This window comes from Rattus norvegicus, chromosome 1, assembly GCF_021556685.1.
Source record: "Rattus norvegicus strain SHRSP/BbbUtx chromosome 1, alternate assembly SHRSP_T2T, whole genome shotgun sequence".
Lineage (NCBI taxonomy): Eukaryota > Metazoa > Chordata > Mammalia > Rodentia > Muridae > Rattus > Rattus norvegicus.
Window position 1 is genome coordinate 132881737 of NC_141534.1, and position 144179 is coordinate 133025915.

The window sequence follows — 144179 nt, forward strand, 5'->3', positions numbered from 1 at the left end:
ACTTACAATCCTAAGTAAACCTAATCAGATTCCTTGGTCACATACATGCACACATGCTTGGTCACATCTATGCACACACATGTAAAAGAAGGCATAAGAGTAGAAGCAGGATTAAATGGAAGAGGAGGGCACGTGGGGGAACAAGGCTGAGAAAACGAGATTAAAATTTAATTTAAAAATTACTTTAAGTTACCAGTGCATTTGGAGAAGTCGGCTTAGTCAGACCCAAGTACACAGGGAAAGAGAGGACAGACTACACAGGGACAATGTTTTTCAACCTATTTGAGTTTTCTGTGCCATGTGAATACTGGAATTTTGAGTGGCAACCTTGACATAACAGGCTCCGAGCATGCCATCCATCAGAAACAGTTGAACTCCATCGTTGAAAAGGGCATTCCAGGTCATTGACATCACCCTGAATTTACCTGCCACCCATCTTCTCTCCTCTTCCTCTGGTATGCAGGGCCCATGTCCACACTGTGTGACACAACCTAGTAGGACTCCAATTGGCAGACTTGTGAGGCATAGGTGTTTGGAAATGTGACCTACATATTGAGCTACAAGTGGACTCACTCATTCACAACATGCAAAGGCACTTTGCTGGGCTGAAATAGCCATGTGCAAATCGTAGCTATGAAAATGTCTTTTAAAAACTCTATTGTCATAGATCAATAGCAAACTAATTCTTAATGTTCTGGTTATTCTTAGGCTGATGGAGGTGAACTCAGACCAAGCCCTTTATGGATAAAGCCATGCATCCTCCCACGGTGCATATACTGTTGAAGTACAATAAAGACAATAGTGGCCCCTGCTGAAATTTGCAGTTGATGTTGAGCTTTATGAAGTCATTGGACTTAACTGTTGCCCAGTTTCCGTATGGGGTGAAGTGGATGTTTGTAAAGACCCTGATTGCATATGTTTCTCCTTTTCTGGAATTTAGTTTTACTTTCAAGCACTGGGTCTCTGGTATTTAGACAGAAGTATAAACAGTATAAGGTGTGCTCTGTCCTTGACTTCCTTCCCATCATGAAAAGCTCAGGTGGTAGGTCTTCTTTTAAGGTGTGTGTGTGTGTGTGTGTGTGTGTGTGTGTGTGTGTGTGTGTGTGTGAGAATATCATGTAAGTGCTATGTCCCAGAGACCAGAAGAGGGCATCAGATCCCTTGGAGCTGGATCTAATGGATCTTGTGAGCCACCAAGGATTACGAGCCACCCGCATGGCTACCGGCAACTGAACTCCGGTCTTCTGTAAGAGTAGCGCATGTTCTTTGTCGCTGAGTCATTCCTAAGCTCAGTATTTAAGCTAAGATCTGCTTGATCGCTGAAGGTGGTAGGGTTCTAAGGATGAGTTACATGAAAGACATTAGGTAAGAATGCCTATAGGCTTGCCTGTGTCTTATTTTTTTTTTTTTAGGTTTTTTTTTTTCTTGAAACGGTCTTGCCTCACTGTTTAGCTAGGCTGACCTCAAGCTCATTGTTTTCCCATCAGTGACTCATAAGTGCTAGGATTCCAGGCATCTATCACCAAGTCAAACTAAAGTTTGTCATATATATGCATGCATATATATGCATGCATGCATCTGTCTGTCTATCTCATCTATCTATCTCATCTATCTATCTATCTATCTATCTATCTATCTATCTATCTATCTATCTATCTATCTATCTATCTGCAATGAAGCCCAGCACATTTGTGATTGCTAGCGACATTTAAAAAAAATCCAATAAATTACAAGAAAGGGCAGGATTCTCTGTCTCTGAGTCTGGATATTTTTGTGTGTTGTTGCGTGTAATGATTGAAAATCAATCCATGCTATCTCCAGCTACGTTCTGGCCCTGGTGGTCTCCCGGCCCCCATGGCTAACCCCATGTGGTGTCTGCCCAAATCGTGTCCGCCCAACTTCTAGAGGTTTGCTTGCCTGTGGAACCCACTCACATCTCCAGTCATCTAACCCAGCAGCTGGCAACTGCCAATCCTATCAGCAAGCCCAAATTCCCTCGGCTAGCTGGGGGCGCACCCTCACAAACCCTCCTCCGCTGTGGTTACCTTTCCCTGGGGCTCAGTTTGAATCGCAGAGAAATGGAAAACACCAGACAATCTTAGTTCAAGATCAACAGATAACACAATTGCTGGGCACAGAATCTATCGTCCTAAACTCACCAATTATTCTATGTTAGAAATCTTCCGGTGGCAGAAATCCACCAGAATGATCAGTCCCCAGCCTACATCTCCACTCTGCCCCTGCTGTCAAAAAGGAAGTCCCTCCTCCCACCTTCCCTCTTCCTGTCTCTGACCTGGAAGGCCGCCGCCTCCTTGCACAGTGATTGGTTTCTTGTCTTTATTATTTAATCAATTAGGAGAAAATCAGCTGCAGTTTGTTTAATTGCTTGTATAATCAGAATAAATGCTTATATAATTTTATTCATTTTGCTATTTTCTAAATAATAAAAATAAAATTTTCTTAGTAGATTGCTGGCAGGTTTTGTTTCTGTTGTCAAGCAGTGATCTTTGCTTGGATGTGACATGCATTATTTTTTCTTGGGGTGGTCATAGTAGGTATCGAACCCCAGGATTTGCACCTTGCAGACAAGTGTCTCACCTTTATATGTGCTGTGTATATGGAGAGGAAATGAGCAGTAGGCTGGAACAGAACCAATCCACAACAGCTTCTTCCCCTCATCAGTGACTTTTCTTAAAGATTAGTAGTTAAGTCAGGGGGTGTGTGGAAGTGGTCACAAACAGCTCGAGTCTCTGAAGAGTCTGTGTGAGCCAAAGAGGCTACCTTCAGTTTTGGGTTAGGAAACAGATCTGAAAAGAGTACTGAGTTCCTGGCTAGGTTGCCAGGATGCCTTGTCCAAAGCAAATACATGATACTGCTTGTTTCAGTCTTTAATTGTATGCTATGACGGCTAAGGACTGCTTCCAAAGACAATGGGTCATGCAGATTTCCAGATGTGTGGGATGCCATGCCTGCTGTGGGCGGCTGGCTTCGTAAGCTCACCAGCCCGCATGCCATTGGGACAGTGACATGCAAGGCAGGTGGCTCTGAAAACCCAGCCTGACGTAATGGATGGATACAGGCTGTACCATTTGGGTTGTGAATCATTGTTGGGGGTGGTGGTGGTGTGGAATACCGTGATATCTACAGAAGGTTTTAAGATAATCCAGGGCACGGTGACTTTGAGGCTTTAATTCTGCAGTGTATTGTATCAGTTATCTAGTTAATGAATTCGTCTACTATGAATTGAATTTACAACCCTATGCATGCTAGGCAGACACACAACCACCGAACTACATCCCTAGTTTCACTCTCAGTCTAAATGTCTTGGTATGTTTTCTTTGCTCTGATCAGTTAAAGAGAAGCAGATGATAAGCCCATCTTATATAATAATCCAATTTTGTATTGGAAACACAATCAGAAATATTTCACTGAATTATTATCTACCTACATATATTTTGACTGCTTTTTTCCTTGGTATAGATTCCATGCTTGCTGCTGAAGAGGGGAACTACTGAAATGAGGCACTTTGCAAACACACGCTGACACAGGGTACACTGAGTGACTCTTTTTTTTTTTTGTCCACTTCTTTTTTTTATTAAATCTTTGTGTTCCTTTATTGGAGCAAGATTCCTGAAATATACAGTGATGTATTTACTAAACAGAGTCCTATGCAGAAATTACACACTATCCATCTAGACAGATTTTAGTTACACTTTGCCTATTGATGGAGTAGTTCCATTTATAAAGTTTTATATATCAGAAAGTTTTGAATTTGACCATGCTGTCCATTAATCATCTCTCTTTTTTTTTATTATTAACTTGAGTATTTCTTATATACATTTCGAGTGTTATTCCCTTTCCCAGTTTCCGGGCAAACATCCCCCTCCCCCCTCCCCTTTCTTATCGGTGTTCCCCTCCCCACCCTCCCCCTTTTGTCCCCCTCCCCCCAACAGTCTAGTTCACTGGGGGTTCAGTCTTAGCAGGACCCAGGGCTTCCCCTTCCACTGGTGCTCTTACTAGGATATTCATTGCTACCTATGAGGTCAGAGTCCAGGGTCAGTCCATGTATAGTCTTTAGGTACTGGCTTAGTCCCTGGAAGCTCTGGTTGCTTGGCATTGTTGTACATATGGGGTCTCGAGCCCCTTCAAGCTCTTCCAGTTCTTTCTCTGATTCCTTCAACGGGGGTCCTATTCTCAGTTCAGTGGTTTGCTGCTGGTATTCGCCTCTGTATTTGCTGTATTCTGGCTGTGTATCTCAGGAGCGATCTACATCCGGCTCCTGTCGGTCTGCACTTCTTTGCTTCATCCATCTTGTCTAATTGGATGGCTGTATATGCATGGGCCACATGTGGGGCAGACTCTGAATGGGTGTTCCTTCAGTCTCTTTTAATCTTTTAATCTTTGCCTCTCTCTTCCCTGCCAAGGGTATTCTTGTTCCCCTTTTAAAGAAGGAGTGAACCATTCACATTTTGATCATCTGTCTTGAGTTTCATTTGTTCTAGGCATTTAGGGTAATTCAAGCATTTGGGCTAATAGCCACTTATCAGTGAGTGCATACCATGTATGTCTTTCTGTGTTTGGGTTAGCTCACTCAGGATGATATTTTCCAGTTCCAGCCATTTGCCTACGAATTTCATAAAGTCGTTGTTTTTGATAGCTGAGTAATATTCCATTGTGTAGATGTACCACATTTTCTGTATCCATTCCTCTGTTGAAGGGCATCTGGGTTCTTTCCAGCTTCTGGCTATTATAAATAAGGCTGCAATGAACATAGTGGAGCACGTGTCTTTTTTATATGTTGGGGCATCTTTTGGGTATATGCCCAAGAGAGGTATAGCTGGATCCTCAGGCAGTTCAATGTCCAATTTTCTGAGGAACCTCCAGACTGATTTCCACAATGGTTGTACCAGTTTGTAATCCCACCAACAATGGAGGAGTGTTCCTCTTTCTCCACATCCTCGCCAGCATCTGTTGTCCCCTGAGTTTTTGATCTTAGCCATTCTCACTGGTGTGAGGTGAAATCTCAGGGTTGTTTTGATTTGCATTTCCCTTATGACTAAAGATGTTGAACATTTCTTTAGGTGTTTCTCAGCCATTCGGCATTCCTCAGCTGTGAATTCTTTGTTTAGCTCTGAGCCCCATTTTTTAATAGGGTTATTTGTTTCCCTGTGGTCTAACTTCTTGAGTTCTTTGTATATTTTGGATATAAGGCCTCTATCTGTTGTAGGATTGGTAAAGATCTTTCCCCAATCTGTTGGTTGCCGTTTTGTCCTAACCACAGTGTCCTTTGCCTTACAGAAGCTTTGCAGTTTTATGAGATCCCATTTGTCGATTCTTGATCTTAGAGCATAAGCCATTGGTGTTTTGTTCAGGAAATTTTTTCCAGTGCCCATGTGCTCCAGATGCTTCCCTAGTTTTTCTTCTATTAGTTTGAGTGTGTCTGCTTTGATGTGGAGGTCCTTGATCCACTTGGACTTAAGCTTTGTACAGGGTGATAAGCATAGATCGATCTGCATTCTTCTACATGTTGACCTCCAGTTGAACCAGCACCATTTGCTGAAAATGCTATCTTTTTTCCATTGGATGGTTTTGGCTCCTTTGTCAAAAATCAAGTGACCATATGTGTGTGGGTTCATTTCTGGGTCTTCAATTCTATTCCATTGGTCTATCTGTCTGTCTCTGTACCAATACCATGCAGTTTTTATCACTATTGCTCTGTAATACTGCTTGAGTTCAGGGATAGTGATTCCCCCTGAAGTCCTTTTATTGTTGAGGATAGCTTTAGCTATCCTGGGTTTTTTGTTATTCCAGATGAATTTGCAAATTGTTCTGTCTAACTCTTTGAAGAATTGGATTGGTATTTTGATGGGGATTGCATTGAATCTGTAGATTGCTTTTGGTAAAATGGCCATTTTTACTATATCAATCCTGCCAATCCCTGAGCATGGGAGATCTTTCCATCTTCTGAGGTCTTCTTCAATTTCCTTCTTCAGTGTCTTGAAGTTCTTATTGTACAGATCTTTTACTTGCTTTGTTAAAGTCACTCCGAGGTACTTTATATTATTTGGGTCTATTATGAAGGGTGTCGTTTCCCTAATTTCTTTCTCGGCTTGTTTCTCTTTTGTATAGAGGAAGGCAACTGATTTATTTGAGTTAATTTTATACCCAGCCACTTTGCTGAAGTTGTTTATCAGCTTTAGTAGTTCTCTGGTGGAACTTTTGGGATCACTTAAATATACTATCATATCATCTGCAAATAGTGATATTTTGACTTCTTCTTTTCCGATCTGTATCCCCTTGACATCCTTTTGTTGTCTGATTGCTCTGGCTAGAACTTCAAGAACTATATTGAATAAGTAGGGAGAGAGTGGGCAGCCTTGTCTAGTCCCTGATTTTAGTGGGATTGCTTCAAGTTTCTCTCCATTTAGTTTAATGTTAGCAACTGGTTTGCTGTATATGGCTTTTCCCATGTTCAGGTATGGGCCTTGAATTCCTATTCTTTCCAGGACTTTTATCATGAAGGGGTGTTGAATTTTGTCAAATGCTTTCTCAGCATCTAATGAAATGATCATGTGGTTTTGTTCTTTCAGTTTGTTTATATAATGGATCACGTTGATGGTTTTCCGTATATTAAACCATCCCTGCATGCCTGGGATGAAGCCTACTTGATCATGGTGGATGATTGTTTTGATGTGCTCTTGGATTCGGTTTGCCAGAATTTTGTTGAGTATTTTTGCGTCGATATTCATAAGGGAAATTGGTCTGAAGTTCTCTTTCTTTGTTGTGTCTTTGTGTGGTTTAGGTATAAGAGTAATTGTGGCTTCGTAGAAGGTATTCGGTAGTGATCCATCTGTTTCAATTTTGTGGAATAGTTTGGATAATATTGGTATGAGGTCTTCTATGAAGGTTTGATAGAATTCTGCACTAAACCCGTCTGGACCTGGGCTCTTTTTGGTTGGGAGATCTTTAATGACTGCTTCTATTTCCTTAGGAGTTATGGGGTTGTTTAACTGGTTTATCTGTTCCTGATTTAACTTCGGTACCTGGTATCTGTCTAGGAAATTGTCCATTTCCTGAAGATTTTCAAGTTTTGTTGAATATAGGTTTTTGTAGTAAGATCTGATGATTTTTTGAATTTCCTCTGAATCTGTTGTTATGTCTCCCTTTTCATTTCTGATTTTGTTAATTTGGACGCACTCTCTGTGTCCTCTCGTTAGTCTGGCTAAGGGTTTATCTATCTTGTTGATTTTCTCAAAGAACCAACTTTTGGTTCTGTTGATTCTTTCTATGGTCCTTTTTGTTTCTACTTGGTTGATTTCAGCTCTGAGTTTGATTATTTCCTGCCTTCTACTCCTCCTGGGTGTATTTGCTTCTTTTTGTTCTAGATCTTTTAGGTGTGCTGTCAAGCTGCTGACATATGCTCTTTCCTGTTTCTTTCTGCAGGCACTCAGCGCTATGAGTTTTCCTCTTAGCACAGCTTTCATTGTGTCCCATAAGTTTGGGTATGTTGTACCTTCATTTTCATTAAATTCTAAAAAGTTTTTAATTTCTTTCTTTATTTCTTCCTTGACCAGGTTATCATTGAGTAGAGCATTGTTCAATTTCCAAGTATATGTGGACATTCTTCCATGATTGTTATTGAAGACCAGTTTTAGGCCGTGGTGGTCCGATAGCACGCATGGGATTATTTCTATCTTTCTGTACCTGTTGAGGCCCGTTTTTTGACCAATTATATGGTCAATTTTGGAGAAAGTACCATGAGGAGCTGAGAAGAAGGTATATCCTTTTGCTTTAGGATAGAATGTTCTATAAATATGTGTTAGGTCCATTTGGCTCATGACTTCTCTTAGTCTGTCTACATCTCTGTTTAATTTCTGTTTCCATGATCTGTCCATTGATGAGAGTGGGGTGTTGAAATCTCCCACTATTTTTGTGTGAGGTCCAATGTGTGTTTTGAGCTTTAGTAAGGTTTCTTTTACATATGTAGGTGCCCTTGTATTTGGGACATAGATATTTAGGATTGAGAGTTCATCTTGGTGGATTTTTCCTTTGATGAATATGTAGTGTCCTTCCTTATATTTTTTGATGACTTTTAGTTGAAAATTGATTTTATTTGATATTAGAATGGCTACTCCAGCTTGCTTCTTCTGACCATTTGCTTGGAAAGTTGTTTTCCAGCCTTTCACTCTGAGGTAGTGTCTGTCTTTGTCTCTGAGGTGTGTTTCCTGTAGGCAGCAGAATGCAGGGTCCTCGTTGCGTATCCAGTTTGTTAATCTATTTCTTTTTATTGGGGAGTTGAGGCCATTGATGTTGAGAGATATTAAGGAATAGTGGTTATTGCTTCCCGTTATATTCATATTTGGATGTGAGGTTATGTTTGTGTGCTTTCATTCTCTTTGTTTTGTTGCCAAGACGATTAGTTTCTTGCTTCTTCTAGGGTATAGCTTGCCTCCTTATGTTGGGCTTTACCATTTATTATCCTTTGTAGTGCTGGATTTGTAGAAAGATATTGTGTAAATTTGGTTTTGTCATGGAATATCTTGGTTTCTCCATCAATGTTAATTGAGAGTTTTGCAGGATACAGTAACCTGGGCTGGCATTTGTGTTCTCTTAGGGTCTGTATGACATCAGTCCAGGATCTTCTGGCCTTCATAGTTTCTGGCGAGAAGTCTGGTGTGATTCTGATAGGTCTGCCTTTATATGTTACTTGACCTTTTTCCCTTACTGCTTTTAATATTCTTTCTTTATTTTGTGCATTTGGTGTTTTGACAATTATGTGACGGGAGGTGTTTCTTTTCTGGTCCAATCTATTTGGAGTTCTGTAGGCATCTTGTATGCCTATTGGTATCTCTTTTTTTAGGTTAGGGAAGTTTTCTTCTATGATTTTGTTGAAGATATTTACTGGTCCTTTGAGCTGGGAGTCTTCACTCTCTTCTATACCTATTATCCTTAGGTTTGATCTTCTCATTGAGTCCTGGATTTCCTGTATGTTTTGGACCAGTAGCTTTTTCCGCTTTACATTATCTTTGACAGTTGAGTCAATGATTTCTATGGAATCTTCTGCTCCTGAAATTCTCTCTTCCATCTCTTGAATTCTGTTGGTGAGGCTTGTATCTACAGCTCCTTGTCTCTTCTTTTGGTTTTCTATATCCAGGGTTGTTTCCATGTGTTCTTTCTTGATTGCTTCTATTTCCATTTTTAATTCCTTCAACTGTTTGATTGTGTTTTCCTGGAATTCTTTCAGAGATTTTTCCGATTCCTCTCTGTAGGCTTCTACTTGTTTATTAATGTTTTCCTGTGTTTCCCTAAGTGTGTTCATGTCTTTCTTGAAGTCCTCCAGCATCATGATCAGATATGATTTTGAAACTAGATCTTGCTTTTCTGGTGTGTTTGGATATTCCATGTTTGTTTTGGTGGGAGAATTGGGCTCCGATGATGGCATGTAGTCTTGGTTTCTGTTGCTTGGGTTCCTGCGCTTGCCTCTCGCCATCAGATTATCTCTAGTGTTACTTTGTTCTGCTATTTCTGACAGTGGCTAGACTGTCCTATAAGCCTGTGTGTCAGGAGTGCTGTAGACCTGTTTTCCTCTCTTTCAGTCAGTTATGGGGACAGAGTGTTCTGCTTTCGGGCGTGTAGTTTTTCCTCTCTACAGGTCTTCAGCTGTTCCTGTGGGCCTGTGTCTTGAGTTCACCAGGCAGCTTTCTTGCAGCAGACAAGTTGGTCTTACCTGTGGTCCTGAGGCTCAAGTTTGCTCGTGGGGTGCTGTCCAAGGGCTCTCTGCGGCGGCAGCAACCAGGAAGACCTGTGCCGCCCCTTCCGGGAGCTTCAGTGCACCAGGGTTCCAGATGGCCTTTGGTGTTTTCCTCTGGCGTCCGAGATGTATGTACAGAGAGCAGTCTCTTCTGGTTTCCCAGGCTTGTCTGCCTCTCTGAAGGTTCAGCTCTCCCTCCCACGGGATTTGGGTGCAGAGAACTGTTTATCCGGTCTGTTTCCTTCAGGGTCCGGCGGTGTCTCAGGCGCAGGGGTCCTGCCGCTCCTGGGCCCTCCCCCACGGGAGCCCAGAGGCCTTATACAGTTTCCTCTTGGGCCAGGGATGTGGGCAGGGGTGGGCAGTGTTGGTGGTCTCTTCCGCTCTGCAGCCTCAGGAGTGCCCACCTGATCAGGCGGTGAGGTGTCTTTCCCACAGGGTCTGGGAGCAGAGAGCTGCTGAGGGCCCGGGATCCGTGGGCGTGGGACCTCCGGCAAACACAGGACGTGCCTGGTCCTAGATGAACTCTGCCTCTGTGTGTCCCGATCTCACCAGGCAGCTCTCTTGCAGCAGACAAGTTGGTCTTACCTGTGGTCCCGAGGCTCAAGTTTGCTCGCGGGGTGCTGCCCAAGGGCTCTCTGCGGCGGCAGCAACCAGGAAGCCACTGAGTGACTCTTAATCCAAGGCTGATCTGTTAGTTGAAATGAGCTGAGGGTGAGTCTTCCACACTCCCCACCACTTACCCCCACTGCCTTTACACCTGTGGGGCTACAGAAGCTGGCCTAGGACAGTTATTTGGAAAAATATATTTAACCATTTTGAACTGTATACATTATGACTTTTCTTGAGGCAGGTGGATTATCTCAGTGGTGGAATACTTATCAAGCATCTACAAAGCCTAGCTTCAATCCCCAGCAGTCAAACAATAGAAACAAAGGAAGCCTAAAAGCCTTTCTCGAACTCCAAGTGTTCTTAAACTTCTTAAGCTTTTTCTATTCACAAGCCCTCTTTCCACCCAAGAAATGTTTTTGCAATTCTGAATATATAGGTATATAAAATAGCTATACGAATCAAATATTTACTAATAATAAATAAATCATAAATTTAAAGAATTCTTTTGTGTGAATATTTTTTTACCACTTACTAAAGACAGAAGTAAATGAGATGAGTGTGTGTATTTATTTTAATATAAATTATGAATTACTAGGTGCTAGGGAGATGGCTCAACTAGTAAAGTGTTGGACATGCAGCATGAGAAGCCCTCTGGACTCCCCTAAGCACCCATGGAAAAGCCAGGCATGATAACACATGCCTAGAATCCCAGAGCTGAGGAGGTGAAGACAGGGGGATCCCAGGAGCTTGCCGACCGCAGAGTCTTGACAAACTTGGGACCTTCATGTTCAAAGAGAAGCCCTGGGCCCTAGCTTAAGAAATAAGACAGCAAGTGATTGAGGAAGGTACCCAACATCCAACATCTACCTGTCCTCTTGTGTGCATACATGCATGTGTCCTTAGACACACACACACACGCACACGCACACACACACACACACATTGGCTGAATAATGCTTCCGGATGCATACCAGCGTCAACATTTTCATGTTGGTCAGTATTTTGCTTTTATCGTCTCCAGTGCTAAGGATGCCACCTCACGGAAGCACACAGAACAAAATACTGGACCCATTTCAGAAATCAAACTAAAGCCAAAACTCATTTAGCAATTTTTAAGTGAAAGTTGTGTATGCAATCCAAACTGCGATTTTGGAAAGCAAACATTCTAACATGATACAATTCAGAGTTATACACACTTGCTACATATTAGAAAATGACAGGGCTGCAAGCATGGTGGTGCACGCCTTTAATCCCAGCACTTAGGAGGCAGAGGTAGGCAGCTCTCGGAGTTCAAGGCCAGCCTGGTCTACAGAGCGAGTTCCAGAACAGCCAAGGCCATTATACAGAAAAATCATGTGTTGAAAACCAACCAAACAACCAACAAACAACACAAAACAACAATAACAAAAGAAATGATAGTAGGAAATTATTTAAAAGTACGTGTTTTCTGTAGTTTATACCATACAAGATTTTGAACCTGAGCCAAGGGTGTTTCCGGTAGCGAATGTTAGCATTGCAAGGTGAGTGTATGTGCATTCCCGGTGTATGGTGTGTGTTGTGTAATCAGAGCAAGGCTGCAGTGGGGTCTCACAATGCAACACAGGCACACACTGTCAGCAACACCTTGGATTCCTTTCTTTTGAAGTAGCTTCTCATTCAGAAACCTAATCCCTCATTCAGTGACACAACCTTGCATGACACCCAGCCCTGGGGTCAGTTCTTCCTAATTTCTTGTCCTTGAAATTCAAAATGGTTTCTTTTTGAGCAGGCTTGCCTCGCATCAGTGCGTGTCCACCTTCCTGGTGCTGTGACCCTTTAACACTTTTCATGTGGTGGTGACCCCCTACCATACAATTGTTCTGTTGCTATTTAATTATGATAATTTTTCTACTGTTATGAAGCACAATGTAAATGTTAAGTGACCCTTAAAAGAGGGTCTGTTGGGCCTGGGGTCGCGACCCACAGGTTGAGAACCACTGCCGTATATGCTGCCATTTTCATGATTTATGTCAGAATTGGTTTATCTGTTCTTTACCCTCTAGGGTTGTTTTATTTGGAATGTGTGTGTGTGTGTGTGTGTGTGTGTGTGTGTGTGTGTGTGTGTGTGTGTGTCTGTGTGTGTGTGTCTGTGTGTGTGTGTGTCTGTGTGTGTGTGTCTGTGTGTGTGTGTGTCTGTGTCTGTGTCTGTGTGTCTGTGTCTGTGTGTGTGTCTGTGTCTGTGTGTCTGTGTCTGTGTGTCTGTGTGTGTGTCTGTGTGTGGTTTGTGTTTTGTTTTTATATCCCGTTGCTTTCACTTAGTCTGACTTGAGTGAGATAAAAATCAAATTATTATTTGTAGACTGTGTTTTTGCTTTTTAGCCCCCCCACCCCCCGCCGACTTCCACCTTTTAAAATAAGTCTCTTTGATCTTTCTCCCATGTGCTTTGGAGGCTATCTGAATTCCACCGTCATTCCTCGTTTGCTCTTCAGTGTCAACCTGTGGTTGCTTGGCCATCTCCCATGTCTACCTGTGGTCCTCTCCAAAGCACCAATCTAACAACTTTGGAGACAGGGTTTCATGTTGCCCAGGCTGACCTCAAACTCACTATGTACTTAATGATGACCTTAAACTTTCTGATCTTCCAGTTTCCGCCTACCACACACTGGGTTCCACCCAGCACTGGCACCCCATTTGATTTAGAGTTGAGGATGGAACCCAGGACTTCATGCCTACCAGACAAGCATTCTACAACTGTGCTCTATCCCCAGCTCAGTTAGTTTTAAAACATGATTTTCCTAATCATGTCTGTCCTGTTACAAAGGCTCTCATCTCCCCCTAAGCTCCGTCTAATGCCCTAATTTTTTACATGGGGGACTAAAGATGATACTTAGTAAAACTTCATAATTTGGCTGCCTATTAGCAGTAATAGAAAGCAGATTTTTCATTTTTCTTGGTGTCCTCTTAGTATCAAAACTAACGATCTTCCAAGTGCTCGACTTTGCCACATATTTTTTTAAGGCTTTCTAACCAGTATTTCATTGAACTCTTCAGGCGTATGAGGATTAGTTGCTCTTACTTTACTGAGAAAATCAACATTTTAAATGGATGTTAAAAAGCTGGAGGCTGATACATTCCAAAGTTAGTTCATGAAGAGTCAGAACTTAGATGTTCTAACCCCTGATTTCCCAACACTTTCCAACTCTTGTATAAATAGCTTCATACTTTTTGTTTTAAGCCAAATATCCACAGAAATAGCACTCTCCCCTTCAATATTATGGCTCCTTTTAGTCCAGTTTTATCTATCCCCATCTCTGTTAACGCAACCTTAGAATGGGAGATTACCGGGTTTGTCACGTAAGAGAGTACATGGACACTTATTATCCTCCAATGTTTCCCCTTCCTCTCTTCACCAACTTGTCGGAAGTTATAATATTTGTCCTCTGAAAAACGTTTCTCCACGGCATTGGGTTAAACCCAGCCTCATTCTCTTTGGTGTAGGTAGCTTGAGCGAGTGCTTCCACTCCACTGGAACACTCACGCTGCCTCCTGTCACCCTTTCAGGTGCCGTTGGGATGAGCACAGTTCAAGGAAAGTAACCGACATCAGGGAACACCCACATGCCAATCTGTTACCTTTAAGCTCAGCGCAGACACTCCACTCCGTGGGCCTTCCCAGAATGCATCACTGCACAGCCTGCCCCGCAGCTTTTGAAGCTGCTTCTTCTCAAGGGACTGGAAAGAGGTGAGGAGAGCAAAAGGACAAGCGCAGGTGAGGTGTCCCGGCAGGGGCCACCCACAGGTCATCTCATTCCTTTGTGGGCAGCTCAGACCCAACAGGACTGGTACTTCCCTGGTCCCATACCTGGGCAGGCCAAGGCTAGGTCCTTGTTCCCTAGAATCCCGCAAGCCATTGGGGCCCTTACTGGCCATGAAGTTTTCTGGCCCGAATAGGCCAAGATGGGGTTCCTGTCTCATAAAGGCCCACTTGACCTCGGGCCCATGATGGCTATGTAGATTCCTGACCCCACATGGGCCAAAATTGTGTCCTTACTCCTTAGAGGCCAGGGATTTGGCACACACACCACACAGGGTCTCTGTTTCCTACAAGCGTAGGCCCTGTATCCATGCTGGTCCTCAAGGACCCGTGTTCCCCACTCAAGTAGAAGCTATACCCTTGGCCCCTCATGAGCTAAATCACACCCTGCAACAACACTTCCCCCCAAGACTAAAAGCCCTTGCAGCTGCATGGGTGGAACTAGGTTCCAGTCCCAGGCCCCAAGTAAGAGCAGGGAGAGTCTAGCCTCCCCTCCCTGTAGCCAACGCACACTCAGCCTTGCAAGAGTTCATTAGAGGCATCTCAGGCTACAGTGTCTGAGGGTTTGCATCTGTGCCTGCACCTGCCTTGACTTTTGTGATGTGAAATGTCACGGAGTTCTCTGCCTGCACCGCAGTCAGTAGCTCTAACCCAGATTCCTTCTGAGTACTAAGAGAATTTAGCAGGAAGCCTTGATGACTGACTGGTGGTGGAGTAGGTTTAGACTTGCCTTTACATGCGGTCAGTGTCTTTGCACTTCTAGAGAGCTCAGGTTTCCTCAGTTCATATCCTCCCTGTGCCACAACTCCACCCTCCCGCCCCCAGATACCTCTTTCATTTAAAATGTCTTAAGACCTAGGATGTTCCAGAAACATACCACAGTTCTGGGCGCTGATACGCTTGAGGTAAGCGGGACACCCACACTGTTGCTGTCGTCCCAGTGCAGAGGGCCTACATCATTCTGATACTTGCTGCTCACTCAATGTTTTCTTCTGTCTCATCAGAAAATGGCTTGAGGATGGGAGATGTGGCTCAGTGGTAGGCCATGGATACAATCCTCTCCCCCCGCCCCCGGGCCTCATCCCCTCTGCTCCCTAAAGTGAAAAAGAGCAAAATTTTTTAAACTCATCTGGGATCAGTGCTGAAAAGTTTAGGTGGCTTATAGAATTGTAGAAATGGTAAATTAAGCCACCGTAATCACCTCTCGTCAACAGTAAGAAAATCTACCTAGTATGTTTAAACCTTCTTTTTTTAAAAAAAAAATTAAGGTATCTAGAATTACCATTTGTTTAGACTGGGATAGATACATTACATGTGCAGAAAGTGCCTTTACGGTAGTAATATCTACCTTGTTGACATGCTCAGTACTGAAGTAGAGTTAAGTGGGCTGTCCCAACTAAGTCTGTGCTTTACACTGGATTTCTGTAGTGTCGCCGTGCATAGGCTTGGTTATCTGACCCATCACCGTCAGCACGGAACATTTCTGACACATAAGGAATGGCAGAGCTGTTTGAACGTGTGAGTCACTGCTGGTTGGCAACTCCAGAAGCTGTGAGCCATCTTTGTCACCGAGGAGGCTTGAGTAACCTATGTACTGCCTCTGTTGTCCTGTGGGGGCCGCACAGCTCTCTTTGCTCTGCTTCCTCCCCTGTGAGACCTAGCAAAGACATTCAGTGTACAGGAATTTTCTGGCTTTCTAGCTATGACTTTCTTAGGAAGCTTTGAGGCTAAAGGGATTTTATTAGTGACAGTCTAGGGTTTTTTGTTTGGTTTGGTTCAGATTGAACTCCAGGGCCCTGCACTTGCTAGGCCAGGCTCACTAAGTAACCCATGCTGCTCCTGAATACAAGATTTTCCTGCCTCCGCCTTCTGAGTGTCTGGCTCATTTCAGTATTGATGAAAAATGGCTCTAATTTTAACTAAAATTTACAGTACCTTAAAGGTTATTGCTATAATTATTTTCACATACTATCTTCTTATTGATGAATAGACTGGTTGATAAATTTTGATTTTAAGGATTTTATTTTATTTTTTTAAGATTTATTTGTTCATTTATTATATATAAGTACACTGTAGCTGTCTTCAGACACACCAGAAGAGGGCATCAGATCTCTTTACAGATGGTTGTGAGCCACTATGTGGTTGCTGGGAATTGAACTCAGGACCTCTGGAAGAACAGTCGGTGCTCTTAACCGCTGAGCCATCTCTCCAGCCCTTAAGGATTTTAAATAGCTAAAACATTGTGTCATATTTCTAGGAGATAATTCCCTGGTATATTTATTTTTTCCTGCTCAATGGCTAGTATCCTGTGTTGTGTACGGGTCTTACAAACAATTTAACACGGTCAGGCAAACTTATACAGTTTCCATACTTACTAGTGACATAACTTCTGTAGCAGGAGTAATGTATAAATCAGTGAATGGCATAAGGTATTGCTCTGAACACTTGATAACATTCATTTTTCATAAACTTTGGTTTTGCATCGGGTTTCCTTTAGGAAGGGCTATTATGTGGTAAAACTGCTTCCTGAGAGCTGGGAGTCGTCCATTTAAAAAGAGGGAAGTGAATATACATCATGCTAGCCTGAGAACACTTTTCCTCACTGCTCTAAGGGAACAGCTGAGATGGCCAGCAAGACCACTCTCACGAAACAGGTTTTCCATAGCTAGGGTCTCCATGAAGGGCCATAAGGAGCTCTTCATAACCAGCCTGGTATGTAGAGTTCTGTTCAGGTACCTTAGCCCCTTCAAAGTAATCTGGCCTCAGCCTTACTGTGTTTGGCTTGTGGATAGGTTCAAACTAGGCTAATTCCCTTCAAGAAACTCAACAGGCATGCCAAAGCTGCAGCTCAGAGTAGGCAGAAAGCAAGACCTTTGTCTGTTTGTGAGCTGGTATTTACATACTTTCATACACATAGGAAACAATCAATTAAAACGATCTCTAAGGATGAAAACATACTGGAAATAGATAAGTAAAACAAGAGGAGGAGGAAGAGGAGGAAGACTAGGAGGAGGAGGGGAGGAGGAGGAGGAAGAGGAGGAGGAAAAGGAGGAGGAGGAAGAGGAAAAGGAGGAGGAGGAAGAAGAGGAGGAGGAGGAGGAGGATAGGAGGATAAAGCTTCAAACAGAGGCGGAAAGTATGGGTTACCAAGAGCTAAAATAATAGATGGCATTGTCATAGGTAAAAGTTTGTTTTTGTACTCTTGATAAATGCTGAGTGTGTCTGATAAAACCTGTAATATTTCTTGGGAGAGATTTGAGATCAGTATTGACAGTAGAGACAGGGCACCTGCCTACATATATATGTATTTATGCATATATGCATATGTATGTATGTTGCACACATACACATGCCCTCTGATCAGGTTGTGTTAAAGCAATAGTTCATGCTGTAGTACTCAAGAATGATGTCACATCTAAAAATGTGGCTACTGCTGACCCATAAACAAGGAACTTTGGAAGGTGAAGCAAGAGAGAAAGTTTTTAGAAGAAATGGTAGGGGCTTGGAGGAGTCATCCACCAGTGGGTGACTCCAGGTCAGAGTGAGCACTGACCCTGAGTCGACCAAAGGAGTAGTAATGTGTCTCACAGGGAGTAAGGTGGGAATCACACTGAATGGCAAGAAATCAGCAGTCAGAGAAGCTTAGAGGCAATGCAACTGGCACGGAGAATCAGTAATTTTGGGGCTGGGATGTAGTTTAGTTGATAGAACACTTGTCAAAATAGGCCCTGAGTTCTAGCTACAGTGATCAATCGATAGACAGACAGACAGACAGTGACAGACAGTGACAGACAGACAGAGGCTCACCTTCTACAGCAAGGAAGCAATTGATGAGGAGATGTTTTTTGCTTGGTTTTTGTGTTTGCAAGTGGGCAGCTTTATAAGGGAAAAGCCTTTGTATGTTTAAATCCACATCAACATCAGTTCCATTCACCTTGGGATGTCGGTCACCATGAATTTTTGAAAGCTCCAGTGCATCTCATGAGGGCAAAAGTTTGAGTTAGATCTGTCCCTGAGAGTCTGGAGATTATCACAGAGTGACAGATCTCACTAACGGCCATAATTCTCAAGCTCTCTAGGGGCCTCTGGTATAACCTCAACCTTGGCCAATAAGAAGTCAAAAGATACAGGTACTATGTTCTTGGGAACAGTCCTGGAATTTTTTAAATCTCATCAGAGAATCCATAGACTGGAGAGAGGCATCTGTTCTTTGGGATCTGTGTTTCTCAAGCATTTTTGTGTGCTTCTGTATGTGTGTGTAGTGTGTATATATTAGTGTGTAGTGTGTGATAGTGTGTGTGTACAGTGTGTGTTTGTGTGGTGCGTGTGTATAGATTGTGTGTGTGTAGTGTTGTACATAGTGTGTAGTGTGTGTATGTGTGGTGTGTGTAGTGTGTGCATGTGTAGTATGTGTGAGTGTAATGTTTATGTATGTAGTGTATAGTGTGTGTATGTGTTACCATATGTGTGTGTATAGCGTGTGTTTGTGTAGTGTGTGTATAGAATGTATGTGTGTAATGTGTGTGTGGTATGTGTGTGTAGTGTGTATGTGTCTGTAGTATTGTACATGATGTATAGTGTATGTATGTGTGGCATGTGTAGTGTGTGTGTGGTGTGTGGTATTTGTATTGTGGTGTGTGTGTGTAGGTGGCATAATAGGACATGGGATAGGAAGTAGAGTGAGAAGAGGGAGGAGATAGATCATATCTCCTCAAGCTCAGGAACATTGTGTCAATCTCTGTTCCCTAAGCTGCTTGTCCACTGTGTTGGATGAAAATGCATCAGTAAAAACGATGTGTTTTGTTTCCTCATATTGTTCACATGACATGGCATTAAGTATCTGAAAATATTTATTCAAGTCCAACCCCCTTTATTGCCTTTTTCTCATGATGGCTAATGCTTGCACAATTCCCATGCATCTGTCCAAAGCAGGAGGCTGCCCCAGCACAAGCCAGGGAGATGGACGGAAGATACTAACTTTTACCAGTTCCATCTATGAACCAAGACAGGCGTGGGATTGGTTATTTGAAGAGGTGAGACTTTATCTGCCCTCTTCCATCTGTTTCTTGATTCCACATTAGATAGTCTTAGTTCTTTATTTAAAATCCGTGGCTTATACATTTATGCTTTTCTGGGGGGTTTGAAGTGGTAAATGTTGGAGAGTCCATCTTCTGAGCTGTGTTGGGGCATGAGAGTATACGCACCTCACAAATACATGTGGATGTTTTCCTTTTATTCTTGAGGTCTGCAGCTCCTTCAAAACAGATAATGTGGTGGGTACATAGTGTGGACCTAATAACTATTAGCCAAGGCAATTACCTAATGAATATGGCACTCAGAGGCCAGAGGTGGTTGCAACATGGAGACTTTCTGCAGTTGTTACACTCAAGATTGAATTGAACAAACTAAGTCTAGATGCACAAACTGAAACCTGTTGCAAAAGAATGTAGAAACAAAAGCCTATAAATTAAATGTACCAATCACCTTGCTAGCTATAATTGCAGCATCTGTTCATACAGTACCATGTAGGAGCGTATTTTATATAGGCTGACTAATGGCTTACAGCACTAATGTATTGCTATTGATACTGTTTTCTAGTTAATAGACATGAAGGTCTGATGGATGCATGATTTACATTTAGTCACACAATTAATAAAAATAAGATCCATTTGTACAAGTACCAAGTAGAACTTAGAAGCCACAATGTTCTAGGGGAATCAGTCACACAATGTCTTCTTCAGTCATAATGGCCACATATGGCCAAGGGCTAGATGCACAAGTGACTATGAACATCTGGCCAACACCCGACTTTAAGAGACAGTTGTTTTAACAGGATGTATATGTGAAGATGTGGTCTGCCTTACATATAACATCACAAACAGAATGTAGTTAAGAATCATTTCTGTCAAGTCCTTAGTACATGACAGAATTTGAGGGTATCCAACAGACTTGGCAAACCCACAGAAGAACTGGCCATCTTTGTGATATACAATGATCTCTACATATTTTGAAAGAGTAAAGTGGTAGCTACTTTGAAAGAGCAAACACCTATTGTGGTAGAGAATATGGGATACAATTGAAAGAACACAGACAAATAAACTATTCTGTTGACATTGCACCCCAACAATCCAACAAACTCCCAAGGGATTCAGCAGAGGCCAGGCCAGTCAGAAATCCCAGCCCTTCCAGAGCTTACGTGGGAAGGGTATGAATACACTGGGAAGAGAGTAAGTTAGAAGGGGACAGGTAACTGAGGGAGGAAATGCTGCAGGATAGTGGGTGGGCTTTGTGCCGAGGGAGAGAAGGCTACCCCAGGGAGGATGAGTATGTAGGAATCTTCTCTCCTGGGGCTCATTGACTGTAGCTGATCTCTTCCTCCAAGAGTGGCCTCTTGGGTATATGCTAGGGAACTTTCTACCACCAGACCAGGGGAAGTGTGGAAACTGGGCAGAGTGGGTGGAGAAAGATGAAATTCAGATCTCCTAATCCTGTAATCCACTTGGGGATTTGTGTGAGTCATAATGGAAGAGCTGATTGCTTGATGTCGATATGTGTAGCTTTTATATTCTTTTAGAGGAGATATTGATCCAGTTGTGTAAGTAAGTATGCCCTTTAGGAAATCCTATGGCCAGGTGAGGCGATTTAATGAGTAAAGGTACTTGCCAGCAAATTCGATGACCTGAATTTTATCCCTGGACCCTATGTAGTAGAAAGAAAAAGAGAGAGAGAGAGAGAGAGAGAGAGAGAGAGAGAGAGAGAGAGAGAGAAGGAAGGAAGGAAGGAAGGAAAAAAGAAAGAGCTGACTTGTGCAAGTTGTCTTTTGACTTCCACACATATACTGTGGTACAAACACATGCACACGCTCATGCTTATGTTTTTATACATATATGTATGTGTGTATGTATATATGTGTGCACACACACATGTTCTGTGATCAAGGGTTGCAGCAGTTTTCATGCTGGAACTCTCACAAGTACATTTAAATACATGTAAAATATGTTTTAAATCAGAATGTAGCTGGAAGCAGGGTAAGAATGTTCATTTCATTGCATCTTGCAGGAGCCACACATACATGTGCACTGCACCACATACATGTGCACTGCAGGGTGCAGAGGCTCCTGCCTTTTGATTTAAAATCTTGTCTGTGCATAAACTTTAATATTTAAAAAGTGTGAGAAGAGGACAAGACTAAACATTAGATAGAAACCAAGGTTGCTAATAGTGACGGCCCAGGGCACATACCCAGTTAGATTATGAACATAACAAAAGCTGCCTCCATCGAGCTTCTGGCAGGGAAACATTGGTCTCTTCTGCCTTGCGTATTGCTTTCTGGGTTTAAAGCATTGCTGGCTGCATAGCAGTCCTCCTAGTCTGCCTTCTCCTCCCTACACTCCTGGAAGCTGCTTCCCTCTGCCTCCTGGCAGAGCCTTTGCTGCAGTGTCTTCTCTTCCTGCTGGATCCCAGAGTCCACCTTCCTGTCTCCTGCTCTCCAGAGTTCACGAGTGGCCCTGCAGAATCTGAATTGGATTTGCCTCTGGTTAGCCTAGTTCATTCCCTGCTTCACTGTGTAGATGAACTGTGTAGGTACTCACCCCGCTAATAGCTGGACTGACATTTGGCCATTGACTTATTCTCTGTATAAGAGCTGGACAGTTTTGTAATGCGTTTCTCTTTTGCTCCTGTAAAACTGCTCCACTAGAACCCTGCTGCTTCACTGTCTACATCTCATTTGTCAGAGTATGACAGCCCCTCTCTAACACACTCTCTAAAATGGTTAATATTCTGCTTGACTTCGTGGCTTGCTATCTATTACTGAAGAATGAAAACAAAACCTGGGTTTAATGGTTCCACTCCCCCTACAGTCTACTCATAAAATGAAAGAATTGAGTATCACTCAACCACTGTACCCCACATGCACCATATTCTGTCTGCCGTTCCTTGGGGGTTCTCCCTCTTACTACCAGTGAACTAACTATAAATACATCGCAGTAGAAACACAAGTGAGACATTAACAGAGAAAGGAATTCCCCTGATATATTTTCAGAGCCCCCTGTTCATTTGTTGCCCACCCCATGACCCCTGGGGTCATCTCCCCAGAGACACTGTACAGCAAAGGGCACTAATACAGGGCTCATCAGCTCCAGAGAAGTCACAACTCACAAGCACTCCCAGGCTTCCCCACCTGGCACCCCAGTGTAGATTGTGCAATGTGTCCCTGAAGAAGACTGGGACTGCTCCTTGACAGTACCCCCCAAAGGAGGTGGTGGTGGGGCTCACTGGTAGACTACATACTTAGCATATACTAGTCCCTGGGTTCAATCCCTTGCACTGCCCCAAAAGGCACCAGCTACTAATCAGCTTCCTTTCATTATATAGGATATATTGAGGTATGTGTACTAATTCCTGTTCGATGTGAACATTATATTTCATAAGGAGATAATATGAATTTTAGTATACATAAGGCAAAAAAAATTGTGACTCTGTAATAGTCTTCTGGATTCTTTAACTGGGGAAAGAGGATCCAGAATCGTACTTAAGAGAACTGTCGTGCCCCAGATACCTCTGGAGCGAGATGAGTATGAGATGGTTGGCTGCTCCTGTGGTGTTTGATCAGCTGCTGTTTGACCTAGGAGTAGACAGGGTAAAAGGCTCAGCCCTTGAGGGCTCCTTGTCTAATGGAACCTCTGCCAAAACAGAGGCAGTTAAGCTGGGCAGCTGGTGTGGCCTCACAGGCCTACGCACACACACAACAGGGCTGCTGGTGAGTGGAGTGTGAGAGCTGCCAGAGCAAGCACAAAGAGCAGCACCCAGCCTCCATGCCACTTCGGTTCCCTGAGAGCAAATGGCAGAGGGCATCCTGGAGCAGGCTGCTCTTGATCCTATAGGGGGAAGGTCAAGACTTATGAGCAAGAGTCAGGACTGAGAAAGAAAAAGAGACTTTAGAAAAGCGAACAAAGGAGCTATGGGAAATCAGACTAGATCCGGAAGGCCAGATCTCACCAGAGAGCCAGGCACATCCATAGAGCAAACAAGGAAGAGCTGAGTGGCCATCTCCCCTTCTAGTGACCTTCTGGCATTCAGCCTTCCTAAAGATGTTTGCTTGCTTTGTTATTGTGAGTCTCACTCTATAGCCCAGGCTGGCCTGGAAGGAAGCTCAGGTTAGCCTGAAACTTTGTTGATTCCCTTGCTCTTTATATGCTAGGATTCCCAGCATAAACCACACCCATTCCTAATAACGTGCTAACTATTAACTTGTTAATAAAAAATCATCTGCAAAAAGAGAATCTAGGAAGAACTTAGTGAGCAAGTATTGAATGAAGGGGCGTGATCGGTGAACTTCCTGTGAGCTACATCCAGCAGGAAAAGCCAAGAAGCTCAACAGTTGGTATTCGTTTGAAACTGGCATCTCCCTTTCTCTACTTCTGGTCCTTTTATGTTCTTCTGTCATTTATCAGATGACAGAAAAAATGAAAGGCTTTCATCAGTTGGAGACAGTTGTGGCTCCTGGGATCCAGCTCCAGGGCGGAGGAGGATGTGCTGCAGAAGCGCCACGGATGCCCCGTTTGGTTTACCAGCGTACAGGAAGCAACTTGTTGGAGCTTCCTTACTATCAAAGCGCCTTTAAATAATTCAAGCCCAGAGCCAGTTATATTCCATAAGAGAAAGTAGGGCTGCCCTACACACACGCACACACACACACACACACACACACACACACACACATGCGCGCGCACACACACACACACACGTGCGCGCACACACGCGCACACACAGGTACAAACACGCACATGCACATGCACACATGCATGCACAGTACACCACCCCAAATAAACCCAATCATGGGCACACTCCCTTTGGAAATGAAACACTTCAAGCAGAGAGTGGCCCTGTCTTCATGCCTTTAAATAGGCTCGTCTCTCTTCGTGGTGATTGTTCTTTGAGACTGAAACAAAAACAAGGTGAATTACATCTGACTGTTTTTTTTTTTTTTAAAAATCCAGACTATTTTATTCATTATTTAGGTTGCTGTATTTTTTCTTTAAATAGATTTTGCCCCCATCATGGTAAACAAGCAGAGAAACCACATCAGAGGTTCCTTCATGAATGAATCTTGTGCTGTAGTGCCCTGCCAGGATTTGCAGTTACTAGAGTGTACCGTAGTTGTCAAACCAGCTCACAGCAGATTACACCCTGTCCACACTGTCTCATGTTGCTCCACGGCCAGCCATCTAGGTCCCTTTCCTTTAGTGTAAACAGCCATCTCATTCTGAGGCAGACTAATGCGTGTGCACCCTAGGCGGTGCTGGGGAGTTAAGTCTGTCTAACCAGACTCCAGTTTTTACTTCTCAGTGGGGAAACAGGAAGCGACATCCCATCTGGAAGAACCTGAAGGTGCCATCCAGTAGCTTTGCCTCACGTGACTAACTGCCTCAGTCAGAAATCTTGACTTGCAACTTTCGAGGGTGGGTCTCTGCAAGAATTTCAAGGCTCACGTACAGATGAGGTGTGTTGCTCTCTGATGAGAACAAAGCTGTCTGGAACAGGAAGCCTCTCCAGTCGCTCCTCACAGGTGAGGAGCATCTTGTGTAGACTGGCGCTTTGGGAAGAAGGTAGGTGTCAGCTCTGTGATAGTATTAGGGAACTTCCATACAAAGTTCTCTCTCTCTCTCTCTCTCTCTCTCTCTCTCTCTCTCTCTCTCTCTCTCTCTCTGTGTGTGTGTGTGTGTGTGTGTGTGTGTGTGTGTGTGTGTGTGTGTGTTTGTGGGGTAGGAAGATGAGAAACAGAAAGAATGTAATTGCTTGGTTTTGCTATGAGGTTGTGGGGGAAGACCCAGAAAGGGAGTTTGGAACCTCCTGCCTGAAGGTTTGACCTAGTAATAGAGAGGAAATGACGAGTCCAGACTTCTGCTCCTGGCTTGTTCACCTTGCTGTTGGCTGAGTTGCGGCTGATCCATTGAAGGGATGCCGAGAGTGGGTTCGGCACTGAACTCACACACAGCTGGGTTTTGGTTATCAGGTAAACCTGACTCACGATGACATGAGCAGTGTGGTCTCTGTGCCGGGAGGCTGTGTGGCCTGTCAAATCCATTTCAGACCACATTCCAGCCCCTTCAGCTCAGAGCAGGCAGGACTCGCTCACTTCAGTGACAGACTTTTCTAAGTTAGTACTATCATTAGGGATGTAATACTCCTGTCATGCTCCACAGAAAGGAGCTGATTGATCAAAGAAACTGGCCTCATGCAACAAAACAAAACCTCATTTTTCCAAAATTGAACAAAGTCTTAGAAAAGAAGTTACCATTAAAAAAATATTAGTTCCTGGAAAAATCACACAGCTCTAGGGAAGGAAACCTTTAGGACTCTCTAGATGATGAATACTAATTTGTTCATTAACCATTGATGTTCAGTGTCCTCCTTCTCTGTCTTTGTCTCTGTCTCAGTCTCTTCCTCTTTGTCTCTGTGTGTATGTCTCTCTCTGTCTTGCTGTCTTGCTGGGAAGGAAGCCTGGCCCTATGTAAGCCAAGTAAAGGATCAACCACTGAGCTACATTCTCTGCTCCTTACATGCTCTAGCTCTGAGGTCTGAGAGTCTAAACTTCTACCTCTTAATCCTCTCATAAGCCTGCTTTGTTTTCTACCTCAAGGGGAAATTTCCATTCTAATTTCACCCACAGGATTGCTGGCCAAAAGAAAAATACTTTAAGGAGATAATGAACACATACATGGATAATAACTGCATATAAAAGATTTGTGAGCTACCAATCAAATTTATGAACATAGTTTTGAAGAGAATTCTCAGTAATGTCTGAATTTATTATTGATAGTTAATAGTTTTAAACATTGGTTAGTTGTCTTGGCTATAATTTCTTTTCATTGTTCAGTCCTTGCTATATGTAAATGTATTTTTCTCATTGAATACAGTGAGATGGGACTAATAATAGGCATCTTCTCCATGAGAAAGTTTAGTTTGAGAGCTGAAGAGATAGCTCAATGGTTAAGAACACTGACTGCTTTCCCAAGGACCTGTGTTCAATTCCCAGCACCTGCATGGCAACTTAGAACCATCTGTAACTCCAGGTCTAGGGGATCCAACACCCTCACACAGACACACATGCAGGCAAAACACCAATGCACATAAGATATACAAATAAACAAACAAACAAACAAACAAACAAACCAATCTTTCTAAAAGCATAACTCCAGTGAAATCTAGACTGGTATAACAACTCAGTGAGAGAGAGAGAGAGAGTGCTTTCTTGCCCCTTCCTATAACAAAATTCATGGTCTAACCTTCTTAATTCCCCATTGTGTTAATCTTTCAATGTCCTTCACATAGAAAGGAATTTCCAAAGCCCACAGTGACATTTAAACATTCTAACTTGGAATCATTAAAAAAAATTTTTTTAAACAGCATGAAAAGTAAAAGTTTACTTTATGGTATTTTTATGTTTATTTAATTTTGGTTGGATCCTCTCTGCCATTTTTCTGTCCTCCCTCCCCATTGTCCCTTCCTATCCCACCTACCCACTGTCCCTTCCTCCCCCTTCCCCCCCACTGTCCCTTCCTGTCCCACCCTCCCTGTCCCATTCTTTCCAATGTCCCTTCTTCCCCTCCCTCCCCTCCTTCCCCACTGTCCCTTCCTACCCCCACCCTCCCCACTGTCCCTCCCCACCCTCCTCACTGTCCCTTCCTGTCCCCACCCTCCCCACTGTCCCTTCCTGTCCCCACCCTCCTCATTTTACCTTCCTCCCCTCCCTCCCCACTGTCACTTCCTGTCCCCACCCTCCCCACTGTACCTTCCTCCCCTCCCTCCCCACTGTCACTTCCTGTCCCCACCCTCCCTGCTGTCCCTTCCAGCCCCCTCCCTCCTTTCTGTCCCTCCCTCCCCACTGTCCTTTCCTACTTTCAGGAATTTTGCCATCCCTTTTCATGTCACCTATGTTCTAATGTTCTTCCTCTACCTTTTGTCTTTTTCTCTCCATAGCCCCTCTGTCCACACCCCTGTAAATACTCCTGTGTAAATGAGGACTGGCTGAACATCTGAGGGAACATGCAGTATTTGTCTTTTTGAGTTTGGGTCGCTTCAGCTAGTGTAACATTATCTGTTTTTATCCAGTGCCTGTATACTTACTTTATAAATTATCTGTTTATTTTCTAATTGTGGTGTGTGTGTGTGTGTGCGTGTGTGTGTGTGTGTGTGTGTGTGTGTGTGTGTGTGCACGCGCGTGCCTGTCTGTGTGGAGGTATCTGCATGTAGCTGTAGGTACCCATGGAGTCCAGCAGGGGGTGTCAAATTGCCTAGAGGCAAGGTTATATATAGGTGGCTGTGAACCACCTGACATAGGTGCTGAAAATGAACTTGTCACTGTGCAAGAGCAGGTGTGCTCTTCATCGTGGAGCTATCTTTCTAGCCCTCTGAGAATTTCTTACTTTCATTTTTTATTTATGGCTAAGTCTGTTGTCTGTATGTATCATGTTTTCGTTATTCATTTGCATATTGTGGAATATCCCCTGGCTGTTGTGAAAAGAGCAGCACTGCACAAGGATGCACCAGTGTCTCAGGTAGAGAGAGTCCTTCCAGTGGATGCCCAGAAGAGTATGGTAGATCTAATTTTAGCTCTTGAGAAAGCTCCTCTCTGGTTCCCCTAGTGCCACACCAGGTCACAGCTGTGCCAACCCTAAGTGTTTCTCTTTCCCCACGCTCTCCAGTATTTGTCGTCATTTGTCTCCCCAGAGGTAACCATGCTGGCCTCAGAAAGATGGGATCTCCAAGTGGTTTTAATTTTCATTACCCTGATCAATTAGGATTGGGATTACACCCAAGAAATATTTATTGGCCATTTGTATTTCTTCTCTTAAGAATTGTATGCTTGATTTCATAATGCATGTGTTGATTGGCCCATTTTTGTGCTATTTGATTTTTGTAGTTCTTTATATATTCTAGACATTAGCACTGTCATAAATATAGCTTGTGAAGATTTGCTCCAGTCCATTAGAATTTCTGTTCATTAGACCAATAGTTTTCTTTGTTGTGAAGAAGCCCTCCCGATTTCGTGTAATTTTATTTGTCAATTATTGGGGAAGATGGAGTTTTATAGTCAAACATTCCAACTTGGTACCTTATAAAAACCGAACAGAAACATCAAGCTTAGTTTGTTATAGATGGGGTGAAGATGTGACGTGCTGGACAGAACATAGACAAGAAAGATTTGAATGTGAGTCACTGTTTCCTGCTCACCGTGGCCTACCCAGGCCAGTGGAATTCTTTAGGCTGGATTTCCCCATCTGTAAGCATGCTGGTTTAATGCCTGTCATGTCAGGCTGGGTGTTACGATGACTGGAGAGGCAAGGCAGTAAGTGCCTGACACATGACTCAGCACTAGTGGGCCTTGATCAATAGTACTTATTTCTCCCTGCGGTGGTTATTGGAAATGCTTTCAATGTGCTCAGGCCCAGGAGGATGAGCAGGGCAGGGTGGACAAGCCCTGTTCCTGTGGAGCTGAGTGTCTGGGCAGGCTGCTTTTTGATTGTATAGGGACTTTTTGAATGTTGCTTTGTAGTTACTGAAATCCTTCTTGGTGGAACTGATCCATCCTTGAAGAAATGTAGTGCATAAGGGAATGCTGGATCCTAAAACATCTCCAACACACAGTAAGACTCAAGAGAAGCAGAAATAGTTCTGTCTTTTCTAAGTGACAGTTCGCTATGTTCATCATTGTAAAGTGACAGCACGATGTTTTTATACACATACCTAACACACATACAGACTTTTGATGCAAATTTCCCCAAAGCCATTGCAGCTCCTTACACACCAGCCTTAAGCTCTCCCAAAATTTCCCAGGGAGGCAATGTGAAAAGATCAACCCATATAATACATACATGCATGCATGCATGCATACATACGTACATACATACATACAAACAAACAGACACACATACACACGTACACACATACATACATACATGCATACACACATACATACATGCAATACATATGAGAAAAGATGGACTGTAGACAAGAGTGATTGAGACATTCGCAAGTAAGAAGGCTGGACTCAAATTTATCTAGGTGGATCATTACACATAAAGAACAGGAATTTGGGTCCAGCAAGGTGGCCAGTTAAGGCACCTGCTGCAATACTATGACCATCTGAGTTTGCCCTAGCGACCCATGTGGTAGAAGGAAAGAGGAGACTCCTGCAGTTTTCCGTGTGATCCCACACACACGCACATGAGTGATTATGGTAATGTGCTTTAAAGATGGACTTTTGGCCGTCTGTTCCTAACTCTGAATCCTGAGGAGCTGCATCAGGTATCCTGTCAAAAAGACAAAGGGAGGAGGAGAGGGAAGTGTCCTTGCAGCCAGACACTTTGCTATTCTCCCTTCTCCTTGAAAAGCCTCCACACCGTGTGAACCTTCCACATCTCCCTCATACAGCCCAAGTGTGTGGTTTATTCCCTTCTGGCATCTAGATGAGCCTACAAATCGTTGTGCAGCTCTCACAGGCCAACCAACAGACCCTGTGAACCAAGGCTTACATAAGTGTGGGGCTTCTTTCCTTAAACCCAGCACAAACATCAGTTATCATTTTCCTGCCCTTCTGCACTCATCACCATAAGCCTTTCCCATAGTTGAAATTGTAAACTGTGTCATCTCAAGCCAAGGAAACACCTAGTTAAAGTAAGCAAAGGATGCTTCTATAGAAACCTCTCCACTAGCAAGGGAGTGGAGAAACGAAGACTCTTTGACCTCATACAGAACTGGAACAGCCCAAGTTCCCCGTGGAGCTTTCTGCTGACAGCAGACTCACTGGCCGGGGTGTGTTCTCCAGAGTTTTCTATCACACCTGAAAGAAAGCCCGAGAAAGTACAGTGCCGAGTATAATGCCACTGTGGGAAGACGCCGATGTGGCTTGGGTGGCCATCAAACAAACTTTACCTTCCCTAAGCATGAGAATTAAAATGGTTTTGTCTGGGCCTGTACACTTCTCAGATGTAAAGCTGAGGGTTGGGTTTGCTCTGACAGCCCTTCGTTTTCATCTTGTCACTTGCATTACTGCTGGGGCGTCTGTGGAGAGGACCCTGTACTGGTGGGTGAGTAATAGTTCCGACTTTGTGGGAGACTTTCCTGTTACTGTGCTGGTGGGTGAGTAACAGTTCTGACCTCATGGGAGACTTTCCTATTACTGTTCCCTAAATTCACTTGCTCTTTCCTCCCTTTCCCCATTATTTTCAACGTCAGAGCTCAGACTCAAGGCCTGGTTCATGTGCTTTGCTGTTGCAGTTTCCTCTCCAACCCGAATCGGCCAGTACAAAGAAAACGCAACTCAATTAATATGAAAACAATCTAGCGTCTAGATTGGGCAGATCCACCCTACACTGCCCTATTCCTAGCTCCCAAATCCCTCATCCCTTGCACCTTTTATTTGCCAGGTCTCCAGCTTCTCCTTCTCCCAGGACAACTCTCTCCTTGCTTCTTTCCTTTCTCCTCCCCTGACTCCTCCCCCTCCTGACTCCTCCCCCTCCTGACTCCTCCCCTCGCCTGACTCCTCCCCTCTCGCTCCCGACTCCTCCCTCTGCCCAAATCTCGAGCTCTTGCCTTTATTTTACAAATTCAGAGAGAACTCCAAGGCAAACCACAACACTTTGCCTCTGAGCTATGTACCTATCTATACTTCTGAATTACACACACACACACACACACACACACACACACACACACACACACACACACTTCCTGAGATGGACTCACCCTGTATCTAAGGTTGACTTTGACCTCGCTATGTAGCCCAGGCCTGGTATTTATTGTAAATCTTCCTGCCTCAGCCTACCGAAATCTAGGAATTGGAATAAACAAACAAATCACTACCACCAGCCAAGATGTTTAAACCCAAATCCTCACATTTCTGTGCACGATACTGGTGTATACACACAACTTGTGTGGATGTGTACAGTGAGAACGTGAATGCCGAAGACGTGCTCATTTTCTCACCGATGGGAACAATATAAAATTCACAAGCAGGGCCACTTAGGTTATTTGAAAAGATCAACTGTTGTGCTCAGGGATGTGAGATAATTACTTACTATATCCACATTTCTAAAGTGGAGTACTTTATGAGGCGCACTCCTGCGATAAACCATTTATTTCTCTGCAGGGCGCTTGTCTGCTGGAGCAAAGCTGGTTTGTCTTGTTCGATTCCTTTGTCAGGCTTATTTTATTGGACAGTCAATAAAACTCGTTGATTAGATTGAGCCTGACACAGGCTAGCAGTAAACTAATCATTTCAAGATTCAAGCAAAAATCCTAGAGCAGTTTTTTTTTTATTTCAATAATGAAGATTACTGGAGCTTGATATCTAAATTGGCTTCAATTTCTTCAAAGTTTGTTTTCTTGTTTGACCTGGGAATAAAGCTATAAAAACATAAAATATGCTGATGCAAAGAAAACTTAAATTATGCTCATCTGTAATGTTGTGCACGTTACAGGATCCTTGGCATGTTCTACTTTGGGTCAAAGTTATAGGGTCTCCTAATGAGCTCCTCCTGTTCCATTAACTACAACTGGCTTTACCTGGATGCTTTCCAGGAACAATCTGCTTCCAGTAGAATTCTGGTCTCTGAACTCTGAGAACAAAACAGTGTAGCTCCCCGAAATGGTGACTGAAAACTAACAGGCAGATGTTAGTTTCATAGGATACTTGATCGCAGTCACTTACAAATGGTCTTAACCATTACTGAGAGTTAGTAATACTTTTCTAGATGAGTGGTACTTCAGTTAACTACTGCCCCTATACTCACACGTGTACACACACACACACGCGCAATTTTCTGAAATAATATCATAAGGAAACACTTAGTATATTCATTTTAACTGTCATCTTCCTTTCCACTTTATAAAGTTGCTCATCATGGAAAATGGTTCTTAACATTGGATGTGAACAAGAAATCAACTGGGGACCCTTAAAGAAGGGGTGTAGCATGCCAGTTGAGTAGCCTGGAGATTACAGGGAAATCTGTGGCTATTGGTACTTACGATCTATGAGCTCAGAAACACAGCAAACTGGGAGCTGTGGGAAAAAAGATCATTGCCTTAAGATGTGTTCAGACCCATCTATTGGCCAAGGAGTGGCAGAATAACTTCTAGACCTACATCAGTCTCACAAAGAGGATGGCCCAATAAAGATAGTGTTTAAATGTTTTTTTTTATTTTAAAAAGCACAGAGCAAGTTTTATAAATTTACTGTAGAGAAAACATGGAGCTGGCGAGAGGCTGAGAGATAGACACACTTTCTGAACAGGCCTACTGACCTGAGATGTAGCCACCTCTCACAGTGCAAGAAGAGAACCAGGTCCTGACATCCACGAACATGCCACAGAATGGTCACGCACACAGTACATACTCTTACCACTAGCAAGACAAATAACAATGACTGGATAAGATCTAAAGCATTTATTGAGACTTTTATATTGGTTGCACATTGAAATGATACGATTTTGGTGTATTTAGGTTATACAAATGTTCAAATAAATTTCAGCTTGTTTTACTTTTTAAAGATAGGTAAAACCACATGTGACTTCCATTTTTATTTCTTACTGAACAGCATTGTTCTCTGACAAAAGTAGAATGTGTTTTGACCTTGGCATGGGCAGTGGTTTCTTAGATGAAATATGAAATTACATGATAAAAAATACAGAGAGTGGGGTATATTGGAGTGAAGAAGCTGAGGCTGGTGAGGCAGACCACAGAGAGGTGCAGAGGGAAAGAAGGCGTGTGCCTTCTGTACACCTAGCAGACCCATGTCCTAGACATGTATGCAAGTAAAAACACTTAGGTCATTTTCAGTCAGCATAAAAACTACTAGACTGCATTATGACAGCTTCACTCATACTGACCTCCCCCCTTAAACAAATCAGTTCTGAAAGACCAACACAACAGAGAAATGACCAAGAGATCTAAACAGATGCTTAGAAGAACAGAAGGACAAAGGATAGAATGACAGCCTCATGGCCGAGAGCTTGGGGCACTCTCAGCATTGTCAGCTATCCCATACTGAAAATGAAAACCACACCACCAGAGTTCTGTACACCCAGCAGAAAGTCTGCTGCCAGAGCTCTGAGACGCTCCCATGGCTGCATAAGTTGACACCCTTACATACAGTTTTTGTTTGGCAAATCTATTGGATCTCGATGTGCAAACAATTTATGCCCTAGCATTTCTGCTACAAGGTATATGTCCTATGGGGATGTCTGCATATCCGTAGCTAAAGAAATATCCAAGAACATTTGTAGTCGCTGTATGAATTGTTACAGCCCCAACTCAGAACAGCCCAAATTTGTACCGATGATCGTGTGGGAAGAGAGTTTACAATAAAGTCACATAGTGAAGTGGAGAACACCAGTGAACATGGCTCAACTGTCACACCTGATGACATAGGGACAGCTCAGTCCTTCTGGTTCAGTGAAGAATCCAAACACCAAGATACCGATTCAGGAGGATTCTTTTGTTAGCAAGGTCAGCACAAGCAGCATTAAGCTGTAAGACTGGGAGTTGGGAGGGGACAGATGAGGACAACGGGGTAGGGTGGGACAGGGTCACAGAGGGAACCACAGGATGTTGGCAACACTACTATCTCTGGGTGCTTCACAGAACTTACCCAGCTGATACTAGGACTACACAGCCAGAAGCCCTGGTGTAGTTGATCTAGATTAGAAAAAAGCATAGTTCTACAATGACATGTAAAGCCTAGGCCTAGAACCAGTCTTTGAAAGCCCACTACTAAGACTAAACACTTACTGCTGTACCTGGGTGTGCAGGGCCCTACTTCTCAAGTTATCCTGTGAAGGCACAGTCCACACTGAGAAGTTCCAATGTTGTAAGCCTCCACCATCTTAAAGGCCTTGGAAAAGCATGCAGGTATTGAATCAGGAGCACACCAGCTTAGGAAAGGGTGCCCTAGTTAAGGCCTGTCACTCCAGATGACTATGGCCAAATCTAACTTTTCAAATAAACCTGCAGTTGTGGGTTTCTGTGAAAATTCTCAAGTCTTAAATGTTGGCTCACATCAAATCAGTTTGGAACTCTGACTTAAAATTTTAAAGATAGAAAGCAACTTATGCTCGTCTTTGTGTAACATAACGCATTACATTTCTCCTTTTCCTCTTCTATGGGGTGTGAATCTAAACAGGGTGTCTAAAATATGCACGAAAATATGCACACATACATCTGTAACACACACACACACACACACACACTTCTTAAGTACCTTGATAGAAAATTATCACATACCCTCAAGGCAATTATAGTCATTTCCATTTTTATTTCGCCCTTGTTGTATCTATTTGGACGTAATCTTGGGAAGTGGCGTCTGTGGCTCAAAAGTTGATTATATTAGCACTGCTTTTCGCAGCCTCAAGAGGGATATTTGGGTCATGCAACTACACTCTAATGGTCTGTGTGGTTCTGTAGGTCTTTTCTGAAGGGACGATGTTGTGTAGATGTTTGACTGCTTTGAGAACCCTACCCCCACCCCACCACTAATGTCAGCATTCCATTATGACTTCATGTACTCAGGGCAGGAAGGGCTTTGTATGCTTGGGAGGCTTCTTTTGACTTTCAGTTTTTAACCCGTCAAGATTGTTCAAAACCACTTACTTCAAAAACGATCATATAAAGTGATAATAAAAATTGATCTTTTGCACTGGCCTTGATGATGCATGTAATGGGATTGTGTAATCCCAGCACAAGAGATCTTAAAGCAGGATTGTGAATTTCTGGCTAGCATGGACTACATAGTGAGTACTGTCACAGAAGCAAAGCAAAGCAAAACAAAACAAAACAAAAACAGGTCAAACAAAAGCAGAAAAATCATTTATTCAGTATAAAGAGATGCAGATTGGTTTGATGAAAAGCAAAATGAGGTCATGCACAAAAAAGAGATCCTATCTTGCCCCCTAGTGCCTACCATTGACGTTTGACTGAGCATTCTAAGCTCGGATTGGTACAGTCCCTTATGCTCTCCAAGCTTCCTTTTCTCCTTTGTGGTAGGAATAATGATTACTGGCAGTTGCAGTGCCTGGGCGCTGTGGAGAACTGGTACCTGCAACGTGTCACACACTTGTTGCCATTTAATGGTCTTCTCTAGTCAGTAGAAAGGCAGTTTGTCCATTTGTTCCAGATTCTCAGCTGTAAAACTGGTTTGGATGGTAGAGACAGCTGAATCATGCCATGTACTTTCTCCTCTGCCTTCTCTCCCAGAAACATGGGCTTGATCTCACCTCCTGTAGTCCAAGGATAACCAGCCCCTAAGAGGGCAGTAAAGAATGCAGACAGAGGGGACTGCACCTAGGCCAGTGCCTGCTGGACCTGCTGTTTCCCCTGCCTGCTTTCTGGTGGAATGGAGGGCAAATGGTAAGGAGGCAGGTGCTGGTGAGGGTCTAGGAGGCACAGGTGAGCCACACAGGGAACATGGACTTCCTGATGACCTACAAAGAACTTTCTCTGGGAAGTGGTTTAGCTGGATTATCAGAAAGTCTGAGGATTTGGAGCATAGCCCGAACAGATAAATCTTTGATGTCCAGAGTTTCTGAGACTCCTGGAGTTGCTGACACCTAAGCAGGCCCACTACAAATATTATAGACAGCCCAAGGTCAGAGTGCCTATGCCAGCCTAAAGCCTTTAGCCCATCCTTCTGCTTTTTCCCCAACTACTGTTTCCTGCTTGGTACACAGTATATGTGCACTCTCTGTTCTACTTCTCTTCCCTGAGAGTATGAGATGATGTCACTGGGGGGGTGGGGTGGGCAGACCTAGAAAGATCTCACACAGCCCCTCTCTGCAGGACTGCAGAAAGCTACTGCAGTAATTTGTAGATTTGCTTCTGACAACTTTATAATCTGAAAAATAATTCAAGAACACTCAGTTTATTTTTATTTGTGAGCACCTCTCTCTCTCTCTTTCTGTGTGTGTGTGTGTGTGTGTGTGTGTGTGTATGTGTGTGTCCGTGTCCACTGAGGCCAGAAAGGGGTATTGGATTCATTGATTGCTAGTTGTGTGCTACCTGATATGGGTACTGGGAATAGAATTGATTTTTCTATGAGAGCGAGTACTCTGAAACACTGGCCACACCTCCAGCCTCAAGAGTTTGTTTAAAGAGGCCCTTTTAGTTTATTCTTTTGAATACTGGGGAAGAAACCAAGGTCTTTGTACATGCTAAGCATATGTGTTCTCTATGAGCTACATATCCTTAGTCCAAAACAATAAATGGTGGAGAGAAAACATAGGGTCTTTTGACTCCAAATCAGTGCTGGGGGGTGCAATACTGGGAGGATCCCACTGGGAAGGGGTCTGGGTAATGTGCAAGACGTGCTGAGCTGGGACTCAGCTCGGCATTGTCTCCCATTCGCACCAGCTGACTTTCATTAGTAAGGCAGGCTCCAGGAAGAGAACACGGTAATTATATGTGTTGATAAAGTTAAAGGATTCCCTTTTAAAAATACATGTATACGTGGAAATTCTGGCCACCTGAAGAAACGTTTATTTCTAAGTAATGGGTTGTTCTTAAACAGAATACCCAGGTTTGTGTTTTCCACTGTGCGCCTTTGTAAGCAAAGTCTCTCTACATTTAAAGCAATTGATTTGACCTTGTCCATGTGTATGGAGCAAGAAAACACATCATGTATGTAGATTCCAGGCTTTTTAGATCACTGGAACATTTATATTCGGGCCCTCCTGCCTGGACCTTCTCCTCTGCCCTAAGTGGATTTTTGCATTAAAACTAGACCAGGAAGAGGAGCTCTTTCCAACCATGCCTTCTTACTTCATTTGGCAAAGAACACCCAATGCCTGGGGCCCCTGACTGACGCAGTAGCTGCCTGACCAAAGGAGCTGAGCAGGCAAATGGCAGTGCTTCAGCCTGTCACAGGAGAGAACAATGGCTGCCCCAGCAGAAGCTGAGCCCAGTGCCAGAGACGAGGGTCAGAAAAAAATGGAATTTCATTCTTTAACCTTTCTAATGATTTAGCAGACCAAGGAGAGAGCAGTTGAGGCTGTGCATTTGCACCACTCTCTTTCTCTTGCCCTCCCCCTTCAGTTCACACCCAACACATCACTGTCACCCAGAGAGAATTAGCATTTGCCATCTTGGTCCTTTCCATGGGGCCCTTCACTCTGCCGGCACAGCAGGCTGTATAGCAGGAAACACTGCCTTTAAGCATTGCATAAACCCATGTTTTAAAATATCAAAACTGGGGACTTACTTCATCAGAGCACCTTAGTAATCCAGTCCCTGAAAGTGACTCAGCTTCCTGTGTATGTGGGTCTGACTCCCAGCCTGACCAAGGTGTGTCCCCACATTCTCCCCCTAGGTCTCTTTCTGTTTTAGAAAAGGATGCATTTGGTGCCACTTCCAAGACAATTTCCTTGATATAAAAAGGTTTCCTTGCACTGACAACATGTGGCTGTCAAGTCATTCAAAAAGTTGTCACCCAGCAGTACTTGCTCTGGTTGATCTAAACACAGATCTAGTTACTCTGGAGACCACAGGTGATGGCTGGTCCTTGTTCATTGGAAGGGCACAGTGCCACTGTCACGGAGAGCCGGGAGAGACCACAGTATTGCTACCTACAATTTATTGAGCACTTATTACATGCAATCAGATGCTCCTACTGAGCTAGATCCCCAAGGATGCGTACATAGCAGGCATCACACTAAGTGACTTAGATGGTGGCCTTATTTAATCCCCGCCCACATCTTACAAAACAGATGCTACTGCACACATCTTACAGAAAAACGAGTTAAAACCCAGGGCGCGTCCCTTAGGTTGTATAGCCAGGAAGAAGTAAAGATGGCAGTGGAGTTCCCGCAGCCTTGGTCCCTATATTATGCCCTGACCATACAGTCCACTCCGCTGTGCTGGGGTGGAGAGGTCTGAGCACCCCTCCCCTAAGTCCACTGAAGGAGTGTTTGAAAACGTATTACACTGTGGCATGTAGTCTCTCCAGGGCTTGATCCCGGATTTTTGGCTTGACATAGCTGGCATCCATTCTGTAGGCTTCCTTTACTGTAAGAAGAATGTAGTCAGCACTTCAATGTGTGCAGGTCTGTCTGCATGCATCGGTAATCACCCTCAGTCCCACAAAAGGTCTTTGCAAAATAAACCCCATTAGCAGGTGAGCAAGTGAGAGTTCAGAGAGATGGGGCAGCCTAATCAGGCCTGTCCCTCATGCTCTATTTCCCCTGGGGCAGGGGGAGTTCACATTTAAAATGTAAATCTCTTTACTTTGTGGGCTCTGTTAAAGAAAGACTGTGAGATGTTTGAGGTGAGGTGTTTGTCATTTATGTTGGCAACAATTACCAACTTGCCTCTTATATAGTGGCCTTCTCCGCCAATGTAGAAGGGAAATACTCTGGAGTGGCACACACCGGGACTTTTGAGGACACAACCCTAGGTAGATTGGGAGTATTTCGGGTTAGAAAACTAAGGCAGAGCCAGGCGAGTCACCTTTGGTCCTTTGTGAGTCACGGGTAGCAGGTTCCTTGCTCCCTTGTACTTGCCGATGCAGACCCACTCTCTTGTGCTGGAGACTAATAACACAGTGATCGGTGGGGCAGATGTGACTCACTAGGCGAGGGAGGAGAGCCTGCAAGGGAGGACCTGCTAGAGAGGGACAGAGTGTGGGAAAGAAAATGCTGACTTGCTGCTGCCATTCAGACTGAGATGTCTTAATATCCTGACACCATTGTTTAGTTGCCCAGGTACTAATTTACATCTCAGTCTCCAGGAGTTAACAAAAGAAAAGGCGGTTAATGAAGTTCTGCCTTCAAAGGCAGAGTGGCCAGCCCTGTGGGACCTTCTCATGATCTCCCTGCCTATCTCTTCTTTGAGCTGTAATATTTACATCCCAAGACGGCTCTCTCAACATTGGCTTTGCCCACATCTGGTTGCATCCAGTCTGTTTTTCTGCAGATTTCTAGTCCTGTTACCAGCCAAAGGCTCATGTATCTTTCTCAGTCCTGAGTGGGCAGTGATGGGGCAGGGATGAGCCAGAGTAGCCAACAGGAAGGAGGAGAGTTCTCGGGAGGCATGTTTGGGAAAAATACCCTCAGGAAAAAAAAGTGCCCTGTCTTGTTCTGACTTCAGTTGTCAGTTTGTAGGTCGATCCCGGGAAGCCACCATCCACGTCAGTAAGGAAACACACTTTGGATTTTCTCTAAATTGATAGGACACAAGATTGCAATAGTTATTAATTCCATGTGTGTAAGGTGACATGATGGATTTTTACGTAGGTAATCGACATTGCTTACTTATTCAAGTCAACCGTTAGTTTTTGTATATGAATAAAGGTGTTAAAGATTAATGTCTTATGAAAATATTAATGTGAAGTGGATCCTTTTAGTAGCCCCTATTAGGCAGGGAACTGGATGTGTAGGAATACTAGCTGCTGGGGTTTTCTCAGATGACGCAATAAAAACCCCTAAGGAAACCAATTATAAATAATCCTAATATTAGGTCAACAGTAACGAATCCAGGCATTTAAATCAGCCAGAACTGTAAGGTGTCCATTTCATAGGTGGGGAAACAGATCAGATAGTCTTTCAGATGCTCACTGATGTGTTTATAAAAAGGTAAGGAGAGGGGGAATGTGTTTTATGGATATGTATTAAGGTGTGGAGAAAGGGGAGCTGCCTCAGTGGGCCCATGCTGAGGCATCGCTTCCTCTGAGGAGCCAGCCGTGTGACAGATCAGTATAGTACAGAATAGAGTTTATTCAAGACATGGGGAGGGGAGTTAAGGGAGAGAGAGAGAGAGAGAGAGAGAGAGAGAGAGAGAGAGAGAGAGAGGAAGGAGAAGGAGAAGGAGAAGGAGAAGGAGAAGGAGAAGGAGAAGGAGAAGGAGAAGGAGAAGGAGAAGGAGAAGAAGTAGTAAGGGCCTGCCATGAGCACATGGAGAGAGAGGGTGGAAGGAAATGGGAAGAGAGAGGGAAAGAGAATGGGGACAGAGCAGGAGCAGGAAGGCAAGAGCAGGAGAGAGCAGAGGAGGCAAGCAGCCCATTTTATAGTGAGTAAGGCATACTAACTGTGGGACAGAGCTTAGACAAAATGCTAACACTCATGGCTAGCATACTGTGGTCACTATTGTGACCAGGCCATGGTCCTGCTGGCTATAAGTCCCCCAAGAGTGGCCACTCTATTATTCTACCTCCCCTGATAGAGCCATTTGCTTGCTGTGTGCACAATTCTAGGTGCTACTGTGGGTCACTAGAAAATATTCTCTGCTCTTGTGGGTCTTGGAATACAGAAAGGCAATTAGACTCAAAAATCAAATCAGTGTACAAATAGGTAGTTACAAATTTGACATGGATTGTGGGTTGGAGGAAGCAGGCAGCAATTGTAGCATCTCACAGGGGTCCTTCCTTTATCTATCTTTGGGGCAGCAAGGTCCCAGGAATTTTAGGTGGAGGCCTTCCAGAAACATAAGGGAAATGCAACAGAGTGGATGGGTGGAAGCAAGTATGTGAGGAGAACATTGTAGGCAAAAGGAGTGCATGTGTTCTAAAGCTACAAAGAGCTACCTATTCACTCAGAAAAAGCAGACTACTCACTTGTCACATGATCCCAGAATGAGGTCACAGGATCACTGGAGAAGTAAGCAAAGCTCTCATCATCCAGGGAAATGTCTTAGCTCCAGGAGACTCTGCAGGGAGAAGTGGTGCTCCAGATGGGATAGACAACTGACGACTATGGTTCTTCCATAGTCTCTAGTGGAGTCTTGCCCAGGTAGAGTTTTTCTGTACACAATAGCAAATGTGAACTCTGCCTGGAGTCTTTCTAAGAAGACCATGAAATTGTCCGGCATTTCATGAGGTCGGTTGACACAACAGAGAGAAGCAATAGAGCATCGCTCTCTCCTGAAAAAGAACTATATTGCATAGGGATTCCAGTATCTAACTGCCATTTCAATGGGTTATGAGCTTTGTTAGAAAATATCACATGATTAGTAATGATTCATAAAGTGTCCCTTGCAGAAAGCAATAGCTGGCTCATGGCTTAATGTCATGGGACATTAAGTTTTGGAATGTATGGGAATAACTTCAAGTAATCAATCATTTGACCCCCAAACAGAGTGAAGAAAACTCCAATATTTTGACTTGTCTAAGAGAACCATAGTCGTCAGTTGTCTACTATTAGAGTAAGGGTAGAAAGATGGATACCTCCCCTCATCTGGGTAGGCTGGCCCCAGTGAGGACTGGAGTCATGAGAGACTGGCCTGAGGGAAGAACTGTACAGTGTAATACATGGGAATGGAGGTTGAAGAAACAGTCACTACCCTGGGATAATAAGACACACTCAAGGTTTGGGGCCTGGATGCAGAGGTGAGTCCTGAGAGTACAGCAGAATGTGCTGAAAACTCTGAGGAACCATAACATAGCTGCTAGGGCACAAGGTAGAGCTGCTCCTTGGGAGAGAGAGCTCACTGGAGGCTCCATGCCGGAGTGAGGGACTGGAATACTCTGGCTCCTAGAGGGCCTGGACAACTTCACTGCAAACTCTGTAGAACCTGAAAGGGAAACCCCTTTCTCTTGGTGTATCTCACTGCCCGGGGCATCTGGCTGTGGAGAACTCTATCATGGATGAGATTTATGTCTCCAGAGCAGTCAAGATGATGTTTGAAGTGGAGAGGCATTAAAGTCAGATCTGGCAGAAGCTTTATATAAGAAGCTCCTCAGGCAGAGCAAGTCCTTAGACATCCCTCCCACCCTAGGTAGAAGGGTAATGGAGACCTAGGTCCCCAATTGATTTGTTAGGAAAGAAGCCCTCTAGTTTATTTTTATTGATCTATATATTTTAGACATATATTTCAGATACACATTCTTGTGTAGAAGATATTTCTAATATTTTATCTTAGTGCATGGCTTGTGTTTTATTCTCTAACTCATAGTTGTGATGAGTAGGTCTCTCTACTTTTATAGTCTGCTTGGAAGCAGCACAGAGAGTAGCTCAGGCTTATGGCTCCTCCATAGTCTTCTCCGTATCACAATTAGAGTTTTGGCCTAGGATGTAACACAAAGACTCAGTTCTTTGCCTTGGGTGAGATAGGTGTTCATTTCTACTGTGTAGGACAGCCCAGCTATGACTGGAGCGGGGTGAAAGCCGGGTGACCTGCTGTGCTGCTCTGGTCCTGCACTGTCCTCTTCCACTAAGAGAAGGACAGAGCAAACAAGACATGCAGCTTCGTCTATGGGGCGACAACCCAAATTAGTTCCATTCCTGTGTCATTAATGCAGGTGTACACAGCTGCTCCTAGCACAGGGGAGGCTGGGAAAGGATGGCTCACCTACAGGGCAGCACGTGCCCCAGAACCTGGGCTGGGAATGAGAGTTCTGAACTGAAAGACAAAATGAGTGACTCCTTGGGTACATTCAGATTCCCATCAAGGACATCTTAACGCAATCCTACATTTTTGTCATATATATCATGTTATTTTGGTTTTTAAAATCTCTAAGTCTATACCGGCATTCCTTGAGGCTTTAAACGAATAGAATTGCAAATGTGTTCTGAGAAAAATTGCTTTAACTTGGCTGGGTTGTTTTTTTTTCCCCATGCAAGTCACTTGCTTCTCAATAGGAAGTATGGGAGGTCCCGTTCTGGTTTCTATGTTCTCCCGAGTTTTTCAATAGCAGTAAGCTGAAGCAGCTACAGTGTGGGGTTTTTGTTGACTGTGAGTGGGGTGGGTGTAGTGTGTGCATTGTGTGTGTGTGTGTGTAGTGTTTATGTGGGTGTGTGTATGTGTATAAATGTGTATGTAGAGTGTGTCTAGTTTTATGTAGTATATGCACACACATAATGTGTGTGTTTGTGTTGTGTGTCTGTGTATGGTATGTATATTATATATGTATATAATGGGTATGTGTGTATAGTATGTACGGTGTGTGTGTGCATGTGTGAGGGTATGGTGTTTATGTGTATAATGTGTGTGGTGTATGTGTAGTGTATTGTATGTGAGTGTGTATATAGTGTGTATATTGTTTGGTGTATATTGCTGTTTATGTAATATGTGTATGTGTCTATAGTTTGTATATGAATGTGTATTGTGTATGTAGTGTGTGTGTGTGTGTGTGTGTGTGTGTGTGTGTCCACACATGCTCATTAATAGTCATAGTCACAGTGAATTGCTTTTAGAGTTAGGTGTTTGTGTCAGACACACGGCCTTGCTCGTTTACCTGAGGCAGTCATGACATTGATGCTTTGAAAGAAGAATACACAGAGGCTCAGACTCAGGACTGTTCACAGGAAACAAAGAGCTCTAATGATTTCCTTTGTGCATTATCTTAAAGGCATAACCAGTTCCCTGGGCCTAGGTGTGCAGAGTTAGTTCCAAAGAAAACACAAATCAGTAATGTAGCCGGACATGTTTCCCTGACCCTAGACCCAAATCGTGAGGATTGTTTTGCAATTAGTAAAACTGAAGTTGCTTGTAGATAATTAACTGAAACAGCATTTGGGCTGTATTACCACTCCTGTTGTTCAAAATACATTCTAGCTTCAGTCAGTAGCTCAGTTTCTGAGGGTCCGCCATGAGGGTGGTTCTTATTGACTATAGACCTGTCCTTGCTGGTCAGCTGCTGTTCTCTTCCTTGGCACCCCATCCAGCTATAACCTCGCTGGCTGCCCAGGCAAAGAGGGACTTAGAGTGACCAAGCAGTAAAACTCTGTGCCTGCCTCCAGGAGAATCCTGGGCAGACATGTTCAAGAGTGGTCCTTTGGGTTTCTTCATTTGTCTTTGAATATTGAGACAAGTTCTATCTGTGTTTCACAGGCTGACCTCAAGCTCCTGAGCTCAAGCCATAGTCTTGCCTCAGAGTCTGACAATCTGAGAGTAGACAGGACCTGTTTTAACAGGTTTTGTTTCTTCAAACTTTCACTAAGTCTAGAGTTAAGCTGAATGACTGTAAGATCATCAGTGAGGTTCTCAGAACCACTAAACTAAATTAACTAAAAAGTTAATGGATCACAGTCAGGAGCCCTAAGTGACAGAATCGCTATTGTGAATTTTTTAAGATCTCCCCCTCCTTCCCTCTCCTCCCATTCCTTGGTGTCTTAAACAAAAGCCATTACTGGAGATTATTGGCCTTTCCTGAAGGAAGGCTGGTGAACCAGATTTGGATGACATTGGAGCCAGGCGGCAGGCCATGGAACTGAGAACTAACACTGAGATTTCTGTGCTGCAGCCATGTGTGCAGGATGCTTTCTGACTTCAGGATCGCGCTGGCTGCTGCAGCCTGGATGTCCCAAGGGAACACCTGCATATAGAATACGATAGTGGGGTGACTCTCGGTGACCTCGTGTCAGACCAGGCCTTCTGAGATGCTAATGGGTAAAGGTGTCCCCACCAGCTCGAATTCTGAGAATATCATTGCCACATGTGGGCGTGACTCCATGTTTTCTGTGGGGGCTGAGTGCTGACTGACCTCCAAAGTGACTGGCACAGAATACTAGGGTCAGAGAGAGGTGGTGTTGTTACTCTGGAAGCTGCCAGAATTGTGTTAACACATAATGCAGGTTGTATCCTTACAGGCCTTACCAAGGGGCCAGTTGAATGGGAATTGTGTCTGGCTAAAAGCTAGAAGAAGATTCCTATGTCTCTTAATTTCTCTTCCCTCCTCCCTCCTTCTCTCTCTGCCTCTCTCCTCTCTCTCTCTCTCTCTCTCTCTCTCTCTCTCTCTCTCTCTCTCTCTCTCCCTCTCTCTCTCTCTCTCTCTCTCTCTCTCAATACACAAATGCACACACATTAGACACTACACATACCTTGAGAGAAAACAAAGGGAAGGTTAGCCGAAAAGCAGCTGGATTATTAAGGCCAGAGTCTGGAGCTACATGTTGGCATGTGGAGATCTAGTGGATAGTTTTATACTTGAGGGGCTGTCATCTGGCTGAGACACTTATTTAGGACAGTTTGGGTTTGTTTATTGTTTTGTGGTAGGCTCCAATGATACAGTTTAGATTGGCCTTGAATTTGAAATCTTCCTCTCTGAAGTATCTTACTCTTTTTTTCTTAACATATAATTCACACATGACATTATTTGTTTAAAGTACAGTATATTATCTGTTGTGTAGTGACACAGATGTTGAATACTTCATTACTCCCATAGAAATGCATGCCCCTCCCTTAGAAGTCTCCTCCCATCCTCTCAAGCCAGTAATACCCCCTCCCCACAGCCCCAAGGTATATCAGTGACGGGGCTTGATAGATTTGACCCTTATAGTCTCAAGTGTTTGGATGCATGGACCATAGGGAGTGGCACCATTAAGAGGTGTGGTCCTGTTGGAGTATGTGCGGCTTTGTTAGAGGATGTGTGTCACTGTGGAGGTGGTCTTTGAGGTGTCATCTATACTCAAGCTCTGCTCAGTGTGGTGCACAGCCTTCTGCTGCCTGCAGATTGAGATGTAGAACTCTCAGCTCCTTCTTCAGCATCACACCTGCCTGGATGCTGCCGTGTTTCCTGCCATGATGATAATGGACAGATCCACTGAATTGCCATCCAGCCCCAATTAAATGTTTTCCTTTATAAGAGTTACTGTAGCGGTGCTGTGCCTTCACAGCAATGGTAACCCTAAGACACTCTTAGCCTACTCTCTGTCTCTATGGAGCTGTTTATGCTAATGTATCACAGCCATGAGCTCAGATAGGCCATGCCATTTGTGTCCGCCCTTTCACTGAGTTAAGCCTTTATCCACATGTAATGGAATCCTTTGAATTTTCTTGCTATCTGTGAGTGATTGGCAGATAATGTGCACTCTCAGGGGCAGTGCCTGGAGCTCTGATCTCTCGGGGCTGTCAGTGTCAGGCTTTATCATCACACTCGGTGCTGTGAAGTGGCAGCTTGAGCTTGTGTTTCTTCCGTGGCCAATAAGGTCGAGCATCCCTTCTTGTGCTTACTGACTACATGTGTCAGGTGAGTGGTTATTCAGATACGTTCTAAGTTGGGCTATTTGTCTTGCTATTGGTGAATTGTAAGGCTTCTTTGCCTATTTGAAATGTTTCCCTTATGAGGCACAGGTTCAGATCCTTTCCTCTGTTCTGTGGGTCCGTGGCGCTGTCCCTGGCTCATGTCCACTGATGCCCAGGCGTCTTTCCCTCTGATCTCTTTTGATCTGCCTCTGCTCTTGTCACCTCTGCTCTGCCTGTCATCTCAGAAGGCGTGGTCTGAAACAAGGTCATCAAGATTCACTCCATTATTACATCATGGGAGTTGTATAACTTTTGCTCCTACATTTAGATCTGTGCTTCGTGTTGAGTTCCTCTTGTCTTTGGTATGAACCAAGGGCCCCAAGAGCCCCGAATCTTCAGTCGTGGATGTTTGATAGCCACACTCAAGGAAAGGCTGCATGGTGTGGATTGGCTGAGTCTTGTTTTAAGTGTGAGCTCTATTTCAGGAGTCTGTTTTTTTCTTCTGCATCCTCTCTGTCTTCTATTAAGTTGTTTCTCTTTTCGGCTGTCCTTAGTTGGTGTGGCTGGGCAGTAAATGAACTATTGTTTCCAGCAGACTGGAAGCCCTGCTTACATCTAATGTTAAGGACTTATTCCTGCATAACTTATAAGCCGCTTGAAAAGTTGTATTTCTCCTAAGGCATAAAACAATTCTGTGTTATTCTGAGTTGTGTTTTAGGAGTGAGCAGCTTATTTTATGTAGTAATTATTAAACAATACTAGGGGAAAACCCTAACTCATGGCATTGCTATTTGTGCCTAGCTCTGGTATTTTAATTATTATCAGAGCCAATAATGCCACAAATCTGCAGAGACAAGCTCCTCAAGAGATGTATTTGTCTTTATACCCCTATGTAGTTCTGATTTGGATGATGAGCCCAGGCTTGGTAAAAGGTTTTATTGTGTGTTGATTTCTAAAATCTGTAAGAATTGGAGATCGATTCAAAGGCCTATGTTTATCTTTGTTCTGAGCTGTACCTGGGTGTGAAAAGCTGCATAAATTTCTCTTGGGTGGTAGGGGAGGTACACCAAGGTCAAACTGAGGCCAGAGTTTGTGTGTGTGACATAAGTACTCTACCACTGAGCTACATCCTCAGCCCGCACCCAAGTCTCTTAGTTTCCTCTATAGAAAACGTGTGTCAGATGCCAGAGCAATCACGATGGACTCCTCAGTTACTTTACCAAATAGATTGCAGACATTTGTTTGTCCCACCTCCCCACCCCACCGCAATTTATCTACTGTCATAGTCCTTACCTGGCTCAGACCACATCAACTCTGGCTGAGCTAGAATCTCCCTGAAGCCTGGTATCACTTCCTCCCTTTCTTCTCTGCAGCCCACAAGCTCAAGAGAAAACCATTATGTATTTTGTGGGCATCTTTATTTGACCATATTTGCATGAGTTGGCAGCTCAGGTTAGAAGTATAGTGAACTGAGAGTCCACACACAAGCTCACCTTTCTCCAGGGGCACGGCTGTGCAGGTGTGGCTCTGACTGGATTGACGCCCCTCTGGAAGGCACTGCTCTCAACACTAGGCACGAGGTTGTGACTCTAAAGACAATTTGACCCATGTTTCTGGCTAAATATTTACAGAGAAAAATGAAATGGTCTCAGTTTCAAAATGCTGGGATCGAAATGGTCAGAGCCTCCACAGTGAGGTTAGAACATGCAGACGATGTGATAGAGTGTACACCTCCTGGTAAACCACCTCTGGACTGTTGAAATCTCCGACATGGCAGTGAGCTCTTGTATGGTAATGACTTGACTGATTGGTCGCTGGTGCACAAGGCCAGGCCCAGGAAAGACCAAGGCAGGATTCTTGAGGGTTTCTGCCACCAGCCATACTGCTCAACTTCTGGGGAGGGCCAAGGGGCTGCAAAGGTTTCAATTCTTTGCCAGTGGCCAATGGCTTAATTATGCCTACACAATAAAATTGCAGTAAGAACAGAGGGCAGGTCTGCAAGAGCTTCAGGTAGCTTAGCGTGTATACCTGGAGAAAGCGTAGACGATCAATGCCCTTCCTACATGCTGTGCCCTATCCATGTCTTCTTCTGTATCATTTGGGAATAAACCAACGTAAGTCCATGTTTCCTGAGTCTGGTAAGCCATTCTCACAAAGTAATCATACTTAAAGGGGGCTTTTGGAGCACCCAGATGTGTAACCAGTTGTCAAAAGCACAAGTTAAGCAGCCTGAAGCTTGAGGTTGTCGTCTGAACTGGGAGGATTTGGGGTTGAGCCCATATCGATTTCAGACTTGAGTTGGTCGGGAGGTCGGCCAGCAGGTGTTCAGAGCTGCAAAGCTGTCTGCTTGCAGATGAAGAGGAATTCTTGCACCCTGTGTGCACAGATGCTTCTGGGTTGGCTGTTGGGACAGCAAAGGGAAGCGACAGAATCCAAGTCACTTTTCAGTGCTGCTCGCTGCCAATCAGCTTCCACTCCTGCTCTTCTGTCTTCCCCAGTTCACTTCCACTCGCTCACTGCTGGCCATCTTTAGTGGGTGTATCTTTGCTGGACCCAGTGTCCAGCCTTGCCTCATGGCACCTTGCAGTTCTTTATTTTATTTTTCTGTTCTAGTTAGGATTCTTTTTCCCCTTTTATTGAAAAGAGACCTTTTCCACATACTATATTCCGCTTATGGTTTCTACTCCCTCTCCTCCAAGTTCCTTCCTTCTCCCTTCCCATCCCGATCCACCCTGTTTCTGTCTTTCGTTAGAGAAAAACAAGCTTCTAAGAGATAATAACATGAATAATAATAATAATAATAGTAACAATAAACAATGAACACATTAGAATTGTAAAATTTTTATGGTATCCTTTTAATCAGCCTTGCCTCACTTACAAGTCTATTTGGTTCTCAAGATGGGAACCTTATGAACTGCTGTATACCCCACACCTAGCACAGTGCTTAACAGATAAGAGTCTCCATAAATATAATCATTAACAAGAGCCATGCCCAATGGCAAAGATTTGTATTCCTAGCTATTAGGAAACTGAAGCAGGAGGATTACAGGTTGGAAGCCTGCAGGACTACAAAATAGGCACAAGGCTAGTCTATACAATTTACTAACAACTGGCTTCAAAATAAAAGGGGGTCAGGCATATATCTCACTGTAGAGTCCTTGCCTAATATGATGAAGTTCTAAGTTCAATTCCCACTACCACAAAACAATACAAATAGAAAGATTACTGATATGACGTCGTGTACATTCTTTGTCCTTCAGCTCCCAGGAAATGTCTTAAAGTGCTGGTCAAGTTCCATCTACACTTTGGAACTTTCAGGGGCTTGATCTTTGATACTTGGAAGTTGAGTAGCCCATTAAATTATTTTTATATCATGAGCCACATGAGGAAAATAAAGATCTGTAATAGCCACATGTGTGCATCCCAAAGTCTGAAGAGGCATGTGTTAAGCTTTGGTTTTCTTCCCGTGGCCTAAGCACTCTGGGCTCAGTGACCTTGTTGTGCAGTGGAAGACAGTGAGAGCTCAAGTACTTACTTCCTTTCTTATTTTCAGATCCTGCTTTAGGTGTTTCCAAGGACAGCGCTCGACACTATCACAGTTCCAAGTGCTGGGTTTGCGAGTCTAACGTATCCTTTTCTTCATTTGTCTAGAATGTTTTACAGGTTTAGAAAATGGTTCTGGTCGGAGAGATTCTGGCTTCCTCCGACAATAAAGTGGTCAGACCTGGAAGATCATGAAGGACTGGTCTTTGTGAAAGCGTCCCACTTGTATATCACAATTCCGTATGCCCTTCTCTTACTGGTCGTCAGATACTTCTTTGAAAAGTAAGTGGTACTTACGTGTTCCCCTTCCCATCCTCCCTTGGTGACTCTACCATGGTAAAGTCCAAGACCTGTTCCTTAACGAGTGCACATGAAACATTATTTGCAGGCTGCAGAGGAAGAATTTGAGTTGTGGCTATCATTGTGTGCTTTACCCTTACAATAAAAATCAAACAAGATGGAGACAGGGTGAGTGCAGGGAGACAGCCATGAGGAGCGCATGGTGTGGGCATATGTGGGATATCACAGTGAACCGCATCGATTCGTACAATTAACTCTACTAACAGTAAATTGTGACAGTGCTAGAAAAAACATTTCTTGAAGATGAGCTGTCATTCTAGAATGTCTGGAAAACAGCAGAAATGTCTCATTAAGGAGCAAACCAACTACCCCGGTGTAGCATAGCTTATTTTTAAGTTGTATAGTTGTCCTTTGTTCCCAAGCATAAGGAAGTCAGAAAACAATGTTAATTTGCGTTCTCAAAAAATAATAAACTTTTTTCTTGATTTAATTTGTAGGGATATTTCTATATACCAAATTTCTATATACTGTATTTCTACTCAACCCCATATTAAAACTGTATTAGTGTTCTGACAACAGGAAGCAAATGGTCATGTGTAGTTTCTGTAGTGGCCTCTGCTATGAGCATGTTAGTTCATTTGAAGCAGAAAAGTCATGTTTGTTTGAATGGCAAGAGCTGGAGAAACTTAAGACAGGCCTGGTAAAGATCAAGTGGTCCAAGATCAAATGCAGCACAGACCACGTGTTTATAAGCATCTGCAAGAGGCCTCACCTGGAAAGTCTGTCTGACCAGTTCTATTTCATGGACTCGCCAAAAGGGTTTTGTACAAACTTTAGCTTCACTTGGGTCAAAAATGGACCTATTGCTCTCATGAAGAAGAGACCCCTGGTCTGCCCCTAAAGTGTGGCTCAGTGTACTTGAAAAGTCCTTCCTTCTAAAGACATGTATTCTTATTAATGTGTACCTATTTACAATACCTCTTCCCTTCCCTTAGAAGTATTTATTGTTTTATGTGTACATATTTATGATACATGTATCCTGGCATCGGTAGAAGCTAAAGGTGGCATTGGACCCTCTGCAGCTGGAATTATGGGCACTTGTGAGCTGCACCAAGATGCTTGGAACTGGATTCAGGTTCTCTGGCAGAGCTACAGCCCTCTTAACCACTGAGACTTCTATCTAGCTCCTGTCCTTCCTTTTGAACAGTTATACCCTTTACATATGGAGTCTGATTTTCCAAATAATATATAAAGAAAATAAAATTTGCCCCTGCACATTCAAATTAACAAATGACATCTTACTGCTTGAACTAGTCTCTCTTTTCGGACTTTACTAATGGCCGGTGAACTTGGCATCTGGGTCCTGTATTTCTTTCCACTATGGATGTCCTGTGTTTTCAGTGGGCAGCTGTTGTTTCCAGTATCTGGTCAGCCAGTGCGACAGAGTATCCTTTTGGTTGCCAGAACATCACAGCTGAGGACCAAGTCTCTATGTCATGTCTCTGTCGCCTGGCTGACAGCAGAGGGGAAGACCTTTAACCGTAAGGTCATTCTTGCTTCCTCAAGGGATTAGTGTAGCCATCATCTTCTGCCTCCTTATCAAGTTAATTCCCAACAACGCATCCTGAGTTCTTCCTATTCCCTCTTTGATTTTTATGTGTATGGGTGTTTGTGCACCACATGTGTGCAGTGCCTGAAAAAGTCAGAAGAAGGTGTTGAAGTTACAGATGGTTGAGGGCCACCATGTAGGTGCTGGGATTTGAACATGGGTCCTTTGCAAGAGCAGCCAGTGATTTTACCCACTGATCCATCTCTCCAGCTTGGTTCTTTCTATTCTACTACAGAATACTACAGAAGCATATCTCTTTCAGTGAGATAGAAAAATATTTGACATGGCAGAGAGATCATACTTCATAAATTAAGATAAAAGTTTATATTTCCCTTGTATTCTACATTATTTGTTATAAATTAAACCACTTATACCCTAAATAAAGCATTTTCTATTTCTTACAAAATATTTGTAAATACAGTTTAGATGGTACAAAAACCATAAGCATTCTGCAAGTGGGAAACCAGGACGTTAATCCTCAAATGCTCAGTGGTACTCAAACAAACATGTCATGACATCAGGTTCAAGAGTGTTGAGTGAGAGTCTGTTTGTCTGTTTGTTTGCTCTGGTTATACAGACTTTTTTGAATCTCCCAGTACAACGTTTCTGATAGTGGAAGAGAGTAAGCAAATATCTCCTGGGAATCAAGAGATAGTTTAGAAAGTTTCCTGTAAATGTCAATGTCAACCTTCTGGATTGCCTTGACAAATCTTATACATTTGATACTGTCAGACTATTTATTTATTCATTTATTTAGGGTAAGACTAGTAGTTTCTCATTAGTTTACGGTCTATAAATTCTTTAATGTCCTTAAAATTTGGTTTCAAAGAGGTCCACTCAAAGTTCGACACGAGAACTGGACAGTTCCATGAAGATCAGAGTGTAGCCCTGAGGCCCAAGGCAGAGGTGGAAGGGGTAAAGCCAGGCCACTTCTTCTACGCCTTTGCACTCGGAGGAGGCCCCCGCTTCTCTGCTTTCTCACCAGCTCGTAGAGTCCTGAGAGACCAATCTCCAGCAGTTTTCGGGAGTGGAGAAAGATTGTCCACTGTTAACTCACTAGAATGATCTAAATGGTCTCACATGAACTGTATGTTAGAGCAGAAAGTGTGGTGATGGTATCCTTCTATCCATGTGACTCTGGAGTCCTTAGTTGTGTGTGCCTACATTGTTGGTTGCATAAATGATATGACACTAAGACCTAATTCCCTTCCTTCCTTGAAAACAATCAGCAGCATAAATCTGTCTGTTTGCCCTCTGTTCATCTGGTGCAAACTACTTTCTTTTTATGTTTCTGAATGTCATGGCCTTTCTCCAATAGAACTTTGTCTGGAAGTTGGAATACTTTTTTTTTTAAATCACATTACCTTAAGAAATTTTTACTTAACTCCTGTATTTAAAAAAAAATGAAATAAAGGGCTGGTCATCTGATCATTCATAACCAAGTTTCTGGATTTTAATTAAGCACAGAAACTGTTTTGAAGTACTAGAATAGACAAAACCTGGCAGAAGTTACAGTTTGTCAGAATTAGAGAAAGGATATGTTGATTTATTTATGTTTACTTATCTATTTATTTGTTCCTTTTTCGGTTGGAGTTTGCTTATTTATTTGTTTGGGGTGCTCTTGAGATGGTTCTCATAGCAAGGCTGGCCTTGAACTGTTTATTTAGCTGAGGATGACCTTAAAGTTATGAGCCTCCTCCTTCTGTCTCCCAAGGGCTGATACTAGAGTCATGCTAGGTGAGCACTCTGCTAACAGAGCTACACTGAAAGCATTACCTATGTGTGTGTGTGTGTGTGTGTGTGTGTGCACATGCATGTGCAAATATGTGCACTCACCTGTAGAGGCCTGAGGCTGATGGCAGTCTAAACTGATGTCTATTTTATCAATTAAGGCAGCGTCTCTCATTTGAACCCGAAGCTTGAAAATATATATATATATATATATATATATATATATATATATATATATATATATATATATATATATATATATAGCTTGCTCTGGGGATGGCCCGTGATCATGTCTGGGTTTTTTTCTGGATAGTTAATTGGTGTTAGAGGGCCTGCTGTGGTCAACAACTGGGCAGGTGGTACTGGGTTCTACAAGAAAGCTAGCTATGCACCTACCTGGAAGGAAGCCAGCGAACAGCATTCCTCTTTATTCCCCTTTGCTTGTGTCAAGATGCTGTTTGAGCTCCTGCCCTGATGTCCACCAGTGGTAGCCTGTGACCTGTAAGCTTAAAAACCCTCTCCTCCTCTGAGTTAATTTTGCTCGTGCTATGTCTCAGCCTTGTGAGCCCTGGAGTCACAGGCAGGCCGCCAGGCTCACTTGGCATTTACTTGGCTTCTGGGCATGCAGACTTTGGTCCTCACCCTTTACATGGCCGGTGCTTTATCCAGTGAGCCATCTCCTCAGGCCCTTTTTGAATATTTTGTTTTCATTAGTTACCCTTTGAGGTGGGGCCTCTCTGTTTTCCAGTTGGGTGTTGAACACACAGCTCTAGTGATCCACCCATTTCAGCCTTCCAGGTGGTTGAGAACTTTATATTTTTAGAATTACTTATAACTGGAATTATAGATTGTAACATTGCATGTGCGTTTTTATTTAACAAACATTTGAGATTTTTTTTGGTATGATACATATATATCAACGTTTTCTGTTAATGCTGACTAATCTTCCCATATATCCTCATACAAATATATTTTAACTATTTGATGGACATCTGAGTTATTTACATTGCTAGGCTATTGTGAATAAAAACACTCAGTGTGGGAACATGGCTGGGCATGTACTTTCCTTTCTCTTGGGAAAGAGCTAGAATGTTTGCTTTTATGTGGCACTGTGTGTGCCGATGCCACAGGCTGTCACTCAGCAAGGGACGGGAACAGATTTCTTGTCAGCACATGCTGTGACATTATATTCAGTGAAAGAAGATATGAGTAATTATATGTTATCTATATGAATAACTATATATTATCCAACTTAATTTATAAATATCCAGAAAAGGTTAAGATACAGAAATGGAAAGTAGATTAATAATTGCTTGGGCCAGTTTGAAGAGAAAGGGAAAGCCACTGAGTTAAATATTTTAAAAAGTTATGTGTTTTAAAATAATCTATTTTATATGTCAAAATCTATTATAATTCTTTTTAAAGACAAGAGTCAAATTAATAGATAGGTAACAAACTGGGAGAAAATGTGTGTAGACTATGTGTCTTGAAGAAATAAAATTCAGAGTATAAGACAAACTGTATAACTCAATAGTAAATAAATAAGTGGATTTTTTAAACAGGGAAAAAAGCTGAGTCAAAGAAAATATACAAATAAAAAGTAAGCACATGAAAAGCTATCACTGGGCTAATGCAAATTAAAATCCACAGAGGGGAAGGTGGGGAGGCAGGTCAGTGAGTACAGTGGTTATGCTTTGGAATGAGGACCTGAGTTTGATCACAAAAATGTCACACATGGTGGTATGGCAGCACATGCCTGTAATCCCAGAGCTAGGGAGGCAAAGACTGGCAGATTCCTGGGGCCTGTGGGCCACCGATCTAGCATAGCAGTGAATCCCAGGCCAATAAGAGAACCAGCCTCAAAAAACAAGGTGGATGGCTCTTGACGAGTCACATCTGAGATGTTTCTCTGACCTCCACAGTCATGTGCATACACACACCCACATGAACACACACACACACACACACACACACACACACACACACACAGAGTACATTCAGGAGCCTAACAGAAACATTGTAAATAAGGACCTCTGAAATTCTTTTCTGTGTAAAGAGACTAGGAGAAATATTCGGAGTCAACATTTTTACAATTAGACGAAGATTCATAATGACACAGGGAATGCTGTCTAAGAAAAATAGTAGAATCCTGGAAAGAGCATTGGGATTTCTTTAATTTTAGCTGCCCTTTCTATCTCTGTAATATCCCAGAACAGCTCAGAGCTCAAGCACACTGCTTTAATCCCAGCACTTGGGATGCAGAGTAGGCTTTTCATAGTCAGTTCCAACCAGTCAGGGATACATAGTGAGACTAAAAACAAAACAAAAACCACAAACAAACGAACAAACAAAACAATTTAAAAGCAAAATTGAGCTCACATGTACAATGCACCCTTGCAGTCTAGCAGCCACTAGAAGGAGAGAACTGGAGCCTGTCAAAGCATTATTAATGGACACCTGTCGTCATCTGACTGTCTAGTAAACAAGGTCATAATGGTTTGTGTTCCATCTCCCTCACAACTTACCTGAAAGAATGAAAGGTAATTGGCTGCCAGAGGAAATAACAACGGCTCAACAATTCGACTGAGTCAAACACAAAACGAAAAGCAGAGAACTGAGGTGTCAGGTGGGTGAAGCCACGCAAAGCTCCGATGTGTTTTTGGAAATCTTGAAGGCCAGTCTGATGTTTAACAGTTTGTTCAGGTCCAGGCAAGACTCCAGGAGTTCCTCAGCTCTCACCTCTCCATGGCTCTGATGCACTCTGTAAACAGAAAGCCAGGCAGAGTCCTGCGGCCTGGCTGCCAGTGGATGCTGGATCCCACCACAAAGGCAGGGCCCCCAGCAGCCTGGGAGGGAGGTCTGTTGGCTCTCAGCGTTTAAGGAAGGTCTAGTCATCAGCTGCATAACAAGCTGAGGCACTGAGACTTCAGCAGCCACACAGGACAGATACAGGACACACAGTTCGGGTTTTCAAATGAGTAACCACCAACATACAGTAAAACCTAAGCAGACATGTTAGAACTGGGGAATTACGGTACACACCCAGAAGACAGTGTCTCTGGGAAACCAAGGATGTTGGATTTACTGACTGCTTAAATGTTTTCAGAGAATCTGAAACAGTAATGCTTAGGAATAAATGAAGGCAAGAAAGCAAACACTCAGCAAATTAAGATAGCAATAAAGTAATCGAAATCATAATAGAAAACAGGGGCCAAAGAGAAGTTGTAAAATTAAACAAGGTATTACTGAAGTGAAAGATTGTGGAGGGTTTTGATAAGTTTTTAATACTCAGGAGTATTAAAAATCCACCAATTTAGTGCGACTACATCTTCATTTGTAAAAGTTTTTTATATTCTTTGTTTAGTTGCATAAAATAATAATAATACATCTGTGTTGATTAGAACATAATATATAAATACATGATTTCTGTGATAATATAAAGGGAGAAAGAATTGTTTTCATCCCATCGAAAGTGAATTGCTATTATTTTGAACCTGGATGTTATAAATTGAGATGTATCATTATAATTTCAGAAGGACCCATAAGAATAAGTAGGCAGAATGTTAGAAAGAAAATAGGGCTAAACTTTATAAGCTATCAAACTGAGCGAGCATCTCAGGACATGCTATCCAACAGCAGCAAATCTGTTCTTCTCATGCACAGAGGGCACACTCCCCATGCCATGCCAGGCCACACGCCAGACCAAAGCACAAGTCCCTGTGAATGTGAGGGGAGAAACCAGGAAATTAGCAGATTAACAAAAATTACATCATAATGAAATAAATAACTTGTAAATAAACAGAGAAGGAGAAGGCAAACCAGGACTACTATAACAAAATGAAAAGAGCCTACTCTACTAGAACCTTCTGGAATATGGAAGCAGCAGGACAGGGAGGCGTTTACAGCTTCAAACTCCTCTATGTAAAAATGAAGAAAGCTCAGATTAATAATACATTTCCACCTTAAGATACTAGAAAAATAAGGTGAAAGTCAACTAAGAGCAGAAGTTAGAAATACTAACAATTCTGGAAGGAAAAGGGTGGAAGCGACTACACAGCCAGTGTGACTTCTGCTGCCAACAGAGCCAAGCACCTGGGGATCTGGGGTGACTGAAAACAGGACGTGTTATTGACAGGAACGAAGAATGCTACAGCTACTTTGGAAAGCAATTTTTCCATTTCTTACACAGCAGTGAACAATTAATTTAACCCTTAGTAGTCTTAAAGTGGAAGTCTAATTATAATATTTCATCCTAATTCCCGAATCTTATACATAAATGTATTTGGACTCATAATGAAATAAATTCTAAATTATGTAGTGAACCATGTATTCTTAAATTATTGCCTGTGTGTAGATCTGAGATTTTTCTCTCCTTGGACTTAGATTTGGGGTGTTATTATTTTGTTTGTCTGTCTTTTGAGACACTGAAACCACACTGGAACTCACTGTGTATCCCAGGCTGGCCTCAAATTCACTGTATTCTTTCTCCTTCACCCGCCTAAGTGTTAGGTTATAGTTACAGTTAGGTTATAGCACTATGTCCGGATGTCTCGTTGGATATTTTGGTGGGCAGAGACTGGCTATAGGTAGCTCCATTGACAATGTGTGTTAGTCAGATTTCCATTTCTGTAACAAAATACTCTAAGGCAATTAATTTATAGAGCAACCATAGGTTCCAGTCCAAGGTTGAGTGCTTTGGCTCTGGTGAGGTGTCACAGCATAGCAGGAGCATGTGGCACAGCAGAAAGGAAATGGAGAGAAGACGCTGAGGTCCTATGATCCCCAGAAGACAGTCTTCTAATAACTTCAGAACTTTCCACCAGGCCTACCTCCTGATGGTTTACCACACTCCTAACAGCACAGACCCTGTGACTAAGCTTTTCAATTTGTCCCACTGGGCACACTAGGCATCCTAACTAGAAAAATACAAGCACGTGCCTGACTTTCCCTGCTACAGCCTGAGTTTTCTGGTATGGGCATGAACTTCTTTCTTCTCAAACCTTCTTCTCATGTTTTGTAGGTTTGTTGCCACACCTCTAGCCAATGCACTTGGCATTCAAAAGGCACAGCATAAAATTAAACCAAATGCCATCTTAGAGAATTTTTTCCAGCATTCCACAAGTCAACCGTCACATGTAAGTAACAATCCAATTCTTTGCTTGTAGACTTAAGGACCCCCTTTCTTAATGGTTTAGACATCTATACAACAACTTGACCACCAAAGGGTTTCAGTCATTGAATACATTGCTTTGCTCTGTTGACGGATGCGGTAGCACTGCGAACGTGATAAAATATAGATGTGTATCAGAAAGCCACTGGAATATAAATGTGTATCAGAAAGCCACTGGAATATAGATGTGTATCAGAAAGCCACTGGAATTAGTAGTTAAAACACTGCTTACAGCTGTAGTATCATGCATTAACAATTCCTTAACAATTTAGGCTTGGTGTTGTGGCCTACGCTGAGGCAGAGGATTACCATGAGTTTGCCCCTGGCTTGGGCTATGTAATGACTCCAGGGCAAGCCTGGGATACACAGCAACAAGACCCTGCCTTAAAAATGCAAATAAATAACATCACAAATTCATTTTAGTGGGAATTTTTAAACATTTGAATGGTGAAGTCGACAAATGATAATTTGATGATTGTGCCCACATGGAAATACATCATTAAGTCCCCAGGAAGTCATTGTTTTATCCAAGGATTCAGTATACACAGAAACATGAAAAAGCCCTGATTTCTCCCCAAAAATAGAATTTTCAAGAGCATCACAATTCTTTCACAATATAAAGTATCCTTGGGTAGTGCAATACACTGAAGGATCACAAAACAGTGTACCTCTGTTTTATCATTTTCCACTGTTAAAATAGTAGTCAGAATAGATCTTCTCCCAAAGCGGCTCTTCTCTAGACTAAATAAAGAAAGCTACCGCCTGTCTTTTTTTTTTAAAAAAAATCAAGACTTTGTGCTACCAACATTTTAGGGGAAAGTTTTTGATCCATTTAAACTGCATTTGATGAATTGGGCTGTGCTTATCAGCTGGGGATGTCATTGCTCCAGTGGGGTCCTTGCACAGGAAGGTATGCTGAGGTTTGACCCAACAGAAGGCTTAGAGTGCAATGTGGCTCCTGGCTGAAGAGCTGTCTATAGCTCTTTCTGCTCTTAGCTCCTGCACGTGGCTGATTTTATCAAACAAGGACAGTTTGACAACATGCTGCCACCTGTTTTCTGTTTCCAGGTACTTTAAGTGACCATTGTCACTCACCCGGATAAATACTGTTTCCATTGGTGATGTGTGAAAACTTGAGACTCCTGTGAGGAGTCGTTCTAATCGTTGTTTCTGTTGGGAATAACTAGCATCCATAATAGCCTATACGGAGTTGTAGCTCCCATCAGCTGAACTTGCTGAGACCAAGAGCTTCAAGTCATTAGAAAGGGTGTGTGTGTGTGTGTGTGTGTGTGTGTGTGTGTGTGTGTGTGTGTGTGTAGGTACACATGTGCTATGTGCTATGGTGTGCATGTGAAGATCAGAGGACAACCTTTGGGAGTCAGTTCTGTCCTTCCCACCCTGGGCTGCAGAGGTTGAATTCAGGCCATCACAGTTAACCTGGTAAGCACAGTTACCCACCGAGTCATCTCAACACCTCTGAAGACTAAGATAGTGAAATAATTGAGAAAGCTTGCCTCCTAGGGAAAGAGAACAGCCATGCCACAGTCAAAACAAAACTGGGAAAGAATTAGGCTAGGTGATGTGGCCAGCTGCCACACAGTTAGTACACAGCTGGGCCAGGAGCAGGCGCTCAGCCCAGCCCAGCCCATACTCCTGCAGGCAGGGCTCCTTCAGCTCCACCCCAAGGTGTCATCTATCCACAGCATGGGAAACCTTATTTTAAAAGCAAACATCCACAAAGTTGGAGTTGTGCTGGTTTCAACCCCACAAAAGTGAGGTCCAACCTGACATAGGTATAACTCAGACATGTCTATCAAGGGAGAGAAATATTCACCCCACAGTGTTGACAGCTTTATCTACCAAGCCAAGGAGGCGATGGGAAAGACTCCCAGTGCTCCTGGCTTACAAAAGGATGCACAGTTGGGTAGCAGATCCAGATAGCAAGAAAAACACTTATTCTGAAAGGTTCTAGAAATGTAGGAAGATAGACTATAACTCAGGAAGGCATAGTTGTGGCCTGAGTCGTGATTCAGATGCAGAAACAAACTAATCTTGTGAGACCTTCAAGGGCGTTGGTCAGCACTGTTCTAAAACATTTTCCCCATTTATAGCTTAAGTTTAAAGCAAGTTACTGCGTAGGCTAAAAATGTTTTGTACTAAATCAAGACCTGAGTATAACCAGTGCAATCATATGCTAATCCTAGAAAGTGTGTAGAATAGTTACCTGTAGGTGACACCCACATTCATTCAAACAATTGGGCTACTAACCCCAAGGCTGTTTCTCCAGCTGTTGTTTGCACCAATAAAGCAGCAACATATCAGAGTGGCCAGGAGTGTCTAGCTATGATATGACATTGTCATCTATAAATATGTACACACACATAGCTTTCTTGGTTCATATGTAGTCCATAGCCCAACAGAACAGGTTGGGTTACATGTAGTGTACACAGTATCAACCCTGGGCTCCTCGATTCACCCTTCTTGTAGTATTCTTAGCACACAAAAGTAAATGTCAATGACTAATATTTGAGGTAGATACCATCAATTTTGTGTCTGTTGAATACAGAGTTCTAGGGACTATTTTAAGAGATGCTTTTTCAGTGTAGACTATCCCAGAGAGTAACACTTGCTTCTTAATTGTCCTTGTTCCCTTTCCCATAGCAACTTGAACTCTTCCCTGGATGTTTTAGGTGTCCAGCAAGTGCTTGTTTTGTGTGCTAAGAGAATGAGTCTTGATGGTTTTGTGTGTAAGGCTCCTCTTTCAAAAAATATGTTTATGATGTCAGTATTGTCCAGATGGGCTTTCAGCAAGGTGCCTCTGTATCCCAAAACAAGAAAAGGAACACCAACAACATATGTTTGCTATGTTCTAGATGAATGTACTGATCAGGTGCTTGTAGAAATGATACAGTAGCAACAAAATTGGATTGGTCTAAGATCTGGGAAAATTCCAGAAAGAAGGCAAGGCCTTACTTGCTTGCTCACTGCTGGATCTCTAACACCTAACATTGTGCCTGGGCTGCCTTGAGGAGAGGCTCTGTGCGTATTTTCAAGTAAGTGGGTGAATAGCAAGGTTAAATGGTAAAGCGAGCTCCAAAGTGTTCTCACGGCCAGGACAGAGGATATAGTGCAGCAGCACTCCGCTGGGGCCGGTGATGGGAGAAGACGCACCAAGCAATGGAATTTGGATTCCATCTTGTTTCAAGGAGTCAACAGGCTGCTTAGAAGGAAGGATGTATGTAGGTTTCTATTTAGTACATAATTTTCAGCCCGCAGGCATTTTCTGTTGTGAATGTGAGTCCTCAGCATAGACAGCACTGGGTTCTGTTTATAGAACACGCTCATCCCATGGCCCTAAACCGCTCCTGTGAGGCAGGTAGCTTTTGTACCACACCATTCTCCTCAGGGCAGAGTGCAGTGCTCCCTGACCAGGGGCAGCAGGGTTGGTCCCTTGATTTTCAGCTTCCTGTCCTGCCCACCACCTTTGTGGCCTGGATCCCTTTTCCTCTGTCCAGGGAGACGGTATATGGAGCCTTCTGTGTTGGAGTGTCATCCTGCTGTCTTGTTTGACCTAGGGTGGGAGGCTTCTGGTGTGAAAAACAGAAGCCTAGCACAGAAGGGCAACATGGGCATGTTCTCTACCTCTAGTCTCTGTCCTCACTGTCACCTTTACAAGAGGAAGGTCAGTTACAAAGAGGAAGTGAACTGTAACCCACCATGTGCATTCCAGACAAGATCCTCCCTGAAGTGAACACCCTTGTGTGTTCTCTGCAGTTGTGTCTTCTCTTGGGGCTGCTTTCTGATCGTTAAGCCCTCCCTACCCACCCCACTGTTACCTCTCAATAACCACACATGGGGCCCTCCCCACCTTCCCCAGCACATTTCGGGGCTCAGCTACAGTGTGACTTCCAAAAGCTGCATGCATGAGGCAAGGTCAACCTTACCCCGTCTTTCCATATCTCAATTCCTTGCTGAATTGTAGGACAGTCACATAAGACTGACTGATCTAGATCATCACGGTTCTGGAAGAAGACAGTAGTGAGCAGCTACCTGTTCAGTCTTCTCAAAGAAAGGAAGCAAACAACCCGTGATGTTCAGAATCCCTGATCTGAAAGAGTGTCTCTTCCTTCTCGTCAGGTTAGTGAAGGGCCAGCCACTCAGTAAAGATACAGAACAACAGTAACTCTTCCACCTGTGCTGTGGCTTCTGGTGACTGTGCTGTTGTCCTGGTTCCTAGACAACTGTGATCCATACCAGATGATCTCACAGAAACTATCTGGTTGGTCAAAACCTGCTGAGTGACCAGCAGCCAGATTTAGCCCACAAAGTGCTCATTTGCACTTAGCCTAAATTAACTGTGAGGCTCTGATTAATAATTTTAAAAGTGGCTTCACATCAAAGTTCCAGGACTGTACTTTTTTCTCTCTGGAAATGTCAGGGCTTGGTGTCAGCTGGCGCTTGGGGGTGGACCCACTGTGCCACAGCCGATGGCCCTTGGAGGTGGACCCACTGTGCCACAGCCGATGGCCCTTGGAGGTGGACCCACTGTGCCACAGCCGATGGCCCTTGGGGTGGACCCACTGTGCCACAGCTGCAGCTTGTGTCTTGAGTAGGAAGCTGAGTCAGTTTTTGGCAATGTGGTTTTGTTTTGTTTCTACAACAGAATTAAGAGGACATTTTCTTATATTAGAAAATGAAAGACCGGGCTAGAGAGATGGCTCAGTGGTTAAGAGCACTGACTGCTCTTCCAGAGGTCCTGAGTTCAATTCCCAGCAACCACATGGTGGGTGACAACCATCTGTAGGGGGATCTGATGCCCTCTTCTGGTGTGTCTGAAGACAGCTACAGTGTACACGTATGAATAAAAATAAATAAATCTTAAAACAAACAAACAAACAAACAAAAAACGAAAGACCAAGAGACCAATGCCATTTCAAAAGGCTGGTAAAGAACATGCTCCTTGTGGAAGTGGGAAGCATTAGTGGCCATCAGGGTAATGCAGGGAGCGCACCTGGGAAAACCCCGCTGCGAAGCGGGTCTGGTCCTCTTGGCCTTTAGTGTTTGTTTTTTGGCTCTAGTGGACTTCAGATTTCGTAATCTTTGGGCAGTAATCCATCATCGGTGTCGTTTCCCATTAAATCATAGCCTGCAACACTTCTGCTTCCCAGAAGAGAAAGCATCGTTACTTTATAATCATTATTTTAATGGTTGGAAATCGTTTGGTTTGACTGTGAAAGTGGCTAGCCAGTGCCTGCTGGGGTTTCCTTGGCTCTGTGACTATCAGAAGGACTGCATGGAGTAACAGAAAGCCTCCTAGCCCGCGTCCTGTCAACCTGTGACTATTTCCACATCTTGCACAAGCCCTAGCAACTCTCAGGCAAGCTTTCGTGTCTCTGTAAGAAATGTGAGGAAATAATGTTTGACTGACACGGTAAACTCTTCTACTCTATCCTGCACCTAGCAGGCTCTAACTAGATCTTTGTGAGTTCACACACTCAACTGAAACCTCTGGGTTGCTAATATGTAGAGAGTCATTTCTACTTAGTAATCCACAAGCTAGTGTGGCTTTGGCTTGGGGTCTATGTGTGTAAGTGTGATTTCACTAATAAAAGTTAGTTCCCTGGCTCACGGTCTTCTGCCTGTTTATCTCACCATCTCCTGACTGTGTGACATTTGACTCTGCTCTTTACCTTAGTTTTTGTTTTTTTTGTTTTTTTTGTTTTTTTTTCTCGGAGCTGAGGACCGAACCTCAGGCAGTTGGGGATTTAGCTCAGTGGTAGAGCGCTTGCCTAGCAAGCGCAAGGCCCTGGGTTCAGTCCTCAGCTCTGGAAAAAAAACAAAACAAAACAAAAAAAGAATGTAGACAACATTTACCTTCGTTTTTACAGATGTGTAGAGTATGTATGTGCTTGTGCGTTTATGTGTGTAGGCCATGCTGTGCCTGTGAAGACACTCCTCCTTCCCCCCATGTCCTGCCTTTCCTGCTGAGATGCCACGATGGCTGCTAGTCCCCTGCTGGCTGCTGTTTGCCCATTCATTTCTTCCTCTTCTTTTTGTGTTTCAGAATGAAGTTTACGGACTGGCAAAGAAGTGTAACTTGACAGAGCGCCAGGTTGAAAGATGGTTTAGAATTCGCCAGAAGCAAAACAAACCTTGCAGATTGCAGAAATTCCAAGAATCTTGGTAAGAAGGGCCGGAAGCGTAGGTATCACTGTAATTTTAGCCAGCAATGTGGCGTGCAGAGCACGCCCTGACACCAGAGGGGAGGAAGGATCCAAATGCATTTTGCACTTTCCATAGGATCTGTTCCCTACACCAACAAAAGCAAGTTTGGTTTATTTGAATGGTTTCATTAAACACGTCTGCAAAGGTAACATCTAAAGTCCAAAGCACCATCTCACAGCAGCTCAACAATGAGCGTAGTGCAAAATGTACAGTTAGTGGCTGCTGAGAGACCCCAGGTTAGAATTCAGCTGTAAACAGTGTACATTGTTAAACCATTTATAATTCAGAAAGGTTTTTTTTTTTAATGAGGAGAAAGCTGTTACTCTTAACTGTCCTTGCTTCTCTCTTCTCTTCTAGAAGACACAAGGCTCTAAGGTGGACCCAGTGCTTATTCTGTACTTTAGCCTGAACCCAGACAAACCATAAGCATGTCTTATCGGCTGTTTCTCCTTTCTAGGGTTGAGGTTAGGAAGTCTCAAGACTCTGTCCCAAGTCTGCTGTCTTTATGTTATTGGGGCAGAAGATGTGAGAATGCATCCTCAGATGTGAGCACATCCCTCAGAATTTCATCCCTGTCCTCTTCTAAATTGTAAGGAGCCACTGTGTGCAACAAACTCTGCCTGCATGTGCATAGGGGACTGGAGCTTAGGCAACATACCAGTGGCCATACCTCTGAAGACAAGTGACTCCTCTCCAGAAGCTGTCATCTGCAAATAATTCTCATGCTAGAGTGGGGCCTCACGAGCCCCTCCCCCACCCAGGTTGGAATGTGGACCAGCTTGATTTTGCACAGGCCTTATGTTGGGCTGTGAGTTAATGAGTAACCGACTGTGCCTTAGAAGGAAGACAGTGTTTCCCAGCCTTTCCCATTGTCCTTTGGCCCTTACCATGTTTCAGCCCCCTCTCCAACCATGGTCACAGAGCCTCGTAGCATGGGTGGATACAGATGTCCCCTAGCACTGAGGACTTGCAGGAATCTACTGATCAGTATTAACTGCTGCCTGCTGCATAAAGGAAGTTTGTCTTCCAATCTTGAGAGCAGCACTACACTATAGCTTTAACCATAAAAATTTAGAAGGCATGTTCATAGAGCAGACCAACAGAAGCGGATTTCTCCCCCAGGGCCCATGCCCCTCCCCCATAGGTTCTTGATAGAGTTCTAGGACCAGGAGAGAGTTCTCCTCCCATGGCTCAGGGGCAGCCAATTGATGCCTGATTCGTGAGACAGTTCTTTCTCTTTTTCTCTTTCTCTCTTCCTCTCTCTCTTTCTTTTTTTCTTTTTTGAGAACTGTTCATTTGGCTTGTGGCCCATTACTCAACTGGGTGTTTTGTTTTGTTTTGTTTATTTTTATAGTTCTTTAAGTCTTCTGCATAGCCGCCCTATAACTAGTGTGCACTTGGCACTAAGCTCTCTCCCCTATGTTAACAGCAGGGTTTTTGCTGTGCAGAAACCCTTTAATTTCACATCATACCCCTATTGATCCTCGTTTTTACTAATGGCTCGAACTAGACAGTCCACTCAACCCTTGCCTATGTTTACATCTTGAACCTTTTTATATACATTTCTCCTCTCAAAGTCTTCTTGGGTCTCACATTCATATCTTGGATACTTTTGAGTTGATTTTTGTACATGGTGAGAAATATAAATCCTATTAAGCCCCAGATGTGGATTTCCTGTTTCCCCAGTACCATTTATGATGGGGCTGTATTGTTTCCAATGTAGTTTTTGACAATTTTGTTGGCTGTATCTGTGACACTTTCATATTCCATCCATCTATGTGTCTGCTTCTTGGGCAAGCACCATAGCGTAGGATTTGAGATCAGGTATTATGATGTGTCAGGCACTGTTCTGCCCACTGTTTGTGTGTTTGTGTTCCCGTGTGGAGTTTAGGATAGGGTGAACTTACACTTGTTGGACTCTACGATACCTGTTCTTCAAAGTCTGTCGTGCCAGATTCCCCCTCCCTCATATGTCAGTCACTGATCCAGGGGATTGAAGCTTTTCCTTTCTTTTGGCAGCTGGCGATTTACATTCTATTTCATGATGACGGTGGCTGGAGCTGTGTTTCTGTATGATGTAAGTTGCCATTTTTACAACTTTGGAATTTGTCTTGAAATTTTAAATATTTTTGTCTATGATTTGTATCAATGCAAAGCCCTCACCTCAAAAGGATAAGAGACAGTGTATTCTGGAGCCAAATCAACTGCCCATGACCCAGGATGCAAATAGAGGTCACCCCAAATGTTCCCATGTGGCCAGGCTTTCCTGAAGTCTCATAGAAACAGAACAAAGCAAATCATAAACAGAAATACTTTTCAGATACATTGGTGGAAATGTCAGACAAGCAGGTCACAGCAGAGCAGAGATGCTCAGCTACAAGCCTGGGTACCATAAGGCAGCATCTTTAACCTTTGGTTGGCAGGAGCTAGGGTTCTGTTTGTATATTCCAAAGGGTTTACCTAATAGCCAGAAAGATGCTAGCTCACATCCAGAGGTGGATAACAAGTGGCCACTAGGAGGGGCTCCCTACTCCCCAAGATAAACGGAAATTAGGCTCTGACCCACAACACTCTAACCTTTCCACAATCTTGGAAGTTCTAGTCAGTTAGTCAGCCATGCAGATCTCTGCCTGTTCCCCCCGGAACTTCTCTCACCAGTTTTTCAGGACATAACACTCCATAAGTTAACCAGGTTAAGAGCTCTTATCTAGCATGAGCAGGGCCCAAAATAAGCCTCCTGATGTTTTATTGCTGTAATTGTCTCAAGGTATCCTTGCCTTTTCATTTATTTATTTATTTATTTATTTATGCCCCCCCAACTCTTGACATAGGTTCTCAATATGTATCTGAGACTGGGCTGAAACCCACTATGTAGCCCATGCCAGATTTGTAGCTTTCCTCTCTCAGCCTCCCAAGTGCTAAGATTAGAGCCATTTGCTACCAACCCAATGCACGGAACAGGTATAAAAACTGACCCAGAAAGTATTTTATTAGCATATTTATTTATTCAAAACAGTCCCTTCAACAAGACTGTCCTAGTATTGATGCCAGAGTCATTGTAAGTAGTGAATTTTCAGTATTATATGGGAATGTGAGTCAGTGCCCACAGAGGGAGAAATGCATTCAAGAGAAGAAATGGGATCTGCACAGGAGAACTAGTACAATAGGAGAGACACAAATGAGTCATTACAATGGTGAACACACACATGGGTCAGTGTGACAGTGAACACACATGGGCCAGTGTGACAGTGAGCACACACATGGGTCAGTGTGACAGTGAGCACACACTTGGGTCAGTGTGACAGTGAGCACACACTTGGGTCAGTGTGACAGTGAACACACTTGGGTCAGTGTGACAGTGAACACACCTGGGTCAGTGTGACCGTGAACACACCTGGGTCAGTGTGACAGTGAGCACACACTTGGGTCAGTGTGACAATGAACACACACTTGGGTCAGTGTGACAGTGAACACACACTTGGGTCAGTGTGACAGTGAACACACTTGGGTCAGTGTGACAGTGAGCACACACTTGGGTCAGTGTGACAGTGAACACACTTGGGTCAGTGTGACAGTGAGCACACACTTGGGTCAGTGTGACAGTGAACACACTTGGGTCAGTGTGACAGTGAATACACTTGGGTCAGTGTGACAGTGAACACACCTGGGTCAGTGTGACAGTGAGCACATACTTGGGTCAGTGTGACAGTGAACACACTTGGGTCAGTGTGACAGTGAGCACACACTTGGGTCAGTGTGACAGTGAGCACACACTTGGGTCAGTGTGACAGTGAGCACACACTTGGGTCAGTGTGACAGTGAGCACACACTTGGGTCAGTGTGACAGTGAGCACATACTTGGGTCAGTGTGACAGTGAACACACTTGGGTCAGTGTGACAGTGAGCACACACTTGGGTCAGTGTGACAGTGAGCACACACTTGGGTCAGTGTGACAGTGAGCACACACTTGGGTTAGTGTGACAGTGAGCACACACTTGGGTCAGTGTGACAGTGAGCACACACTTGGGTCAGTGTGACAGCACACACTTGGGTCAGTGTGACAGTGAGCACACACTTGGGTCAGTGTGACAGTGAGCACACACTTGGGTCAATGTGACAGTGAACACACCTGGGTCAGTGTGACAGTGAGCACACACTTGGGTCAGTGTGACAGTGAGCACACAGGTCAGTGTGACAGTGAGCACACACTTGGGTCAGTGTGACAGCACACACTTGGGTCAGTGTGACAGTGAACACACTTGGGTCAGTGTGACAGTGAGCACACACTTGGGTCAGTGTGACAGTGAACACACTTGGGTCAGTGTGACAGTGAGCACACACTTGGGTCAGTGTGACAGTGAGCACACACTTGTGTCAGTGTGACAGCACACACTTGGGTCAGTGTGACAGTGAGCACACACTTGGGTCAGTGTGACAGTGAGCACACGGGTCAGTGTGACAGTGAGCACACACTTGGGTCAGTGTGACAGTGAACACACATGAGCCAGTGTGACAGTGAACACCACAAAAAGCTGTGTTTCCTGCTGAAATAAACCAGCTTTTGACTGACTGAGTTGAATCGTCTTTTGGCTTCCTGTTTTTCAGAAACCATGGGCATACGACCTCTGGGAGGTTTGGTATGATTATCCCAGACAGGTAAGTCCTCCCTGAAGCAGCGTCTCCATAACTTAACACCAAGTTCAGATGCCTTCCCAGATCTCAGTGGGTTTTCTGTTTTGTTTTGTTTCTTTGATGGTTGGTTGCTTATTTTGTTTTTATGACTCATTCTTTTTAGGGTAGCTCTGGCTGGCCTTAAACTCAATGCAAACCAAGGTTGGCCCTGAACTTGCAGCTCTTCTGCCCTTATTTCCAACCAAAGCAGCAGGCTAAAATAAATATTTTTGTCCTGTTAGCCCCAGCATAAACAACAAAATTAGAGAGCTACTGGGATGACAGCTTGGTGGTCAAAACACTGACTGCTCTCCCAGGAGGACAGGGGTTTGATTCTTGTTACCCAAGTGCTGGCACATGGCTGTGCTTATCTCCAGTTCCAGGGGTCCACTGTCCTTTCTGCCCTCTGCAGTAACCATGCATACCCATGGTCAGACATATGCAGGCAAAACATCGATGCAGATAATATAAACTGTAAAAATGAAATAAAACAACAGGACAGAGGAACAAGAAAGCATTCAAAGAAAAGTCCTACTCACCACACAGGTTATAATCTAGTCCTGTTAATGCTGGCCCATTTGCTTTTCTCTTATCTGTTATCTCTTGGGGCATAGCAAACTACCCTCAAGCCTACTGCCATGAAATGCTACAGTCTCTCATGACGTGGGTTGCGTGAGATGATTCATGCACTTCACGGCATTTGGTGGCCTTACTCCTGTTTATCACCTGGCACTTAGTAGGCTTTTCTGCTTAATTAACTAGTTAAAAGTTATTTATTTATGTATTTATTTACTGTGTGGTCTCTTTGGCTCAGCTTTCTTAAAAGTGCTCATGAAATCTATGCTTCAGTTACATCAACTATTGTCCTTTTGGCCAAATACCAAGACTAAATCCACAGGCATGGCAGGAGGAGACCAAATAAGGCTGTAGATATTGATAGGGTATATTTAGGTATCAGTCCATTACACTAAATAACATGTCTCAATATGCCTTGATGTCTTAAGCAATTCCCTAATATAACTGTACTAAGAAATATTCTAGCCGTTGAAATTTACTTTTATTCAGAAGATAATTTTAGAGACCTCAAATAATTGCATATCTAACATAACTTACATTAAGCTAAAATTAGGTATTCACATCTGTAACATTTTTAAAAATATCTTAATCAAAACATTTCTTTTGGTTAGAATACTTACTTCTCTATTCTTTCAAAAAGTAAACACTGTGACACGTCCTCTGTGATTGCTTTGGGGGAATTTACGTCACTGCCATTTCTTGCGATTGTATGGAATATACATGGGTCTCAGTGGTGAGGTGGCATCTGGAGTTATGACTGTTCTCTTTTCCTCAGCCTTTGCTGCCCTCCCAGTACTGGTACTACGTTTTGGAGATGAGTTTTTATTGGTCATTGGTGTTTAGCCTGGGCTCTGATATCAAGAGGAAGGTATGTTCTGTATTTATAAAAGTTTTTTTTTATCCATTTCTTTGACTTTTTTCACTCCTTTGCCCCTAATTCTGCCTATAAACTGTATGTTGTGCATAGTTAACTCGAGCTCGTGGGCTACTTTTGCTTGTGATAATGCCTAGACGAATTCAAGTTATACCCATGTTGTGATGGTTTGATAAATGCCTGTAGAAAAACAGAAACGTTATGTTTGAAGCTGTTTTCCTGATCTGCAAATACCCTCCTTTCTGTTTCCTTTGGCTTTGTTAGTGTAATGGCTTCAACACTGTGACGCAGCTTCCACTGATGGCAGACCACTTTACACAATCCTTTCTAATGGTTTCAAGGACTTTGGCATGGCTACCACCTCCCAACCCTTAACTCCATAGTTATTCCTCTTAGAAATCCTATTTGACACTTCCGTAGCTTTGCTTTATTTACAGGAAAACCGAGTTGCAGGTATTAGTGCGCCCCACCCCCAGGTGTCAGCATGATGCATTTCAGGGCTGTCTGTTTTACTGTGTCACTGGATCAGTTGTCAGATTAGAGCCTGAGTGCAGCCACAAGATTTTCCTTAGCAAATTAAATCAAATAAGAAGTGGTACTGGTGCCTTAGGTGCAGCCATCACTAGTGGGTACACTGCAGTCCACAGGTATCTTCCAAGAAAATTGACAGAATCTGAGAATACAGTGTAATGAGTCATGAAAAGAATGTCAGAATGTCAGGTAGATGACAAGTGTTAGGTGCTATGTCAGTTAAATTATCTCATCAATAAGAGTGACACTTGCCCTGGCTCCTCTCTCACAAGGACTCTGTTAAGAAAAACACACGTACAACAATGTGTGTGTGTGTGTGTGTGTGTGTGTGTGTGTGTGTGTGTGTGTGTGTGTAATGAATTCTAAACATAAAAACATGCAGATGTAAATTACTGGTACCATTCATATTCTCTGTTGCAGTCACTGGGGAATAACTGCTTTTGCCTAATGGCTTCCATTTCTCTTTCATTATGTAGGATTTCCTCGCTAATGTCATCCACCACCTGGCTGCTATTAGTCTGATGAGCTTCTCCTGGTGTGCTAATTACATTCGCAGTGGGACCCTCGTGATGTTTGTTCATGATATATCTGACATTTGGCTAGAGGTAAAGGTTAACCATTTAAAAGATAATGAGTGTGGTGTCCTGGTTTCTTCTAAGCGCTCACAGAGAGAATTATCTGTGAGTGATTTGGCAGGGCCCTCTGCCCTGAAAACACCCAATATCTAAGAAGGTGCAGTCTCCAAGTCCCTTCAAGATGAAGCCTCTCAGTGTGTGTCTTTCCATTCTCTACACTGTGCGAGTGAGCCTGGTTTGTGTGACTGTGTTCACAGGAGCTGCATACTGCTGCCCACTCAGGAAGTGGTAGGAGATAGCTGAATGAAAAATAAATTCAAGTTTTTTAGAGGCAAAGCTTGGAACTGGATTCTCAAGGTTGGACAGCACCCTCAGTTACTAACTTAAGCCAGAGGCTGGCTCTGAGTGCTCAGTCTCTGCTTCCTCCAACCCCATCTCCTGCTCTAGGGAATGCCCACTGGTGTTTGTCAAAGGGCATTCGTTTCCTAAGGGAGTGTGTCAGGAGGCAGGGGACATTGAGACAGAAGCCTCCTGTTCCTCCTCCAGGGCTGTCCTGGGCCTCTCTGACAGCATTAGTTCCTGCTGGCGTGGGCTGTGATTGACTGGTCCTCTCTGTGCAGCCTCCTGCGATAGTTACAACAGCATTTCCCAGCGCTAGTTGACTCATTTCAGTGTACTGACTCATAACAAACCCAGAGAAGACAGTGAAGACTACTTCATACTTGGAGTGCTGATAATTGACTGTAGGTCAATATGGAAGACATTAAATTAAATAGAATTTCATTTATCAAGATTCAGGTTTGAGCTTTTGTAATGTACTAGAAAGCAGGTCTGTTTTGTGGGCTTCGTGTGGTTTCTGTTATACGTACTTCCATGTTCCCTCCCCCTGCCCTTGTTTTTATATCTTTCTACAAACATGAAAACCAGGGACCGGAGAGATGGCTTAGCAGTTAAGAGCACTGGATGCTCTTCCAGAAGTCCTGAGTTCAATTCCCAGCAACCACATGGTGGCTCACACCCATCTGTGATGGGATCTGTCATGCACACAGAACACTCATACATAAACAAAAATTAAAACAACAACGACAACAAAAACAAAATATGAAAATCATTTTTAAGGCCTGGCTAGATTTAGCTCATGTACTGGAAGGTAGTTTGCCCAACCCTACTTAATAAGTAACCAGAAGTCATTTGAAGAAACATCGAAGCAACTGGCCTCTATGTAAACCATTCTCAGCTTAGAGCGTTGGGTAAGGCTATCTATCATACATGCTTCAGGATGGCAGGCTCAGCAGACCAATGCTGTCCAGGGTTGTGTCCTGTTGTGTTCTGAACATGGCCACCTCTGCCACAAGCACCACTTTCTCTGGTCCTTTCTCAGTAACCTTGGCTGAAAAGCCAGGCTGCATTGGGCCTGAGTGAAGAATTGCATACCCTTGTCTTGCTTCTGAACCCTCATTTGCTCAGCTCTGATGTGCAGCACTGAAACACTCCCGTTGTATTTTTAAGGGAAAGGGAGATGTTAAAGCTCAGGGTCTGAATGCTTAATTTTCTCAGCTTTCCCGCTACCTTGTCATAGACATAACTCCCTAAGAGATTTGGGCAAATTACTTATTGTTTTGTTTTCTAGCCCCAACTGTAACATGAGAAGTCATATCAATCCCTTATGGTATATTATAATGTTTAGCTCATTACTGTTTGAAATTTTCCCAAGTTTTGAGGTAAAAAAAAAAAAAAAAACGGGAAATGGCATGTCAGACTTCAAGGTCCCTTCATGGTTAAAATGTAAGCACAGCCTCATGTTGTTACTAAATCATGAGTCATTCTTGATCCAAAGTCAAGATCTAACTCAAGGCTCATACCCAAGGCTAGTGCCTTCCATCAACAGCTGGGGGTAGAGACAGCACTGTGTGATGGTGGGAGGTGGGCCTCCTTTTGGTGTTCTCCCAGGGACGTATGACCCATGGTTTCTTTGAATAGTTGTCAAGTGTTCACTTTCTCAATCAAGTTGTAATTAAACCCAGACCTGGCACTGCCCTTGCTTGTGGAGACTTGCCCTGAGTTGGAGCCACTGACCTCTGTAAGCTTCAAGACAGGTGCTGTGTCCCTTAGTTCTCTTTGCAACAATAAAACCTCCCTCAATACCTACAGCACTTTCTTTTTTCTCATGTTTTTTAAAAATTTTTATTACATATTTCTTTACTTACATTTCAAAGGTTATTCCCCTTCTGGGTTTCCTGTCCTTAAGCCCCCATTCCCTCCCCTCCCCTCCTCCATACAGGTATTTCCCCGATACATCCCCCTTATTGCCCTCCCCTATATTCCCCTGCACTGGGAGGGGTCCAACCTTGGCAGGACCAAGGGCTTTCCCTTCCACTGGTGCCCCAACAAGGCTATTCTCTGCTACATATGCAGTTGGAGCCCTGGGTCAGTCCATGAATAGTCTTTCAGTAGTGGTTTAGTCCCTGGAAACTCTGGTTGGTTGGCATTGTTGTTTTTATGGGGTTGCAAGCTCCTTCAACTCTTTCAATACTTCCTCTAATTACCCCCAAGGGGGTCCTATTCTCAGTTCAGTGGTTTGCTGCTGGCACTGACCTCTGTATTGGACATGCTCTAGATGTGTCTCTCAGGAGAGATCTATATCCAGCCCCTTTCCGCATGTATTTTTTAGCTTCATCAATCTTATCTAGTTTGGGTGGCTGTACATATATATGGGCCACATGTGGGGCAGACTCTGAATGGCCATTCCTTGAGTCACTCCTCTAAACTTTGCTTCCATATCCCCTCCTATGAATATTCCCCCACCCTTTTAAGAAGGAGTGGGAACATCTGCATTTTGGTCATCCTTCTTCTTGAGCTTCCTGTGCTCTGTAGATTGCATCTTGGGTAATTTGAGCTTTTTGACTAATATCCACTTGTCAGTGAGGGCATACCAAGTGTGTTTTCCTGTGATTGAGTAACCTCACTCAGGATGATATTTTCTAGTTCATTCCATTTGCCTATGAATTTCATGAAGTCATTGTGTTTGATAGCTGAGTAGTACTCCATTGTGTAGATGTACCACATATTTTGAATCCATTCCTCTGTTGAAGGGCATCTGGGTTCTTTCCAGCTTCTGGCTAGTATAAATAAGGCTGCTATGAACATAGTGGAGCATGTGTCTTTGTTCTGTGTTGGAGCATCTTTTGGGTATATGCCCAGGAGTAGTATAGCTGGGTCCTCAGGTAGTTCAATGTCCAACTTTCTGAGGAACCTCCAGACTGATTTCCAGAATGGTTGTACCAGTCTGCAATCCCACCAACAATGGAAGAGTGTTCCTCTTTCTCCGCATCCTCGCCAGCATCTGCTGTCACCTGAGTTTTTGATCTGACTGGTGTGAGGTGGAATCTCAGGGTTGTTTTGATTTGCATTTCCCTAAGGATGTTGGACATTTCTTTAGGTGCTTTTTGGCCATTCTATAATCCTCAGCTGAGAATGTTTTGTTTAGCTCTGTACCCCATTTTTTAATAGGGTGATTTGGCTCTCTGGAGTCTAACTTCTTGAATTCTTTATATATTTTGGATATTAGCCCTCTATCAGATGTAGGATTGGTGAAGATCTTTTCCCAATCTGTTGGTTGCCATTTTGTCCTAACAACAGTGTCTTTTGCTTTACAAAAGCTTTGCAGTTTTATGAGGTCCCATTTGTCAATTCTTGATCTTAGAGCATAAGCCATTGGTGTTTTGTTCAGGAAATTTTCCCCAGTGCCCATGTGTTCCAGATGCTTCCCCACTTTTTCTTCTGTTAGTTTGAGTGTGTCTGGTTTTATGTGGAGCTACAGCGCTTTCTTAAACATGCCTTATTTAACGCCTTTTCTTGGCCTCTTTCTGATCTTCTCTGATATTCTCCGTGTCCCAGTTTGGATCCAGTACCCAACATTTTTATGTACCCTGATAGATACTTAGCATTTATCCAGCTCTACCATTTACTCAGCCAAGAAGGTATTGAGGGCTTGTCTGCCCAACCGTAGCATTTTGACCTCATGAGTGGGCTCATGATTCTGATACCTGGGCATATGTCCAGCTTCTCACCTTGGCACAGCTTCTGACCTTGAAGGTAGTTCTGCACTCCATTCTAAGACTCTGGTCTCTGCCTCTTACCCAGCCCTCATCACTGGGTCTATTGGCTTTCTATATGAGCTGCTGAAGTTGTTCCCATTGTAGCTTCTGCTACCCCACAGGATGACATCATCCTTGGTAAGACCTCTAGAAAGCATGGCAAATGCAGTTCAGACGCTTCTTGAAGGTATGCATGTTGCCTTTCTTGTTCAAGGAAGATCTTGAAACTCCAAGACGCAATTTCTGAACTATGCTCCCTTGTACTAATGACTTCTCTGCTGGTACGACAAAATCCCATGACCAAAAGCAATTTAAAAGGAGTTTATGTTGGTGTACAGTTCTAGTTAGAAATCCAAAATAGTAGAGAAGACACTCAGCAGGACTAGGAAGCGGAGACTCCACATCTCAATGTGCCCAGGAAACAGAGAGAATGAGCTGTAAGTGGACCAAGGCTATTAACCCTCAAAGCCAGTACACAGTGCTGTCCTTCCTCCTGTAAGGATGGATCTCCTAAAAGCTCTGGAACCTCCTCAGGTAATGCCACCAACGGATGACCAAGCATTCAAATGCATGACCCAATGGGGACTTCTCCCACTCAAACCACTGCATCCCCTCGAGGGCTGGTCTGTATTCCAGGCACTCCTACCAATGCCTCACCTACCACTTCCACTTCAACTTTGGGCTTCATGGGAGAGTGCAGTAGAGCATCCCTAACATTGTGTTGACTGCAGCAGTCCAGGCACACCCACATTTCACTCCTGTTCTAGGATCTGTCCAGTCCAGCTCCCCTCTCAAATAAAGCAAGATATGAAGTAGATGTTCATTAAAAAAGCATGCAAGGATTCACTGTGCTCACTTCTAGTGTTTTAGAAACACAGGGAGCTTGTTTCTGCTTTTTAACATGTCTTTTAAGGAATGATGTTATTGCAGCTTTCAAACCTGTATTGAGTGGCAGAGCTTTGCTCTACCTTTGAGGGTTACCATCATGGCCAATGTCACCTCACCCATGTTCCCATCTATGCTCAGACCTTCCCCAGGTGACTTTCAAGCAAGATTGTTTTTACAGCTTTTGCCATGAGCATTTTAACTGAATGTAGTTTCTGTCTTTGCTTTCAGTCTGCTAAGATGTTTTCCTATGCTGGATGGAAGCAAACCTGTAATACCCTGTTCTTCATCTTCGCCATCGTGTTCTTCATTAGCCGATTCATTATATTTCCGTTCTGGTGAGTAGACAAGGCGCCATATCCTGCCTAGTGACAGTCACAACACTACCCTTCGTCCTTGGATGCTTTACTAAAAGACAAAACATTGTAGCTTTATGTTTCTAATAAGTAATTCAACTAACTCTCAGCATAGAAACACCACAGAGGGAGCTACAGTGGGTGGGCAGTGGCTATCACTTTTCTTCTGCACTCATGAATGTGGGTCTTTCTTTGAGATCAGCAGCTTTTCTGGTCACTCAGTGAAAAGCCAGTGGCCAGAGCCTGGGACTCTACAAGAAAAGCCTGTTCTGCGTTGTAGTACTCACAGGTGCCTCTTTGATGCCAGACACTGGACCAATCCTGTCCAGACCTATACTGCATCTGACAGAAGTAGGCATTGTCACTCTGCTTCACAGATAAGGACCTTCTTCATGGCCGTGGGACCCCAAGTCTAGGGATCCTGTGACATTGCATGGCTCTATCTGTTGATTTTATTTAGCCATAGGAGACTGTGAGGTAGGTTACCTAGCTGATGTTTCATGTGGCAGTCCATCCTCAACAATCATAATTCTCTACATGTCAACTGACAGAAACCAGGATAAACATGGAGAAGTGTCAAATGGCCTGGAAGGAAAAGCCTAGAAATAATCTGTTTAGGGTTAGCCTGGGAACTTCAGCTCCTCTCCATAGAAGAATGCAGAAACAAAGGGATATTCCAGTTCCACACCTCTTTCTTAGGTGGATGGACAGCATCCTGACCTGCCGGTCATTCAGGATTGGCATTCAGGAAGGTCTGGCCAGAGTGGTCAATGAGTGGTCAAAGAGAGCTGTCTTTGCCAAGAAAGCCAGCCAATTCTGTAAACCGAGACTACGGATCTGAAATTAGTATTTTCTGGAAAGGAGAGGTACAGTGTACTGGCTTGTTTCAAAGATGGAAGTCAGGCTAGAATCAAATCCTGTGCCACACTTAACCGCCTCTGTGGTTCGGGACAGCTTGGATCATCTCTCTGCATCTTTAGTTTCTCATCTTGTAAGACAGAAGTAAGAATTTACATGAGGCTTACCTTTAATATGACATATAAGAGAGTTTTAGAAAATGTCTGCTTAGTACAGGCTCAGTAAGCAATGCTGAGTCTTCTAATTTTATTAACATTGTTAATTAGTATTTCAAAATTGAGAGCTTAATCTAGAATCAAATCCAAGATAAATGCCTCATACATTCCTTGCTTGGTAATTTTTTGTTGTTTTTGTTAGTAAATTTGGTCTTTCACACTTTAATGCATGCACATCATCCCTCTTGCTAAACTTCCACATTAACTGGCTCCTGTCCCCGCCCATCAACCTCTTTTGCCTCTTCATTAGTTTGGGTCTTCTTAAGTGTCTCACAGAGTTTGATCAGGGTTGTCTATATGGACCCGGGTTTAGAGCCAACTACCAGAACTTGGTGGGCTCACCAGTAGGTACACAGTTGATATCTTCCCTCCAATCACACAGATTATGTCAGTTGCCCACAAATCTGTAGAATGTAGTTGGGCCCCCTGTGAATCATATTCTTCTCCATAGCTGACTATTATTAGGAGGACTTGACCTCTGTGGACCCAATGCCAGTGTGTCTTGTCCAGGGCTGAGCGCTCAACTGTCCTTCATCATCTCATACGATTATTGGCCTTCGCCTTCAATTCCCTTTACTACGAGGAGCAGAGTCTCTGTTTGAGGCCGAGAGTAGCCTTTGTTCCTGAGTACACATAGATATGTGTCCATGCCTAGGAGATGCTTTGATGTTGTGCCAATTCAGCTAAGCAACCATGTTACGTTCCCCACAACCCCTACGTAGAGTCTAAGACCTCTTCACCATGGGCTTTAGACCAAGTTAACATTAGGCATGGATTCCCTCTTGGAGAACAAGCTCCAAATCAAATTAGAGAGTTGGTTATCCACATAAGAGTCACACTACCATTACACCACTGGGTACATCTTATCTCGAAGATTGGTTTTATAGTTCATAGAGTTCAGAGTTGGGCTAGACAATCAATGCCTTTACCCCTGAAGCACCTTTCACAGTAACATCTGACACCATGAGGCCCATTCAGCAGGGAGAAATCTTCTAGCACAATTCCAGCTTGATTTCTCTACAACTTGCAGCTAAGATGTGTGGTGTCCATAGAGGTAAGGTTGTTATCTATTAGTCCTGATGAGTGACTAAGAGCAATGACTAGAACTGGTAATGTTTCGGGGACTCTGGGACCTCCCTGATCAATGGCTCCCATAGCTGTATCCCATGCTTGGCACTGGGGTTTTTATTTAATGACCCGTTGCTTCTAGACCTATATTGTCTAGTCTTTGCCCGGTATCTGTCTGCAGACTTTTTGTAAGGTTTTTAACTGGGTTACCAGAAAGTCAGTCACCAAGCAATTTTCTCACACCTGCTTCATTTTCTTAACCCTTGCCGTTCCCTCATTGCCCCTCTCTCCCACCACTCCCCCTGCTTGAACCTTTCTATGCCAGTCTACCCCTCCTCTGCCCTCATCTAACCTATTAGATACTATATCTCCCGATTTAAGGCAGCCCCTGCTATCTAGTTTATAGTTTCTTGGGTTCCTGAAATATTCTAAGGTAAGCACATAAAACTAAAGCATCTAGAAATACCATGGTGTTGGCTCAAAACTAGACGAACAGAGTAGAGGAGCAGACAAAGCTCACATAACTCCACCTACCTGGTTATTTTTACAAGGAAGCTGAAAACTCACACTGGAGACAAGAGCATTTCCAACAGTGCTGGGGGATCTGGATGTCTCCACTGATAAGAACAAATGTAGATGCATTCATCTACCCCTGTACAAAACTCAACTCCAAGTGCATCAGAAACCTCAAAATAAAACCTGATGTCTTAAAATCACTAAAGAGAAAAGTAGGGGGAGTTCTTGAACCCATAAAGTTAGGTGAAGATTTTCCAAATACAACTCCAGTAGTCCAGGAAATACGACCAACAACCAGCAAATCTCATGAGACTAAACAGCTTCTGTACAGAAAAATAAATTGTTCATCAAGTGAAAAAGCAGCCTACGGAACAAATGAAAATATCTTCCAGTTGCACAGCTGATAGAGGATTAGTATCTAAAATATAAGCACTAAATTTAAAACAATTAAAACAGGGCCTGTGGAACTGAACACTTTCCCAGAGACCTACAAATGACTAGGAAACACTTTAAAGTTTTCAATACCCTTAACCATCAGGAAAATTCAGATTAAAACCATTTTAAAATGTCATTTTATCCTATCAAAATGGCTATCATCCAGAATACAAATGACTGCCAGTGCCCATGTGTGGAAATTCGTGTATGTTGGTGGTGGCGGTGTGACTAGTGCAGTCACTTTGGTGGGATGTCGGACTTGGGTCTGCTCTATGACCATACGCTCTGGGGCACACACCTAAGGCTTCTTGCCCACTGCAGAAACACTTCGTCCATTGTTGGTCATTGCTGCTCTGTTCACAGTACTAGCAAATGGAACCATCCCTGATGTCCATCAACTGACAAATGGATAATGAAAATGTAGGGCATATGCACAATTGAAATTTTTATTTTTATTCCATATTTTTATTAATTATTGGGCATTTCATACATTTCATGCCCATATCAAACAATTAAACTTTATGTTCTCCTTATTTTTTTTGACCTAGTTTATGCTGGCTATATACTCTTGGGTATATGGCCATCAACTGCAGTGTGTTCAACTTTCCAGAGGCCACCCCTAATGAAACCTAACTCTGTCTGTCTGTCTGTCTGTCTGTCTATCTATCTATCTATCTATCCATCTATCTATGTCTCCCAGCAGCTGTCAATTACATGTAGCTGTGGCCCCAGTTGTTTTGTTCAAAACTAGTTATTACTCAGCCTTACTCTTCTTGTGTGATAAAGTTTCCCCACCATATCCAGCTGCTTTTAAGAATTACATTTGTATTATAGACGTTTGACTGTGTCATGCTTCAGTTACTTTGTCTCTGTGTATCCTTTGGCATACATAATCGAGTTTTATGTAGCTATAAAGGAAACTGAAATTTTGAAATGCTCAGGAACATGGATGATGGGACTGGGAAAGATGCTGGGCGAGGTAGCTGAGACCTAGAAAGACAAATGCCTCACGTTAGTGAATGTGTTAGCGCTGCTTTTGTTTAACTCCGAGCATGTGTTTGTAAGTCAGCTTTTGGTTTCCCTATTGTTTCTATGATTCCCATGTTCAGGGTCTCCCTCAAGCAAACTAGCATTAGCTAGCTGTACCGCTCAGCCACCCTAATCTGGAGCACCATTGTTGGGAGGATAAATTGTGACTTGCAGATAACTGTTGACCTAGCTTTTCAAGGTGACTTCCATGGTGCTACAAGATCTGTAGTCTTCCCTTGGTGCTTCTCATGCCCCAGAGGCCCCTCCTGCTGCACTTGGCTGTTTCTGTGCAGGAGCCTATCTGTCCACTGGGTGGTTACAGTCCCTGCTAGGCATGCTTGGTCTGCTGACTGGGAGAGATGGCCTCCTTTACATCATTCGTCAATCATCACTAACCCTGCTGGTTCTCAGCTGTGAGTGGCCTTAGCCAGGTACTTTTCCTTAGAGTCTCTTTTGTGGTTACACTCAGGAGGACGCCAGGCACTTGACAGTGACTACAGTTGAAACTTCGGGAAGGCCTTCTTCAGCCACCTCCTTGAAAAAATCCATGTAAGACCAAGTAGTTGGTGACTCTCATTGATTGGCTGGGTCCTGCACTGGTCTCCTGTCCAGAACATCTACAGATGCCCCCTCACTTGACTTTGGCCTCCTCATGCTAAGAGTCAAGATGCCGAGAGAGAGAGCTAGGCATACATTGTATTTCCTTCAGTTTCCAGCCTCAGAAGTCATATCCTGCCACTTCCTGCCATGTGATTATGCACGTTGGAGATGCCTCCCCAGGGTCAGAGCAGTATTCAAAGTAAGAAAATTATACTGTTTCTGGTTCTAAGCCTGGGCGGGTATCTTAAGGACATACCCCACTGAAGCCCTCAGTTCAGGGGCTTCCAAGAAGCAGCTGTAGTATGGTACAGTAGAGATTCACCTCAGAATTTTCCTGATATCTGATAAACAAGAAAACAGCTTGGGTTGAATGAGATCCTGGGCCATAAGTAAAGAGAAGAATGACTTAGGAGGACACCCAACATCAGCCTCTGGGCTCCATCCACATGCAAACTTGCACACACATGTGTATGTGCACCACCCCCCCCCCACACACACACATTTAAAAAGGAAAGAACCAGAACCAGAACCAGTTAAATGTAGGCCTTTGGAACACAAGTGGGTATCTGTGTTTTGCAGGCAGCCGTGGTGACTGCATGTAGAGCTAGCCTGATGCTAAGCAGGCTCTCTCCCACTAAGTCCATAACCCACTGCCCAGCACAAACCTTCCCATTGAATTTACCACAGTGTTTGCCTTCGCTGAATGTCTATCAGGTTATCTTCAGCTACACCATCACCTACAAAGCCAAGACAGGTCAAGCATGGCTTCATCTCCAGCACCAGCTACTGTTGTCAAAAAAACCCACAAAGTGCTCACCTGCAATTAGCAAGGAAAACACAACAAAATCACCCAACACCCAACAATCTCAAGTTTTCAAGTGGAACGTAGAACTTCTGGGGGGTTGTTGGCAAAGCCAGCTACCTACCACTTAAACCAAAATTGTGACTTATTCAAACTGTGTAAGCTCTGTTGGTTAAAAGAATGAGGAGAGGAGACAGAAGCAAATCCAGAGCAAAGGCTGAGCACAGCAGCAGCTTTTCAATTGGGAAAAACTGAAGTTCTGTGGCTCTAGGAATTTAGGAGCCTGGCCATCTTTTGGCATCCATCTAGGCACTCACTATAAGGTAGTGATGTGGGGAAGTGAGGAGTCGATAATCACACATGTGCACACGTGTCTGAGTTCATGCCCTGCCAGGAGATCATCTGGAAGTCCAGTGCCATGATGGGGTTTCTTCTTATTCTTTGACCAAAAGAGAAGTAGCATAGAGTGATATTGATCCATCATTTCGTGAGGTCCTGAAAAAAAAATGATAGACCCCAGCCAGTACCACAGTGGCCCCTCCTCTCTACACCCTGTCCTGGCAGAGAATGTTCAGAAGGCGTGAGTGCATGCATCCGTTCACTCAAAGCTGCTCCTCCTGGTGGAGCAGAACCTAGCCAGTTCTGCAGCTAGAGGCGGGGCTGCTCTCCCAGAGCTGTTATTATGTCTCCAGTTTAGGAGAGCAGGGCACAGGAAGCAGTTGGAGCCAGAGTGGGAGAGAGGGTGATAGACAGCTTTACTTGCCATATTCTGAGAGCCTACTATGTGCTGAGTCCTTCCTGAGGCACGAAGATCAGTGCCTGTAACTCCCAGATGAGGTAGGCAGGGAGTTCTCATTTCACAGCTGAACTGGTGCCAGAGGCAGGCCTTGAAATCTGTGACCCCTGACCTACATCTCCTACACTCCAGAGCCCCGCCTTTGGCCCCACCTCTCTTCTAGGCTGAGCTCCCCCAGAATCATTTGCATTTTAATGGATGCTTCTGCCTTTCCAGGAGCCCAGCTAGTTTGCCAGGTTGGCTGTGGCAACCTGAAATTCCTGGTCACAGGGGTGTGGTGAGTTCCACCCCATGATTAAGGAACCAGGGCAAATGGCATCTTGCCAGATCCAACTGTCAAGAGCTGTGCTGAGTGTTTCAACACCTTTCCAAACTCGGCTTTCTCTGTTGCTCTTATAAGGAAGGCCGCATCCCTGGAAAAGGCTCCTTGGATACTCCATGCACCTCTGGCACCTTCCTCTATGCCACCCTTCCCTGCCACCTCTCTCCCCTAAACAAGTTTTAAACTACAGAGCTCTCATCATGGAGGAAAGTGCCACTGAGGCTCCTTCAACCTCCTGAATTTCCCGTCATGCCTCTCTGGGGGATTCTGTATATGCAGTGAAAGATTCCTCCTCCACCAGAATCCTATCTTCTACCTTCACTTTCCACAAGCAGAAGCAAGGAAGCCAGTCTCACTTCAGTGAGAATCCTCTCCCATGCCCCACACCCCACTCTTTCTTTCAGTGAATTAAAGTGTGTAATTTATATGTTTATACTTCACATTATCTGGTAAACTGTGAGGAGAATGATTTTTTTTAGTATCTTTCTCAGTTTTGGCACTGACAGATTTTTGGTAGGGGAGTGGGTAAGGGGCAAGTACTTGAGAACACAGATGACCACAGGATGTGGCTATGACTTTGGGAATCTGCCTGCTGGTGTGGCACACCCATGGGACAACTGCAGAGCAGGGCAGAGTCAGCCCAGATGCTAAGCCCAGGGACCCAGGTTATAAATTCAAGGGTAATCAGAATAGCCCAGGGACCTTTAATCTGGGGAGATGAACAAGCACAGAAACATACAAATGTCATGATATGGCCAGGGCATTACTCTGTGTAGAGTCTTGACTAGCATGCATAGGACCCTGCGTTCAATCTTCACTACCACAGATTTAGAAAGAAAGAAAGAAAGAAAGAAAGAAAGAAAGAAAGAAAGAAAGAAAGAAAGAAAGGAGGGAGGGAGGGAGGGAGATGGAAGGAAGGAAGGAGGGAAGGAAGGAAGGAGGGAAGGAAGGAAGGAAGGAGGGAAGGAAGGAAGAAAGGAGGTAGCAGCAACATGTAAGTTATCCACACTCAGTAAGTAACCTCATACCCATGGGTGAGGGGTATCTCTGTAATGACATTCATCATTTTGTACAATGAATATAGGCTAATCCATTGCTTAACAGAACCTAGTCATATACAAACAGTCCACAAAAGAACAAATGAAAATGGTAACATGTAAACATCGTGGCTTCATGTGAAGTAAAATGTCAGTACAAACAGGCAGTGCTCTTTCCCATGGAGACTGAGAGAACACGGCATTGCTCAGGAGCTGAGGAAGGGATGTGGTCACACTGGGCACAAGAATGGAATATGAGTTGTGTGTCTTGCAGGAAAGTCACTGAACAATATATTGTCACATGCGATGAGTGTAGTGTCTGACTCGGGTCCAGGAGTTTAGCTTCTCTAGAGGAAGAACTGAAAAATCTTAATGTTTCTCAAGTAATTCCCACCATTCATTACAATACAATGAAACTTTGGGAAAGACCTTAACTGTCTTATCAGGAAAGTTGAGCTGCAGTGTGTTCATGGAATGGATCTCGTGCAGTTGTTACAGTGGCAAACTATGGCTTAGCATCAACTCCAGCTCACACTCTGGTTTATTAATAAAGCTTTATTGGCAGTCACCCAGCCACTCATTCATTTATCTACAAGGTGACATATAACTGTTCTTTTCTTACAATGACAGGGCTAAGTAGTTGCAATAGACGGCAGATGACTGGTGGCCTGAAGTATTTATTATCTTTTTATTTAATTTTTATTACTTCTTTTGTTTTTTGAGATTATAAAATAGTCAAATCATTTCCCCTTCTCCAAACTCTGCCATGGTCCCTTTCCCTTGGTTTCTTTTGAATTCATGATCTCTTTTTTCATTAATTATTGTTATACATATGAAGGGCTCAGTACATAAATACAGTCCACTCAGTCGGTAGAACGTTGCATGTATGTACGTTTTCAGCACTGACCACTTAGCACTGGATACTGCATCACTGTGCTCTTCCCTGGGGAAGCCTGTGCTGTCAGCTGTGAGCGTTCTTTAGTTGCCTATAGCTCTTTGCGCAGGATGGAGATCTTGTGGTCTTTCTCTGTCCACGTGAGCATGCATGTTTGTTGTTGTCCTTGTTCAGTCCATGTTTAGGGAGTCATGCTGGTAAGACTTTATGGGAGCAACTTCAGACATGACTAGAAGACACAGTCGTAGCAAACTCCCTGATCCTCTGCCTCCCGAAGGTTTTCCACCCTATTCCCAGTTACCCTCGATGCACAACTGTGAACGTGTCCACTGAGGCCAGGCTCCATGACTCTGGGTTTTGATTGGCTGCATATTTCTATAAAGGTCCCCATCTGTTGCAGAGAGAGGTTTCTCAATAAATGTTAAGAACAATCCTTATGCGTGGGTATAAGGTCGAATTTTAGACTGCAGTTAGGGATTATAGTGGTTTAGTGAGGTGATGGCCGCAGGATCTTCTTCAGGATCTATGACGTCACTAGCCCTGGGTAGAACAGAAGTTTGTTTGTTTCTATTATAAAGCTACATTCATTGAGATGAAAGGGGTCTGCGATGTGGAGTAGGAAAACTCAGGGTCTTACTTCATATGTGTGGTGTCATCCTTGACACATGAAGTCATGTGGGTGTAAGACAATATCCTAAAACAATATCAGGTTTTTAGGCATTTTTAAAATTGATTTTGAATTTCTAAAAAGGTAATAAAATTCTGTTTTTGAGTTAAAAAGTTAACTTAAGAACTGTCTGCATGAAAATGGATGAGTCACATGGTGAGTTTTTGAATAGGCAGAAGCTGAGCTTGAATTTATACCAGAAGAAGCAATGCAGAGCAGATAGACAAGAGGAACCCTCAAGGTCTTGCAAGTGATGCCTCTTTAGCTTGTCTTGAGTCTTAAAGTAGCAAACTTTAAATCCACCAAATACTGGTTGTGGTGGTTTAAATATGGTTGGCCCAGGGAGTGGAACTACTAGGAGGTATGACCTTGTTGGAGTAGGTGTGGCCTTATTAGAGGAAGTGTGTCACTGTCATCCACCCTGACAGTGCTCACAGCTTCCTGGAAACAGTCTGCTCCTGGCTTCCTTTGGATAAAGATGTAAAACTCTCAGCTCCTCCAGCACCATGCCTTCCTAGACCCTGCTGTGCTTCCTGCCATTATGATAATAATGGACTGAATCTCTGAACCTGTAAGCCAGTCCTAATTAAATGTTGTCCGTATTAGAGTTGCCTTGGTCATGGTGTCTCTTCACAGCAGTGGAAACCCTAACCAAGACACTGGTAGAGCAACCCAAACAAGCTATTCATAAATCCCTGATGGCCTTATCATTTGTAATTTTAGAGAACAATGTTGCAATTTTTGGTACTTTCCAGAATGTTCCTTGGACTTCTCCACCTTTAATGTACACTTGGAAAGAAGTATCTCTCTTCTATAAATATATACTTCCAAGATCTTCTATTTGGGAGAGACTAGATACTTCGAGGCTTTTGAACAGTATAAGATGATTTTGGTTATACATGGATTTGACTGTCGTCTTGGTCACTGTTCTATTGCTATGAAGAGATACCATGACCAAGGCAACTACTATAAAAGGAAGCGTTTAAATTGGAACTTGCTTAAAGTTCCAGAGATTAGTCGTTTTTCATCATGGTGGGGAGCATGGAGGCATATAGGCAGACATGGTGTTGGAGGAGCTGAGAATTCTACATCCTAATCTACAGACAGAGAAACATTAGGCCTGGCATGGGCTCTTAAAAATCTTCAAAGCCCACCTCTAGTGATACACTTCCTCCAACAAAGCCATATTTACTCCAGCAGGCCACACCTTTTAATCCTTCTTAAATAGTGCCACTCCCTGTAGATTAAGCATTCAAACATATGAGGCTACTGGGTTCATTCCTATTCCAGCCAACACAAACATAGAGCTTGCCAAGAACTGTATTTAACATGGAGACAGTTATCTCTCCAAGACAATAGGCAATGCTGAAAAGGATGTGAATGGTAGAAATGGGAGGAGGGTAGATCCATAGCAGCCACTCCAGAGAACAATACTTACTCTCTTGCAAAGTTAACCCTGAACTTGCCATATGCCACACAGTTCTACTTGCCTACTTACCCTTCAGTAATAACAACTTCTGTTCACACACAAGGATGTATGTGAGTATATGTAGTGATTCTATTCCTAGTTGTCAAACACAGAAAGCAACTCCAGTGCCCCTTAGTAGATGACAGATAAAGCATGATCAGTCCATATAGTGGGACACCACTGAGTGACAAGGAAATGCTACTGATTCCCCCTGGAGACTTGGTTGAGTCATAAAAGCAGTAGGAAAGTAAAAGACAACAGCTTCAAGAACACTCTGGGAAAAGGTATCAGTGAGGGGTGAGGAGGAGAGAAGTGGTTGTACCAGCTAAAGGTGGAGAGAGGATGGGTATAGAGGGGAATACATCAGGGTGTCTCTAGGCACAGGGGTCTGTTCTGTATCCAGTAATCTTTTAACTTGTACTGCTGGCACCCACAGGGCCACATGGCACTCTGGGGTATCTTTATCTCAGCGGATCCATGCTGTCTCCAAGTACTCTCAGACCCAGGCAGTGCGCAAGCCATTCCAGTGTGGCACCTTGCCACACTGGTCACTAGAATTAGTCCGGCACTGGAGCGTCATATGGAACTAACCATAATTTATTTCTGGTTAGTATCTCTCCCAGCGGCTCTCTACTAGCTGTGAACTCTCTGGTTCCAGCTACTCAGTAAAATCAGGGCTCAAGAAGTTCAGCATGGGGCTGGCCTATTGCAGCTCCCTACCATGGACTCTGCCTGCCCTCTCAACAACCACCCCCTGGTAGTTAAGATATAAATTCCCAACTACCCAGTGAAATCATAACTCAATAAGCTGTAATCTATCAATCAGATTTATGTGTTAAATTCTCAAACCACAATACATCCATACAATGAACTCACAACCAATTGATAAAGATATAAACCGCCCACTTAGATAAGATAAATTTACCTATAGAAATCCATCCCTTAACAAATATACATAACTACCCATGACCATTTAAGACCACCTGGATCTGGGTCATCCTTCTCTGTCTCCATCTTGATTCTCCCACTTTTTCCTTCTCTCTCGCCTTACAAAACCTTTGTCCCTGCCTTACTTTTTTACTATCCAATCATGGCCTTGACCTAACTTGTGCCAGCCCACACCTGCATATAGACATCAACCTACAGGGGTGGGGAGCAGAGATGTGTTTGTACGAGGGCTAACAGTGGAGAGAGGATGGCTATAAAGGGACATCAGGGCGTTCCTAGGCACAGTGGTCTGCTCTGTATCCTACAGCTCACTGAACTTTATGCCAAACTCCAGCAAATTTGACTGTCTGTTCATGTGATAATTAAATTAAACAATGTACTGAGGAAAAGAAGGAAGACAAAGCACTAAAATTACAGTTTCATTTAAGAGGCTGGTACTGTGGACAGTTTTTTCCTCTTTCTTGTTTTCTCAATTTAAATGAACAAATTATTTTTATGAGTAAATAGATGCTTATAAGCCAGCCTTTCTAGGGACTCTAAAATCACAGCTCTATGAGGCTTGCTGAAAGGACACTTAGTCTTTTGTCCTGGAGTGAGAGCTGAAGGTGCTATGTGTCTTGATACACAGGAGGCAGTTAAAATTGTGTTCAGGAGTCTGTGCACACAGTGGACAAGGAGGGCAGTTCACTTTAGAATATGGGACCAATCGTGAAATGTGTGTCTGGGGAGGAAGGCTGAGCCTTGTGTATGCTAAGTACCTGCTGTCAGGGACACATCCAGTCCTCTCAAGCCATGGTTGACATCATCAAGGGAGTGAAGCCATGTCATAAGCTCACACATAAGAAAGTGTTGTCTCACTTGCTTCCATGGCTTGTCTCTTCCTGGAAGCTAAAGAGGGATGGATCATGGAAGCTTTCTGTTTGCAAAGAGGGAGCCTAGGAACAGGGGCTGTCAAGCAAGCAATGGCATGGACCATCCATTTTTTTATTTTTATTTTTATTTTTTTTGTCTCAGGAGACGGCTATACTTTTTGATTGTTTGCAAAATACGTTATAAATGGTAACATTGCCTTTTCTTTCCTACAGACATCTTTTGATATTAAGTACTGATTACTTTGAGGAGGGAAAAATGTGTTTTCTCATTGTGATTCACCAGCACTTTGACCAAAGTGTTTTCTCACCTGTTTCCCACAGGATTCTGTACTGCACCCTGATCCTGCCTTTGCACTATCTCGAGCCCTTCTTCTCCTACATCTTCCTCAACCTCCAGCTCATGATCCTTCAGGGCCTTCACATTTACTGGGGTTACTTAATCCTGAAGATGCTCAACAGATGCATATTCACACAGGTAAGGCTCCCCAGGTCAGACGTATTCCTATGTTGTAGTCTCAATTGTCAAAATAAAAGCGAAGTCTGGACAACAGAGCATGGCATTCACTTACATTGTCTTACCAGCACATTTTTCCCCTTATTAATTGATAGGAACAGAGGCTAGGACCTTAGGCTTGTTTATTAATTAACAGGAAACAAAGGCTATGTCCTTAGGCTTGTCATGCTCTACACCTAGGCTATCTTACTGGTACATTCGAAATGAAGGCCAGTGAGTATAAAACTGAATGGTTTTAGCCAGTATCATTTATTTTTCTTGGTTTGATTGGTTTTGTTTGAGGTTCTGGGGATCAAACCCAGGGCCTTACACATACTAGGATGGTATTCCACCAGTGAACTGTTGTTTGATTTTCATGATAAAGACATTTTTCTGCAGTATAGGTTTCTCACTAGGCCTCAAGGAATAGCTCAGTGGCAGAGTGGGAAGAAGAAGAAGAAGAAGAAGAAGAAGAAGAAGAAGAAGAAGAAGAAGAAGAAGAAGAAGAAGAAGAAGAAGAAGAGGAGGAGGAGGAGGAGGAGGAGGAGGAGGAGGAGGAGGAGGAGGAGGAGGAGGAGGAGGAGGAGGAGGAGGAGGAGGAAGAGGAGGAGGAGGAGGGAGGGAGGAAAGAAGGAAGGAAGGAAGGAAGGAAGGAAGGAAGGAAGGAAGGAAGGAAGGACTTTATTAGATGGTATGACAATTGGGAAAAATTTTTTACTCTCAAAACTTGGCTACTACTTTGATAATCCCTTGATTTAGAATTTATTTGAGATATGTGTGTATGTGTATTATATATATGTGTGTGTATATGCAGCTGCACATGCATGTATAGGAGCCAGAGATCAATGTCAGGTGTCTTCCACAATCATTCTCCAACTTTTTCATTTGAGACAGAGTCTCTCACTGACTGACAGACCCTGAGCTCATTGGTTTGGCCATTCTGCTCTGCCTTTTTGATGCTGAGATTGCAGATGTGTGCCACTGCTGTGTGCAGCTTTCAGGTGGGTGCTAGGGATCTGGCCTCAAGTTCTCATGCAAGCACTCATGCTGAGCCATCTCCCCCACCCCAAAGAAGCTTTTAAATGATGAGTGAGTGACACTTCAGAGCGTTTTGTTTCTTTGCTGAACTTCCAGTTTGTATGTAATACTTTTTCCATGAGCTTGCTTCTGCTTTTGGAATATTGCCCATCATTTGGCTGTAGTTTGTTTCTGAAAAAAAATTGCTAAATACAGCCACACATTGTTCAACTACAGATGATGTTCATAGATGCATTGCTGGATGATTAAGTCACTATGTGAACTCATACAGACCTAGCTGGTCCTGACTCTTCCATACTTAAGCTATACGGTATAGCATCCTGCTCCTAGGGTCAGGAGGAACATAATAACATCATGAGGATGATTGAAACACACGATAGAATGATGAGGAACTCTAAACATTGAGATGTACAAAACTGAGCTAGAGCAATATAGCAGTGCCTTTAAAATATGCTCCTTTATAAATATGTATAGGGTTTCACTGTCTGTTAATTATGGGAACTATACAGTAAATTCATGAGCAAATAATAATCATTAATCATCAAGTTCTATATATTATGCATTATTATCTCTGCTGTAATTTTATGCATCCAGCAGTACTGCAGGTTTGCTTACACCATCATCACCCCACATATGCAAGTAACACGTTATGCTTCAGTGTCAGGACAGTGCTGCCCTTCTGGACAGTGGGATCTTGTCACCATCATTGTGCTCTTATAGGACTAGCAGTACACATGTGATTTCAAGACCAAAAGATGGTTATGTAATACATGACTATAATACAAATTCCTAATACCTTTTAGATACTTGACAGAATATGTTTTTTCATTTTGTATTTGCTGTGGAGTTTTAATTTCAGAAGTAGTAAGGGCAGGACTTGAGAAATGCACAAGATGCAGTCACTGACTTAGGGAATTGATCTACTCACTCACTACAATTATAGTGTATGAAGTGGAGTATGTTAAACAACGGGCCTTGTTATGGAGGTAGAAGTCACTGGCTCTGAAGACCAGCATGGAGTCTCCTGCTGATGGGATTTGACTTGGAAACAAATAAAGTCAGACTAGTCTTGTGTTCCTAAATGAACTTTGTTAAGCATCTTCCAAGGTGACAGAGCTGGTCCACTCTGGGGCGCCACCACCTGTGTGTAACAGCCTTGTCTCACCAGTGAGGAGTTTTGAGTGTAACAAGTAGCTGCTTCATCAAATCTGATTTATTTATTTTCTACTGTAGTAAGTTTATATGAAAGAACTCTGGAGAGGGAACAAATGAAACAGGCATTCCTGTCACTGGTCTTTGAGTTCCCAGCCATCTCTGAGCCTCTAGATCTAGAGATCTGAGCTTAGGGATTAATCTTTATCTTATCTGGATTAATAATTTTAAACCAAACCCTGAGATAATTTTGTTTTCTTTAAATTTCTGGCATAGGTTTTGATTGGGACATTTTTTTCTCTGGAGATAGGGTCTTACTAGGTAGTCCTGGCTAGCCTAAAACTTACCGTGTAAGCCACACTGACTTATAGAAATTCTCCTGCCTCTCCCTCCCCAGGATTAAAGGTGTGAAACACCTCTGGCTGCCTGTTTGGTTTTTTTTTTAATTGACTTTCCCTTAAAGTTGGGAGTACCAAGAAATTGACTTCCACTAAATGTTCTAGATCAACATTATAGCTTATGGTAATTCTAAATTTTTTCCTGAGAAAACATTACCTCTGCACAAAAAAAGTTGAAGAAAAGAGATGTGGTTCCAAGCTTGACAGTTAAACAACTGATGCTTGTAGAGGTTAGCATAAAGACATGGCCTTCAGATAACTCTGTAGTCCCATCTGGTCAGGCCTTCCTGAACCTCCTGTCCTTGTACAGAAACTGTCCTCATATTAACTGGTAACATAATTCTAGGTCTGATAGGAAGCCATTGACCACACTTGGAGGTCAATGAACACCCTTGTTTGGTTTCACTGTGATTTTCACATTTCTGATGTCTAACAGATCATGCTAGGCCCAGTTAGAAATGCAGCAGTCTGGCAGACACTGAATAAGAATCCCTGATTTCTCGTGCCGTCCTTGGGAAAAGCTGTTTCCAATTGCAATCTGACAGGATCATCGCTCCGCAGCCCTAATTCTTGCCATGCGAATGACTTCAGCTGGCTTGCACATGCAATCTCTTTTCTGCTGCAGTGGCAAAACTGGCTGTGAATCCAGAAAACTCCTCCAAAGCCGTTAAGCCTCCCTTTAAAGAATGGCATTTGAAGGCAGAGTTGCATTGCAAAGGGAGAGAAGGGAGCTGGAAGTCTTAGAGGACCAAGGAAACCTACTGCCAACTCTGCTTCAAAAGCTTTTAGCATTTCACGCAACTTAAGTTGTTATGAAGCTGACTAATTTTTGGATACTTTAAAAATGGAATTACAGAAGTTTATAGACCTCCAAAAATATCTTTCAAGTCTTACAGTGGAGATTAAGAATTTGTCTCTTCAATTCCTTTACATGCAGCAGGCTCTCAGAAAATATGAGAATATGTAGAGCTAGGTAATTTTTGAGAAACAAACCACACTTTTTTAGGTGCTGTTATATGACAAAACACTTCCTGGGGAGATGCAACACACATTTCTACCCACCCCAGACAGAGAACTCAAGACAAAGTATGGATACCACTAAAGTCCAATTTAATGAACCAATGAGTTTTATTGGGGATACTTAACAGGAATATGGGTAAAGGGTTACTTACAGGAGCAGAAATGGTTCACAGATAGCAGTGCCACCAAATCCTACACCAGCGGGGTGGCAGCTCACCAAAGCTAAACTTGGAGCACACTGCACAGCCTGCAGGCAGCTCAACAGTTTGGTGAGTGTCCTTTTAAGGTGATTCAGTTGACCTAAAACTCATCCAGGCTTCTAGGTATCCAGGCTGGTCTAGTCTTACATTCTTATTCCCAGTTTGGCTTATCTGGGTCTGAAAAGGACTCTAAGCTTTTATTGCTTACTCTGGCAGGGAGGGACCCAGTGAATCTGGTCTGTTTCAGGGATTTCCTGGATGTATTTTAAGTTGTTTACCTTCCTGTTTAAGGAGCTTCCCTGCAGGATGGAATGTTTCAATCCCAGAGGAAAATAATTCACAGCAACTAGAAAATTACAAAATTATGATTTAATAATGTTTGGACCCCATGTATTTGTATACAGGCTGAAAAGAAGGCTAAAATTTAAATAGCAATTTAAAGTCACTTCTTTTCAAATCAGAGTCCTTGCATGTATATACCAATTGAGAACTGTCCACTACTTGCTTTTGTTCTTTAATAACTTAAAGTAAGAATAGCACTACAGTTCTGGGGGCAGAGGATCAGCCTGTGCTTGCCTTGCAAAGAGGAGGACCTGGATTTAATACTGGAACCCATGAGAAGTCAGGCATGATGATACGTCTTATGAACTCAGTACTTGAGAGGCAGAGACAGAAGAGTCCCTTTGGTTTGCTGACCAGCCAGTTCATCCCAGTTGATGAGCTTTTAGTAAGTGAGGAACATGGACAAGGAGGTGGATGATATTCCTGAGGATGGTGCCCAATGTTGCTTACCAACATCCACACATAAACGCATGTACCCATACACCTTCATACATGTGCACCAATACACATATGAATATTAACACATGCATGAATAAAAAAGAATATAGCTACAATTTAAAGTTATATACATAGGTCAGGCTTAGCAGACATCCTGTTGCTTAGAAATAGACTTGACCCTGAAATTTGATTCTTATAAAATGGGCAGTTTTCGGATGAGCTACTAACCCACACACATCACATGAGGAAACATGACATGCTGACACTCATCTTGTCTTCTCCATGCAAACATGAGAAGGGCTTTTAGAGGAAATTGGAAACAACATAGCATACTTTTATTTAAGAGAATTTGATCATCCTTAAGCTCTTATTCCTTCTCTCTCAATGTGACTGTGGGTCCTGGCCAACTCGAGCATGTCTCTGTGACAACAGCCAAGACATTCGGGAGGAGCCACAGAACATAGCCACACCACAGCCCAGTGGGAGAGCAGCCTATGGCAACCTTGGCAACCTGAGACCAGCAGCCAGCTACGTTCATAGAGTGGCACTTTGCAGGCCCTGCACTGAGTTGATGAAGAATACAGCAGGTTAGAAATCATGAGGAAATTGATTCCAGATTAGCCAGAATTTACACAGAGATTTCATGACAAAGCCAATGCTGGAACTGAGGTCCCCCACTGTGTAAAACTTCACCCTTTGTTTTAGACGTCATTTGAATTAGGTGTAGAAAATTAATAACAAGAAAAGTAAGTGAAAATACTTGTCTGCAGTCAAAAATAGCAAGTACGTGAACATACCAAGTACTGAAAATAGGAGATTAAAAGGCAGCGCAGGGCTGAGGATGTGACTCAGTTGACAAAGTTCTTGCTGTGCAATAGTGAGGGTCAGAGTTCAAACCCCCAAATCCATAACAGAATGTCTGTCACCACACACCTGTAACCCCAGTACTAAGAAAGTAGGCGTGGAAAGTTCCCTGGGAGTCACTGGCCACTGAATTGGACCCTGGCTCAGGAAACAGGCAGATAATTCCTGTGAAACAATATCCAAGATTGTTTTCTGGGAAGTGCATGCATTCACATGCACATCCTGGAACATACATACACACACAGACACAGTCCTACCTCCTGACACCCCTACCCACACACACACCTCTACACACGTGCATGGATATGCAACTCCTCTAAACCCAAAATAATAAAAATAAAGTTAATTCAGCACACATATTTTAATTTACTTTTGAACTCATTAAAAACCTAAGAAATGCTTTCTTCATTACTTTTATTCCAAGTCCCTTCCGTTTACAGCAATCAAGTAGCTAAGAACACAGGCTCTGGAGAATTTGTCTCCAGCTCTTCCATTTCCTGGCTGAGTGGTCATGGGCCTGTTCCCCATATCCATTGCTTCAGTTTCCTTATTTGTACACTGGAGCTGGTGACACTAGGAGCTGGTGACACTGGTTGGGACATAGCGAGGCACAGGATGGCCTTGCTGCCATCACCACTGGCACAAGCTTTTCAGGGACATCCTTCCTACCAACTCACTGATGGCTGCAGGGCCAGCCACCTGGCAGCTGACCCCCAGTCAGGCCACTCATTATCTCCTACAGACAGCGCAGCAGCTGGTGTGGATGTCAGGGCCCTTGGCTTTGACCAAGGCTCTAGTGGCAGCTTCCTAAGCTGTCTTCTCCCAGGTGACTGTCACGACCCACTTTCCATGGTCCCTGCTGACATATTCTTTCAATGTCACCACATTACAGAATATAAAATCCGTAACATCCAAGAGGCCTGCTTTCAACTCACCAAGGTTTTAGTACTAACAGATATTAAAATGCCCTTTGTTGAACAAAATTTTATAAAAATAACTCAAAGATGAATGATTGAAATAAAATAGCCAGAAACACTCTTAATCTCTATACCCATCTTCCTGAGTGTATGCTCAGGTCAGCTATTCCGACCATCTAGTCAAGAAACAACAGTGAATTCATAAATAGCTGTGCTAAATTGCTTAGCTTAAAGAATTTCAAACTTAGATATACTTCTAAATTTGTATGTGTATTTATTTCCACAACAAAATAGAATCCCCTCGGGACAGCTGGTTCTTCTGAAGGCTTTGTGCACCATAATGGGCGCCTACTCCCATTCACAGAAGTTGGTAAACGCTGTCTCCAAGTCTCATGGTCACTTAATAAAACTACTGTGGCCCTCCTACTGTCCTAGAAGACAGCGAGGTGGGGTGAGGAAGTTCCATGGCAGCCCAGGTCACACAGCAGTAAGAAAGACATTGGGAGCCTCTTCACAGCACTCAGCCCCTGGCCGTGCTGGCACTTTGCTCTTGGCCTATAGTAGAGCCAACATACAGTAGGGCACTAAGATAAGTTTCAGGGAAAGAGGCCACCACTTATCCCTATTTGAGATGGAAACAGGGCTGATTGGAAGGGCTTATCTACTAACAAAGAAACAGAGGAACCATGGTCAAGCACATGAGGACTGGAACACAGTGACCTGCTGGGTCCCTTTTGTCTGCCTCAGACAATACTACCTCAGCACTCTCTGGCACTGACTTCTTCCTATAGTCTTGTAACTTGGTATGTAAATTAGCTGTCTGGAAATGCTGCCCCCTTTGCTTGTTTCTAAGACTTCACTTTCTGTTGGGACAACGAGTGTGTAGTGTTGTATTAGTTTTTAATCTCCCCCGCAGCAGTGGCAGTGGGGGCAGCGCGTGTGCGCTCCTTGGTACCTGCCCCAATGTTCTGAATTCCCAAATGAAAGACACACACATGCACATGTACACACACACACACTCACTCACATATACAGCCTTCTATTTTAATATGCCTTAAATAGCTCAGTGGCTGGGCCGCCCCAAACCTCCACATTGCTAACACCTCCCCTCTAGTAATCCTGAGTTATGACTTAGTAAAATCTATCTTCCATCTGTGCTACCTGAGACCCAGTGGTGGGGCCTGGGGCTGCTCCTCCCCAGCTCTCACATGGCTGGTCTGCTCTCTCTTCTGCAGCTCCCAAGCCTGCATCTTATGCCTTTCCTGGCATGGCAATTCTAAATCCTTCTTCCTCGGTCCCCTTGTCCACGAATCCTCCAGTCCCACCTCTGTCTCTCTGCCCAGCCATTGGCCACTGGCAACTTTATTTTCCAAACAGGACCAACTGGGGCTATGGAACCTCAGCCTCTTACACACAGATTCTCATGTGGAATGCAAATAACATAATGCAAGCGTTAAACGGAATCCACGACAGTGCTGTCCATGTGCAGCTGCAGCAGCATGTCCCCATTGCTGACACCACCACGTGTCCCTGCAGTTCTTAATTCCAGGCAAACAACTTCTGGTTCACATTATCTGGTTCACATTTTTGGGGGCAAGGGTACTAGGACGGCCCTTTGCCTCTTCAGTCCATTCTGCTTCCTGGGAAGGCATTAGAGACAGCAGCTGGATGCCAGAGCTGGCTGGGGATGGACGGGCTCTCCAAGGAGCCTTCAGCTTCTGAGTGTCCATGTAGCATCTACAAGCCTCTATCCCCCAAATGCCTGCAGATTAACAAGTCACTGGGTGACTTGCTGCGCTTGCTTTATTGGGTATTAGCTTCTTTTGCATACTCCTGCCTATTGTGATCTCTGACGCTGGTTTTAAAGAGGGAATATTACATCTATTTATTTCATGTGTGGATTTGCATACTTGTGGAGCTCAGAGGACAAATTTCAGGACTCTGTTCTGTCCTCCACATGGTTCCTGGGATTGAACTCGGGTCCTCAGGTTCGGCAGCAGGTGCCTTTATCTGCTGAGCCATCTGATGAGTCCAGTGTTGTCTGTTCTTCAGAGGCACTAGACGAGTGAAATCATCTGCCCAAGAAGATGCCAGCTAGGCAGTTTCCAGCAAGAAAAGCTATCAAAGAAAACACACCTCTGGGTTGTACTGTTCACATCCAGACTTTCTCTCCTGTCTCCCAAATAGGGTCTCTTATGGCCCCCAGATCAGAAATCCCATCTTGGCTCAGATGGGAAGCATGGCAGGATGGGGAGGATCAGGCACAAACACTCAGAGAATCTGTGACATTGCTTGTGCCCATGATTTAAAAATCATTTGACAAAAACACAATGAATTTCCATATACTTCTGAAAGGAGCAGACTGTCACCGTTTTCTTAGCATTAAAACACACACACACACACACACACACACACACACACACACACACACACACACCACAGAGAGAGAGAGAGAGAGAGAGAGAGAGAGAGAGAGAGAGAGAGTCAGTCCATGCAGATGTCTTCTATAGAATTTGACTTTAGACAAAGGGCCAGACACAATTCATGTAATTCATGGCTAGTTAATAAATCTACCCACCCGCTCCAGGAAGTGAATGTTTTATTAAAGGACTCTTGGGCCAAAGAGATTGGTAAGCGCAGGTGTGAGGGAGACTCCATGCTGGTCAACACTGTCCTTGTTAATCTCCAACTATTTTCTGTGGCCACATCCTGTGTCCACCTCCTCAGCCCCACTGAGTAAATCTCAGAGAGAGCTTCAAGTAACACAAAGAAAACATTATTCATGACAACTTAAAGAAGCTGAAAGAACACTTTGCTTTAGTGCCCGAGTGATTTATGAGGCAAGGCTTGATCCTGCCTTCTCTTTTGTGAGCATCAAGGATGCTATCATGGTGCTCTGCTCTCTAAGGAGCTGTGTTCTTACAGCGGCGTTCTCTACTACATAAGAGAGCAGGAGGGCAGCTCACGGCCTCACGATTGTTTCAAACAGCCAGTATGCACTTTTGTTCAGGGACATGAGATTGGCTATCCCCTGTCATTTAGTTGTGTCTGACCCACCTGCCACTGGGGCCCAGCTTCATTAGAGCCATTGACTAGTGTCAGAACTGATGCTATCATGTAACTGCCTAGGTGACGCTTGCATGGTCACCTCCAGTACACCTGGAAAACAAGCGAACAAGTATGAGTTGCCTACTTTGTGAGTGCAAGATGGGGTGAAGGATGTGAAGGAGCTCCAGGCCTTAGAAAAGGCCCCGGGAACTGTGTGTTCAGAGGAAGAGAGGGATAAGGAAGGGGCGAGGCTCCGTGAAACTGTTCAGGAGGCCTGGGGCGGTTTCTTCCGTATACCATTTGGATGGATGTGTGTGTGTGTGTGTGTGTGTGTGTGTGTGCGCATACATGAGCATTTAGGGTACTCTGTTCTCCCACATCTGTGATGCAATGAGAGTACTGGACTGGGCAGGGAAGAAGTTGCAACCAAAGCCTCAGTCAACCCTATAGAAAGTGCTGTAGCTAAGTGGCCCCTCAGAGGTGTCTCCTTTGCGGATGTCACTGAACATGTGCTGCCTTCTGCGGCAGGAGCATAATTCTGAACAAGATGGCTCTTTGCTGCCTGTGCTAACATTCATCCCTGTGCCTTCCACCATGCTCCTAAAGGGCTTCTGGGCAGCATCACCCTATGATCTGCATCTTCCCTGCTGAATCCGGATACCAACCCCTAGAGAATTTCATGTCTCTATGCCAGGTACCTGAAGAATCAGAGGGCTTGGGGTCCCAGGCACCACCTCTGATGTGAGGCTGGGTGGAGTCTTTACTTTTTAAAATCTCCTTGTTGTTAATAACTATCCTTTCCTTACAGAGTTTAGGTGAGGGCAACATGCTATATGTGAACTGTCTGTTGCAGTCTTTGTGGCCTGGAGCACATGGTGATGGTATAGCCATAGGTCCATGCAGCCCAGTGGTGGTGGTATAGGCATGAGGCCATGCAGCCCGGTTTGCCATTCAGTCTCAATTCCACTTATTCTCCTGTGCTCCCATTTCTCTTAGGTTGTTTCTCCCATGTATGTTCATACGTCATGCATGCAGAGGTACTCCTGGGTGAGGAGACAGGAGACCATGTGAAAGCCTCTGTGCTATTCTCTAGGTGCCGTCCACCTTAGGCTTTGGTTTTGGAGAAAGTCGGTGGACTCTTTATTACTTCTGGGTTGTGGGCTCGGGAGCTGTCCATGCTGGGGAGCTGGAGGATCCATTCCTCCTCTCCATCATTGCCTTCAGCCTGCACTCTGGCCCTGGCTCCCATAGTATCTCCATAGTATTCCAGCTAGTACGTTGTCTGTAATTCGTCCTCTGGCTTCTTACCACTGTTATTTTAAATGATGTATCCTTTCCCTGTAGCTTTGGGATTCTTTTAAAGCTTCTTACATCTATGGATTCATAATTTTTATCAAATTCAGGTTTCGGATATGTTTTCCCTGAAGTGCAGAGGACCAGCCAGTGCTGTGTGTTACTGGGCAGATATTTCACCACAGGCTACATCCCTCGCCCTCGTGGTTTTCTATCATCCCTTCCTCCTCCTGTAACTTCATGTATAGCCTACTTGGCCACGGGTTATTCGACTCTCTTCACTTTTGGGTTTTCCCCTCTTTGTGCTTCATTCTTGATCATTTCTGTGGCAGTTTTCAGTACTTTGGTCCTTTCTTTTACAGCATTTAACTTGTGGTTAGTCTTGACTAATGTAATTTTTTATTACAAATATTCATTTTTATCCCTATAAATTTCATTTTGATCTTTAAAATGACTTCTATATTTCTTTCCATGGTATATGGTTTTCCTCTGCATCCTTGAATAGAACACACACACACACACACACACACACACACACTTCAGATTTGTTGTGTTTGAATATTTTGCCTACATATATGTCTATGCATCATGTTTATGTGCCTGGTGCAGGAGGAGGTCAGAGGGCATTAGATCCCTTGAAATTAGAGTTATGTGCAGTTGTGAGCTGTCACATGGGTGCTGAGAATTGAACCTGGGTCCTCTGCAAGCACAACTGCTGTTACCTGTTGAGCCATTTCTCCAGCTCTTACAAGTAATTGTTTTGATACCACTCTTCTTCAAACTCTTTATTTCAAGACCTGTTCCTGTTAAGTGAATTTCTTCCTGGGTATGCACCATATTTCTGAGTTTGCAAATTTTGTGATTTGTCTTTTTACTCAAAACAAGCCATTTAAAATTGTCAAATGCTAGATTTTATTTTTTCTGGATTCTTTTAAATGGAGTTGAATTTTTGTTGTTTTTGAAGGCAACTAGATTGGTAATGATAGCTGTGGTCTTTCCAAGACTTGAATGCTGGTAAGGTGAGTCCAGAATGGCTTTTAGTCTGTGCCCATTAAGTAGAGTCCTTAATGTCCCCTAGATGTGCATGAACCAGGGTCTCATTGGCCCTTTACAGCTCCAGGCAGGGTTTGTTCTGCCAACTCCCATCCGCCCAGCCTGTGCCTAGGGTGGTTTTTCCTCACCACATGCACTCTCTGGGCAGTGTGCTCTCCCCAGGCTGCTCACATCCCTTCTCTCTCCACCGTTCTCCTTATAAAATTCTACCCCCTGGCTGGCCTTGGAACTCCAACTTGGTTCCCTCAGTTCAGTGGCCCTCTGTGTGATGGGTTTGAATGCATTGATAATGAACACAGGATCACCATTAATGTGTCAGTGTTGCATTAAGACTCTTGGTGGCATTTAAATAAGAGTGGCCCAATTAGAATTCTCTGGTTTGCTATTCCTGTATCTTCTGTTGTGTGAGTCTGAATCTGTGACTAGTCTCTCTCTCTCTCTCTCTCTCTCTCTCTCTCTCTCTCTCTCTCTCTGGTGACAGTGAACCCTGGCTGTCCTGGAATTGGCTTTGTAGACTAGGCTGGCCTTGAACTCACAGAGATATGCCTTTGCCTCCTGTGTGCTAGGATTAAAGGCATGTGCCACCATGCCTTGCCACTTTACAGAAAAATTTTAACAGACTTTTAAAGGGGATTAGGTTACTGACTCCAACTGGCCCAGGTAACAACACACTATCAGTCAACATTGAAATGCTGCTTCTGGCATTTATGGCAGATGCTCATTTTATAAGGCCACTATCTGCTGCTTCCTGCAAATGCTTACCACAGCTCACGTACAAACACACATGCGCTTACAATTCTCAGCACCTGTGTGGCAGCCCGCAACTGTGCAGAACTCCAGTTCCAGGGGATCTGACATCCTCTGACCACCAGGCACATGGACATGGTGCACAGACATACATGCAGACAAAACACTCATTCACTGAACCGGGGACGTGAAAGAGTACATAACATTACAGCTATACATTAGCTTCGGTTGTAAAAGTTGATGCCTTGGGAAATCCAAGGCACATAAAGGCTGGTTTTTACATTGTTCTCTTAAAAGAAGTTTAAGCAAACAGGCTGAAGACCCAGTGGGATGACAGTCTTAAGTCTTATGCGCCCTCAAGGTGTATTAGTAACTCAGCTGTGAGGTCCAGAAAAAGCTCCAGTCTCAGTGAATGTAGGAGATATTCTCGTCCGCTTACCTCTGGCTGTGGGCCAGAATCTGGACATAAGAAGACAAAAAGCTGTGGAACTCTGTCTCCTTTTCTCAAGACTCAGCCTGAGCTGCTTTCTACACCAAGTCTAAAACCAATTGTTCGACAATGCCAGTCTAGCTTTTGTAGTTGTTTAAACTGGCAGTACAATCCTCCACTGTCCTGCTCTGGGCAGAAGCAGAAGTCACGGTGCTGTGCCTTCCCAGTAACGATTGCCTGTGTACTGCCTGTGTTGTTTCCTGTGAAGTGTAATGGCTGGGTGGCTCCTTCTTTGTTTCTGACTTTTCCCCCTAAGGGCAAAGCTGCCCAATAAACATAGTTTGTAAGTTACATGTACATTTCATTTTAAGGATGCTTAAAAGTAATAAGAAGGAGAAAGTGGTTAAGTACATAAAGCCCTGTTCAGTAAGTGTGAAGACCATATTTTAGATTCCCAAAACCCATACAAAGGCAAGACAGCCATGGAGACTTCCTGTAACCGCAGCTGTCGGGAGGCAGAAATGGGACTTCTCTGACAAACTGGCAAGCCAGACTAGACAACCCACAAGCTCTGGGCACAAGTTAAAGGCCCTATATGAATAGCAGCTTCAGGTCTCCACATACTCATGAACAAATGCATATTCGCACCTGGCACACATATATGTGGCTATACTCACATGAACACACATATGCATACAGATATGCACACTGCATATATACATACACATATACACACACACATATATATATATACACATGCAAAAAATTTTAAATGTAAGAAAATAGTAAGGCATATTTATTCAGAAAATATCTTACATGTACCCAATTCCTCTTAAGCTCCATGCATCTATGGTAACACATCTTGTCTTAGAGTTTGAGGTATAGTTTAGAGCAAGAAAGCCACAGCTTGGAACTCACAGCCTCCCTTTCCCTTAGGGGACAACTCTCCTTATGCTTCCCCTGACCTGCACTTCTGTTCTGCTTGTGTCTAGGTCTCTCTAGCTTTCTTCCCACACTGAGTACTGTGGATACAGTGTTGGGGTTGGTGAAGTAATTTTCTTCTTCTTACCCATGTTCTCTGATTTCAGAAAATGGCCATGGTGATTCTGAAGTTGTTTTGGAAGAGTGAGGGAGATAGTTGAAATGAGGGTCTCACCTTGTTCCAGATGGCCTCAGTTCCATCCATCTCTGTCTGTTGGAGCTCAGTTTCTTCCTTCCTTCCTTCCTTCCTTCCTTCCTTCCTTCCTTCCTTTCTTTCTTTCTTTCTTTCTTTCTTTCTTTCTTTCTTTCTTTCTCCTTCCTCCCTTTCTCTCTCTCTCTCTCTCTCTCTCTCTCTCTCTCTCTCTCTCTCTCTCTCTCTCTTCGGTGCCAATTTAAATGGTTTTATTATTCCATGTTACTTGTTTTGGGTCCCTGTGGAACAATGCTATACCCTCTACTTGGACTGACTTAATCCACCTCTTCAATGATGGGGCCTGAAGAAGCTCCTCCACCAGGGAAGCCACCAGGCATTCCTCCAGGCATGTCACCACACCCTGGTGCAGCTTGGTCATGATAGGGTTGCAGACTTTCTCCAGGCCTTTCTGCTGATGCTCAAATTCTTCCTTCTCTGCAGTCTGGTTCCTTTCCAGCCTGCTGATGACATCATTGCACTTGTCAAGAATCTTCTGTTTGTCCTCCTCATTGATCTTGCCTTGAAGTTTCTCATCTTCAACAGTTGCTTTCATGTTGAAAATATAAGACTCCAGTGAGTTCTTGGAGGAAACATTATCTCTCTCTTCTCACCCTCAGCTTTGTATTTTTCAGCTTCTTGGACCATGTGCTCAAGTCCTCCTTACTCAAGCGGCCCTCGCCATTGGTGATGGTGACCTTGTTCTCCTTTCCTGTGCTCTTATCTGCAGCAGAGCATTGAGGATGCCATTGGCATCAATGTCAAAAGTAACCTCAATCTGAGGAACCCCACGGGGTGCTGGAGGTGCCTGTGAGCTGAAACTTCCCAAGCAGGTTGTTGTCCTTGGTTGTGGCCTTTCACCTCATACACCTGGATGAGTACACTTGGCTGGTTGTCAGAGTAGGTGGTGAAAGTCTGGATCTGCTTGGTGGGAATGGTGGTATTGTACTTGATGAGGACAGCCATGACTCCACCAGCAGTTTCCATCCCAAGGGAAAGAGGAGTGACATCCAAGAGCAGCAAATCCTGAACATTCTCATACTTGTCTCCAGATAGAGTGGCCACCTGGACAGCTGCACCTTAGGAAACAGCTTCATTGGTGTTTGCTCTTATTCAGTTCTTTTCCATTGAAGAAGTCTTGCAGAAGTTTCTGAATCTTGGGGATTCTGGTAGAACCATCCCCCAAGACAATGTCATGGATCTGTGACTTGTCTAGTTTGGCATCTCAAAGGTCTTCTCTACAGGGTCCAGTGTGCCACGGAACAGGTCAGCATTCAACTCTTCAAGTCGAGCCCTGGTAATGGAGGTCATAGAGAGAATCAATCTCAGTACTGCCTGAGTGCTGGAGGAGAGGGTGCCCTTGGCCCGCTCACAGGCAGTGCAGAGACGCCTGACAGCTCTCTTGTTCTCACTGATGTCCTTGTGCTTTCGCTTAAACTCAGCAATGAAATGGTTGACAATTCAGTTGTCAAAGTCTTCTCCAGTCAAGTGGGTGTCTCTAGCTGTTGATTTGACTTCAAAAATTCCATCCTCAGTAGTCAGAATTGACACATCAAAAGTGCCACCTCCCAAGTTAAAGGTCAGCACATTCCTTTCAGCTCCAACCTTCTTATCTAAGCCATGAGCAATAGCAGCAGTTGGTTGGTTGATAATTTGAAGTAATTGAGGCCAGCAATAGTCCCAGCATCTTTTGTTGCCTGTCACTGAGAGTCATTGAAGTAGACTGGCACTGTGACCACGGCATTGGTAACAGTCTTTCCTAGGTAAGCTTCTGCAATTTCCTTCATTTTTGTCAGGACCATTGAGGACACTTCCTCAGGGTAGAAACTTTTGTCTCCCTTTTGTATTTGATTTGGACCTTGGTCCTGCCTGCGTCATTCACCACCACAAAGGGCCAGTGCTTCCTATCAGACTGAACAGCATCATCATCAAGTCTACATCTGATCGGATGTTTGGCATCAAAAACTATGTTGGTGAGGCTCATTTCAACCTGATTCTTGGCCACATCCCCAATTAATCGTTCTGTGTCAGTGAAAGAAACATAGCTCAGCATGGTGAAGTTACCCTGGTCATTGGCAATTATTTACACCTTTCCATGCTGGAAGACACTCACACAGGAGTAGGTGGTACCAAGATCAATGCCAACTGCAGGTCCCTTAGACATGGTTGCTTTTGTGTGGGCCAGACTGTGCTGACATTTTCAATGAGACCGGTTTTCGCCCCATTGGAGCTGTTTCTAATGTCAGATATCTTACTTTCTGCCTCAAAAGCAGTATTTACACCAGTGTCTGAGCTGAGCAAGGCCTCACCAAGCAGCATAGAATGCATGGCATAGCTTCAGAGACCACCCTGTTACCCTGTACCCATCTCCACCATGTAGGCGAATGGTGCCTGCCACGCCTCCAAAGGTGTGCTTCGGAGTCTCCCCCACCTGACGACCTCCGTCTTACACAGAGCCAGGAGCTGTGCTCCAATCCTGAGGTCTACCCTAATGCAAGGTCAGGCGGGCCTGTTGGCCAATTTTCCGATGGCTCTTCTGCCTACACCACTTGCTCCCACATGGATTTGTGCCATCGGTGCATACTGAGCTGGAGCTGGGAGTGAGGCCTTCGGTGTTTCACAGGGGCAGCCACATTGCCTAGCTGGGATTGCATGGGGTTGACCACTTGGAGGTTAATGAACTTTCTTCTCATAAGCTCTGCTTTGCTTGATCAAGTTGTCATTTGAGCCTTTCGTTCAGAAGAAGGAAGGCATAGCATTCGTGACAAAGGCCTAACAAATGACAGCAGTCACTTGGGAGGATCTTTCAAGGAATTCAAGGAAGTTTGTGAAAAAGTCATTATTTCATCAGCTCTTGTCACCCATCGACCAGTCAGTCTGCCCACTTGCCTTTTTCCTTGCAGGGCTGAAAATTGAACCCAGAGTTTGATGCATGGTAGATAGGTGCTCTACCACTGCGCTACAGCACAAAGCCCCTGGAATAGTCTAGTCATGGTTTTTATCTACTCATATTTAAGAACGTCATGCAATAAGGTATACTGCTTATACTATGAGGATGCTAGAACCTCAGATTAACTGGCTATGTGGACTGCCGAGCATTTAGATGACAAAGAAAGAAAGAGAGAGAGAAAGAAAGAAAGGAAGGAAGGAAGGAAGGAAGGAAGGAGGAAGGAAGGAAGGAAGGAAGGAAGGAAAGAAAGAAAGAAAGAAAGAAAGAAAGAAAGAAAGAAAGAAAGAAAGAAAGAAAGAAAGAAGGATGCTTATAGTCAGGCCCCAAAGCAGGCAACTAAATCAACAAGACAAATGAGGCAGTTAGGACCCAGACATTGGAGGCCTTGGCAGTTGGTCGTCTCCCTCTGTGGAAGTGACTGATTTACATCCCAGGCGAGGTCCTCCAGATTGAATGAAGAGAATCCCCGTCCTCCTTCATCATGGAAAGGTCTCCATGGGTGAACTTCCATTGCTGGGTCTCCCTCTGAGGATCAGAGCCACTTCTACACCAGACCTCTGTCCTGCAGGCCGCTCAGCTTCAGCTGTTGAAGTCTGGGAACAAAAGCAGTGCTTTCTTGCTCCAGAGGAGTAAAGCTCACACCGATAAAGCTCTCAGAATGCAGGCTGAGCAGATAGCAGGAAAGAAGAAGGTAAAAGAGTGAGTTCTTGATAACAAAAAGTGTCATTCATTTCAGAAAACGAGTAGTTCTTGTTTCTTTTTCAAACAGTCTACTCTGTAGCCAAGGCTAGCCTTGAACTTCCTGTGTGTCCCAACTGGCTGTAACACTGTGTCCTCCTGCCTCTGCTTACTGAGACCTGAGATTGCAGGTGAGAACCACCATGACCAGTTTATTAATTCCTTGTAGAACCACTTATTATATGAAGTAAAGCATAGTTATGAGTTTATGATATTGCCTCTGTGGACCAGACAGTTAATAAAGAAATGTAGGAAATCACTACTAAGGAAAAAAGATAATTTAAAATCAGAGAAACACAAAAGAGCCCAGGTAACTCTGGCTTCGATATTTTCTTTCCATGGAGAAAAACAATCTCGAGAACATCCATGGCTCAGCAAACAGCCTTGCTAGCCAAAGAAGCATCTGCAACCATCAACCTTGTCAATGCCCAGAGATTAGGAGCACAGCACCCCAGGGCTCGCCAGCGCCCTTGTGGTTGAGCATCTGCGGCGCTTCCACCACCACAGACGATTTGTATGCACATTTGAACTTGAGAAGCATTGGTCTAGAAAATTCCACATTGCCAAAAAAGAAAATGTCCATTCGTGGCCAGGGTGGAAAGAACCTGATTAAATGTAGCACATTGCTGGCGAGGAGAAAGATGAAAAGAATAATACAGCAGTCTCTCTTCCCTGCAACCTCGTCAACTTGGATGATGAGAATTATTACAACAGAAAGGGAGGTGTGCTTTGCTAGTAGCTTAGAAAATTGAACTCTTTGCCTGGCTGTGCATTTTTTAATACAGTGAAAGCTAAAAGTTTGCTTTTAAAATAGCTTCAAATGCTTATTATAGTGTTCTTTGTTTCACTGCCAAGTGCAGCTTGAGACGTGGAGTCATTCACAAAGCAGCGGGGCATTATGAGTCACACACAGCCTCCTGGGCTCCTGACATTACTGCAAAGCCGCAGATTCCCAGGCACTGAGTTTAGTTACAGTGCCTCAAACACGCAGCCATGGTTTTATTGAAGCTGCGGCTGTAGATGTCATCCCGGGAGAGTGAGGAAGCCCTGCGGGCAGAGATGACTCACCTGCTAGAAGCGAGCACTGCATCTATCTCACCGGTGTGTAGGGTTTCTCTGTTCCTCGTTGCCAAGTTTGTTTAGTTTGTTTTTCTTGAAGACATTCTTTGAGGAATATAGATCAGGCCTTAACTAATAGACAGAGCATGTACACTAATTAATGAAAACATAGACATTCTTGAACCAAAATATACTAAAATCATAGCAAAAATGAAGCCAGAAGTGTGGCTGCTCAGATAGGTAGCAATGAAGAAGCTTGGACATCCAGGAGTAACAGAGATGCGGTTATGCCCGTGTGTGGTGCAGGGCAGGGCTAGGTAAGGTGTCATTTAAGCAGCAGTGGAAGGACATGCTGTGTGAGTCTATTCTCCAGGGCTATAATAAGTACCCAAGATTGGGTTCCTAATAGAGGAGAGAGGTTAATTTAGCTTATGGTTCTGAGGCTCAGACACTCACAGGACCGTCATCTTCTATAGGCCGTGCCTCTCAAAGGTTCTAATACCTCTCACCAGCAGGGTACTAAGGAGCAGCATCCACTGAATGAGCTCTTGAGGATTCACCATAGCTAAACTGTAATGAGTGGGAATATTTAGCTAGATGAGGAATTAACTATCTTTAGCTACTAAGAAAAAAAAATAACAGTGTTTGAAAGAAGTGTACTCTCCCTGCTACTACCCCAAAGGGATAGAACTCAGAAAAAATAAGTAAAAGCTGAAAGGAGACAGTGTTGAGAGAAAGAGGAAGGGAGGGAGAGATGGAGGGAGGGAGGGAGAGAGAGAGAGGGAGAGGGAGAAGGAGAGGGAGAGGGAGAGGGAGAGGGAGAGGGGGAGGGAGAGGGAGAGAGAGAGAGAGAGAGAGAGAGAGAGAGAGAGAGAGAGAGAGAGAGAGAGAGAGAAGGTAGGGACACCTGCAGGTAGGTAGGCATGGGAACATATTTTGTTCAGGTTGTCATAAAGAACACAGAAACTTCCGAGAGAGACTTGGCTAGATGCCCTCAAGATCCCTTTCGATCCCAGGGGCCTTTGAGGCTCTTCCAATGCAGCACCCCTCCTACATCTCAGGCAACACCACTGTTTTCTTTACACTGTGGCTGCTCCGACTTTCTCCAGCCATTTCCACACAGCAGCAAGGAGCACTCGTGGTACAGGAGCAGCTCTCTTAGACAGCAAGCAGGGCCCATGGTAGATCATGAACTAGTCATGCAGTGTGCTCAGCTCATCCCTCAATGGACAAACGACTCTCTGGCTGAGCTGAGGAGCATGCGTGGGCATACAGACTTCTTACTGGCTTGGCCGCAATGTACCCCTGAGATGGCCGACTCGCAACAGAGATATTCTATTCTTCACCCTATTCCCATCATAAAACACTCTCGGGAGTTTTTTCTTATTTTTCTATAATAAATCTATATTCATTCTATCTTTTTCCTATTTTCATTTCCTCGTTCCTCTTAAAGATAAGATGTAAAACCTAGAAGTCATTGGTCTCAGATAGCCACTGAGTTTCAGGACCCTAGCCCCTGCCTCCCTGAGTTTATCCAACCAAGAGCCAAGGAAGGCACCTGAGACTGGATCCATTGTCCTCCAAACTCCACACGGCTATTCTAAGTACACCAGTGCCCTCACTGGAGCGGTTTACTAGAGAGAGGGGCCTTCTCTGTCCTGTCACCAATAAGTCCCTGATACCTTGAACGGTGCCTCTTTTGAACCCATGACTTGGATTGTCTTAGCATGCCTGCTCTTCCTTCTTCCCAAAATGCTCTTTGTCCCACCACACTGCCACTCCCACTTCAATTTCAGGTCACACACAGCTGGGTCTTACTCAGAGCCAACTAACAACACTGGTGCTAGCCACTCCCACCTGCCCTGCCATGCATGCTTCTTGCTGTCCACAGGAAGTGCTGTGAGCGACACAACATCTGGTCTCTGAGTTTAGCCAGTACATTAATGAGGGAGATTTCCTCATAGAAGAAATTGTGCCAAGGTTTCCTCTGGTTGAAACAGCTTCTTTCAGCCTTGTAGTCAGAGCCTAAGATAGAATCTCCCACCCATCACCCATGATAGCTTAAGATGATGTGTATCTGGCACACAGGGTAAACTGAGTTGGGATGAACTCACGGGAAGCAGAAAGGAAGAACACAGCAGCTCTAGGCACCCAGAGTGCTGGCCGCTGAGCTCTAGAGCAGAGCTACCCCTGAGGCACTAGAGACTAGGAGGACCAAATCTCAGCATTGACTCTACCCTTCCCATGGCTCCTGGGTTGGGCATTTCTCGTATAGAACAGCTTCAAATAATGGCCATTCTTCTGAAACACAGTAGGGAGTGGTGTATTTCCCATTCCCCTTTGAAAGTGGACCAGTGGACTGGGGTTGTCAAAAACCATAATTTGCCTGGTCTTAGAGGAGAGCAGGCATGATACTTCTGAATTTTCCTTATTCAGAAATCTTGCCAACAATAGCAGCCCTGCTCCTCTGAGATGGGGACGCAGCACTCCAGCAGGAACTATGTGAAGTGTTTGTCGGTCACAAGTCTGTTGCCAAGGTCTGTAGGTCAGTAGGTGTCAAGGGAGCAACCCCCGTGCAGCTATGCCTCCGCCCAGCTGACGGCTGCCCCACTCACTCCAAGGCCTCAGGCCAGCTCTTTCGCTGGAGCCTGGCCACAGAGATTTGATACCGGTTGGAAGTAGCTGAGACAGTTTCTGGAAAGCCGATGATTGCAGGGCCTGTATCAAAGTTGCTGGCCGAGTCCTGCAGACTGGAGAATGAAGTCTCCTGCAAGAGGAGGACCTTGGGGGATTTGCTATGTGCAGCTGAGTGACTGGTGGTGCCATTTGCTGAAATATGGAAGACTAGATGAGAACACGAGAACTTGATGAGCTCTTTGGACAGCTGAGTGATGGAGCTGGCTTAAAACTTGGAGTCTGAAGCCCAGGGGACAGGTCCCTGTTATGGATATGAGTGTATAAGCCATCCGCACTTGAATGGTACTTAGAGTTGTTGGGATGTAGACTCATTCCTTCACTTGCTCACTCACTGAACAAGCATCTGAATGCCTGCTCTGAGTGTGATGGAACGATCCAGGAGCAAATGGCGAAGGGGGATAGGTCATCCAGTGCGTGCCACGTCTCCCGTTCCCGCTCTTCCGTCCCCATCTGAAGATGTGTGCACTCTTGAAGCCAGTGCGTCCCCCAGCCCCATGTTTTTGTATTGTGACTACCCTTGTGTGTAGGTGAAGACATTGTATTTTCAAACTTTTCACACGTGCTATTATCTAATCTATAGAACCTGTCCTTTGCGTGTCTCCTCGTTGTTCACACTGATGTGCTTCCTCATGGGCATGGCTAAGAGCACCTAAGCTGGAATTGCAGGCAGATTTACTGGATGCTGTCAAAGGATGTTTCAAGACGTATGTGTGAGAGTCTCCTCTTCCTTCATACTCTTCACCTTGGTGTTTTATCATACTCCTTCATGGTTGCCAGTTTGACAAAGTAAGGTTTCATCTCCCTTTGTTGGTCTCATTTCCCTGATGAGTGCCTTGTGTGGTTTATCAGTCTGTGGTGATGTGCCTTTTAAAGCCTGCCTGCTTTCCTGTCACCGAGTTTTTCTTTCTCAACGGTACATGAGGATTCTATGGCTTTTAAAAAAAATCTTGAATATTAATATTTGAAACTAAACAACACTTTTTAAAACAGGAGTTCTGGGCTTCATCTTGTTGAGCCAAGCAAGGTATTGTCCTGCCCTAAATTCCAGGAGATTTGATTATTCTGCTGTTGTTTAAAATGGTCCCATATGTCTCTACTCAGGTAGGGATGAGGAACTTTCAGTACAGGATGAACAGGAGGCACAGTGTGGCTATTTAGAGAGCACTGCAGTTCTAAGTGTTAATCTCCAAAGCAAATCATATTTATTAGTGAAGTCATTTCACCAGCAGCTGGTGGCCACCAGACTCTAGTGTATTTTTATGTATGTTAGATAATCTGATGGCTTTGACAGAAGCCTTGTGCCTTTTGTTTGTTTGGTTTTGAAAAAAGAAGGAAAAAAGGAAGGAAGGAAGGAAGGAAGGAAGGAAGGAAGGTGGGAGGAAGGAAGGAGGGAAGGAAGGAAGGAAGGAAGGTGGGAGGAAGGAAGGTCGGTCAAAAGCTCCTCAGTCTGTTCTGGGCTGGACATCACCAGGCTGTGACAAGAAGGGTCTGAAATCTCCAGTTTTTTTCAACTTTGAAAACTGAAGATGCCATTCAGAATCTATTTGACCCTAAAACTAGCCTTTTCTTTGAAGCTCATTGGCAAAAGTTAGTAAAACGAAAAACTCTTCAGGAATTAGAAATCAAACAACAGATTATAATTTAATAGTTCAATAATTAAATTATACCTAAATGAAATTTTTATTATAACTTTATTAGATTTTGTTCATAATTTAAGAAAATAAAAGCCTCCTACTTTACATCAGTGAGTTGGAACAGTATTAAAAAAACAAAACAACTTTTGTATCCGCCACTGAAGCCAAAGAGACAGCATCTTGTATATGTGGACCAGCACAAAACTGCTCGTGTTTTCTTCTGCAAATAAGGAACTATGACTAGGTCATTCATGAGGTCACATCCATCCAGAGGCTGAAGCAAAATACCCTAGAAAGAGGAAACCTGTGAACCCTTACTTCCAGAATTCCAGACTTACCACAGACACAAACCTGAGGCAAAAGGGGGGGGGCACATGCATCAGTGGCAGCAGAGAGCATAGAAGTCACTCACTCTGCTATAAGCCACAGAGACCACTTAACAGGGGAAGGGCAGTCTCTTCAACAAGTAGTCATGGGAAATTGCACAATTCCATGCCAAAGAATGAAACTTGACCCCCAGGTCCCAGAATGAGCTAGTCTTTGGAAGAGTTCATCCTTATGCCAAACTTCTAGAACATACCCTGTAAGGAACAATTTTGTTTTTGATATGCCTTAAACCAGAAGGTCAAATTTAGGCTCTCTTTCTGCTAGCGTCTGGGATGCTCTAACCCTGACTTTGGCTTTCCCTCATAGTGACTGTACATTCAAGTCGGTCCTCAGAATGCAAGCCTTCTCTGACCACATGACCCATCGGGCATTACATTTGTCATGGCTGGCCCTGTCCAGTGATGTGGAGGCCGCAGAGCTCAGCTGACAGAGCCAGCAATCTGTTCCTCACCACACACGTTTCTTGAACCTTTTATGAGAGCAAAGAGGCTTATTGATGAGGAATGTCATAAAAGACATAGAAAAATTGATACTCATCCATCTTTTGTTGTGAACAACATTTCCTAGCGCAGTACTTCTCAACCTTTGGGCCACAAAATTACATATCAGAAATCCTACAGACTGAATATTCACATCGTGATTCCCTACAATTGTGAGATAGTGAGGGAATAAATAACAACTCGAGGAACTGTATTTAAGGATTAAACCCTTAGGAAGGCTGAGAGCCACTGCTCTAGAAGAACCAAGGAGTCTTTTAGAGAAAGGTCATCTGAATGTTAGAATGCTTGTTTACTAATTCTAGGAGCAAGCGATCTCAGTTGGTCAGGATACTATCAGAATAGTAATAGACACATTTTGGTGGGGCCTGTCAAGACCTTGAGGTGGGAGCTGGTAGAAGAGGAGCACATGTCTCTCGGTGAGCATAAGATCCACGCAGAGTCCATCCAGCCCTGTGGCTGCCGAAGCAAGATCACCAGCCTACTCTTCAAAGGTTTGGATCCTTGTGTGTGCACCACATTTTCTTGGACCTTTTCTGATTTGTGGAAGGTCCAGGGCCAACAATCTGCATAAGACAAGTTCTGGTGGCCCAGACACAGAACCTGGCATTTGGGTTGGAATGCAACAGGAGAATCGTGGTGAGATAAACGGAGTTGGCTGGTTCCAAGGACGCTGTTGGGCATGTGCTGACACTCAAGCGCACAGTGCTATAGAAAACACTGATCTTTACCGTGGGTGTGCACTCTTTGAGCCCCCTAGACAGACAGCACTTGGGCTCATATTTCTGTTAGGTTCTTTAACTGATGGAAAGATTTGCAGTTTTTTCCTAGAATATAGATTGTGGTCTTTATCTTAAGCTTTTCTAACTCTAGCTCATTAGAGAATTTCATTTTTCTAACATCCCTTAGCTAGTGTCTGTTCAAATGACACATTGTAAATCATTAATAACTTGACAAATCTACTCCTAAATCTTGAACATTTGTGAGTGTGTGAATGTCCTAGTATATATTGTGTTTCTTATTTATGTGTGTGTGTGTGAGTGTGTGTGTGTGAGTGTGTGTGTGTGAGTGTGTGTGTGTGTGTGTGTGTGTGTGTGTGTGTGTGTGTGTGTGTGTGTGTGTGTGTAGGTTAGAGAACAATGTCAGGTGTCCATCCTAGCCTTCCATTTTGTTTGAGGCAAGGATTCTTCAGCATTACCCATTACTACCTAAGCCAGTCTGGCCAGCCCACATACTTCTGGGGACTCTCCTGTCTCCACCTCCCATTTTGGCATAGAAACATAAAGATAACAGACTAGTTAGTGTCTGTCTCTGGATTTGAGGAGGAGGATCCAAACTCAGATGATGAGAGACTTGTACAGCTTTACCACTAAGCCACCTCCTCCTCGGCCCTTGAATATCTTTTTTTATGTTTGTTGTTTGGTTTTTGAGACAGGGTCTTGTTACTTATCCTTGGCTGACTTGAAACTTGCTTTATATATTAGGCTGGCCTTGAACCCCTAGAGCTCCACCTGCCTCTACCTCCTGAGTGATAGAATGAAAGGCCTGCTCCAGCACATCCAGATGAACACCCATTTTAATGGAAATATAATGAACATGTCAGTGTTTGTCTAACTTAATACAATTATTTATTAGGGATGATTTTAATTCTTTTAAAATTTATCCCCAAAGACCAACCCTGATGGTATCAAGGTCAAGGTCAAGATGAGTTTGAGGAGGGTGAGGAGATAGCCAGTACTCAACCAGGGAGGAAAAGCTGGCTCCCTCAGATCTGGGTCACAGGCCTCAGGGGTCCACTGTCTCTCCCAGTGCTTACAACACCCAGCTCTGTCCAGCAGGGGCTAGTAGAGCTCCGTGTTTGCCCTCTGGGTAGCTCTGTGCTGTGTGGTGGCTTTGTCAAAGTCACCTGCCCCAAACCTCCTACACTCACCATTGTCAGATTTCTCTTTATTAAGTAAACAGAATATTTCATATCACCAGTGATCATGGTGGAGAATATTACTGTTCATACTGACTGCTCAGTCCAACCTGCCCCTTAGTAAGCCCTTCCAATGTCAATACTGCTAGTTATATTAAAAATGTCACATGTAAAACAAAATTGGACATAAAGTGATATTTCGTTAGTGTTTGAATAGCCCACTTTTAAATCTATATTATTAGGTCGTGCATAGCAGACACGCACTTGCACATCAACCTAGCGCAGTCTCATTAGCAGGGAACCCACAGACTCCTGTCTGGCTTTGGCTTATTGTCAGAGCCAGAGCCAGCAATTCTCAATTCTACAAGACACAGAAGCTTTACTAGCCTGAAGTTCAATTCCTAGGTAGAATAGCACACCTCTAAACAAGCAATACAGCAGTGCCCCAGCTGTCAAAAAAGCATAACGACGAAAGACATTTCTGACAACTTTGTACATTTATGGGTGAAGTGTGTGTGTGTGTGTGTGTGTGTGTGTGTGTGTGTGTGTGTGTGAGAGAGAGAGAGAGAGAGAGAGAGAGAGAGAGAGAGAGAGAGAGAAAGAGAGACTATGCCTAAAAGCACAGCCCAGCTGACAGATGAGTGTCCTATGCACATGCTTCCATGGATGGGAAGGCAGAAACAAAGCTGACATGGGTCAGATGCCACTGGGAGTTTTGTCATTAGTAACCTGTCTTAAGGAATTGCGAAGTCCTGAACAAAACGAAATGTGATCTTATGACTACATGCACAGTTGCATTTCTGGGGAATTCAGAATAAAGTTACCTGTTCCTCCATGTCTGTAGATCTTGACAAATGTAGGAGGGAGACCGCTTCCCTTGAATGCATTTTCTTATTCTAAGTTGAGTGTAGAAAAGACACTGTGGATTGGCCAAGCACATGACCTGAGGTACTATCCTGAGCTGAATTTGAATGTATATAACATACACACACACACACACACACACACACACACACACACACACACACACACACACACACACACAAACCACACGTATTTTAAACTAAGGAGTCCATACTCCAGCCCTTAATTTTCCAGTCTTTACATTGTTTCTGACTTGTGCTGTGGTGTGCCCCTGGGATGGTTGGTATGTGGGCATTGAGGCTCTTTAATAGGAGCCAGCTTTCTAGCCTGACCTCTTGTGTGCACTCCTGAGATCCTCCTCCTGCAATGCTGTCACTCATGGCCCATTCTATGCTTTACCTAGAACATCCAGGATGTGAGGAGTGACAACGAAGAGGAAGAAGATGAGGAGGAGGAAGAGGAGGAAGAAGAAGAGGAAGAAGAGGAGGAGGAGAACACCAAAGGCAAAGAGACAGAGTATTTGAAGAATGGCCTTGGGACCAACAGGCATCTCATTCCCAATGGTCAGCATGGCCGTTAGCTTGAAGCACAGTGTGCTGCCAGGACCTTGGGGGCCTGAACTGCTCCCCTATCCACTGCTGTGGACCCACAGAGACCCCATTTTGCCTTTTATTTTATTTTATTTTATTTTATTGAGATGGAGTCTCCTATGTTGCTCAAGGTGGCCCCCAACTCAGTCATCCTGCCTGTGATAAGTGTTAGAAGGTGGATGCCAGTGGATGGCCCAGCAGCCCAGGCTGCTGGAGTGCTCAGAGATTTCTCCAGGCAGGGTCAGTTCTTGTTGTGTTTCCCCCATCCAGAACCAGCTGAGATGCTTCTCTGCACAGGGCCTCTGAGGGCATCTGCTCTACTACCTCACAGAGTTAGAGTAAGGATCGGGCGAGACGACAGGGGTGCCAGTGTCTCCCGCAGGTGTTAGTGGTCTTCGCTGCACTAGAATTCCAGCTTTGACAAAACACACAACCCTGGCTGAGCGTGCTGTGAGAAACCCCATCTTATAAATGGCTCTTAATGTGTAAGATACCTGGAGGTGCAAAAGTCCAGAAGTCTGTTTCTGTTTGTAACTATATTGTTTCCAGGGGTAATTCTCAGATGACCCCAGAGCCTTCCTGGCAGGGTCCTGGGGTAGAAGGAAGGGAGTTTTGGTGTCTAGCTGCCCTGTGCTGTCACCCTGAGCCCCATCCTCAGGCTTACAGAGATGCCATGGGCTATGAGGGTTGCTTGGGGACCACTGAGGAGAGTAGGATCCAAGAGAGGTTGCTCACTGAGCCATATTACCCAGGAAGCCAGCCCCGGGGTGGCATACATGAGAGCTTCATGGTCTGAAGGAACTCTTGAAAGTGGAAAGAGGAAGCCATGTTGTGGTCTCAGGGTCCAACTCCTTCTGACTACTGAACAGTAAGGAGCCCAGCAGGCCGTCAGGCACCCTAAGTAGCAAAAGTCCTGTGCACACTAAATGGTCTGAGAGTTTCAGTTTTTAATTTTTAAAATAGCGTGTTTTTAAAACCTTCAGGCTAATAAGAAAATACAAGCAAACAAACAAAAACTCTTCAGAATTCTGTTCCCAACAAAATATCTTGTTAAAGAATTGTAGGAAAAACAGGGAAAAAAGCAAGTCTTAAGTTAATATTTGTTTTTATGAGCACAGCACCATGTGTATTATATCTGTAATGTGATCTCATATTTAAAATGTCTCTACTCACTTTAGGGCATAGTTATTGGTTTATTGTTCTTACTTTGGTGAAAGGTCTCACTAAAATACTTTTATGTGTCCGGTTAACGAAGTATTTCCCCTTGATTTACTTTGGTTTTCTTTGTCTACAGAACCTTTTCTTGCTTACAGTGAAGCATTGTTTATTGCTATACCCTCCAACTTCTTTTTCTGACTTTGACTGTAGAAGGTAAAACTGATATGCTCTCAAATTTTGAGCTCTCAAACAGCTGAAGCACTGTCCTGCAGAAAGGAAGAGGCGTGCTCTGCAGCACCATTGGGGGCTGTCGTGGCTAGGAAAGGTAACCCCCTTTCCCGTAGCAAACAAGGGTTCAGTGCAATGTGAGGTGACTTTGTAAAATTCTAAGCCACATTGACTTACAATAAAACAAAAAAGAATCCCACAGTGTGTGGTGACTGAGTCATTTTGGCACACAGCCTTCGGCCTCAGAGAGAGAATTTCAGATCTATATATTTCAGACAGAAACACACCAGTCTTCTAGAAAGATCTTGCTGGAAATATGAGGAAAGCTATAGAGGAGGGAGCTGGTGCAGACATTTATACTGAAGACGTTAGAGTTCCAGCTGGCAAAACTCTGCCCTGACAGTGTAGATGGTAGGCTTCTGGGGGGTTTGCATATCTAAGTCTAGGCTTCTCAGACACATGAAGAGGAAGGAATGTTTACCGTTGCGATTGTAAGATTGAGCCTCCTGGCTGAGACAACCAACCATTCTGGGGCTGAAGACAGTACCTGGGATGTGTGCAGAGACAGCACAGGGGTTAGGAGGCCTGGACAGGGAGATGGCTCACAGGTAAGAGCATTTGCTCTGTAAGTCAGGATCAGAGTTCAAACCCCTAGCAACCATGTAAAGAAAGGCTGAGCACAGTTGTAACTGGGCTTGACTGTAACTGGGCATGGCTATGTGCCTGTACCTTCAGTGCTGGGCTGGGGACAGAAACAAGCATTGCTGGGGCTTGCTGGACACCACTGTAGCTTCAGGTTTAGTGAGAGACTCTGGCTCAAGGGAATAACATGGAACAGGGCAAACAGGTCACCTAGTGCCTATCGTACTTATACACACACACACACACACACACACACACCACACGCACACATCACACAAACACATCACACACACATCACACACACATCATCACACACACACATACACACACATCACACACACACATCCACACATACACCCACACATACACACACACATACACACATACACACACATCATCACACACACACATCACACACACACATCACACACACACACATACACATACACACACATCACACACACACATCCACACATACACCCACACATACACACACACATCCACACATACACACACATCATCACACACACACATCACACATACATCACACACACATACACACATACACATACACACACATCACACACACACATCCACACATACACCCACACATCCACACACATCACACACACATCCACACATACACCCACACATACACCCACACATCACACACACACATCACACACACACATCACACACACACATCACACACACATCCACACATATACCCACACATCCACATACATCCACACACACATCCACACATACACCCACACATACACACACACATCACACACACATACACACATACGCACACACATCACACACACACACATCACACACACACATACACACATACGCACACACATACACATCACACATACCCATACATACACACACACACAACACACACATACCCACACACATACACACACATCACACACACATACACACACACATACACACACATCACACAAACATCACACACACACATCCACACACACACATCCACACACACATCACACAAACATCACACACACACATCACACATCACACACATCACACACACATACACACACACATCACACACACATACACACATACACACACATACACACACATCACACAAACATCACACACACACACATACACACACACATGGGGGGCAGGGGTAGTCAAGAATTGAAAGACAGAGTGCAAACCACCACCCTCAAAGCAGCTATAGGTGTTCTAATACCAGAGAGAGGCAAGGACAACAGTAGATAGGGGAGAGCGGACTTTTAATAATAACAAAGGAGATGTGTCTGAAGGGATCCTACTTAAAACTCACGTGCCAGTAGAACCTGAAAGGTATGAAGAACATTTCACAGAATTAAAAGGAGTAAGAAACAAAGTCATAAGCAGGGTTGGCTCATAAGCATCTCTCTTAGTATCCAATAAACAAGACAATTTTAGTAAGAGTGAAAGTTTTGAACAGTAAAACTAACAAAACTCACTGGCCACATATCGAATATCCCACTCCACAATGGCAGAATTCAAACTATTTTCAAATGCACCTTGAACATTTTACCAAAATTGACCGTGTGGTGGGCCATGAACAAAAGCCCCAAATATTTCAACGTCTAAAGTCATGGACTATATATAGTCAGTGATCACTGTGAAATTAAACTGGAAACCTGTAACCAAAGGATGAACAGCAAAATCTCCACAAATTATTAACCCAAGTAATACAGGTCTAAAGAACTTCTAGAAAAAAGATACACTTTGGTTTTTAGATATTGACAAGCTTGTTCTAAAACTAGTTTGGAAACGTATGACCCTTAGAAAAACCAAAGCAAATTTGAAAACATTCAACTTGAAGGTCTCCTCCACCCAGAATTCAGGCTTAATTCACAGCTGTCCTCATTCAGACTGTGGTCTTGGGGGTTGGGAGACATATAGGCCAGTGGACTAGAACACAGAAATCTCAATTGGGAGTGTAGCTAGGTGGTAGAATGCTTGCTTAGCCTGTTTGAAGCTCCAGGATCCGTTCCCTAGCTGGGGCAGTGAGTGAGTGTGTGTGTGTGTGTGTGTGTGTGTGTGTGTGTGTGTGTGTGTGTGAGAGAGAGAGAGAGAGAGAGAGAGAGAGAGAGAGAGCACAAACCCCAAAATACATCCGCACAGATATGACTAACTGCCTTGCACAACTGTTTGCCCAATGGAGTTTTTACAAAGTGCAAAAACAATCCAGCGGCACATGAATAATTTCAACAGTATGTGGTAGAGGAGCAGCACGCCGAAACGAGCCATGACCCACAATACAAAAAGCAATTTAAAATGGACGACAGGCTTAGAGTTAAAACACGGAGCTACTCTGTGGCTTAGCAGATTAAAGTCTGGTAAAACTCAGGACTTTAAACTTTTGTAGTGCTAGGGATTGGGCTGTTACCCATGCTAAGCAAATGCTCTATCACTAAGCTACACTGTAGCCTTTGGCTTTTGGACAAAGGGTCCCATTATGTAGCCCAGGCTAGCCTTGAATTCATCTTCCTTATCCCAGTGTCCAGGATGATCCAGATGACAAGGTATGTGCCACTGTGTTCAGCAAGACTATAAAATTTTCTGGGGTGGGGGATGTTTGCTGGACTTCCTTAAAATATTGTTTCGAAAAGATACCTGTCATAGGGTTAGTATTGCTGTGATGAAACACAGCAAATTCCCTCATTGCCTTAGTCAGACTCCAGAACTGGTGGTCTATGCTGAAGGACTGAAGTTTGAATGTGCTCTCCCACCTGCTCACCTACTGCCCCCCCCCAAAGTCAGTGCCACTGCTCTGTCCAGCAACCAGGACACGCACCACCAAAAAATGTGACCAGAAAATATTGCCTTCACTTCCAAAAACGTATGCCAAAGTTTATGTCACTTAACTTGAAAATGGCAAAGCTTAGATTGAAGACCACACTGAGGGATGATCTTCAAACACATGCTCTTTGCATTGATGGGTTAAAAATAGGTTCACGTGTATTGGTCCATGGGATTAAAATAGATAATGGTGCACACTGTCTCTGTCCCCACTGAGTGCAGTTGGTAAAGGCCATTAGAAATATACCTTATTTGTCAGTTTGAGTACAGCCCAGGAGATGGAAATCACACTGGGTATTTCAGATGCCAGAGATTTAATGCAGGGGATTGCTTATGTGAGTATCAGAAGGCCAAGAAAGAAAACTAATATACTTTGCCCAAGTATAGTAACTATAAGAAATAAAGGTTTAAACATTGTACAGAATCTAAGTAATTAGGAGAACTGGGATGTAGCTCAGCGATAGAATGCTTGCCCAGCATGCATGAGGCACTGGGTTCAATCCCCAGTACTAAAAAACATAAGTGATTTGGAGATGAGCTCTATAGCATTAGTGCCCAGGTAGGCTCTGTACAATGGGTTCTCAAACTAGGGGACAGGACTCGGAAGCCTCTCTGAGGAGAGGGGATTCTGACTGGTGACCTCTTAGACATGAACTAAGAAAATTTAATACTAGAACCTTCATCACGGAAGCTGGACAGTCAGGTGAAGGAATGCCCTTGTCAAGGGGTTAGTGGCCTTATAAAAGTGGCCACAGAAGAACCCTCACCTTTTCTACCTTTGAAGAACACAGCAAAAAGCCTCTGTCTGTGAAACCAGCCCTAGCCAGACACAGACTATCAACACCCTGGCTCTGAGCATCCAAGAATTAAGAGAAAGAAATCCATGTCCGGGTGCATTTGGGGATCCATTCACTCCCTAGTACAACAACTAAACTGCCAACAAACATAGCAAACGGGAGCAACAACAAACACCACAGCACAGAAGGCACCATAGCATAGTGCCAGCGGGACTGTCCTGCGATAGCCTGTTGCATTGTTTATATGTTAATTTTCTCATGGTTATTCATTTCATTTTTACCTACATCACATTTTGCCCGTTTTCCCATGTGTTGGCCACTTACAAAGACTTTTGAAGGGTTTTTCTGGAAACAAGTCCTGATCGGGCCCCTAGGCTATCTATCATAACCCCTGAAGTACCTGTTACAGAGTCCTGGCTCCTCCCAGCACTGCCCCTCCCTCTCTCCCCCCTCCCCCTCCCCCAAACCTCGCCAGCCCCTGAGTTTCACTCCCCTTCCCCCTAGCTTCTGATTCCTATAAAAAAAAAAAAAAACAAACAGCCATTCCATCCTTGTGCTCTCTTGGTTCCTCCTTTGGTTTTCTTTGTCCTCTTGAACAAAGCTCTTGGTTCCTGGTCCTCTCTCTTCTCTTCCTTTTTTATCCCCCACCCCTTTCCCATGGGCTGAGCTAATCTGCTGGCCATGTTCAGTCTGGACTCTAACAGATGCCTCTGCCTGTTCTCTCCCTCATATCTACAATAACACCCCTCCTCAGCCACACCTTGGCGTGGTCCTTCCCTGTTCTCCTTCTTCTGGTAGACAGTCGATCGCTCCCTCCTTCTCCTAGGAATTTGGTGGGAATGTGGGGAGAGAGCAGCTACATTAAGAAAGTGCCCTCGCCCACTGGCCACTGCATTTCCAGCGGAATAGTGTCCTCCTCGAGAGCCACATTTTTAAGAGAGTTGTCCAGCTTCTGGGAGGGGCTCTCGCCTGCACTCTGTCTGTACCACACAGCTTCCTTTCTGGTCCTGACAGGGGCTGCTGCCTGTCTACATCTAAGGAGCAGATACAACAGAAAATCACTCTTACCTGGAGGCCCCGGATTTTTCTCACACCAGAGAAGACTTGGGGAATTTTCTTTTTAGAGAGAAGGCACTGCCACGAGTCTATTTGGGAGTTGGCAAACAGCCAAGCTCCATCTTCGAGCAGGAACTTGGCGCCTGTGTCTGCAGCATTTTGCCAAACCCCTCTTTATCAAGGTATGATTGACATACAAAATGCTGTATGTATTTACTGTATATAACTGAGTGGCTGTTACCCTTGTTTTAAACTCGAGATATTTTATTGGCGAATTCCAGTTATTGTGGCTTGTAAAGTCAGGAGAGTCCAAGTTTAGTCAGAAAACAGGGACATCTGTGACAAGAGAGCTTCAGGAAGTATGGGGTTAATCTTGGGGACACTAGAGAAGAGAGCAGGGAGGTGCTTAGTGGATAAGAGCATTTACTGTGACAGTCACTTTTGCAACTCTCAGCCCCTACCCAACATCCAGGTAGTCATCACCATGCAGCTGTAACCCAGGGGAGAGATAGGTGGATCCTGGGAGGTGGCTGGCCCGTCAGCGATGTAGAAATAGTAACCTTCATGCTCAGTGAGAGACCCTATCGCAAAGAGTAAAGTGGAGCTACGTGATGGTGGCACTGTGCCTTTAGTCCCAGCACTTGGCAGGCAGATCTGTGAGTTCAAGGCCAGCCTAGTCTACAGAGTGAGCTCCAAGACAGTCAGGGATGCTTGGAGAAACCCTGTCTTAAAAAATAAGGTGGAGAGTGATAGAGCAAGGTACCCAGTGCCCTTCTCTGAGCTCCACAGGTATTCACACACCTGCATCCACACAGCCAAAGCCAAACACAGACCAACAAAACAACCAAAAACCCAGAAAGAACTTAGCACAGCTGCTAAACGAGTGTGAGATAATTACCAGAATGAACTATCCAGAGGATGAAAACAGGACCGAGAAAGGCAAAAATCTGATGTTGAATGGAAAACTCAAAAGGTTATAAGACAAAGACGAGGAACATCCCTGAAAAGCAGACCAAGAAGACAGACATTGAAAACTGGATAGAACAGGTTTTCTCTTTTTATCATATTTTAATTAATGAAGTTATGATTGTAGCAGGCTGCACCCCTGTGTCATCTCCTAGCCTGAGTTTTGTCATAAACACAGAAACTCTTTGTCTTACATTCGAAAATGATAAAATAAAATTGCAAAGACAACTAGAAAGCAAATAGCTGTCAGTGATATTTCATTATCACAGCCCTAAAAACAGTCTGTGAGACAGGGAAAGAAATTGCATAATTTCTTTCTAACCAGGGTCTTGGAGTAGTGCATTGATGGATTCCTTTGCTTTCACGCTCTCTCAATCCTTCTGCCACCTCTACCTCTCATGTTCTCTTTCAGCTGAGGTTCTACACCTAGGACCTGCCTCTTGGCCAGTGCATGGTGCAGTCTGGGCAGTCTTCCTCAGGCTTGCTGTCCATAGTCGCTCTTGTCGACAGCTGTGCTCAGTAGAGCAATCAGGATCAACTCTCAGCTTCCAGCCTAACTTCTGTTCCTGTCTTCTCTCTTACAGGTCTTCAAACTCACAGTGTTTAGAGGACAATGAAACAGCTCTCCACAATGATGTCTTTGTGTGCCAGAGCCTTAGTTGGATTCACTGTTGTGTTCCTTATTACTTTCCGGTGACTATACCTTGTCGTTGTGTTGTTCTTCATTCTCTTTATATATATGCACAGGCTTCCTTATAGCAGTTGACTTGGCCTTCATATTCATCCACCACATTTTCTATTCTTTCAAGCTGTTCTCTATCCTTAGGCAGGAGGCACATTTCAGCCGAATGATGTCATATCAGAGTCTTCTTGCTTCAATCACTTTGCCATCCTCTAACTGGGGTAGTACCTTGGCTTCTGACACCTGATTGTCTACTAAGAAGACAATGTCCCACAGTGCATTCCTCCTGGTTTTCTCAGTGTGTCAGGCTGTGCCTAAGATACATAGTTTCAGAAGAGAGTATCATCATGGGAGCAGGCTGACGGACATGGCACTTAAGCAGTAGCTGAAAGTGTTACATCTTTGAGATGTCCCTGAGTAAGACACCGAGACACAGATTGTTGCAAAAGCAAGAGGTTTATTTTCTGGTGCATTGGGGTTGTCAGTCTTCAATTAGTCCTTCAAGGTGAGTGACTGGAAGGGGACCTGGATAGAACAGGTTTTTTTTCATCTTTATTAACTTGAGTATTTCTTATTTACATTTCGATTGTTACTCCCTTTCCTGATTTCCGGGCCAACATCCCCCTAACCCCTCCACCTCCCCTTCTGTATGGGTGTTCCCCTCCCTATCCTTCCCCCATTACCGCCCTCCCCACAACAATCACATTCACTGGGGGTTCAGTCTTGGCAGGACCAAGGGCTTCCCCTTCCACTGGTGCTCTTAGTAGGCTATTCATTGCTCCCTATGAGGTTGGAGTCCAGGGTCAGTCCATGTATAGTCTTTGGGTAGTGGCTTAGTCCCTGGAAGCTCTGGTTGCTTGGCATTGTTGTTCATATGGGATCTCAAGCCCCGTCAAGCTCTTTTAGTCCTTTCTCTGATTCCTTCAACGGGGGTCCCATTCCCAGTTCAGTGGTTTGCTGCTGGCATTCGCCAATGTATTTGCTATATTCTGGCTGTGTCTCTCAGGAGAGATCTACATCCGGTTCCTGTCAGCCTGCACTTCTTTGCTTCATCCATCTTATCTAGTTTGGTGGCTGTATATGTATGGGCCACATGTGGGGCAGACTCTGAATGGGTGTTCCTTCTGTCTCTGTTCTAAACTTTGCCTCCCTATCCCCTCCCAATGGTGTTCTTGTTCCCTTTTTAAAGAAGGAGTGAAACATTCATATTTTGGTCATCCATCTTGAGTTTCATGTGTTCTGTGCATCTAGGGTAATTCAAGCATTTGGGCTAATAGCCACTTATCAATGAGTGCATACCATGTGTGTTTTTCTGTGATTGTATTACCTCACTCAGAATGATATTTTCCACTTCCCTCCATTTGCCTATGAATTTCATAAAGTCATTGTTTTTGATAGCTGAGTAATATTCCATTGTGTAGATGTACCACATTTTCTTTTTTTTCTTTTTTTTTTTTTTTGGTTCTTTTTTTCGGAGCTGGGGACCGAACCCAGGGCCTTGCGCTTCCTAGGTAAGCGCTCTACCACTGAGCTAAATCCCCAGCCCCACATTTTCTGTATCCATTCCTCTATTGAAGGGCATCTGGGTTCTTTCTAGCTTCTGGCTATTATAAATAAGGCTGCTATGAACATAGTGGAGCATGTGTCTTTGTTATATGTTGGGGCATCTTTTGGGTATATGCCCAAGAGAGGTATAGCTGGTATAGAAAATGTCCAATTTTCTGAGGAACCTCCAGACTGATTTCCAGAATGGTTGTACCAGTCTGCAATCCCACCAACAATGGAGGAGTGTTCCTCTTTCTCCACATCCTTGCTAGAATTTGCTGTCACCTGAGTTTTTGATCTTAGCCATTCGGACTGGTGTGAGGTGAAATCTCAGGGTTGTTTTGATTTGCATTTCCCTTATGACTAAAGATGTTGAACATTTCTTTAGGTGTTTTTCAGCCATTTGGCATTCCTCAGCTGTGAATTCTTTATTTAGCTCTGAACCCCATTTTTAGTAGGGTTATTTGTCTCCCTGCAGTCTAACCTCTTGAGTTCTTTGTATATTTTGGATATAAGCCCTCTATCAGATGTAGGATTGGTAAAGATCTTTTCCCAATCTGTTGGTTGTCGTTTTGTCCTAACCACAGTGTCCTTTGCCTTACAGAAGTTTTGCAGTTTTATGAGATCCTATTTGTCAATTCTTGATCTTAAAGCATAAGCCATTCATGTTTTGTTCAGGAAATTTTCTCCAGTGCCCATGTGTTTGAGATTCTTCCCCACTTTTTCTTCTATTAGTTTGAGTGTATCTGGTTTGATGTGGAGGTCCTTGATCCACTTGGACTTAAGCTTTGTACAGGGTGATAAGCATGGATCGATCTGCATTCTTCTACATGCTGACCTCCAGTTGAACCAGCACCATTTACTGAAAATGCTATCTTTTTTCCATTTGATGGTTTTGGCTCCTTTGTCAAAAATCAAGTGACCATAGGTGTGTGGGTTCATTTCTGGGTCTTCAATTCTATTCCACTGGTCTATCTGTCTGTCTCTGTACCAATACCATGCAGTTTTTATTACCATTGCTCTGTAATACTGCTTGAGTTCAGGGATAGTGATTCCCCCAGAAATCCTTTTATTGTTGAGGATAGTTTTAGCTATCCTGGGTTTTTTGTTATTTCAGATGAATTTGCAAATTGTTCTGTCTAACTCTCTGAAGAATTGGATTGGTATTTTGATGGGGATTGCATTGAATCTGTAGATCGCTTTTGGTAAAATGGCCATTTTTACTATATTAATCCTGCCAATCCATGAGCATGGGAAATCTTTCCGTCGTCTGAGATCTTCTTCAATTTTTTTCTTCAGAGGCTTGAAATTCTAATCATACAGATCTTTCACTTGCTTGGTTAAAGTCACACTGAGGTATTTTATGTTATTTGGGATTATTATGAAAGGTGTTGTTTCCCTAATTTCTTTCTTGGCTTCTTTCTCTTTTGTGTAGAGGAAGGCTACTGATTTAGTTGACTTAATTTTATACCCAGCCACTTTGCTGAAGGTGTTTATCAGGTTTAGTATTTCTCTGGTGGAACTTTTAGGATCACTTAAATATATTATCATATCATCTGCAAATAGTGATATTTTGACTTCTTTTCCAATCTGTATCCTTTTGATCTCCTTTTGTTGTCTGATTGCTCTGGCTAGAACTTCAAGAACTATATTGAATAAGTAGGGGGAAAGTGGGCAGCCTTGTCTAGTCCCTGATTTTAGTGGGATTGCTTCAATTTTCTCTCCATTTAATGTTAGCTACTGGTTTGCTGTATATGGCTTTTACTATGTTTAGGTATGGGCCTTGAAGTCCTATTCTTTCCAGGACTTTTATCATGAAGGGGTGTTGAATTTTGTCAAATGTTTTCTCAGCATCTAATGAAATGATCATGTGGTTTTCCTTTCAGTTTGTTTATATAATGGATCACGTTGATGGTTTTCCATATATTAAACCATCCCTGCATGCCTGGGATGAAGCCTACTTGATCATGGTGGATGATCGTTTTGATGTGCTTTTGAATTCAGTTTGCCAGAATTTTATTGAGTATTTTTGCGTCGATATTCACAAGGGAAATTGGTCTGAAGTTCTCTTTCTCTGTTGGGTCTTTGTGTAATTTAGGTATAAGAGTAATTGTGGCTTCATAGAAGGAATTCGGTAGTGCTCCATCTGTTTCAATTTTGTGGAATAGTTTGGATAATATTGGTATGAGGTCTTCTATGAAGGTCTGATAGAATTCTGCACTGAACCCATCTGGACCTGGGCTCTTCTTGATTGGGAGACCTTTAATGACTGCTTCTATTTCCTTAGGAGTTATGGTTTTGTTTAAATGGTTTATCTGTTCCTGATTTAACCTTGGTACCTGGTATCTCTTCAGGAAATTGTCCATTTCCTCCAGATTTTCAAGTTTTGTTGAATATAGGCTTTTGTAGTAGGATCTGATGATTTGTTGAATTTCCTCTGATTCTGTAGTTATATCTCCCTTTTCATTTCTGATTTTGTTAATTTGGACACACTCTCTGTGTCCTCTCCTTAGTCTGGCTAAGGGTTTATCTATCTTGTTGATTTTCTCAAACAACCAGCTTTTGGTTCTGTTGATTCTTTCTATGGTCCTTTTTGTTTCTACTTGGTTGATTTCAATTCTGAGTTTGATTATTTCCTGCCTTCTACTCCTCCTGGGTGTATTTGCTTCTTTTTGTTCTAGAGCTTTTAGGTGTGCTATCAAGCTGCTGATATATGCTCTCTTCTGTTTCTTTCTGCAGGCACTCAGAGCTATGAGTTTTCCTCTTAGCACAGCTTTCACCGTGTCCCACATGTTTGGGTATGTTATACCTTCATTTTCATTAAATTCTAAGAAGTCTTTAATTTCTTTCTTTATTTCTTCCTTGACCAGGTTATCATTGAGTAGAGCATTGTTCAACTTCCATGTATATGTGGGCGTTCTTTCCTTATTGCTGTTGAAGACCAGCTTTAGCCTGTGGTGGTCTGATAGGATGCATGGGATTATTTCTGTATCTATTGAGGCCTGTTTTATGACCAATTATATGGTCAATTTTTGGAGAAAGTACCATGAGGTGGTGAGAAGAAGGTATATCCTTTTGTTTTAGGATAGAATGTTCTATAAATATCTTTTAAGTCCATTTGGTTCATGACTTCTCTTAGTCTGAATATGTCTCTGTTTAATTTCTGTTTCTATGACCTGTCCATTGATGAGAGTGGGCTGTTGAAATCTCCTACTATTATTGTGTGAGGTGCAATGTGTGCTTTGAGCTTTAGTAAGGTTTCTTTTAGGTATGTAGTTGTCCTTGTATTTAGAGCATAGATATTTAAGATTGAGAGTTCATCTTGGTGGATTTTTCCTTTGATGAATATAAAGTGTCCTTCCTTATCTTTTTTGATGACTTTTAGTTGAAAATTGATTTTATTCAATATTAGAATAGCTACTCCAACTTGCTTCTTCAGACCATTTCCTTGGAAAGTTGTTTTCCAGCCTTTCACTCTGATGTAGTGTCTGTCTTTGTCTCTGAGGTGTGTTTCCTATAGGCAGCAGAATGCAGGGTCCTCATCGTTTACCCAGTTTCTTAATCTATGTCTTTTATTGGGGAGTTGAGACCATTGATGTTGAGAGATATTAAGGAATAGTGATTGTTGCTTCCTGTTACATTCGTATTTGGATGTGAGATTATGTTTGTGTGCTTTTCTTCTCTTTGTTTTGTTGCCAAGACGATTAGTTTCTTGCTTTTTCTAGGGTGTAGCTTGCCTCCTTATGTTGGGCTTTACCATTTATTATCCTTTGTAGTGCTGGATTTGTAGAAAGATATTGTGTAAATTTGGTTTTGTCATGGAATACCTTGGTTTCTCCATCTATGTTAATTGAGAGTTTTGCTGGATACAGTAACCTGGGCTGGCATTTGTGTTCTCTTAGGGTCTGTATGACATCTTGTCCAGGATCGTCTGGCTTTCATAGTCTCTGGTGAGAAGTCTGGTGTGATTCTGATAGGTCTGCCTTCATATGTTACTTGACTTTTTTCCCTTACTGCTTTTAATATTCTTTCTTTGTTTTGTGCATTTGGTGTTTTGACTATTATGTGATGGGAGGAGTTTCTTTTCTGGTCCAATCTATTTGGAATTCTGTAGGCTTCTTATATGTTTATGGGCATCTCTTTCTTTAGGTTCGGGAAGTTTTCTTCTATGATTTTGTTGAAGATATTTACTGGCCCTTTGAGCTGGGAGTCTTCACTCTCTTCTATACCTATTATCCTTAGGTTTGATCTTCTCATTGAGTCCTGGATTTCCTGTATGTTTTGGACCAGTAACTTTTTATGTTTTACATTATCTTTGACTGTTGTGTCAATGATTTCTATGAAATCTTCTGCTCCTGAGATTCTCTCTTCTATCTCTTGTATTCTCTTGGTGATGCTTGTATCTATGGTTCCTAGTCTCTTCCTTTGGTTTTCTATATCCAGGGTTGTCTCCCTTTGTACTTTCTTTATTGCTTCTATTTCCATTTTTAATTCCTTCACCTGTTTGATTGTATTTTCCTGGAATTCTTTCAGGGATTTTTGTGATTCTTCTCTATAGGCTTCTACTTGTTTATTTATGTTTTCCTCTGTTTCTCTAAGGGAGTTCTTTATGTCTTTCTTGAAGTCCTCCATCATCATGATCAAATGTGATTTTAAATCTAGATCTTGCTTTTCTGGTGTGTTTGGATATTCAGTGTTTGCTTTGGTGGGACAATTGAGCTCCGATGACGCCATGTAGTCTTGGTTTCTGTTTCTTGGTTTCCTGTGCTTGCCTCTCGCCATCATGTTGTCTCTGGTGTTACCTTGTTCTGCTCTTTCTGACAGTAGCTAGACCGTCCTATAGGTCTGTGTGTCAGGAGTGCTGTAGACCCATTTACCTCTTTTCTTTCAGCCAGTTATGGGAACAGAGTGTTCTGCTTTCGGGCGTGTAGTCTTTCCTGTCTTCTGGTCTTCAGCTGTTCCTGCGGGCCTGTGTCCTGAGTCTACCAGACAGGTTGCTTGGAGCAGAAAAGTTGGTCTTACCTGTGGTCCCTCGGCTGAAGTTGCTCATGGGGGGCTGCTTTTGAATTCTCCGTGAGGGCAGAAACCAGGAGGACCTGCACTGCTTTTTCCTGGGGGGGGGGGGTGCACCGGGGTCCCAGATGGCATTAGGTGTTTTCCTCTGGAGTCAGAAATGTGGGCAGAGTGTAGTCTCTTCTGGCTTCCCAGGCATGTCTGCCCCTCTGAATATTTAGCCCTCCGTCCCACGGGATTTGGGTGCAGGGAGCTTTTGATCAGGTCCCCTTGGATCCAGGTGGTGTCTGACCACAGGGGACCTGCTGCTTGAGTGCTGGATAGAACAGTTTTAAATGGTATATCAAGCCTGGTGATTCATGACTTTCCTCACAGCACTCTGGAGGTAGAGGTGGAAGAATCCTCAGCAGTTTGAAGACAGCTTGGGCTACATGATAAGTTGTAGACCAAACCTGGGCTAAAGTATGAGCCATGCCTCAAAAAAAACAATATCTACAGCAACAACAACAACAACAACAACAAGTAAACAAAACAAAAATGACCGATTAAGAATTCCAATATAGATGCTTCCAAGCTGCTTCAGCAGGTTACAGCGATTGCTGCATAAGCCTAATGATCTCAGTTAGATCCTAATGATTTTCAATTAGAAAGGCTGGTCCCAAAGGCAAACATCTGTAACCCTGGCTTAGCAGGAGACCTCTCTGAGAGCCAATGGGCCACATAGCCTAGAGCCTAGAGCTATGCATACAGTAGGCAACTCGGGGTGGGGTGGGGTGACTTAGTGGGTAAAAGCAGTTACCAGGCACGCATGCAGACCAGAGTTTGAATCCCAGAATGCATATGAAAGTTGCATAGTTTGAGAGGCTGTAATTGTGGTGCTCTTATGAGGAGCTGGGGCCCGAAGACTATCAAGCGAATCTGGAAGCTCAAGGGCCAACCTGGAGAACGCAGCAGAAAAATAACAGAGATCCTATCTCGAACAAGGTAGAAGCAAGGACTAACAGCTGAGGTGGGTCTCTGATTCTACATGCATGCACATGAGTGTCTTCATTCATGTACATGAATCATACACAGACACTTGTACACACACACATGCACACACACACACTAATGCATGCATGCAAGCAGAAAACAGAGAACATCAGAAAGGAAAGAGAACCCAAAGGCCTTGACTTCTTGTTAAGTTGTGAAGTGTCCCCAAGACTATCAGATTCACTCCACTTAGCATGCAAGCTAAGCTAGAAAAAGGTGGCTTTAAAAGCTCCTTAGATGATCTGGGGAGATAGTTCACATTGCAACTTTTCACTTTATGTGAAAGCCTGAAGACCCAAGTTCAACTCCTACAACTATGGAAGGGGAGAACCAAACTTCAAATTTGGGAGCTCTCAGCAACAGAAAGATTTATGTCAGAGCAGGGAATCAAGAGACAGATCCAGGAAAAATAAGTAACAAATTTGAAGATGACAAGTCAATCTAATGGAGAGAGAAAACTTTTCCATTCCCTTGCCTTTTCCTCTCTTTTTCTTTTACTCTCCCCATCTCTGTCTCTCCTTTTTTTCTTTCTTTTGTCTTAGTCTTTCTTACTTTTTGAAGTTTTATGAACTCGATAACTCTATGGGGGAAAAAACCCTCAACTATGACTTTTGCCAGACAAAAATTAATTGGAAACGGATTATAGACCAAAATGTAAAGGCCAAAATAGTAAAGCTCCAATAAAACATAAGAAATATGCCTGAGCTTGTTCACTGCTGGTGGGACCACAAAATATTATGGCTACTTTGGAAGACAGTTTGGCAGCTTCTCATGAAATAAAACATGCTCTTATCATATAGTCCAGCAATTGTGGTCCTCAGCGCATTCACAGAAGTTGAAGCACAAATCCACGTAAAAGAGAGCACATGGCTATTTATAGCAGCCTTCTTCCTAACTGCCAAACCTTGGAAGCAACCCAGATATCCCTCAGTAGGGGGATGGATACATAAACAGTGGTACTCCCGGATACTAAGTATCTCTCTGCACCAGGAAGAAGTGAGCTCTCAGGTCCAGTGACCTAGAGGGACTTTAAAGATGTGTTAGTAAGTGTAAGAAGCTGGTCTCCAAAGGTGACCTTCTATGTGCTTCTGACCATAGAGCATCTGGACAAATGAAGCTGTGGAGGGAGGGAGAAGGTCAGTGGCTGCCAGGATGTGAGGAGTGAAGGGTGTGCAGCAGGAACAAAGTGTCTCAAGGGCAGCGAGACTCCTCAGCCTGACACTGTAACAGTGGTGACATGCGTGGCACTGTGTATTTGCCCCAGCCGTAGATGAGGAGAATGTCCCACTCAAAGGATGCACTCACACGTCAAGTAGCAGTGGCTTGCCAGTGTGTGCGCATGTGCCGTAACAAACATACATTTCCTTTTGTGTATAGGGTGTTGATAGTGGGGAGGTGTGTGTGTGTGTGTGTGTGTGTGTGTGTGTGTGTGTGTGTTTGAAAAGATACTTGAGAATCTACTTTTTTCTCAGTTTTGCTCTAATTTGAACTGCCCGAGAAATAAAGTCTATGAAATACAAGAAAATTTCAAAAACCCTTTTAAAATTCAACAAATACGGAAGACAATAAGCCAGGAGAAGGGAAACAAGGGCACATTGCTGCCCAAGTCCAGGGAGGTGTGCCTCTTGGTGGAGAAAGAGATTTAGACTGGAGGGAGTGTGGAGGGCTGTTTCTAACAGAGCAGGCGCTGTGCCAGAACTTAGCCTGAGCAAGGTTCATGAGTTTTTTGTTTGTTTGTTTGTTTGTTTGTTTTGTTTTTAAAGTAAGTGTGGTACACATATATGTGTTCATGTATGTGCACATGTGTGTGGAGGTATCTTTTTCCTCAGTTGTTCCTCACCTTACTTTTAAAACCAAGATCCATCACTGATCATGGAACCTGGTTCTCACTGTCTCAGGTAGACTGGCCAGCAAGCAAGGCCAGGAAGCAACCTGCCTCTGCCTCCACTCCCGCCCCCCTCCTCCCTGACTCCATCCCTCCCCACCCTCTCCCCCCACCCCCACCTCCATCCCCCTGCCTCTGCCTCCCTTCTTGCATGTTGAGAGCACTTCACAGACTAAACCCTCACCCCGGCCTCTCACTTTACTATTTTTTCATGATATTTTATGTCAATTATAGCTTCTGATTTTACTATTTCTAAAGTGCTTACATCCTTTTGTGCTCTTATGCTTTATGTGCTCTTTCAAATTTTAAAGATTAAAGTAGAGAAGCCTGAGGGAGCCAGGAGTTTACAGTCAGGAAAATCTGAGCTCTGTCCCCCAGTATCTGGGGCCTGGGCAGCTGCACACAAGCCATGAGAACTCTTTTTTGCCCCGACAAGACAGGCATCAGTAAAGGCCACACAAAGCATGGCTGAACGGAAGCTGCTTGGGCTTTGGGGCTGGGGCATATGGGAAGCAATGGCAGGAAAGGTGAGCCCCTTATACAGTTCAGGATAACAAGAGGCATGTGGCCATGGCTGGCTGGCTGTTCTGGTGAGCTCCTGATTCTATGGAGTGAGCCATGATGACAGTCTCATTTGGTTAAAGTAAATCTTCTAGAGCAATTCAATGAGCTAAGTCAAACATTCGGCAACCCACACAGCAACTAAATGGTGGTCACTCTGTTTAGAGGACTCAGGGAGATGTCTGGCCCTGGGATCCCCCTCAGAGGGAGAGGCAGCCTCTGCAGGCACTATTTCTGTTCTGTAATGGGCAGTTCACCACCTCTTGTGTGCAGGAACAGTCTCTCTCTCTCTCTCTCTCTCTCTCCATGTGTGTGTGTGTGTGTGTGTGTGTGTGTGTGTGTGTGTGGTGTGTGTGTATGTGTGTGGTGTGGTGTGGTGTGTGATGTGGTGTGTGATGTGGTGTGTGTGTGTGTATATGTGGTGTGTGTCTGTGTGTGATATGTGTGTGGTGTGTGTGTGCCTGTGTATATGTGAGTCTACAGAAGAGCAAACTCAAGAGTGAGGGGACACGAGGAAGGAATTCAGTCAGTGAGCACAGGAGAGGTGACAGGCAGAAGTGGAGAACTCCTTAGGAGCTGTATGTCCTGACCCAACACGTCCTAGCTCCCCCAGTAACTTCTGTGTTCTTTATTGTCTTAGCCTCTTGTCTCGCAATGTGCCCATGACTTTGTCCACACAAAACCCCTGGGAAGTGCCTGTTTGCCTGTGTGCTTGGACCCCTGCTTGGGGAGCTGTTTGTCACCAATCATTTTTTCTACACATAAAGGGATGAGACTTTGAGAGGCCTCTGGAATGACCCCAGAACTAGCCAAGTTCAGGTCCTATTTGGCCTCCTCACAACTCCTCACTTCCACTAGGAGACCCAGTCCAGCTACTAGCCTCACAAAGGACAAGGCTTGTAGTGGGGCCCAGATGGTGCACTTGTGCTATAGAATGTGTGGGTGCTTGCATGGAAGGGGTTCAGCCACCTCAGTTGGTCCCCAGGGATGGACCCCGACAGTGTTTGGGGACAGCTCAGCCGCAGAGAAGGTCATAAGGAATGCTAACACTGTACACTTGAGGCACTGCACACCTGTTCCAGGTCTCTAAGGGAGTGGCTTCAAAGATGGCGCCCAGCTTCCAGCCCTGCCTTTGGGATGCGTCCGTAGTCTAGCAAACGCACCATACAGCACCAGGGGCTCATCCCGGGCCCACACTTGGCCCAGTTCTCACTCAGGTCTTCTGTCTGTGAGGGTGCCTGGGAGAAACACAGAGGTGAGGGGACCATGGAATCAAGCCCAAAGAAAAAAAGAGAGAGTCCAAGTGATGGGCTTCCCCACTTTTATTCTTGGCAAGCTTCCTTCTGGAGGCTCCAGGGAAGGAGAATTTGATAGCCATGTAACTTCACCCTCAGATAGCCCCAGAGTAGTTGGGCTCACAGCCAAGCCCTCTGGGAGGGAAGCTGCCAGCAATATCTTCAAAACCCATTTGTCTTCTCTTCTTGTGGCCCCCCTTCTTTACCCGATTCTATGCCCCCACCTCTGGCACCCTGTCCCCCAGGATCTTAGCTGGACAGATCTGGTTTCATCTTCTTCTGCCAGTTCCAGCCACAGAACCGTACCAAAGCTTTCCTTTGTTCATTTCTTTTTCTCTTAATCCCTTGCCTTCCGCTCTGTAAGAGAGGATTCTGATCTGCTACGTATTTGGTACCCACCGCTCCATCAACCTGCCATCCTTACACTATTGCTTTGAACTTTAATGACACAAAAGGTATTGGATCAAATTCATATCTCAACCTTCTGAATTTTCAGGTTCAACACTGGTTTCCAAACTCTTTTATAGGAATACAAGACTGCAGGAATTTCAAGTTCACAATTTGTTGTGGCACATGTAAGCGCCCCTCAGACATCGCCACAATTTTCCATGAACGCTCTTAATACCCCTAAAGTTTCCTTCTGCCCCTCAGCATCCTTCCTCTGTGCACCACCACTATCAAATTAGTTTGTATTCTCTGGGATTTTATGTAAGTAAAACCACATACATTGTACTTTTTTTTTAAATGTGGCTCTCTCCATTTAATAATCACTTTGAGATTAATTTATATTGTGGCAGGCATCAACAGTTCTTCTACCTCTTTGTAAGCACCACAGTGACCTGTTGGCTATGGCCCTTCTACACTTTATTCGTTTGTTCGCCTGTTGATTGACACCCAGGATGTCTCCAGTTTGGGATTTTTACAATGACATCGCATGTCATCAATTCTTTGTGTGGGTATACAAGTTTGCATGGAATAGGGACATAACGGTGTAGGTGTGTGATAATTTTTAAAGAAGCTACCAAGGGCTGTGGCTGGAGTGTAGAGTATTTGCCTATCATGCTAGAAGTCCTGGGTTTGGCCCAGCACACATTGAAAAGCATGAGCTTGCCTGTCAAACCAGCATGCAGGAAGTAAGTGTAAGAGTGTCAGAAGTTCAAGGTCATCTTCAGCCACACAGCAGGCTCAGCATTGAGACCAGGCTGATATGTACGAGACCTGGTCTCAGAAAAGTAGTAGAAATAGTCAAAATGCTTTCTAAAGCAGTTGTACTATTTCAGTTTTACCAGTTGTATCTGTAAATTCTGGTTCCATTAACACCCTCCAGTACTTGGTTGGTGCGTTATCTGTTCTTTTCTTTTTTTTTAAGATTTATTTATTTTATATAAACGAGTACACTGTAGCTGACTGCTGACACACCAAAAGAGGGCATCGAATCCCATTACAAATGGTTGTGAACACCATGTGGTTGCCAGGAATTGAACTCAGGACTTCTGGAAGAGCAGTTAGTGCTTTTAACCGCTGAGCCATCTCTCCAGCTTCTGTGATGTCGGTTTTTAACCCTTTCTAATAGGTATACGATAGTCATTTTACTATGGTTCATTTGCATATGACCAAAGACAAACAACTGTGACCGTCTTTATAAATCTTATTTTTCTATTTGTAGGATGTCTATTGGAGTCTTGTGCACTTTTAAAAACTGGGTTGTATTCCTTGCGTATTGTATTTTATTGTGGTGAAATTTTTGTAACCAAGAAGTCACCATTTTAGCATCCTAAGTGTATGACTCACAGCTCCAAATGCAGAAGTGAGGATGCACAGCCAACACCTTTATCATTTCTAACCTTACCCTTACCGTCACTCTACACAGATGCCTATTAAATAACACCTCTCCCTCTCCCTCTTCCTCTCCCTCCCTCCCTCCCTCCCTCTCTCCCTCTCCCTCTCCTTCTCCCTCTCTCCTTCCTTCCCTCCCTCCCTCCCCCTTTCTCCCTCCAGCTTCTGGCAATCTCTATCCTATACACTGAACCATGTGGTAACTTTATATTTAATTTTTGAGACATTTCATGATACTTTAAAAGAGATGCCAGAGCGTTACTTTCCCACTATGAACGGACAGTTTCCCATGTCTTCATTTCCTCACCGATGACACTGTTGCTCCTTGCAGTAGTTAGAGCATGAAACAAACAGCATGTGATAAATACAGCATGTGATAAATACAGCATGCAATAAATAGCCTCTCTCTGCTCACTGGAGCTCAGTGGAGTTCAGATATTAGCAACTAAGTATATTTGATAAGCACAGTCTAGTTACAGAGAGCCGGTCACGGTTTCTCTGCTCAGCCGTGTCTTTCAAAGCATCCTTCGTAGTGGAAGAAGACTTTGAGCGGCACACATAAAAGAGGAGAGACACTACTGAGCCGCTGATCATCTGCCAAGTGTTTATTAGTGTTCCTATGCATCAGCAACGCCTGGGGTGCTGGGTGCAGACGTACACATTAGTGAAGTGGGGTTATTTGAACAACGGAGGCCTTCCATGTCCCCTTGCTTTCTCACTAACAGAGGACTATTTAACATCTGGCCCCTAATCACTGTTGCTGTTTTTAATCCAACCTCCATGAACTTGCCAAACTGAAACGGGTCCAGACAAGAAAGAATGACAAACAATGAACTGAGGAGGGCATGGGTTCGATGCTTGCTTAGCACATTTGATAGCCGGAGTGTTGTCGGGTAGTCAGCAGAGAAGACGGCTCAGCCATGGGTTTAAGCCAGTAGAAAGTCCATTAGCAAGCCAGAAATCACATGGGATGTTCAGGATCTCAGTACAGTCCTGAGCCTTCATCGGGGTGAGCTTTTAAGCACAAAACCATGTCCCGGGTTGACATACTGTTAACAAGAACAGTTAGCCAGAAGCAGAACTACAGAAGCTGAAGAGCAAGCTTAGTACACTCAGAGCCTTTCCTACAACTATGGTTGTCACAGCCTTTGGTTTAGTGTTAGAAGGTAGTTCTGTCTAGGTGCTGAGTTTTATAGCCTGAATGGCATTTGTACCATGGAGTTCGTTGTGCTAATGTCTGGGGCCTTGTTATAGGGGTCTTTGAAACGTCTGATTTGATCAATCACTTTTCTTCTTTTCTTCATAAATTCAGTAAATCTTAAAAAAAAGTGCTTATGATATGTCAGGTATCTCTCAGGCCCTTGTTTTTATTTTCAAGAATAGTCTAAATGATTAGAAGTTAGCCCTCCAGGGGGAGACAGCATAGCTTAGCTCCTTGAGTTACAGAGAAGAAACTGAACCACTCTCAGGGGAAAGACGTCCCCGGCTGTCACTACAGTTGGCTGCTGTGTGACTACACGCAGATGGGGCTAAGCATGTCTTTTTCCTTCTAGTTTCCCCCATAATGGTTGAGGTCATGGTTAAGTTCTCAAAGCTCAAGTGAGACAAAACCCTACTCATAGCCACCGGCAGAGCCTGACCCACGCCTCCTAGTCACCTTCAGCTGCCAACCAGTGAGTGGCAGCCACTGGATCAGAGACTAGATGGCAGCGCACTCTGTGATAAGCCTTTGCGGAGAGCTTCAGACAACTTACCAGGGCAGGGGCATCAAACTTCTTACCTTGTCTCTGGATGCTTTCTGGTCATATAACCCTGTGGTGAAGCCTAGATCCTGTGATGAAGGGGTGAGTCGGGGCCTGTCACAGTTTTGCTTTTTAAAAACAAGCAAGCAAACAGACAAACCAAAAATAGGTGAGATGGGGAGCCGTCTGTGACCACTGTGGTATCCTTTTCTCTGTCAGTCCTGCTTTCTGTAAGACATTTTAAAGAGGCCAATGGAATTACCTGTAGGGATCATCATATCTGCTTAGATACTGCTGGGGAAAGGAATATTCATTCTGTTCTTGAAAACCAGCGTTGAAGTTCAGGGTCTGCCACACTCAGTTCTCTGGTGTCCTACTGTGCAAACCTCAGCTAACATGCCTCCCTAAATACACCTGACCTAAAGTCAGGCTCACAAATTCAAGGCCTGGCTCTGACAGAAACGAGCTGTCCAATTTAAGCAAACTCCTTACGTTTTCTTCTCCCCGGTTTCCCAGTCTTCAGGGCAGTGTTATCACGCCTTCCTGGCTTTTGTGAATATAAAGACTTCAAGAAGCCTGTGCGCTGTGGAGACACACTGTAGATATAGAAGTCAGGTATGAACTCAGGTGTGCTAGAAACACTGGTCTGGGTCTTTCCAGCCTAAACAAGTCAAAAATAGGAGCCACTTCAATACACAATTTTTTTTTCTTGTACGTAACTGGTTGATCTGGCCTATCTTCCTGGGAAGCTATAGCAGCCTCAGAGGTGATCTCCCAACTGAGGACAAACTGAAGGCCAGGTTGGTGGCCTCCTGGCTCCTCCAGGATCCCCACAACCGAGTTGGCTCGCGCCTGCCACCTGGTGTCACAGTCTACCTACTGCCTAGAAACCACGTGTAAGAAAGTGCTTACAACCTAACTACGCACGTTGGTTTCGACCGGCCCTAACCAATACGGACAAGGAAGGCGGGGCAGAGGAAAGCAAAAGCCCAATCACCACCTACTTTCCAAGGAGAAGGTGGGGCTTAGTATTTACCATGTTGGGTTTGTCCGCAGCGCTAATTACTTTTTCCAAAGGCTGCAGGGCTTCACTCCGGCTGGCGTCGCCGCCTCACGCGCCCCTGCTCTGCCGCTACGGTCTTGGGGGCTGCTGGTCCCGAGTACCATGTGTGACGGCACCCTGCTGCCCCCTCTCGTCCTGTCCTTGCTGCTGCTGGTGTGGGGTTTGGACCCGGGCACAGGTAGTGTTCTTAACTAATGCGGCCACCTTCCCGGTGCCTTCCCGAAGCATCCTGGCGCCCGGGTGCCTGGGTGGACTGCTGACAGCATCCCCGGAGGAGGAGAGCGAAGGCCGCGGCCGGAGAACTGGCCTCTGGTTCCCCCTCGACCCCGGGTGCGATCGAGTGGCTTCGCCGGCTTAGAGAGGCCCGGCTCGGGGAGGGAAGGGAGTGCGGGGTCACGGCTGTGCGATACCCACGGAGCCCTGGGAACCCGCGCCGGAGCCGCCGGCAGCCCTGGTGGCCAGGCCGGTGCTGACGCCTGTCCTTTCTCCCCGCAGTTGTCGGCGACGCGGCGGCCGACGTGGAGGTGGTGCTCCCAAGGCGGCTGCGCCCCGACGACGTGCACCTGCAGCTGCTGCCGGGAGCAGCGGGGCTCCGGCAGTGGCGGCGACCGCGAGCATCTCCAGGCGACCCTCGAGCGGGACCGGGAGAGCGCGCCCTGCTGCTGCACCTGCCGGCCTTTGGGCGAGACCTATACCTGCAGCTGCGTCGCGACCTGCGCTTCCTGTCCCCAGGCTTCGAGGTGGAGGAGGCGGGTGTCTCAGGGCGCAGCGGACACCCTGCGGAGCTGTGCTTCTACTCCGGACAAGTCCTGGGCCACCCGGGCTCCCTCGTCTCCCTCAGCGCCTGTGGCGCCGCCGGCGGCCTGGTATTGCCCGCGCCCCCTATGGGTCTGCCTTGCCCAGTCTGTTACTTCTCCTGGGGTGGTCCCGCGGAGGGCTGGGCGGGAGAAGACCTACCTCCCTCCCTATCTCCTTCACTTGGCCTTTCTGACTGTGCCTTCCTAGCAGAGGGAACACAAGGGAAGCCCTGCCATTGTACTGGCTTCTGTTGTGTGCTGAACCTGGCCGAAGTGGGGTTGCATTGAGAAATTAGCTATAGCTCACCTAGAGGAACGAATATGAACCTGATGTTCCCACTCTCTCAGCATCAGCACAGGTGTGCATGTTTTCTGCACGTTATGGGGAAGGAGTAAAGTGTCCATTTCCTCTGTCTGGGGAATGGGGTATCTATGCACCTCTCTTCTGTCCCGTGAGCCTTTTTATACTAGGAGGGGACCCCAGGCAGGCCATGATTAGTCTCACTTTCGTTAGACGAAAGGTAAGACCAAGAGAGGTCCAGTAGTATCTTTATTTCCTTACTCCACAGTAGGCATTTATCTGAATGCACCCTCAGAGAGAACTGCAGGGTACTCACCTGTCCCAGTTGTAAACCCTCCTCTTTTCTTGAAGACCTTGCCTCGCTGTTTTGTTTGAGACAGCCATGACAAGTGCACGGAGAGGCACCGGAAGTTTGGAGTGGTTTTGCTCTCTTTGCGCTCACACTTGAGCACTTGGCTAACGTTGGTGCCCAGCCAAATTCTTCTCTGCTTCTCCAGGGTGCCCCCAAGGAGAGCACGTGGCTGGCAGATGGTTTGCCCCCGAAGAGGCTGGCATCACTCAGAGCATGCGATGTCTCCAATTGTTCTCCTATATCTTGTCACAGCAGATATCTGTGGGATAGTGGTTTCTGATACTGTGTTTTGGCAGCCTGCCCCGGGCCAGAGAAGTTGCCCCTTCACTTATTTTATATCATCACCTACACAACCAGTATTGAAGAGTAAAAGCCCATGGCTCCAAGATTACTTGACGCTCCTGCTCTCTTAGTACTGGGTCAGTGTTGGGGGACCTGTGGATCTAAATTCCTGGGAGCAGCCTGATTTTCAGGAAATTTTTAAGGTCTCATCTGAGGGTATGGTTTACTTTTGTTTGACTGGGAGACATTGGCAGCCTTGGCAAAGGAAAGCAAAGGCGCAGATTGTGGTGGAGCCTGGTAGGTGTTAGTGTGGAACGGGGGCAAAGGGTGTGGGCTGTGGGCGAGGAGGCTCAGATCATTGTAGGACTCGGGTCAGCGCTGTATCATGTTCTGGG

General features: G+C 44.0%; 2 protein-coding genes across 10 annotated transcripts in view; both read left to right on the forward strand.

Annotated features, from left to right (window-relative positions):
- The first annotated feature begins 14013 nt into the window (after positions 1-14013).
- Positions 14014-119295, forward strand: Cers3 (ceramide synthase 3). 5 transcript variants are annotated; one of them, NM_001127561.2, is given in 11 exon segments: positions 14014-14081; positions 49752-49925; positions 58304-58418; positions 64518-64636; positions 66698-66755; positions 69285-69335; positions 70702-70794; positions 71808-71936; positions 77120-77226; positions 90094-90247; positions 117524-119295. In NM_001127561.2, coding segments are annotated over 10 exon segments (1176 nt in total). In that variant the 5' UTR covers positions 14014-14081; position 49752; the 3' UTR covers positions 117701-119295.
- A 22758-nt stretch (positions 119296-142053) lies between these two features.
- Positions 142054-144179, forward strand: part of Adamts17 (ADAM metallopeptidase with thrombospondin type 1 motif, 17) — a 321560-nt gene continuing 319434 nt past the window's right edge. For 4 of the 5 annotated variants that reach the window (XM_087655318.1, NM_001432137.1, XM_087655319.1 and 1 more), the window contains 2 exon segments: positions 142054-142230; positions 142548-142918. In XM_087655318.1, the coding sequence (XP_087511444.1) occupies positions 142155-142230; positions 142548-142918 (447 nt within the window). In that variant the 5' untranslated portion in view covers positions 142054-142154. 5 annotated transcript variants of the gene reach the window in all.

Coding starts and splice junctions, on each gene's coding strand:
- Cers3 (XM_087582053.1), top strand. CDS start 49,753: ATGTTTTACAGGTTTAGAAAATGGTTCTGGTCGGAGAGATTCTGGCTT. Junction 58,419..64,517: donor CCACAAGTCAACCGTCACAT/GTAAGTAACAAT, acceptor TTTGTGTTTCAG/AATGAAGTTTACGGACTGGC. Junction 70,795..71,807: donor GCTCTGATATCAAGAGGAAG/GTATGTTCTGTA, acceptor TTCATTATGTAG/GATTTCCTCGCTAATGTCAT.